General features: G+C 46.9%; 1 protein-coding gene, 2 long non-coding RNA genes and 2 pseudogenes across 11 annotated transcripts; 2 read left to right on the top strand and 3 right to left on the bottom strand.

Annotated features, from left to right (window-relative positions):
- Positions 1-13,918: 13,918 nt before the first annotated feature.
- LOC144373640 (uncharacterized) lies at positions 13,919-39,953 on the top strand. 2 transcript variants are annotated; one of them, XR_013433234.1, is made up of 3 exons: positions 13,919-13,940; positions 24,589-24,695; positions 39,784-39,953. It is a non-coding gene; the product is annotated as an uncharacterized LOC144373640 (long non-coding RNA). The 2 variants fall into 2 exon arrangements; XR_013433235.1 differs by lacking the exon at positions 13,919-13,940 and adding an exon at positions 24,312-24,330.
- Positions 39,954-41,213: 1,260 nt separating this feature from the next.
- LOC144373638 (nucleolar complex protein 2 homolog) lies at positions 41,214-51,786 on the top strand. 6 transcript variants are annotated; one of them, XM_078036673.1, is made up of 7 exons: positions 41,214-42,059; positions 48,093-48,206; positions 49,726-49,869; positions 49,989-50,102; positions 50,659-50,708; positions 51,056-51,148; positions 51,401-51,786. In XM_078036673.1, exons 2-6 carry the CDS (start codon positions 48,132-48,134, stop codon positions 51,063-51,065), a joined length of 393 nt encoding a protein of 130 aa, XP_077892799.1. In that variant the 5' UTR covers positions 41,214-42,059; positions 48,093-48,131; the 3' UTR covers positions 51,066-51,148; positions 51,401-51,786. The 6 variants fall into 6 exon arrangements, 3 of the variants coding, with proteins under 3 accessions (XP_077892799.1, XP_077892800.1, XP_077892801.1); XM_078036674.1 differs by having other exon boundaries at positions 41,232-42,059; positions 43,993-48,206; XM_078036675.1 differs by lacking the exon at positions 50,659-50,708 and having other exon boundaries at positions 41,241-42,059.
- On the bottom strand, positions 51,568-69,944 carry LOC144373639 (sterile alpha motif domain-containing protein 11-like; annotated as a pseudogene). The gene is made up of 14 exons (XR_013433233.1): positions 69,060-69,944; positions 67,924-68,037; positions 64,144-64,324; positions 63,539-63,583; positions 59,936-60,066; positions 56,854-56,955; positions 56,483-56,617; positions 54,637-54,805; positions 53,755-53,870; positions 53,499-53,583; positions 52,915-53,424; positions 52,599-52,723; positions 52,256-52,366; positions 51,568-52,166 (listed from the first exon to the last, which is right to left on the bottom strand). The product of XR_013433233.1 is annotated as a sterile alpha motif domain-containing protein 11-like (transcript).
- Positions 69,945-73,970: 4,026 nt separating this feature from the next.
- On the bottom strand, positions 73,971-85,168 carry LOC144373641 (uncharacterized). Of its 2 annotated transcripts, none has more exons than XR_013433237.1 (4): positions 85,067-85,168; positions 82,074-82,193; positions 77,518-77,685; positions 73,971-74,599 (listed from the first exon to the last, which is right to left on the bottom strand). It is a non-coding gene; the product is annotated as an uncharacterized LOC144373641 (long non-coding RNA). The 2 variants fall into 2 exon arrangements; XR_013433236.1 differs by lacking the exon at positions 73,971-74,599 and adding an exon at positions 76,075-76,800.
- A 5,967-nt stretch (positions 85,169-91,135) lies between these two features.
- LOC144373625 (chondroitin sulfate synthase 1 pseudogene) lies at positions 91,136-108,901 on the bottom strand (annotated as a pseudogene).
- Between the last annotated feature and the right edge of the window lie 23,459 nt (positions 108,902-132,360).

Genomic DNA, 132,360 nt, shown 5'->3' with positions numbered 1-132,360 from the left:
AAAATGTATATGCTCTAAGGACCAAATGTTTTTGACTGATCAAGATAAAATCTGTAGAATACTTTCTAAGTGATGATATTGGTTGCCCTTGGCAGTGGACTCTAGAGAGTTGGTCCTTGAGTAATTTTTATTTCATATATTTACTATGAAACATATATTTATAATAAAAGACTTAAGACCCATAAGCTTGAACCATACTGACTTGAGTGGTTTGCATTATGAGCATGCTAACAAACTTCCAACCAGTGAGGCACCTTGGAGCTTGACCTTTTAGAACCAGGTCATGGTTCCAAGGTGATTTCCAGGAGCTTCCGCACCTTGGCAATTCTCCAGGCCTGGAGCAGGCTTGCTCTGACTTGCCTGTGTAAATCCAAGTTCAGGATTCTCAATTTCATAATTGACTTAGAGGCTTCTTGTCCCTGGACACCAAGGAGACTCCACTTCCCCCTTTCCTGTGTCCAGCAATGATGACTGCAAGGCTGACTCTAGGTCTTTGTAATTTTACCCAGGTTTTACCGAAGATTAACTGAAAGGGCTCTAATGATGAATGCCAACCATGCTTCACACTCGTGACCTCCCAGGAATTGGCTTTTGTTAGCTACAAAAAGAAAACCCCCAGTCTATCAAGCCCCTGCTCGGATCTGCCATTAGTATCTAACAAGTGAAATTCAGTTAAATCGCGTGTCACCAGGTTTCTTGCAAAGAAAACTTGAAGTTGAATTTTGCAATTGATTCCCCAGGCCCTCCCAGAACCCACTGAGAAAGAAAGATAATGGAAATGGATTGTTTCAAGCCCACTTCAGAAGTGTAATTAGGGACGGCCTTGGGCAGCTATGGCTTCTTAGGCATTCGAACAGAGTTTGGAATTTCTTGCCAAATTTGTGAAGTCATTTAAATTTTTTTTGTAAAGAGCTCTTTTGTTCAGATTCTCTGCCTTTTAAGAAGGCAGGCTTAGCTCTCATCAGCCAGGGACTTGGGCTGTCGCTTTCTGACAGTCCTCCCTTGGTCTGTTCTGTTCTTCCACTTACCGCTCCTGGTCTCAGGGGCTCCCAAATAACAGGTGCCAAGAAGGAGCCCCTTCCACCAGGCAACCAGGGGGGCTGGCGGCAGGTTCAATGAGGGGAGGAGCTGCTGGCTGAATCCATTTTTTTCCCCAGAGAAAAACACAGAGAAGAAAAATATCTTCATTCAATATAGTGAATGTTCCCCAAGGTACCAATTGACCATCATCTCAGGTTCCACCTGCCAGGTGTGGCCACACCTGACAAAAGGCCATCTTGTCAAAGCCACCCCATGCTGCAAAGTGCAATTGACAACCTCCAGGAGAGGAGGGCACTGCACGTGCTACTCGGATGGTAAACAGGTAACACATCAATCCCTGTTTTTACAGCCTTCCAGGGAATTCTGAAGCAGGTCTTGCTTAGGAATCAGAGTGTATGGGGCTGGGGGGGGGGCAGCCTGATACTTAGGCTTTAAAGAACAAAACGAGTTGTGTCATAGTAGATCAATGGGCTCTCCTGAGGGATTCCTGAAGGTGGGGCTGGACCTCAGGAAGGGGGAGGGGCGAGACTCGCCAGCTCTGAAGATCAGACCCCACAAGCGTGGGCACTCAAGGGCCCACCCAGGGGCAACAGCAGCACAACCACTGGAGGGATCAGCCAGTGGCAGGGATATTGGGAACATGGGACATCTGATGGTCTGTCAGGCTTGGGTCATGGGAACAAGAGACCTTCCAGAACATTCTCACAGAAGGCTCAGGCCCCACTCTCTCCATTACGTGCTGCTCTTCTCGAGGGCTTGGGCCTTACAGGCTTTGTCTCCATTCCCAGTGATTTCTGTTCCCCTGTAAATCTTGTGTGTCTTCAAAGGCCACCAAACCTATCTTCCTCCTAAACGGCCCTGGCCTCTGCACGTGCCTCTGTGCATGGCTTCTGGCTACAGGGGAGAGGATGCCTGAGCTCCAGCCCAGCATCTACCTCCCCAGCGCCTCCTCGCCCTGCTCCCCCTTCCAGCCCCTGGGACTGGGAACCTCTGGGGAGAACCCATCCTTCTCAGACATCGGTTTTCATATTTAGCAGTAACATGCCTCGTACTAAAAATCCTAAACTTGTTACCCCCGCGTCGCTCTCCTCTAAGCTGGATTATTTTTTCCAGTTACATTAACCTGCCTGTTTTGTTCTTTTATGAATCCGCATCAGGGCCAAACAGGGGTTGAAAGGACGACTATCCTAGGAAGAATCCTTGCAGGAGGACAGGAAAGCCCCATCACGAAGGGACTTCGCCACAGAGACAAGGACTTGAATTGGGTCTGCAAACCCCTGTCCCTGTGCCCTGTTGACAAGGTGACCTACAGTCCCCTATTACAGGACTCAGGGCTTCCCTGGGATAAAAATGTTTGAGTGGTAAAGCCAGAAATGTCCCAGACAATCTGGGACCAGGTGACCGTCCTTCTGCATTCAAAGCTGTGGGGACAGCAGGACAGTGGGGTAGAGGAGGGTGGATTCTGCGTGAACCTAAAGGCTGTGTTTAAAGTCCAGTTTTCCTACCACTTAGCAAGTGACTTTGCTTCTCTAAGACTAAAACTGCTGCATCTTCAACATGATATGCCTGCGCTCTTCCTGCTAGGTACCATGGTGAGGAGTAAATGGACCTTGAATAGGCCTGGCCCAGCATCAGCCCTGGGCAGCTTCTCCCTGAGCCTCATGATCAGTGCATCTCATCAGCAGCAGCTGGGGAACAGCAGATGCTGGGATTGGCAAGAAAACTTGGGCTTTCCTTGAGACACAGTAGTGAAGGGGTGTCACAGACACTAGCAATCAAGATCCAGGTCATTATAATAAATGCAGGAAAAAAATCCATGATGGACAAAATGTCAAAATGTCAAATAAGGACAAGGTGAGGTTCCCTGTGGGTCGTACTGAAGCCCGAGACCGAAGGCACTGTATATGCCTCTGTATGTGTGCTCCATGGATGTCTCAGTGACCAAAGCTTTAACAAAATTGATTTTGATGATTCAAGAGGTCAAGAAAGCAGTTATAATAACATCTGTGTGGGGTATAAGTGAAGTATTTGAATTTAAAAATATTATTACGACTTTTAAGACACCTACTTTTTAACTTTTTTGATTTTTTTTTCAATTAATAGAATGTTCTGTGGAAAACTAACTGTGAAAAAAATCATGGAAATATCTACCCTTCGGATCTGGCTTCTTAAGCTAGCTGGGTGTTCCCAGGTTTGCCCATTCCATAGCACGGGTCTGAATTTCCTTCCTTTCCAGGGCTGGAGGACACCCCGGAATGTGGACGACTACCCTTTCCTTAGCCATTCTTTGGCTGAGGGATCTTGGGAAGGTTTAGTCCATGGTGACCAGCACTGCCTTGTGAGCCCGTATTTCTGACTCTGCCTGTGTGAAATGTCTAGCATATGTGAATCCAGAGGGAAAGAAAACAGACCAGTGAGGGTCAGGAGCTGGGAAAGAGGGAAGGGTGCAGAGGTACTGGCTTCCTGCTGAATGATGATGGGTCCATCATTTGGACTTGAATCCTGATTTGGTTTCATTGGGCTGATTTTTCTTTTCTGAGGCCTCAGGCACCTGCAGGATGAGCTGCTCCCATTGCTGAGTCCTTTGGAAAAACACCTAAGCCGCCCTCTGAACAAGGGCAGCATGTGTGTGGCTGAGGGCAGCATCTTACATCTCCAGATGGTGTTGGTCACTGGTCATCATGTGGCTGTGCTAGGTATGAGCACAGTATGAGCCTTTCTGACCACAGTGATGACCTAGTCATTTAGCACGAGCAGGGTCCACTCATGGGCGAGGCTCGATGTCTGTTCAACTTCAGGGCCAGTAGTACAGGAGAAGGTGGAGATTTCCTCTGCTCCCTGGAGTTGGTTGCCATGGCAACTGATGGACCATCGCTGCACAGTCCTGGAAGAACTGGGACAGGGGAATCAGTAGGTCTCAGAACACCCCAACTTTCACCGCGCTTCAAGGTCTGACAAGCCTGTTTGCCTCCCTTTGTTTTGCTGTCCTGGGAAAGGAGCCCAGGGCCCGTGCAGGCCTCCCTTCCCTCTGACAGATGAGGAAACTGGGGCTCTGGGGGGCAGGCAGCAGGCGGGGAGCCACTCAGCTGCAATCAGGCAGGTGAACATGCTGGGGACCATCAGAGCCCTCAGGGAGCTTGGGAATGCAGCCCCAGAACACTGCTTGGCTTCCGTGGAGATGGAGAAGAACAGGGAGGCAGGCCAGTCATTGCTACTCCAGTGTGCGAGTGCGCTGGAGAGCAGAGAGAATTCCTGGGGAGGTGTGGGCATGTGCTTTGCTTCTCAATTCACATCGTTTTCTTGTGAACATGAAATCAGAACTTAAGTAACAGCAGGGTGAATGTGCTTATGGCCCTCGCCGAGGAGTTTCTACAACTGAGAACACCTTGTTGTATTCGCTTCCAAGCCTCCTTTTTAATTGCTCGCCATTTTCTAATTGTAGGTTGAGGGGGAAGTATAATTAGCACATCAAATGCATCCTTTCATGGGACAAACCATGAGTAAATATTTAAGTCAAGAAAACAAGTCAACTAAATTAAATGTATGAAACTGCAGATGGCTGCGTACCAAGGAGCCCAGGGCCACCTGCTGAAAGCCATAGCTGAGTTGGAATGACGCATGGCATTTTTGCCAGAATGGAGTGGTTGAGAGGTGAAGCCAGGGATGGTTATGTTAAGCTGTGTATACAATTGTATATTAGACCCCTGCTGTCCGCCTCAGGTGCTGGCTACTTGGGAGTTCTCGTGGGGATTCCTGGGGAGTTCTCATTGGTTGGAGAAGTGCCAGAGGAGGGGTTTCCAGTTGGTATGTGGTGTGTCCCGGGAGAAGGCCATGTGGGTGGCATTTGAGGGAGAACAGAAATAAAGTTTGTTCCTTCTTGAGTGGCTCGTGATTTGTGCCCAGCCAGACTGTGGCAGCCACCAAGGCATCCTGACTGAATCTGCAGGACACCTGGGGTCACTAGGGCCATAGGCCAAAGGCTTTAGCTCTTGCTGTGGGTGTTCTCCAAAGTCTGTGGGAAACTGTGGTCCGAGGTGCCCAGCCCTACAGTGTATTTTATAAAACATGAAAATCATTCCTTCCAAAGGAACAACATACGATGTAATGAGCCAGCTGTTCTGCTCCGGGGTCAGGATGTGAGGGTGGCCTGCTGTCATCACTAGGCAGCTCTGCACTGGTCCTGGTCTCTGCCTCTTCTCCCCTGCCTGTTCTCTGTCATACTCACCTGAGCAAGTGAATGTCAGCAGCAGGAAATTTATGTTGCTCTACCCTAGAGGCAGGGCTCAAGCAGACTCTGTGTCCTTGCCACCTGTGTCCTTGAGTCCCCTGGGGCCAGAGATTTGGGTGCCTGTTCCCTTGCTAACAAGGGATCTAGAGCATGGGTGGAACAAGCCTGGTCCTTGAAGAAGCTGGCCGTGCTGCAGCTCAGGATGACCTGCAATTTGTTCCCAAGGCCCCACAGTGACACCCTGAGACAGGCATGGGCTGTCAGAGGCTCTGCAGCCTCCACCTGTGCCTACAGGGCCAAGAATCTGGGTGCTTCCAACCGCCTGAGTGACCATAGAAGCACGCACAGAAAACTCAGCCCACATCAGCAAGGTCCAGAGCAAACCTGAAGGACCTTTCCAGAGTCCCCTCCCAGCAGGGTCCCACAGGATGAGCCTCGTTCCTCCAGCAAGGAGCTGTGACCACTCGTGTTCAAGTTGCGTGTCAGGCTGCGCTTCAGAGGCTCAAGGTCCAGGGCTGTCCTGGACGTGGGTCACTCGGGCACCTCTGGAAGCAGGTGCTCAGCATGAACCACATTGTCAGTGACAGCAGTAGGGTGTACTACACCATCCTGCACAGAAGGGGTGCCACACTCTAGAGAACCAAGTCCCACATGTCATGGAAGCCTCTTTCTGAGGGTGGCAGCCCCAGGCCTGCTCTATTAACTCCTGCACAGGATCCAGCATGGGTAAGTGAGCCATCAGGTCCAGAGAAACCTCAAGGACAAGGTGTCCTGGGAGTGGAGCCACAGCAGGCCTCAAAGTCACCCTGGGGTGGGGAGCATTGTGAGGCTGGGTGGTTCATGGGGAAGACATGTGCTGTAGTGAGCCAGCGGTTCTACTGCGGGGCCAGGACAACAAGGGCAGCAACCCCAGCACCTGCTGGGCAGCCCTGCTGGGCCCCCATGGCAGTCTGCTATGGTCCTGGTGTATGAACAGCTCAGGACCCTTTGATTCAGGGCTGACCATCGCTCCTCTCAGCTCTTCTCCCCCTCCAGCCTCCTCCAAGGAGGAAGCCACACCTCACAGCAGGCCAGGGACGCTCAGTGGGTACACCTTGCCCCCGAGGCTGAGGGCAGCAACCCCAGCCTGCCTTGCCCTGGGCAGCACTCTCCTCCTTAATTATGGGATTCCTGCCAGGAAGGTCTGACAACACCCACCTCCATTCTCAGATGGCACCACTGGACTGGAGACAGGGGGGTCCTGTAAGGGGGCCATTAAGAGATGACTGTAATTTAAGATCTCCTTGATCAAGTGTGTCAATCATTTGGAAGGTTCTAGGCCAGGGAATGTTTTGGATTGTAAGGGTCTGGCGGAGCGTCGGAGAAAGAGACCACAAGTGACTGGATTCATGAAAAACACACAAGGGGATTTTTTAATTTAGGATCCAATTCAGCGCGCTGAGACTCTAGGCCCACTCAAGAAGCAAGAGCAGCCCAAAGCCCAGAGCAGGAGTTGAACAATGCTTAAGTACACCTTTTGGGGAGGACTGGGGGGGGGCTTTGCATACATCACAGTCTCCTTTAACAAATCACCTTACACCTCGGGAAAATCAAACAATAATTCTTAGACTTGATTAGTACATTTATTGGCGGGAACAGGGCTGGCTGGAGTGATAGGTCTTTCCTAAGGAGAGGGTTACATTTAAACTGATTGGTTTGGACCCTGAATATCTACGTGAGGAATTGCACAGGACTCCAGGCCATAATTCAACTAAATGGCCAGTGGAGCCTTGTCCTAACTGCCTCAGGAATTAACCCATGCTTTGCAGTTTAGAAACTTTACCCTTTCAGGATTAGCTATCAAAATCTAAAGTTGGGGGCTGGGGCTGAGGCTCAGTGGTAGAGCACTCGCCTGGCAAATGGGAGGCACTGGGTTGGATCCTCAGCACCACATAAAATTAAATAAATAAAATAAAGGTATTGTTTCTGTCTACTACTTAAAAAAAATTAAAAATCTAAAATTCAGGAATCCTCTAGACCAAATTTTCAGATCCTCCTAATTCAGGCAGAACTGTGCCCTGTGGCCATGCCCCCCAGCTGCCATCCCCGGATAGTAGCAGAACCACCCCAGGGCCACCTGTCTGGCCTGTTCTCCACCAGCCCCTGCTTCCCCGGCTCTGAGGCCCCCTCGAGAGGGAAATGTGGGAAGTGCATTGCTGATCCCTGCTCTTTGGGCCCTCCAGTCCCAGCCTGGGCTGCTGACCCAGCCCTGTGCCATCAGGCTCTCCTTGAGTTTCACGAGCCTGCCCCACACCTGCCTTGGCATAAGGGAGCCAGCAGATGATGCCTGCTGAGACCTCTCCTGTCTACTCACACCCATTTCCTTATTAACCACCCTCCCTTGGGCTACAGGAGTCGGGCTAATGTGATTTCCTGAACATCTATCACATTAATCCACTGGCTGTCACCTTGTTTTTTGAGCCAAATGAAAAACATAAACTAATCTTTAATTTATAACAAACTAGTGACACCTGAATTTCATTAAACCACGTGGGACTGAGGACACCTTTGCCTTCATTCCAAATGCATGGGGGCAGGCCCACGGGGCACCATGTTTTCTCAGCAGGTGGGATGCTGGCCAAGCAGCTGTCACCAAGGGAGGAAAGTTGGTCATGCCCTCTAAAATCTCTCATCTACTCCAGCTTTTATTTGAGAAAACTTTTCTCATTTTGGAAAGAAATACCCCAGTACCCTTGGCTCTGGAAATACTGTGACAGCCCTCTGGGAACACCTTCCATCACCAAGTCATCTCTGCCCCTTCTCCTTCCACAAATTATTTCATCCGACTCCGGTAAGTACTAGGAACCATAGTAACACTGCTCACCCACCTGGAGCACAGGTTGTGCATAGCCACTGCCACAGCTGGTCCGCCTGCTGGCAGGTTCTGCCTCCTCACACTCAATCCTTGGCAGAGACAAAACAAAACCAAAATGCACTTTTGACTTTCTTTTTTGACTTTTTTTGACTTTTTGACTTTCCCTAAACAACGATTTATGTAGCACATGCATCGTAGTGAGTATTATAACTAATCTGATGCTTTGAAGCCCATGGGAGGATTTACACAGGTCCTGTGCAAATACATGGCCACTTTACATAAGGAACTTGAGCAGCCACACATTTGTCTTTCTGAGGGATCCAGAACGTGTCTCCTAAAGACACCGAGGTAGTGGGGAGGAATGAAGCCTGAGCTCATGTACCCCTGCATCTGTCATTGTGCATCACACACACTGGCCTGCATGGCCACAGCTGGGAGGAGCATGTCTCTGAAAAACTCTGAGCTACTAGAGCCCCATGTCCCCCCAGGTGCAGGTAGATAGAGGGCCTAGAGGGGACATCACCTTGAAAAGGGGAGAAGCTCATCAGTTCAGCTGTGACAGCCACTTCAAGCCCATCTGCCAGGGGATGGGGACTAGAATGTCCCAGGCAGGCACTAAGAGCAGGTGACCAGTGGGGGCAGCCGAAGGAAGATGGGGACAAGAACACTGGTCCATTAAGCAGCTGCGGTTGCATGGCCTCCAGCTAGATCCCCAGGGGCATGGCCTGTGTTCCCGCCTGCTGCAGTCACTCAGTGGATCATAGCGTGATGCTGAAGCCAGATTTAAAGTTAGGTAGTCAGTGTAGTTAGGTAAATTGGGTCTAATATCGAGTGAAATCCAAAATGGAGGCTGGGAATGACTCAGGGAAAACACAGGACAATTCATGGAATGTTAATGAAGTCCCAAAAAGGCCCTATGCCAAAGTCCATCCCAAAGAAGTGATAATGAAGTCCTTCCTGATCAGATTACTTCTTTGGCCCACCTGTGTCCCACCCCTTGGGCCCTCCAACCTACATTCCATCACCAAAACTATAAAAAGGGGAGACAACCGCACTTCCACAGATTCCACCTCTTCGGTCCCCTTCTTCCTCCGGGAGAAGTCTTTTCTGCTGTCCTTTAATAAACTTCTAATTTCTACTCTGACCTTGCCTCGGCGTGCTTCTTTGGTGTTATTCTTCAACATCAGGGAAGCAAGGACTCATCACCGGCCAACAGTCACCGGTCAACAACACAGGACCTGTATACATATGCACAGGACCACGTGTATACATATGCACAGGACCACCCCTCTCTGTCTGCAGGGCCCCTGAGATGTCAGTGACTGTGAGCTAATCTTATTCTGGGTTCTGAGCACCTTCTCCAGCCATCGCACCTACCATTGTAGTTTCCAATCTGGTGAAGGGAAAAGAAAGACTCCTGTGGGGGTGTGGGTAGCAGAGGGCTCTTGTCATCAAAGACCCTTTGAAACAGCCAGTTATTAAGGCTATGGCAGTCCAGAGGGGGACAGAAGTGTGACTTCAATGCCCCTGCCCAGAGGACCCCTCAAGCCCCTCCTCAGACCTGGGTTCTGTATCATTAATTAGTTGCATAGCTTTGAGACATTTCTCTATGGATTTTAAAAAAATGCATTTGTAAATTAAGGAGCTTGTCACGCTATTTATTTATTTGTCTATTTTATTTTTGGTGGTGCAGGGGATGAACCCAGGGCTTGCTTGCTGCCACTGAACCACATCCTCAGCCCCAGTATCAGACTTCAAGAAAAAGTAGAGCTTTTTTGATTGAAGTCCAAGGTAGGAGATGGGGCAGTGTCCTTTCTCCACTTTTACATAGTAGCCCTGCCCTTCACAAGATCCTGAGGATTCCTGTAGAGCAGGGTTTGAAAACTTTCTTATTTATCTTTTTTTTTGTGGGGGAGATGGTACCAGGGATTGAACTCAGGGGCACTCAACCACTAAGCCACATCCCCATCCTTTTTTATATTTTATTTAGAGATAGGGTCTCACTGAGTTGCTTAGCACCTTGCTTTTGCTGAGGCTGACTTTGAACTCATGATCCTCCTGATTCAGCCTCCCAAGCTACTGGGATTACAGGTGTATACCACCAGGCCCAGCTTTATTGTTTATCTTAAGGTACCTATTTATCCACATTCTATCTCTGCAAATAGCCAATTTTTTTCAAGCCTGGATCCTGTCCTAACTCTGAATTTACTTCATTTGTGTTCATTTAGCTAATTCAGCATTTCATTATACATAGCCTTATTTTCTTCTCTGGTTAATTATATAAGTAAATCTTGTCTCAAGAACCTTGAGAGCAGAAACCTGCTTCTAGAGACAGAATAGGCATTTAGGGTTAGGGTTAGGTTGGGTTAGGGTTAGGGTTAGGGTTAGGGTAGTTAGGGTTAGGGTTGTTAGGGTTAGGGTTAGGGTTGTTAGAGTGAGGGTTGTTAGGGTTAGGGTTGTTAGGGTTAGGGTTAGAGTTGGGGTTGGGGTTGGGGTGGTTAGGGTTAGGGGGTTAGGGTTAGGGGGTTAGGGTTAGGGGGTTAAGGTTTAGGGTTGGGGTTGGGGTTAGGGTTTGGGGTTTAGGGTTAGGATTAGGGTGAGTGTAGGGTTTAGAGTTTAGGGTTAGGGGTTGGGGTTAGGGTTAGGGTTGGGTTAGGGTTAGGGTTTAGGGTTTTGGGTTAGTGTTGGGGGTTAGGGTTAGGGTTAGTGTTAGCATGTATTATGATTTTATTCCTTTTTATTGGTGAATTTACAGTATTACATTGTATGGCTGTCTCATGTTTTATGTGCCTATTCACTCATTAGTTGGTTGACATTTGAATTTTGGTTATTATCAATAAAACTGCATTGAACATTCATGTCAATATTTTATGTGGACACATTCTTCATTTCTCTTGAATAAATACCTATAAGTAGAATTGCTGAGTCATATGTTCAGTTTGTAACTTTTTACAGTAGCTGTCAAATTTTCCAAATTGGGTGTACCATTTTATATCTCTACCAGCAGTATGAAGGGGTTTTCTGTTTCTCTGTATAGCAGCATTTATTATTATTTTTTTGATTGTAGCTATTATCAGTATACTTAACTATAGGTTTAATTTACATTTTTCTAATGTCTAATAGTGTTGAATGTCTTTTCATATGCTTATTTTTCCCTCTGTAAATCTTGTTTGTGAAATGTCCGTTCAAATCTTTTACCTATTTTTTAAATTGAATTATCTCTTACCTATTGAGTTGTAGGTGTTCTTTACATTTATGTGGTGCTGAGGATCGAACCCAGTGCCTTGTGCATGCTAGGCGAGAACTCTACCACTGAGCCACAACCCCAGCCCTGATTATTAGTATTTAAACAGGAGTTGAAAGCTATACTTTTTTTTTTCCTGACAAGAATCCTGCTTAGGGGCTGGGGCTGGAGCTTTGGCTTATTGGTAGAGTACTTGCCTAGCATGTGCAAGGCACTGGGTTCCATCCTCAGCACCACATAAAATAAATACATAAAATAAAAGGTATTGGTTCCAACTACAACTAAAAAAATAACAAAACAAAACTATTTAAATTAAAAAAAGAATCCTGCTTAGGTTGATAGCCACACTTAGCAAATTATATGTAGAAATATTCAAATAAAGAAACTATTACACTATAACTTCCCTGAACTCAGGGATGTATAGTTGACATTGCTAAGGGTGTATAGACCATGAATTCCTTTAAGAGTCCACATAGGTCAGCAAGAGTTTAAAAAAAAAAGAAAGCAAATCCAGAAAAAGGACAATGGGCCATATTTATTTGTACCTTCTCCTGCATAAGAATTCATAAAACTGTGAGACTGTGAGTAAGTGAATGACATTTTAGGAAAATATATTGTGTGGTTTCCAGCTTTGGAAGCAAGTAAGTAAATGGATGAAAATTTGACTAAGTAACATGGTGGAGCTATCTTAGCAAATGTTAAGATTTCTTGTAAGAATTTATTGCTTAATGATAAAGGATGCAGACTTTTCATAAAGAGGATAGAGACCATTGAGAATACTACTTGATCTTTAAGGATATGATTGCATAGAGTAGAACTCTTATCTAGTACTTGTTTTTTGGAACTGTGATGAACTCTCTTTTTTAATTGCCTTTTTCTAGCTAGCACTTGCTGCCATTCCTACTCCTATACCTCAACCAAAATAGCAATCTTATTTTCAAAATCTTTTGCTAGCTTTTTTCTTGCATTTTTTTAGCATATACCATAAAACTCACTATTTTAATGTGTACAGTGAAGTGGTCTTTAATGTATTCACAGTGTGTTATAACCATCACTAATGTAATTCCTAAAAATTTCTCCTACTCCCAGAAGAAACTTCATACCTGGTGTCAATCATTCTAAATTTCTCCATATCCTGGCAACCACTCATCTGCTTTCTTTCTCTATGAATTTACCTTTCCTGTACATTTCATGTAAATGGAATCATATAACATGACCATTTACATCTGACTTCTTTTATATAGCATAATCTTTTTGAAGTTCATTCATACTGTAGCTAGCATATTATCTGAGTTTCATTTCTCTTTATGACTGAATAATATTCTACTGAATATATGTACCACGTTTTGTTCATCCATTAATTGATGGACAATTTGGTTGTATGACTTTTTGATCATTACAAATAATGCTGCTATAAACATTTGTGTACATGTGCTTTGTGCGAACATTTATTTTTAGTTTTTTGGATATATCCATCTAGGAGTTGATGGAGCATACAGTTCCTCTGTATTTAACTATATTAAACTTTTCCACAATGGCTGGCACCAATTTACATTCCCATCAGCAATGCATGAGGGTTCCAGTTTTTTCCGTACTCTCTCTACTCCTATTATTTTCTTCATCTCTTTTTTTTTAAATTATATCCATCTGCATGGGTGCTAAGTAATTATTTTATGATTCTGATATGCATTTCCCTGATGTCTAATGATACTGAATATCTTTTCATGTGTTTATTGGCCATTTTTATATCTTGTTTAGAAACATGTCTAATCAAATACTGTGTCTAAAATTGGTCTTTTTTTCCCCTCTTTCTTCATAAGAGTAAATTTTTGCCTTTTACTGTCTCAGAAATAGCTTTGGATCTTCACTGTTGAGCTTGGATTAGCATCATAAATTCATCCTGGAAAACTCACTCAAGGCCTACCTGCCATTTTTAGATATGATGATAACTGGGCAAGCAGTATTTTCTGTTTTTGATTGGTGGACGGCTTTTCTTTATTTTCCATTAAAAATGTTTCAAAAGCATATTTTGATGGAGTTATTGTCATGGCTGTAATTTGGATTTGGGCAAATCTTATTGGGAAATTAATTATGATAGAATGATAACGTATCTATGGTTGATACTCTTATTGGTGCTCACTGGAAGTGTTAAAGTAGAATCTAGAAAACTATTTATTGGTTGTTTATAGAAGAAATTAGTGCATAATAAAGAAAGTTAAATTATGTGCTTTTTGAGATTCTTTTCAGCTTTAAGATTCTGAAATGTGTCCCAGTGAAATGGTATGAAAAGTATCTTATTGCATCATTATTTTGTACAAACTTTTTTTTTGTAAAAAGTTTGATTCTCAGGGTAATGTAGATTTGCCTTGAAAATGTGGAATTACTTCAAAAACAGAACGAAGTATTATGTACTTTATTGTTTTTAAGAGATTTAATTTGTTTTACTTTGTTGCAGTTGAGATAGTTTGCTTTCAGTCCTTAAAAAAAAAATGTTTTCTTACAGATTAGCAAGACATCTACAAAAAGAGGCCCAAGCTCAACACAACAATTCTGAATTCACAGAAGAGCAAAAGGTACCATCAAATAATATCTAGATATATTCAATTCCAAATGAAATTGCTCTTGAGTCCATTAAGCAGAAAAATAAACAAAAAACTGTTATATTTAAGTAAAAAAAATCAGATTGATCATGCTTTGCCTAACATTAAGTGAACATTTATACAGATATATAACTTATCACTTAATGAATTTCTTTTCTTAACTATTTAGGCCTTATTTAACTCTAACGGAAGTCATCCACACTTTAGTTGAAAAGCATGGGTAACCCAAAGACTGGAGTTTGTTCCGAGTCACTTGGAAAAACAGAAGGATTGGGAATAAGTGCATTCCACCTCAATGCTTAACTCTGAATTTTCATAACTCTTTATTTATCACCTCTCAAAGCAAAAAAGAAAACACACACAAAACCCCCCAAACCAAAAAACAAATGGAAAAAAAATTAGGTCAAGTCAAAAACTTGGCATACAGACCTGTCAGCTAAATAAACATATAAGATTGCAAAATGTTTCACTACTGTTCTTTCTTCCTTGAATTAAAATTTTTGTATGTCAAGTTGATTCCCTGATAGAGATTATGTAAAAGGGGATACTTTAAAGTAACTTATTCTAAAAGAAGAGAAGAAATGGGAGGAAACAACACCCATTTTCTCCTGGCTCAGAGTAAGTAGTGTTAAGTCAATTTTTAATCTTGTAGATAGTAAAAAATATGTGTTAGTCTTTTCTTCATCTCTTTTTTTTGAATAAATTTTATTTTATTTTTATTTATTTATTTATCTATTATTGGTTGTTCAAAACATTACAAAGCTCTTGACATTTCATATTTCATACGTTAGATTCAAGTGGGTTATGAACTCCCATTTTTACCCCAAATACAGATTGCAGAATCACATTGGTTACACAGCCACAATTTTACATAATGCCCTATTAGTAACTGTTGTATTCTGCTACCTTTCCTATCCTCTACTATCCCCCTTTTCCTCATCTCTTAAGAAAAGGCAGTGTGAAAACCCTGGTGACCTAATTCAGTCTTATTAATACTTTTCTTTTTTTGCACAAGGGGAAATGGGAGTAATTTTTTGCATAACTTTTTAATTAAACTTAAGCAAGTTTTTAATCCATAGGCCTGTGTTTATTGATTCTTAGTTACAGGAGTTTGGGGAGAAAAAGCCCCCAGAGGGTTAGCCATATTTCTTGCCCAAATATATTTGTATTTTTAAAATATTTAAAATCTACTTAAAAAAATTATGTTACTACAATTTGAAAGGGTGTTTTTCATTTTTCCTTAGTAAGTGCTAATATCCACAATAGATTTAAGAGACTTAGGATGTTAGTCCTGGAAAATAATTATCACAAAGGAAATAGCTGATATGCTTAAGGAAAGGAACAAAGAGTATACACTATCCCACTTCTGTAAGATTTGTGAAATCTATCTAGGAACTGATTAGGAAGTGATCAGCTGGCATCATTGAATTAAGACTTAAAATATCTAAATCTTGATGAATAGAATCTTAGATATCCAGGTACATAAATTAATAGTTAATGAAGTATGTTATGAATATGAAGACAATAAAAAATGTAAAAAAGTTTTAATGATCCCATATTTTAGTCACCTATTTGCCTTCAATTAGTTAGATTTCTCCAGCATTTGTTGCTCAGGAGTAGAACCTGTGAGCCACATGGCCTGAGATTAAAGTCTTTTGACCTCCTAAAACATTTTAAAATTACAAAACAAACAGGTTAATATCAAAAAATGAACCTTGTTAAGTGATGAGGAAAAAATTAACATTTTCTTCATTTTCTTTATTATTCTGAGACTAGAGTTGTTGTTGATAATGCTATTGATTCTTTAATTTATAGCTGTCCAGCTTGTCTTTGGTTATAAAGACCCCCAGATCTTGTACTCCAAAAGATCCAGGAGGCTGCAGGACCTAGGGGAGAGAGCTGAGACCTAGAGTCAGAAGACTTAAGTCTTGCATCCTGGCTTTGGCTCTGGGCCTGGTTTTCCTTATATAAGAAATGAGAGATTAGAGAACTCTTAAGTGACTTTAAAAGGTCTTTCCTTCCTAAAACTCCAGTGACCTCTACCTGTGAAGTGGTCTGTACCTCCTCCTTTCCTGGAAGCCTGATTTCTGAGGAACATATTATTTATAATACCTGCCCAGGAGGCATTTCTGGCTGCCAGGTGTAACTGCAGACCATATCTAATTAAATTATATATAATTAAATTATATATAATTAAAATAATATATAATTAAATTATATATAATTAAATCATATCTAGACCTATCACCAAACCAAACTTGATTTAGAATTGGTTGTGGCATATTAGTTTAGAAGAGAATATATACTCATCTCTCTCCCACTTCTCAGCCCTTTGTCTTCTGATTCTCTTCTCTAAAATCTGCAAGGTGCTAGAAAAGGAATAATAATTTATTTAAAGAAGTATAGATCTCTTTTGTAAATTTTTTAAATTGTAGATGGACACTATATCTTTGTTTTATTTATTTTTTTTAATGTGGTACTGAGGATCGAGCCCAGTGCCTCACACATGTGAGGCAAGTGTTCAACCACTGAGCTAAAATCCCAGTCCCTATAGATCTCTTATAAATAAAAATTCTTGATTTTAGTAACTGACAGTTAAAATTATCTTGGGATTTATAGCATTTTTTTTCCTACAGAAAACCATAGGCAAAATTGCAACATGCTTGGAATTGCGAAGTGCAGCTTTACAGATAAATGGATTTTTTTAAATGAATTATTCTAAATTGTTCTGATAAGATATTAGACATTCATGCCCAAAGCAATATTATCTCAGAAGGGTTTTATAACAATTGGAATTGATCAGTTGAACTCACACTTAAATGATTTAGTTCATACTTTGTAAACGGTAGAAATAAAAGATATGATTCTAATTTTTTCTGTTTCTATTAGCTTGAATATTCCAAAAATCAGTTTGGAACTTTTCATTTTCTACCTTTAAAACAAGAAATATATTTATTTTAAATATTTTATTCTTGCCATTTAAAAGACATAGGGTGCAGTGAAATCTTTGTAATGAAAAGATATAATATGCATATTTTAAATTTAGTCCACACAGTCCCAGGAAGAATTTAAACTGGAGGACCTGAAGAAGCTAGAACCAAGTAAGGTTTGTTTTATATTTTTTAGTGATATTCCTTTAGGAAGAGAGTTTTATCTGTTGTGAATATTAAGATTGTTTAGCACAGAAAGTGATTGGATTTATTTCTCTTATTTTTTGGTGCTTTTAAAATTCCTACAATATTTGTATTTTTAATTACCATTTGGATTTAATCTTTATTATAGAATATATATGTTGTACTTCATCTAAATATCCAAATTAACCTTTAATTTGTCTTAATGGCTTTAATAAGATTATAATTATTTTGATAAACATTTTCAGTAGAGTCCAGTAGAGAATATAAGGTTACAGTCATTAATGCCCATTCACATTACATGTTATTGAAAACTACAGTCTGAATGTTGGGAATGCATTACAAAGTGTTTTTTTTGTTGTCTCCATTTTTTTCCCTTCTTCAAAATTTTAAAAAGTAAACAATTCCTTCAGTTATCTTGTTGGTTAGGATATTCCCAAATAAAGCCTTTCTGCTATTTCAAATGATTGCTCTCTTAGAACTGTCTGCAGTATGGGCAAAGGCACAGTGTGAATAACTGAATGAATGTAAGTTAATGTAGCCTTTTTAAAAAAACTTTTTTAGTTGTAGATAGATACAATACCTTTATTTTATTTATTTGTTTTTATGTGGTGTTGAGGATCGAATCCAGTACCTCACACATGCAAGGCAAATGCTCTGCCAACTGAACTATAACCCAGCTCCTGTACTCTTTTTTTATTGAGATAAGATTGCACATCTCAGTGCATTTATGTGACTAGGGAATAGTAGATTTTATTTATCCAACTAAGTAAGATTTTTAAGTAGGGAATCATAAAATCAAAGCATTTTCAAACAGAAAGGAGTCTCAGACTTGTGATCACATTCTCTATTGAGGAAAGAAATGAAATGATTTGTTTGTCCTGTTTCACTTCAATCTCCAGTAAGTGAGCAGGGCCTAAATCTCAGAACATTTGTCAGTGTATCTCAGTTCACACTAGTGCAATCCTTTTAATGTAAACATGCTTTGAGTAAGAGATAAAATATTAATTTAAGAACTAAAGAGAGCCTTGCACAGTGGTGCATGCCTGTAATCACAGCCGCTCGGGAGGCTGAGGCAGAAAGATATCAAATTCAAAGCCAACCCTAGCAAAGCAAGGCACTAAGCAACTTAGTGAGACCCTGTCTCTAAATAAAATACAAAATAGGGCTGGGGATGTGGCTCAGTGGTCAAGTGCCCCTGAGTTTAATCCCAGTACCCCCTGCCAAAAAAAAACTAAATAGAATGTTCCAATAAATTCCACAAACTGCCAATATCTAATTCATTATAGCAATTCTAACAAAGACATATATTATTGAGATAGCTGAAATGTGATTGTATTGCAGATCCAGGATAGAAAAAGGATTCTCAGAGTATACTGAAGGGGATCTGATTTTCTGTTGTTTGGGTTGGAAAAGAAAAGTTAACAACAACAACAGACAACAACAAAGGAATGCATAGCAGATTTGTTGTGATTCTGGTGGTTTTTCCACAGTTTTAGATGATCATATTTCATTTCTTCAGAACACCATTCTTCTGAATATGGCAAGAATTCTGTCATTTTAATAGTTTTGGTTTCTTTATGTAATCCAGATCATAAAGTTTTGTTTTATTTGTGGTTCTGGGGATCAAACCCATGACCTCACACATGCTAGGCAAGTATTTCACCACTGAGCTACATCTCCAGCCCTAGATGATAAGAGTTGGAGATGTTATAAGAGACACAACTTATATTCAGAAATAGTTCTTATGCCTATATCCAATGTATATAAGGATACTAATCAATGTAATATTTCTCACAAATTTTGGGGTTTTTTTGTACCTAAAACTTTATTTCTCAAAAGCATTAATAAATACTTTGTATAAGATTGAGATATAATTTATATAAAGCACAATTCACCAATTTAATGTATCATTCAATTTTTTTAGTAAATTGGAAGAGTTATGCAGACATCACCACAATCAATTTTAGGACATTTTCATCACCACAAGAAGAAACCCTATTCCCATGAGCAGTCATTCACTTCTTGCCATCCCCCTAAAATCCCTTCCAATTCCCAGCCCTAGAAAACCATTAGTTTGATTTCTGTCTATAAATTGTCCTATTGTAGACATTTTATTTAAATGGACTCATATGATATATGATCTTTTATGACTGACTACATATAAGATTATTTTGAGAAAAACACATTGATGGCTTTAAATAAAAGATCGCAACAGTTGTTTATATGGTGGTTCTACTGAAAATTATGTTTGTGTGTGAGTGTGTGTGTGTGTGTGTGTGTGTGTGTGAGAGAGAGAGAGAGAGAGAGATGATGCAGGGGATTGAACTAAGGGCTTTGGGCATGTTAGACAAGTGCTTTACCATAAACTATGTCACCAGCCCTCAGTTTTTTATGATAAAAATTATTAGGATTTTGGCTTCTTATTCAGTCACTATTTCCTATTAGTTGTTTGTTTCCAAACAAAATTTAAGAATCTTATAGATACACAGAGTGGCCGTAAAGACTGTGGATGTTTATTTCATATATTTATTATCTCTTCTCTTCCTCTGAGCATACTCAAGTACTTCTATTGCCTCACAAGATCTTTCATTAATTGCCTTTTTTTTTTTTAGAATAGCATCTATATGCTAAGCACTCGAATCCTCTCAGTAACATTCTGCTAAGGACAACACCAACACTAGCTTGTAAGTCCCAGCAATGAGTTTTAGGGTCACCTGGATTGGTTCTTTCACTATGCTGTTAGTAATACCTGTAGTGGTGCTGTACTACATCATTCCTAAGTACAGCTCTCCAGTTCAAATTCCTAAGAAATTATTGAGCCATGTATTAGTCGAAGATCAGGTTAAAATCTATTACTTTTTTGGCTTTTTAAAAAAGATTTGGAATAGAAATGGAAAGAGCATTTTGGAGATTCACTTTATTATACTTTATATAATGTTTTTCATTTGTACTTTTCCCTTCTTGATAGTTATCTTTTTAGATGATTTTAATTTGCTGTTGCTTCTCAAAGAAACATAAGTGAGTATTCTGTATTTCAGTAGGGTAGACTCTGTAATTTGGAATTTATCCAAGCAGGGCACTTGTTGTGAGTTAATTATTGAGTTGGAATTAAATATTTTCTACAAATTGGTATTTAGTAATATTTCAGATTAAGTATACTTATTCAAGCTTTCTTTTTAAAACGTTAAGCCTCTTCTAAGGAAAATAGTGAATTCTAACTTTTAATATGTTGAACTTAACTGGTTTCCTTTCTTTTAAAAAAAGTTTTTTTTTTTTTTTAAATTTAATGTGTGTGTGTGGTGCTGGGGATCGAACCCAGGGCATTTCCCATATAAGGCAAATCCTCTACCACTGAGCTACATCACTAGCTCTTGGCTGGTTTATTAGGCTGATGTATTCTTTACTTGAACATTTTGAAATCTTTTAAATTCTGCTGAAAATACTAAAACTATGATTGTGAAAGTCTGAGACATTTTTTTCTTATGTTAATTGCAGTAATGTACTGCTGCTTACTCAAGCATATCTCCCCACCACCACCCTGCAAAATTCCCTTCTGTTAAGCCACCCTTCAAGGCTTCACAGAAATCCCACCTCTCCCTGAAAGCTTTCTCTGCTTTCTCTATAGAGGCATAATTAAACTCTGCCTCCTCTCCTGTATAGAATCATTTTAACTATCCATTGTCAGATTCTCACATGTGTTATTTTCACTTGTATTTGTTTTAGTCCTCAAAGAGATTTGAATGAACTCTTCCCCCACCCCAGAGCCTATTGAATGCTTTAAGTGTAGTATGAACTTGGCAAGATTGTGTTGAGTTAAATAGATTTGAATGTTTTGAAAGAATCTTTTCCTATAATTTAAAAAATAACCTTTCAAAATTGAGGCAGCTGCCCATTTTCCTACCACAAAAATGAAACACGTCAGTCACCAAAAGCAAAATGCATTTTGATATTTGCCTGTGTGTCATCTTTTGAGGGTTAGCTTCAGGAGGTTGGTAGGTCTGTGCTCCAAGAGAATAGCTGGGAGTGCTGAATTTTCCATGGTGGAGTAGCATCAGATGTCTGCCATGTAGTGATCCAAAGTGTGTAAGTCCTACCAAATCAGCCAATGAATCTCCAACCCATGACATGCTTCATACTTATGATAATGTCTTTTGTAAAATTCAAGCTCCTCTTCAATTCCTCCTAAGACATCATTGCTAGTATTGGTAGAAAGAAAACTCTATGTAAAGTTTAAGCTATTTTAAAAGAACAATAGAATCTGTTATTCCATAGTTGTTGAAAATGTAAACCTATAATACAGTTATAGAAAGTAAAACAGAATTTGTTTTAAAGCTATTTAAATTTGTTCTAAAGCTATTCACATAAATTAAATGTTTCATAGTACTTTAACTTGTAAAAATAATATAACAAAGCTATTATTCTAAAGCAAATACTTCCTCTTCAGAGCTTTGATACCAAAGAAATGAAAATACTATTTAATTATTCTGTTACAATACAAATGCAAGATAACCACTGAGCCACATCCCCAGCCCTATTTTGTATTTTATTTAGAAACAGGGTCTCACTGAGTTGCTTATGCCTCACTTTTGCTGAAGCTGGCTTTGAATTCTTAATCCTCCTAAGCCTCTGGGATTACAGGTGTGCACTACCACACTCAGCCAAGATATTCTTAATAACCAAGATATTTTTCAACTTTTTTGTTTGTTTTTGACGTACTGGGGATTGAACCCAGGGGTGCTCTACCACTGAGCTATATTTCCAGTCCTTTTTATTTTTATTTTTTAAAACATTTTTAGTTGTAGATGGACACAATACCTTTATTTTATTTATTCATTTCATGTAGTGCTAAGGATTGAACCCATTGCCACATGTGCAAGGCAAGCACTCTACCACTGAACTACAACCCCAGCCCTTTTATTGTTTTATTTTTAATTTGAGACAGGGTCTCCCTACGTTGCTTAGGCAGATGAACTTCTAGTCCTCCTGACTCAGGCTTTTGGTACCTGGGATTACAGACACATGCCACCATAACAGGATCAGCTTTTAAAAATTATTGTTATATACATTTTTAATGGTTGATTTTTTTGCTCATTTCATTAAACTCTTATTACAATATGATCATTTCTGTGTGTTTGTTTCTGGTATGAGTGAGACATGATCTTTTTGTTACCTGCTCCCCATTCTTGGTATCTATTCCATTGTTGTGTAAGTGATCAATATTTATTAATATTACTTATTAATATTGAGTTGATTTAATAGTTTAGTAATAATGATCATGCAGAAGTATAGAAAAGATGTTCTTGTATTAAAAATAAACAGTACTTCTTAGTGAGATAAGAAATATTAGGATTCTAGTCAACTAGATCAAAAAGGTCATGGAGAGAGGGAATGTCCATTTTAGATTTTCCCTTGCCATTTTGTATACATTTATTTAGGCTGTAATTCTCTCAATAGCCTGTAAAGGAAGTAGCATTCTCATTTAAGAACTGGGGAGATTAGAGTATTTATGTAAATGTTCAAGTTATTGTTGTAATTGTAGGGCTAGGTTGTGGTTTAAACCTTCTACTTTGATCTCCTGCTGCTTCCCCTTTGCTTGTCAGACTTAAGTTCCCACAGTCCTTTCTGTGCCTTGAATAAGGCAAACTGTTTTCTACTTGGAACCTTTGTTGTTGCTCCAGCCTGTTCTTTAATACCTGGGAAGCCTTATGCTAGAGCCACTTATGGATGATTCCTCTCATCTCAGGTCTTGGCTCAAATGTCTTCTTACAGTTTAGTTTTGAAAGGCACCCTGTCTACCTTAGCTACTTTACCAGGTTCTCTCTGCTTTTACACAGCATCCTGCTTGTATCCTTCATACCACTAATCACATCTTACATTATCTTGTTTATTTGTTGGCATATTTATTGTCTACTTTTCCTTAGTAAGGTCTAAGGTCCAAATATGAGTTCTTGATTACTGTGTATCTTTAGCACCTAAAACAGTGATTGGAACATTGTGAGTACTCGGTATGCATTTGTTGAGAAGAAGAAAGAGATAAAGGATGAAGAAGAGCTAAAGGGAGAGAGAATAAGAGTGAGTAATGAGAATCTGGGTACAAGTTTCCAACTTCTTTCTCACTGTATGATTGACTCCTATTGGAATAAGTTATGTAATTACAACCTGTTCTTTTTGAATTTCCTTATTTAGGAACCCAATATGCCATACTCCTTTTAACTGAAATCTGCAAGACTCCAAAATTAAAGTCTGAGTAATTAGAGTAAAAACCATGGGTTGCCCAATTAATAATGCTAAATATTCACCTTGAAATAATTGCAGGTAGTCACTAGGAACCCATAAATTGGGAAATGAAACAATAAATTTCATAAAATACTTTTCCAGATACAGATAGAATTGTAGAACATCTGTCTGTAGGCTTACATGCCAGAAAGTAATCAACCAGAACACAAGAGGTGATAGCATTATGTTGTTTGATGACTTCCCTGAGGAGAAAGTCTGCTGTGTGTGTGTGTGTGTACACACGTGTAAATATATATATATATATATATATATATATATATATATATATACACAAACACATATATATATATATGCATGTATATATGTGTGCACACATATACAATAAATTTCATCATAAAAGGAATATTGGAATTATAACCTTGCTGCTACAAACCTTACCAGTGTGATAAGTATTGAGGGAAATCTATTTAGGATAAAGAATAAGATGTGATTATCTATTTCTCTTTAATTAATCATCTTCAGTATCAATCTTTTAATTAAAATACTTCAGGAGAAGAGGTATTCTCTTTCACTGGTACCCCATATCACCTAGGACCTTGTACATTGGAGAACTATTTTATGGTTCATTTTCTATGAGGGCTCTGAGACTTTCCTTGGAGATCTTACAGTACTCTGAAAATACTGGTACCTGCAGTCCACTATGGACATTTTTATTTTGCTAAGACACTCAGTAGTCAATTGCAGAGTCTTAAAATGATAGTGAAGCTCGGAATTTAAAATACATATATTAATGTGTGCTTAATACACTATAAAATAGATTAAAAGTATCAATTTAAGATATAACATATAAGACTAACTAATATATAAGTCTTACATAACATGTAAGACTAAGATATAAGACTAATGTTTGTCTATGTCTTTATTCTAGTCCTAAAAAATATTCTCAAATATAATAAAGAATTTCCATTTGATGTTCAGCCTAGCCCATTAAGGTAAATAAATAAGCATCCATATTTTGTCTTCTGATTTTATTATCTATTTTATGCCTGTTTTTCAAATATTTATGTATTTTTTTCCCTATCAAATTTGGTATTGGTGATATGACTGGTAGCAATGAGATGATTGACATTGACATTTATATCAACATCAACCTAATAATCAGCATCTTATCTGGGAAGTTAGTGGCTATGAGGGTTAGCTGGTGTATTAAGTGGAGTAGCTCACTAATTTTTCTGTCCTTTTTTATATAGGAGAATTTTAGCCCCTGGTGAGGAAGAGCATTTGGAATTTGAAGAAGATGAAGAAGAAGGTGGTGCTGGAGCAGGGTCTCCTAATTCTTTTCCTGCTAGAGTGCCTGGTGGGTACAAAAAAATGTACATTATATAATTCAAGGTCAGGTGTTTGGAACTTACTTTTGTACTTGTTAGTGGCGGGTAAAACATCTCCAGGTTTGCCAATCTTAAGCAAATTATCATGGCCATTCTGTTAGCGGTAGCTATCGGTTTATTGTGAAAGTATCTTACTATTTGTGTCAGGGATCCTCAAAACATCCCATGTTTAGTGATTGGCTAGGTATACAGGACTCAGCATATAGCTGTACTCACAGTTGTATTCTGAGTCATTACAACAAGAAAACACAAGAACAAAATCAGCAAAGGGTAAAGGCACACAAACAAATTCCAGAGGAAACCAAACTTCTAAGAGTCCTCTCCCAGCAGAGTCAAATATGTATTTGATTCTCTCAACATTCTTTCACACCTGTGAAATGAAAAAATATTGTCTATTGGGGAAGCACTGTAGAGATTCAGTGCACAAGACACTTATTGGGGTTAGCGTGAACCAAAACTACAGACTCCAGGAAGAAAGCAAGTGTTCAGCACAAACCATATTGTTTGCATGGACGGTTTAGGCACAGTGATCTTCTTAACAGGGCATGATGGGAATCCTGCTGAAATCCAGGTTCCCAGATGCTAGCCATAGACCAACATTGTAAGTAGGCTTTCTAGAGTAACTGTTTGCTATGTTAATTCTTTTCTTTATATATCTAGCTGTTCTTTAAATAATCATATATGATTGTGAAACCTGCACCTGGAGGAATAGATACTAAACAGTTGCCCTTAACAGGGAAATAAAGAATACATAGCAAGTCCTTTTTATTTTTGGAAGATCTTGACAAGGTTGTAAAATACCCTAGTCAAGCACCCTGAGTAAATTATTTGCCTCTTCTACTTCTATACTTTCTTCTGTTCTTATACAGTGCACAGTTTTTACTTCTGATGAATTAGTTCATTTTTGGAAGTGTAGAAATAGCACTGTACTATTGTGATGCATTTTTTAAAAAGACTCTATGCTTTATGGTATAATTAAATATAATATACATATCATCCAGAAAACTTCATAATTAAAGTCATATATGAGTAATTTAAATACTCTTTGGTAGAAGACGTTTGAAATATAAACAGTATAGGCTTAGACCAATAACATACCTGCGCTTTTGAGTCTAACATCTGCCAATCAGTAGTTAAGTGACTGTACTTAATTCTTTATAAAAGGAGATGTTGACAATGTCTAATTCATAGGGTTACAATGAAAATTAGGCACCACATACAAATCATTTGGCATTATACTTTTCATTTGCTGGGGTAGTGGTGGCTACTGTATTTTCATTATCACCTATAAATGATGTTAACAGTCCTACACCATAGGATTATTAGAAAAATTACAATCACTATAAAATGTTATTGTTAGTGTTTCTTTGGTACAAGGTAATTATTTCCAATCTGCTTGTCTTTATGAATAAAGAGCTATATTTTACTTGTTATATTTGTAGGAAATTCAAGATTGCTGAGATGATGTGGTAAATAAATTTGCTAAAATTTTTCTGCATTTTTTATTTCCTTTTCAAACCACATGCTGTAATTGAAATAGATTCCAGTTCTATAAATTTCTGGGTTTGGTTATTTGTTCACTAGTTATACTTCTGTAGCAAACAAGATCCTTAAAGCAGATGATGTAAGTCATGAAATGGACAGGTCTTTATGGGGTTCAGGTTGCTGAGTTGAAAAGAAACTCTGTAAATTAAGTCTATTTGCTATGAAAGATTAAGCCCAAAGTAATTAGATTTTTTATTCTGATATAGCATTTTGGTATTTTATTTCAGAGATACAGAAAGCTAACTAAACCTTTCTATTCCATGAATTATTTTCCTCAAAGTAAGAAAGAGTACATATAGTTCAATTGGCTATATTTGATTTTTGATCATATTTTCCAGGGCCTGTGTCATTATAAAATTGAAAATGTCATTGAAGGACAATTTGACCTTTAACTTAATTGTAGAATGGGAAAAAAATTGTTATACTGTGGACATCCAAGATTTCATTCGTGATAAGGCTGTTGTGTCTACATTATCATGGCAGGGTGCTTCTAAGAATTATAACATTTTTATTACCTTTATTTTATGTAATTTATATAATTGTAAGTTTGTTGTACTTTTTTTTTTTTTTTGGTACTGAGGATTTAACACAGGGGTACTTTACCAGTGAGCCACATTCTCAGCCCTTTTTATTTTTTATTTTGAGACAGGATTTCACTTAGTTGCTTAGGGCCTCACTTAGTTGCTGAGATTAGTCTTAAACTTGGGATCCTCTTGCCTCAGCCTCCCAAGTCACCTGGATTCCAGGCTTGTGCTATAGCATCTAGCTTATTGTGATCTTTTTAAAAAAAGATTTATTAAGGTGTCCCTTACATATATAAAAGGCATCTTTTTTAATGTACAGCTTTATAAGTTTTGACAAACACACATGGTAAACACTACTACTGTTAAGCTAATGAGATAAAGTATAATATATGAATATGGTATGATCAAGAGTAGTTTATTCCCACTTAAAATCAAAAATGGATTTTTATCCAACCTTTCTTGAAAAGAATAAAAAATTGTTGAACCTTTCTTTGACATTATTATCATTTTCAAAGCCTTCAATTCTCATAAGACAGTAACTTTTTTGTACTGCTTTAAACACTAACTGGCTTAAGTCCAAATAGTAGTTTAATTTTCTTAAGGTAATCTCAGTAGATTTCATTTAAATAGAGGATAAAAATTTATAACCTATTATTTATTACCTGAAAATTTATTTATCATGTTGAATATTAAAGCTTCCAAATGATAAACCAAAGTAATACAAATTTAAAAAAAAATAGCTGGCCAGGATTATATGCTTATAATCCTAGCTACTTGAGAAATTGAGGCAGGAGGATTGCAAGTTTGAGGCCAGTGGGGGCAACTTTGTCTCAAAATAGAAAGAACTAGGGATGTAGCTCAGTGGTAGGGTGCTTGCCTCACATGTGTGAAGCCCTACATTCATTTCCTAGTACCACATGCACAAATAGCCATGTCACAATTTTAGACAAAATTTAAAAAAACGTTTCTGAGTGACCTAAACATAAGCCTAGCAATCTCAACATTATTCTAAATTTGTATTGGTTATTCATCTTTTATATAGTCTTAGATATGTACAAAAAATGTTTTTTTGAAACTCAAAATGAAGAGTGAATTTAACTTCTTTAATATCAAACCTGTACTTGTTTCTTTCCTGCATAAATATTCAATTCTGAGTTGAACTTGAGAGTTAAGCAAATATGTATTTCATTTTCAGCTAAAGTGCAGTTTTTTTCTTACCCATGCATATAGGAAGTTGAAAACTGCAACAAAATATTCATTGCTGTTCCATGAATATTAGGGCATCCTTATTTCACAGAATTTCAGAATATATTTAGGGTTAAACAGTAAATACCACCAAAGTGTGCAGATAGACTCTGGCTCTCCGAGCACATCCTTTCTCTCAAAGTCTCAAATTCTCAGACTGAGCCAAACAGTCAGAGCCAGAGTCCCTCATCCAGTCATGTACTTATATTGAAAGGAAAGGAAAATACCATTCAATGTTATCTGGTAGTTCTCCTAGCTGTTTTTTAATAGTTTTAAGGCTTGTTAATATTCTATTACTCTCAAGCAGTTTTGAAAGATTTATTTTTTATAATTTGTTTCTACATGTTTGTTTGTAGTACTGGGGATTGAAGTCAGGGATGCTCTACCACCTAGCTACATCCCCAGCTCTTTGATTTATTTTTTTATTTTGAAACAGGGTTTTGCTAAGTTGCCCACACTGGCCTCTCTTGCCTTAACTTGCCAAGTTGTTGGGATTACAGGCATGCAGCACTATGTCTGGCTCAGTTTGTTTTGTTTTGTTTGTTTTGTTTTTTAATCCACGAATCTTGTCACTTGAAGTCAAAAGGTTTTCTCCAGAGCTTTGCAGAAATTGGTTCATAGGAAATGTCTATTGAGTAGGCTCTTCATCAAGGCTCTAAGCAACATCTGGCCTGCTTTTTCTTTCTTTTTTTTAAAAGAGAGAGTGAGAGAGGAGAGAGAGAGAATTTTAATATTTATTTTTCAGTTATTGGCGGACACAACATCTTTGTTTGTATGTGGTGCTGAGGATCGAACCCGGGCCGCAGGCATGCCAGGCGAGCACGCTACCGCTTGAGCCACATCCCCAGCCCCAGGCATGCTTTTTCTTGAAAGTCCTCTGGCCACTCAAATTTTAACCCAACACCTGTAGTAACTCTTCCTTGCATGCTAAATGGCATCTGTGTATGAAGCATATACCCACTGATTCATCTTAGGTTTTGTGAGAGTATTTATTATTTTTTTCCAGATATGATGGTGACACTTAAGAATTCAGCCATTATCCAAATCACATATTTCTGAACACAGAAAAATACATATTTCTAGTACCAGTCAATAAAGAAAATAAAAACAAGAATATACTCATATAACCTATATACAAACAACTTTAATAAAGTATAATTTTTGACAGACCTAGAAATATTATTGTTTGAATGCTAATGACCCCTAAGATTTTTATCAAACTTTTAATATAATTTCAAAGTGAATAAACTTCTTATGATTTTACTCTTTATCTTGAAAGGTTGGAGCAGTTCCTCAACTACTAATCAGTTACCAACCAAAAGAAATTGTGCATGTGTTTTCATATTTTCACACAATTTGTATGTGTGTACAAATTGCAGATGTGCAGTACAAATTGCAAAATTTTTCTCTTGCTAGATTTTTAAGACCCATTTCATGTTTTGTGCCATTTACAAAATGTTATGACCAAATAATGATTTGACAATACCATTATTTTAAATTATGTTAAAATTATCCCAAAATAATAGAAAATATTATTTTATATATATCCTTTTTATTGGATTTTAAAATTACAAAGAAATGTGCACTTAAAAAATGTGTGTGACAGACTTTGAATTGGTAGTATCAAACATCTGAATTTAATTGCAAGTATGATAAATCTAAAACAAAGAAGACATAAATATATAATCACACACATATGATAATGCTTAGTTTACATTTTAGATATCAGGTCCATCTCTGTCCTAAAAGTATGGACAACAAATTTTATACTCCTTATTCATGACATTTAATTCACCAAGCACCAAGGCAAAATGAAGACTGACTCACCTCTTATTGAAGTAAATGCCTGTGACAAACATTTGTACAATATCATGTAAAAAGCAAATTCAAATCAGTGTTTTAAAAAAATATAATCTTTGGTAATTTTCCTCTTTTAATGTTCTTACCTAGACAATAATGTACTATTTTGGAACAAAGACTGTCATGCCATTTCCAATTTTGGACTAGAAATTGTCCTTATGGTATGATATGAGATATAAACAATAGAAATTTTTAAAAAGCAAATATAAAAAGTTGAAAGAAAAGAATGACTTCCTCTTCTGCATGTGAGGACAGGGCCTTAAGGATCCCACTGACCTTCATATCCATGTCACTCCAGACTCATCCTCGGGTTGGTGGTCCTTTTTTTGTCTGATTCTCCATGATCTCTATGGCTACACAGAGACTATTGAATGTGAGGCCATCCTACTTGATACTTAGACCTTCATTTTTCTCAGCACCCTCTTGGAACAAAGAAGTTATGGGCGGGGGGGTGAGGGGCTTCAGATGTTCTCCCATTGTTTTTCTGTACCTGTTGCAGGTACAGTGGTGTTTCATTGCTGGGTCTGTGTCAGTGCTGTTGGGTGCCCAGCAGAGGCAGAGGCCTTACTTGCACAATTCCCTTTCCTCTCCACAGTGGCAGTGGCTGTAACATTCTTGGCTAGGTCAGATGTTTTTACACAGTTTTTAAAACATTCTTAAGCAAACTTGTCTATGTTTAACAAACAGCCATTTGGGGGATCCATAGCTACCTTCATAAATTGTTTTCCACAGATGAAGCACAATGAAATAGAGCAACTTAAGTTTTTACCCAAGTACCACCTGTTAATAAACAGTTTCCATCAACAAGATGGACTTTTTGGTATCCCCTATTACAGTAGTGTGGTAAAATGGTTCCAAACCTTCCAATTCATTGTCATTATTTTATCAGAGTTGTCTTTAGGTTTAGGCTTAGAATCTTCCTCTCACAGAAAATCACACTGAATTCAGTAATTCCTTCCAACTCTTTTTGACACCAGTGAGAGCATGCTTACTCTGGTTGGTGCATAAGAGGTGGTTGGGGGCAGATAAGTCAGAAAAAGACGTGCTTTCTGTGTTCAGTACAACTTGGGGCTCACCAGCTACCAATGGCTTCCTTTGTCTTGCAGTAAAAACTGAAAGTGGAATTAACCAAATGAACACAGTCCTGCTGCTCACTGCTATATGAGTGTTAAAGACCTATCATATTGCTATCTGGGCTACTCAGTCTCTGTCCATTCCTGTGAATGTGCACTGCTCAGTGTACAAAGTTCAAATGTTACTATTTTTTAATCAATCCCTTACTTGGGAGTTCTTAGTGACAGCTCAATAACATCCCTGGGATGTTATTGAAAACTTGGTTTGGACAGCTGTAGCCATTTAGAGTTTTCCATATTTAAAAGTATGAGGCACAAATAGTGGCCTCAAAAAAATGTCTATATTCTAATCCTGGGAACCTGTGACTGTTATGTTTACATGGCAAAAGGAACTTTGCAGAAGCTTGAGATGGGGAGGTTCTCCTGCAGTTCCTTTTAAGGCTTTAGGGACAATTAAAATAAAAATATTAAAATGAGACATGATGGTTAAAAGCATGGACTCTGTAGCCAAACTGCTGTGTGATTATGGATAATTTGTTTTTCTATGCCTCACTTTTCACCTCTGAAAAATAGAACTAAACTATTGTTGTGAGAATTAGATGAGAGGAGTAGGATAGTATGTAGCACAACACAAATACTCACAAGTGTTAGCTATTTCTTATTTACATAGCAGTTCCATTTGGAAGAACATTTCTTCTGATCTTTGCTCTAGATCTGAGAGCAGATGATCTAGCTGGAATAGCACAGTTTACACTGGATTGTGTGTAGTGATTTCTTTCTTATCCTTGTTAGTCTTCGAATTTTATGAATGTAGTTGACTTGTTCTCATATTACACTATGTAATTGGATATGTTAATTCTTCACTTAGAAATCTTCCTTTTAATGCATTGGCTCAATTTACAACTATCATGGTTCTATCTTTGATGCAAAAACATGCACCCTTTTTCATCTACCTGGGAGCTATAGATGGTATGGTATTATTCTAGTATTTGATCTTCTTTTATGTTTATTATTTCTTCACTCATTGATATAGATTCTCTAGCCATTTGTTTACTAGAGCATGATAACCTCTAGAACTGGAAATTCAGTTATTCATTCAATAAAATATTTCTTCAACAAAGATCTGTTTATTCCTTGTGCATACCACAAAAGGAACAGTTCCCACACCTTTCAGGATGCTTATTGTGTAGTCAGCAAGACAGAGCCAAAAGCACATGATTATGATTAGAGATGTGCACCAATGTCGTAGGTTGGCAAAAAAGAAGGGCTGAGGGAGTTCAATAAATCTGTCCAGATTTAGGACTCACTGAGTATGTAAGAGTTGACCATGTAGAGAGAGCACATCATAGAGCATTCTGAAACACCTTAAATAGGCACCTTTCTATGTAATCTATGATCTTAATTACAGTCAGCTTCCTTAATTATGGAACACAATGTTTGACATTCTACCTTGAATTAAACAAGAAATTCAGACTTGAAATCACTGCCTCCATATTAAATTATCTGAAGCATAATAATTACATTAAACCTTACTGTGTAGTCTCAGGCAAAAAGATTGTTGGTAAGGAATATAGCATCAGCCCTACCATTTCAACTGAAAGATCTAGATAATGACAGCTTATAAAATTGACTCACCCCAAAGTAACAACAAGTTTAATATCAACTTGGCAAAAAATAATCTTAACATCAAAAAGACTTTGAAAGTTGTAAAGCAATCATCTTTTGAATGTCAAAACAGGTAGTAAAGAGGTAATACATAAAAGAGGTAACATTCTTGGGGGTTTTTGGGGGTGGGGTGGGGTGGGTTCTCTTTTGTCTTTTTTAGAACTGGGGTTCGATTCCAGGATTTTGCAAATGCAAGGCAGACACTTTGCCACTGAGCTACATCCCAACCCAACATTCTTAATGTATAAAGAAAAATGTTAATTGTAATAACCAAAGCAGAATACATGAGAGGAACAGACAATATGAGCAAGCATGTGAGCATGCACACACACACACACACACACACACACACACACACACATTTTAAAAATACCCGTTAAACATATAAAAAGATACTCAACTTTATTTTTAATAAAAACATAAATTAAAGCTACTGTTGGAGAGTCTTAGGGGAAATAGATACTTATTAATCACTGGTGGGAATAGAAAAATGGTGCAGTTCCTTTGGAGGGGAATTGAGCATTCTCTAACAACATATAAGTACATATTTTTTCCTTAGCAATCCCATTCCTGAGAATTTATTCTGAAGATGCACCCCCAAAATACAGGAAAAAGAGGGGAAAACATATGCATATACACAAGATTCTCTGTTTAGGTGTTTTTTATAATGATAAAAAGTTAGAAATAATGTAACTGCCAAATGAAGAGTGACTGAATAAACATAGGATGCTGTGGAAAATAATTCAGAAAATCTCCCTGAACTAATGAGTGGTTTTTCAAATTATTGTTAGCAGAATTTATCAAGGTAGTTCACATTAGCAGATTAAGGGGAAAGATTTCATAAAGTTGTCAACAATGCAGAAAAAGTTTTCAGTTAAATTTGAAATACAGCCTTGATTTTAAACAATTCTTGGCAAAGAACAGAAAAACATTTTTAACTTGATAAAACATGGCTACATGACATTTACAGCCCAAAATCATTTAATGATGAATTTGAACAAAACAAGATTATCTATTACTTCTTTTCATCAGCCTTGTTTTGGAAGCTACTGCACTAGGACAAGAAAATGAAATATAAAAGGGGGGATGTTCTTTATTTGCATATTTATGAATATATAGAGAATATATGCAAAAACCTATTCATAACTCATTAATAAGATAATACAGTTCCTGGATATAAAATCTGTACAGACAAATCAATTCTATCTCAAACAAGTAATAGTTGCTTAGAAAATGAACTATTATAATATTTATAGTAGTATTAAATAATATCAAGGACCTTATTATAAATTCAACAAAAGAAATATAAGAATTTTATGTAGAAAATAAACCTTTGTTGAAAAAATAAAAGAATATCAAAAGAAAATGAAACTGGAGCCATCTTGAAATTAGAGAAAAAGATGGAAGAGTGACTTAATAATTGTTATGGTTTGTGAGATGTTGAATTATACATTCTCTTTTACTTTTTTTCATTTCTCTCAATTGAATTGTTTATGAGAATGCATTTTATAAAAACAGTGAAGTCATTATTCTTTTTTTCATTTGTTCATAATAGTTATTCTTGACATTAGATTCATTTGGACTAATTATAAATGCATGGAATATAATTTGCTCCAATTCAGTCCCTTCACCCTCCTCATCCTCCCTCCCACTGTACCCTTTCATCCACTTTACTGATCTATTTATTTACATTTTTTAAAATTAGTATCTTATAGATATTCAAAATGATGAGTTTCATTATTGTATATTCACATATGTGCATTGGAAAGTTAGTTCGGGTTCATTCCACAGTTTTTCCCTACCCACTCCCCATTCCCTTCTTTTTCTTTTATTGATTTTATTTTTTTTAATACACGACAATGGACAATTCTTATTACACATATAGAGCACAATTTTTTTTATCTTTGTATAAAGTATGTTCACGCCAATTCACGTTATTCATGTACTTGGTTTTTTTTTGCATTACAATTCTTATTACACATATATACCACAATTTTTCGTATCTCTCTATATAAAGTAGGTTGACACCCAATTTGTGTCTTCAGACATGTTCTTTGGATAATGATGTCCATCACATTCATTAGGAGGCTAATCCCCTGCCTCCTTTCTTTCCCTCACTCCCCTCTTCCCTATCTAGAATCCATCTATTCATCCCATGCTCCTCCTCCCTACCCTATTATGAGTCAGCCTCCTTATATCAGAGAAAACATTTGGCATTTGTTTTTGGGGGATTGACTAACTTCACTTAGCATTATCTTCTCCAATGCCATCCATTTACCTGCAAATGCCATGATTTTATTCTCTTTTAAAAACGTTCATAGTGTATATATGCCACATTTTTTAAAATCCATTCATCCACTTAAGGGCATGTAGGTTGGCTCCACAGTTTAGCTATTGTGAATTGTGCTGCTATAAACATTGATGTGGCTGTGTCCCTGTAGTATGTTGTTTTTAAGTCCTTTGGGTATAGTCCAAGGAGAGGAATAGCTTGGTCAAATGGTGGTTCCATTCCCAGATTTTCAAAGAATCTCCATACTGCTTTCCAGATTGGCTGCACCAATTTGCAGTCCCACCAGCAATGTATGAGTGTGCCTTTTTCCCCACATCCTCTCCAATACTTATTGTTGTTTGTCTTCATAATAGCTGCCATTCTGACTGGAGTTGTATCTTAGTTTTGATTTGCATTTCTCTGATTGCTAGAGATGTTGAAAATTTTTTCATATATTTGTTGATTGATTGTATATCCTCTTCTGAGAAGTGTTTGTTCAAGTCCTTGGCCCATTTTTTGATTGGTTTACTTGTTTTTTCAGTGCTTAGCTTTTGAGTTCTTTCTATACCCTAGAGATTAGTGCTCTATCTGATGTGTGAGGGGTAAAAATTTTCTCCCAGGATGTAGGCTCTCTGTTCACCTCACGGATTGTTTTCTTTTGTTGACAAAAAAACTTTTTAGTTTGAATCCATCCCATTTATTGATTCCTGGTTTTAATTCTTGTGCCATAGGGGTCTTATTAAGGAAGTTGTGGTCTAACCCACATGATGAAGTTTAGGGCCTACTTTTTTCTTCTATTAGACGAAGAGTCTCTGGCTTAATTCCTAGGTCCTTGATCCATTTTGAGTTAAGTTTTTGTGCATGGTGAGAGTTATGAGTTTAATTTCATTTTGTTGCATATGGATTTCCAGTTTTCCCAGCACCATTTGTTGAAAATGCTATCTTTTCTCCAGTGCATGTTTTTGGCACCTTTGTCTAAAATAAGATGATTGTAATTTTGTGGGTTAGTCTCTGTGTCCTCTATTCTGTACCATTGTCCTACCAGTCTGTTTTAGTGCTGAAACCATGCTGTTTTTGTTACTATTTCTGTGTAGTATAGTTTAAGGTCTCATATAGCAATACTCCCTGCTTCACTCTTCCTGCTAAGGATTTCTTTAGCTATTCTTGGTCTCTTATTTTTCCAGATGAATTTCATGATTGCTTTTTCTATTTTTATGAGGAATGCCATTGAGATTTTGATTGGAATTGCATTAAATCTATATAGCACTTTTGGTAGTATGGTCATTTTGATAATATTAATTCTGCCTATCCAAGAGCAAGGTCGATCTTTCCAGAAATAGTAAATGAATTCAGCAAAGGAGCAGGATATAAATCAATACCCATAAATCAAAGGCATTTCTGTATATCAGTGACAAAGCCTCTGAGAAGGAAATGAGGAAAACTACTCCATTCACAATAACCTCAAAAAAATGATACTTGAGAATCAATGAAAGAAGTCAAAGATCTATACAATGAAAACTACAGAACCCTAAAGAGAGAAATCAAAGAAGATCTTAGAAGATGGAAAGATCTACACATTCCCTTCTTAAAAGGAGAAAGGGAGGAGGAGGGAGAGAGAGAGGGGGAAGGTGGTTAGGGTCAGATCAGAATATGATAGCCCAAAGGGTGAGGTTTTTGCCTGCTGAGAACTTCTAACTGAAGGAGATTGGAATCCCAAAAGCAACCTCAGCAGCAAAGCCTCTGCTCTCCTCCTGCCCTCCTTTCCATTCACCCTTCTCTCCCAAAGCCAGTCATAAAACCTAGAAAGCGCTCTTTCTCTCTTTCTCTTTCTCTTTCCTTCCCTCCCTGCTATTCCCTTACTGTCCCCCTACCCTCCCTTACCCCTCCCTTACAAACCCTCATTCCAGACAGGACCTGCCTTAGGTCCAGAAGGAAACAAAGCTATACAGAGAGGCCAAGAAGAATCTGACCAGACAGGGCTTGCTGGGACCCTGGCAGCCTTTTACCATTAGCTCACACCCCCTTTTCCAGTCATTTCTACATGGCCATACATTCTTCATGGAACATAAACAAAAAAACAGGAGTTTTCCCTGGATCTGTAGGTCTTTTTTTCTGAAGGCTTTTAGGTCAAATAAAATTCTATTAAATAATTGTTATGATTTTTAAAATGTAAAGATATATACTAGTTCATAAATTAGAAGAAGCAGTTTATAAAGATAGACTCTTTCTGAAACTCATCTGAATTTTTATTGCAGTTCCTGGACCTTTTATACACCTATAGAATTAAGATACTGTATTAGTGGTAAGAGGATAAACAGTCCGGTAAGACAGAATAGAAAACTCAGAAAGTGATTGCCACATGATTTATGATTGAGGTGGGACTGCAGATCAGTGGTGGAAAATGTCAGTCTTTTTAATGAGTAGTGCTGAGACAATTGAGTATTTATGTGAAATTGAATAAAATTAAAGCTCCTACTATACACCGTAGTCAATAATTCTATGTGACATATAGAATTAAGTGTGAATGGCAAAACTATGCTTTCAAGATAATACCTTTATGATTTTGGAGTGGGGTAAGTTTTCTTAAATATGACATAAAAAGCACTCATTGTAAAGGAAGATATTAAGAAATTTGAATATTACTAGCAGTAATATAATAATATCTTTTGGAAGAGTGAATTGGATAGGGTGGGGGGAAGGACACTCCCAGGAGGCTGATCATATCTTTCCTAGATCTGATACTAGTTATACAGGTGTATTCACTTTGTGGAAGTTCAGCAAACTGTACTAACAATTTGTGCATTTTAAAATGTATATGCTCTACTTCAACAAAAAGTCTTTATAAAGGAAAACTACTAAGAAGCTATTTGTAAAACATTTGTCCAGCAAAATAATAGAGACCTCCTACAGCTCAATAAGATAGACATCTCAATAGAAAATCGAGCAAAATAATTGAACACACTTCAGAAAAGAGGAAATCATACATTTGATTTATTCTAAAAGGTGCTCAACCTTATTAATCTTCAGAGGAATGCAAATTAAAATGATTGATCTCTTTATACCAAAATTGGCTAACATGAAGAATCTGAGAAAACAGTACCTAGTGAGGATGTGGAGCAATGGGAACACTACTGCACTTGGGCTAGGAATAAAAGTTGGCACAACCACCTTGGGAAATGGATTGTCATTACATAGTAGGTATGGAGGTAACATGCCAGGTGACTTAGTGATTCCCCTGTTTCAGAAATGGGTGCTTATGGGCACTAGAAGATGTTAGAAGAGTATTTATAATAGCCTGTTAACTATATCCAAACACTTGAAGTAATTCAAATGTCTATCAACACAAGAATGTGTACATAAACTGTAGCATATTTATACAGCCATGTACTACATAATAGAATGAACTTTTCTGCAGAAAAATTCATATATGATATACATACATATGAATATGTATGTATATATATAAATATAAATGTATACATATTCACATTTTTCATAAAATTTCAGAAGTGTTTCTTAACTTTCTGAAGTTCATCCCAGATGTCCAGGTACAAGCCCCTCTTCTAAAAGTACCTTCACTTGTCAATCAAAGAACATGCATAAAAGGTATTATGTATATATTTAATGATATCAGCCTGAGCCCATTTAGGTTTGTTAATGCAACAGTGGAATGCAGCCTCCAGGCCTTCCTATTATTGCATTTGTCTGTATTGTCTTCATATTTGTTTAAATTAGAAAGTAATACATTTTTAACAGCACTGTTGAGGTACAATTTGCATTTCATAACATTTCCCTTCTGTAAGTATAAAATTCATCGATTTTTGACACCTCTATAGAGTTTTGCATCTGCCATCACTATACAAGTTCAGAACATTCCCATCACCTCCCAAAATTTCCTCAAGCCACATTTGCCATCAATCAAATGTGTATTTTCAAATGTAGTGTGTTGATTACTTCATGTATTTCAAATAACTCATCATTAAAAGTAGCATAACACATTGTTGAATAGAAACTTGAAAAACATCAACCAAAATCTTTTGTTAAGTGTATTTTGAGGTTCTGTATACATACTTGATTAAAATCAGCTTATTTGCATCTGTTCTCTATTGGTAGTTTCAAAAAAGGGAACATACTGAACAGTTGATTTCTTCCTTCATATGTTCTTGGTGGGTGAATGTTGTCATGTTGTTCTGGTGGGTTTTAGTTTTAAAAATTTTAGTTGGTTTTGGAAAAAATGTTCAGTTATACAAATGGCCATTTTATATGTCAGTCTGTATAGTACTAATTTCTGAGGGAATAAATCATACAAAATAGAATGAAGAATAGAAGTTAGACTATATAGTTAAATTAAAACATAAATATCAAATTGTAAATTATTTTCTTTATTAGGAGTAACTAAAGAGAAGAATGTATTGATCAACTGTTAATTAAATGTCTCAGACTATAGAACAGAATAACAAGTATTTTAAAAGCTTTTCTTGTCTTTGTTCTACCACTTCATATTAAGATGCTGAATATAATATAGAAGTACATATTGAATATAAATATTATGTGAGCATATTATACTATTATGTATCATTGGGCTTCCTCAAGTGATGTTTTTAACATACTTTTATTATACATACTATATACTATTATTATAGAAATTATTATTTCTGCTTAAAGGTGATTGTATGGGTGGGAAATGCAGATATATTATGTGTAAATTTAAATATTTTTCTAAAAAAGTATAACATCAGATGTTCATGAATTTTGGAAATAAAAATACATAATGCCTAGCTAGTTCCTAAGAGGTAGGCTATATCTTCTGTTTGTCAAAGTATTTACTCTGCATTATTGGTGGAGCTAACTTTTATTGAGGTTTCTCTGTTGCCAGGTACTTTATTACCAAGGTTGCCATCAGAACCGGGAATGACATTACTCACTATCAGGATTGAGAAAATTGGTCTGAAAGACGCTGGACAGTGCATCGATCCCTATATTACAGTTAGTGTAAAGGGTAAATAACTGGCAAATTGCATTATGTTTTTTCTCATATGGGACAAAGTTTTTGACAGGGGATGATCTTGTATATGTGACAACTTACTTTAATGCATTCTATAATGAGGCAAAATCCTAGAAGAGATCATAACAGAACATAGTTCGAAAGACTTAAAAAAATATTTCCTACTTATACACTCACTTTTGCTTTTGAGTTTGTATAGATTTTTGCTCTTCAGATTCCATCTAACGTGCAGACTAAACATACACATTGTCCTTAAAAGCAGCTACAGCCTTCAGGATGTAGATTAACAATAGCACCCCTCACCTTCTCCTACCCAGTCTATATTCATTTCTCTCCACAAAGCCCCATGTCCTCTTTTCCCATCTCTCCTGCTTCAACCCCTTCTTCTTCCTGTGCTACTGAGGTATCTACTTAGGTGAGTCCTACAGAGGCAGATGAAAATCAGGGGACAGGGAAGTAGGGTGCGTCCATAACATCCATGCCCTGAAAGCAATCCCGTGGGATGATGATGTGATTAAGGAATAAATTATACCATTTTACAGAAATAACTATAGTTAGTACAAACGGCTTATTTTAATCTATAGTTTTGCACCAAAGGAAGGGCATCCAAAGGGATAGCTTTCAAACACTATTACAGCTCTGGATCCAATAGTCAACACATCCCTGTTATTGTTTCTCAAAAACCTCAATTTACTCATAATAAATTCATTAGTATAATACGGAGAAAACTATCAGGAACTCCAGGAGGCTACACATCACATGCTTTTGCTTCTGTGGTGAACTCAGATGGTGTCAGCACACAGAGCACTGTAACCCTGGCTGCATCTTCAAGAAAACCTGATGCCTTAGCCAGGCTGGAGGGAGAGTGTGAAGCTGCTTTGTCACCATTGAGGACAAGCACTCTAACCTCTAAGTCCTGCTTAACTACAGTGATGAATGTTTTTCTTTCTTTTACCAGGCACTCACAAGAATTACAGTTAAGTGTTAAGTAACTTTTATTATTCCAATTTTGTTTTGCTTTTTAAAAGCATCTTGAAATCCTGATAGAGTTGCCATAATTTTGATCCTATAAATTTGTGATTGTGTTGAATTATTTAACTTGAATCATAATTTCTAAATTCAAGCCTTTAATAAAAAAGAAAGATAACCGATAACACAATATTTAATCAATGATTTAATTATCATATTGGAAATTAAAATTACACACAGTTTAAAATACTACAAAACATAAAATAAAAAAATTACCAAATAACACTTTACATTACTAGGAAAATATTTCACTTTCAAGGTCAACATTTAAAGTTGCCACATATTTTTTTCCATTAAAATATTTTTAAAAATTTAATTAATAAGAAATGCATGATATATTTAGTGTAATATATAGTATTTCTGCTTTATATATTGTAAATACATGTAATAAAAAGAAAAATAAGTGCAAAGAAAAATTTAAGGGTTTAGAAAATCTAAATGGAAAATCAAAATATTTTTCTTTAAATGGGCATATTGAAAGATACTGGTTTGCCATTGACAAAATTAGATGTTAAAATTGACATTTATCTTTAAGGAAAAGGAAATAATGGGAATTTGATTTCTCACTGCATTTTATTAAGCAGAAAGAATTTAATCTCTATTTCACTTTACTATATATCAAGCACTTTGTAAGAGATTATAATTAGAAATTCATTGTATCAATTAATCTTCAAATAACCTTATATTGCTATTACTGCATCAATTTACATCTGAGGAAATTGTCAAATTTGCAAAATAATTTTTAAGAGTCTCATGTTAAGATATACAAATAAAAATTGAAGCAATGTTGCAATTTTAAATTAAATTCAACTATTGATTGTCAGAAGTACATTTTACCCTAACCATTGCAAAGTGTGAGACATCTCTATAGAATTGTGACATCATTTTAATATTTCTATCATGATGCATTATACACATGAGATATCTCATCATCCATCATTATGTTCATTTAATTTGAACATTGTTTTACCCACAGATAGCTCTCTGCTCTCTCATGCCAGGGTTAGACTGTTTGGGAGACACGGAGATGGAGTGACAGAAAATAGCACCTGGAGCTTCCCCCAGCAAAGGTGGAAGAAAAGCTTCTTACATGAGACCTTCAGGCCCAGGCCCTGAAAGTAAGGAGAAAAAGCTTCACTTAGAGGTAGCCTTGGGAGGGTTTAGGCAGGAGGGGTGGAAAATACCATCTTAGTGGAAAATAAGATAGTAGGCAGGGTGTGGTCTTGAGCCAGGAAGTAGAGGGGGTGATCTAATAAGGCAGGCCTGCCATGAGGAATAAAAGGGAATGGACAGGGAGAAGGTCAGACTTTGTACAATGAATCTGTCTTTGGGGATTAGTAGAGTGGGCAGGCCAAGATTGTGGGGTTGGATGTCCAATACAAAGGATATGATATCACATAGACAGAATTAGGGGGTCCTGGATGCCCAGTGGAGTGCAACTGTGTACAGGAGTGATGTGGAGCTGCTAGCAGGAAGTAGCCCAGGGAGTTGAAGACCCTCTTCTTGGCTGTATAGGTCCCACATATGGCAGGGAGTTGGTCAGCATTCACTGAGGTATTGACTGAAGGGCCAGAGAGCACCCCTGGGAATGAGGTAGGCTATATGAATGAGACTAAATCAGCTCTTAACACCCCTGTATCCCAGATCAGCCCAGGTCCATGTATCAGAATGCTGAATGGGACTCACTGTGTGCCAGGCCCAACTGGGCTGACCTGGGAACTCTGGTTTCCGTCCACTCAGCAGTTCCCCAAGACTACTTAGGAAGGTCTACCAATAGTGCCTGCCTCCTGGCCTCACTACCTGTGTCTGGCTACCCTAAGGAGGGTCATCAGGGGCCATGGGAAGCCTCCATCAGAACAAGGCATCAGACTGCCATCAAACAAGGCAGGTCAGTGCCACCATCATTTCAGTCTCTATCCTCCCACACCAGGGCAAGGATATGGATTCCACCCAGAGATAGGAAAGACTATTAGACTTAGCTGCTAAGGCTGGAAGCTATGTGAAAAGGGTAGGCAAGAAGTGGCCCTGAAACAACCTCTGCAGAGATGGCCATCCTTAGAGCTGAGAACTTGCTGGGGTATGCATATGAGAGGGGAGACGCATCTCTAGAGTCCAGCTAACTGCCTATGGCCAGTATAAGAGGGCAATGCAGGTTTGAATAAATAAATTATAGTGCATTTTCTGGAAGGGATTCCACACACACTAGTAAAGCATGATGAATAAGAATAGTTTCAAATGTGCAAAATGTTTAAAATATAGTGACAAAGGAAGAAACTTCAGCACAAAACACATAGTGTAGTGGGACCCAGCCAGACCCACATACTCCAGAGATGATGTAGAGAGATGCAGAGGTGTGGGACTGTGTGCCCATCCTGCTGGCTGAGCTTCCAGTGCTGGCTCTGTGACTGCCTGTCCTTTAAAGCACTTAACCCAAGGTGAGGATCACTTTCCTTCATTTGTCTGGTTCAGAGTTGGTCTGAAGGCCAGAAATGAATGGAAAAATGAGTAAATGGTGGTGAATAAATGCAAACATCTAGAATTTGGTCACAAAGAGGATGCTAGTGACCTTGATCAGGGTGTAGGTGCAGCTAGCAACAGGGCAAGGACACTAAAAGGTGCAGAGACTGGCCCCTGAGAGAATTCTCATGGGGCTGGAGAGGAGATACAGTGCACAGTTCTTAGGACTTATACCATGGGTGGCTCCAAAAGTTGGGCAGACTTGCTTAAGGGTCAGAGGTCAGGGCCCACCAGGCTAGGTACCTAGAAGCATGAACTTCACTGACCAGGCACAACCAAATACCTAGGGCCCTCAGTAACCCTATGACAGGGTTGGAGTAGGTATCACTTGCTCATATACTCCCTCCACTACACACACACACACACACACACACACACACACACACACACACTCACTCATATTCTCTCTCTCTCTCTCTCTCTCTCTCTCTCTCTCTCTCTCTCTCCCCCTCCCCCCCTCTCTCTCCCCTCTCTCTCTCTCTCTCTCTCTCTCTCAATGCCTTCCTCCTCCTGACCCTTCTTCCGGATGTACAGACTGAGAACCCCTGAGGAGAAATTCTAGACCACAGGCCCAGGACTGCACAAGTGCTCATTCTGCCTCTCTACTATCCTGGCTTTGCCTGCTGGACCCCTCTTGGTGCTGTAGTGGCTGCCATAGGCATCCATGCCACAAAGCCAGAATTTCAAGCCAGGGCAGGAGCAAGGGGAGGGGGAGATTCTCAGGATTGGGCAGCAGAGGGAGGGTGAGTCCAGGGCCTGAACAGTTTGGGAAGGCTTGGTTCCACAAGCCCTGACCCTCACAGACAGCTTATCACTTGCATCAAACAAGGGCAATAAACTGTGCCCCTCTCTTCTGGGTGGACTCCTGGAATCCCCTCATCCTCTTTGCCCAACTCATCTTCTACCCACACATATTCACCACCCCCATTCCTGATAACAAGTCTGTCCACAGAATTCAGGGCACACCAATGCCATTGGCTTCCCAAACTCTTAAATTCAGAGCCCACTTCAATTCCTTATCCAATGGTAGTTGTGGGTACAAAAGAGAAATAGGAGCAAGATAAAAAGAAAACTGCTACACAAAAGGCCTGCCAAGAACTTCAGATACTTGCCAACAAGGAGCTCCTAACTCCCAGGGAACCAGTGTGTCCAAGAAAATAGGTGCTCATAATTTCTAAGACATTGCTGAAGGGAAATGAGACAGAGCATCTTGTACCAGTTAGAGGTGGAAAAATGGTTTATCAAGGCTTCAGCACTGAGGGGACTTGGGTTCTGATGTACACATAGGTGACCAATTTGTGGCCTGAGAACATAGTGATTCTTTAAAGTGTGTGGCACAGAAGGTCACCTGCCATCTTCCTTTGGTGACAGGGAAGTCATTATTTATTGGGAGTATTTCATTCAGTTGTGGATATTAGCAGTAAAACTAGGTCCTGTATTGAGACTTTCTCTGTGAGGCAGTGACTAGCAGGGTTAGAGATCCAGCCACTCTGTGACCATGAATGAATGGTGAGTCTGTGGCCCAGCCCCACCCTACCGGCTCATGCAGTCCCTGAGCTCCAGTATCTTTAATCTACCATGGAAGTTAGCAGGGTTGGAGCTCAGGGCCTATGGTCATGCCTGTGTCACCATGGGCAGGGGCTGTGGAGGGGTCTCAATGAGTGCCCCGCTCCTGTGGGAGTTTTCTGTGGCTGCTGAAATAGATCACTGCACTACAGTGGCTCAAAAAAACATGCATTTATTCTGTCACAGGCCTGGAGGTCAGAAGTCCAAAATGCATCTTGGGGATCTAGAACCAAGGTGTTGGGAGGCCAGGCTCCTTCTTGGGACTCAGGAAGAGACCATTGCCTGACCTTTTCCAGCTCCCAGAGGATACCACATCCCTGGACTCCTGATCCATTCCTATAATTTCAAAGCCAGCTGTGCAGCATCTACAAATCTATTTTTCTGGCTTTCTCTGCCCCTCCCCTCTCTCCTCTTCTCTTTCCCTCTCCCTCTCCCATCTTCTCTTATTTCTCTTTCCCTACTTTCTCTCTCCCTCATCTCCTTCCATTCTCACATTCCTTCTCTTATACTGACCTCCCACCTCCTTCTTTCCCCTACCTTGGACCATCCAGATAATTTGGGATAATCCTCCATCTCAGGCCCTTAACATCATCCCCTGGGCAAAGTCCCTGTGATTACAGACCATAATACATTCACAGGTTCCAGGATTCGGAAGTACTATTCTTAGGGGGCCCTCATTCAGTTGAGCTCAGCTTTGATCCTAATTCCCTGGGGATTAGAGCAGATTTCACCTCAATTCCTCTCCCTTTATATTTCTGTCCATCCCCAATCTGGGTATTTCTGGGGCTAGCCCAGGCTCATCCCTGCCCACATCCCTGGTCTTCCACAGTCCCTACTTTGTCTAGGATCACAGATATGATTTTAGTCATATCTCTGAGACGTTTCCTTCCCATGACTCCCTGGGTCTACTTCTCTGTCACCAAACTGCCCTTGGAGGAAGATCTTATGAGGATCTTCAGTCTGTGATGGAGACACCATGGCCCAGAGTCTCTGGGTGATTTGTCTGTCAGAAGTAGATCACTGGGCTGTCATCTCCCTACTCATACCAGTATCAGCACCTCTCCAAGGACTCCTGGACTCCATGCCCTCCCTTCCCACCTCAAGCCCAGAATCTCTGGTCATGTCCTCTCTCCACACTTCCCATGGCTCTGATAGCCTTCAAGTGGCTTCATCCAAGGATCCTCTCACTTTCCTCCTCTGTTGATCTTGACCCTGAACACTCCATGCCACTCTCACCATCCTGAAACTCTTCACCCTTCTGGGCCCCTCTTTTTGGTCCTCTATGCTGGTGCTGCCCTGTCAGAACTATTGGGAACTGGCTCCTTGTGTACTCTGGGCCTGTTGCTTCTTTGCCTGCTCAATCTCTTAGCCTTGCTGGGGATTGATGGCTTCTGGAAACTGGTATTTTGGCTCTCCTTGTGGCAGCCCTGTTCCAGGATGGGCTTACCATTCTGAATTCCCACTGGAGGCAGGCACCCAGTGACAAGGGTTGTGTCTCCAGCAGCCTGTCCTCAGAGGTTCAGTTGGGTTCTGGATTGGACCTTATTGAGCCCTCCATGTTTGCTGTTTCACTGTAAAGTTGCTCCCAGTTCTGCTGCAGGTATGATCTCACCAGCCATGACCTGTCAATATAGTGACCTTGGCTGAGGGTTGCTTTCAGGGAAACTCTGAGCTGGTATCTGACATGTTTTATATCATGTGATCCAGACTACTTGGAGGCAGATGTCATATGTCATGCAGTCAGGGAACAGACTCTGGTCACAGAGATATTTGCTCAGGACTGCAGCAGGCAGGAGAGCTGGGCTTCAAACCCAGGTTTGTGGTTTCAGAGCTTCCAAGGCCCTGCCTGGACCACTATGTGCACTTGAGCATCAGTGCTGCTCTGATGGGGCAGGTTAGTGTCAGGCTAGGCCTTAGCCCACAGGATGTTCAAAGACTCGCTGTCTCCAGGTCACAAGGAAAGGGAACCCATGCTTGTTCCCATTCCCTTCCACTGAGGCAGGTTGCTGTTTGTGCTTTGTGAAGCTGTTGTGGAAGCCACATCTGTTTCCCTGTGACAGCAAGGTGTGATTCCTAACTGCCCCTGCTGTGGCCTCTCTACCTTGGCACCCCACTGAGGGCCTCCTACCCTGCCAACCGGCTCTAGGTGTCTCCCCAGTCTCTTCCACTGCTGTGGCATGGTTTCTTTTTATCCTTCATCCTGGACAGTGCTGGAACACTGACCCTGCCTTGGTTTATTGTAGCTGCACCTTGTGGGGCCTCCCATGCCCAGTTGTAGGTTGAGAAGGCAGATCAAAGAGGCTGAAGTGAGCAGGGTATCTGGGCCTACTATCCCCTGATGTGAGGGCAGGAAGGGATGTTGAGAGCAGTTCCCTTTGGGAGTCAGGCCTCCCCCAGAAGGAACCACTTTATTGTTTATTGCTGGGATCAATCTTTATCTGGAGCCCAGCTCAGCTGCCCAGCATCCTGACCTAGTGCATGAGGGGTCTCTCCATGGCTTCCATTCTGTGCCCCTTTCCCCTTCCAGGCTCCTGCATGTACCCTGGGCTCCACTGCCTTGGGTGTGAGTCTCTTAGGAATTGAGGAGGAATATCAAGGCCAAGAGGCCAGGCTCAGTGCCCACTCCCTCCCCTTTTTGGGAAGGCTTGGGTGCACAGCCTGTAGTGTATGGAGGGTGTGGTAAGCTGCCAGACCCTCCCAAGACTCCCATCTTCTTGTGCTCTGTCCTTCTGTTGTTGCTTTGGCCTTGTAACACTGGTTGAAGCTGTGCCAGGCCCAGGCCTCAGTGCTGCATGTTGGGAAGGGTAGATTAAGTGGCAGCGCTCTTTATAGAGGGCACTTTCTTGGCCTTCTGAAACTGGTCTTTATGGCCTCCCTGACTTTGAGGGAGGGCCAGTGCTCCTGGTCCTGCCCTATCCACTGAAGAGGCAAAGGGGGCTAGATCTCTGGAAAGCAAACAGAGTTTGGAGGGGTCTGCAGGCTTTGGGGTGTGCTGCTTTCTGGCTGTTCACCCCTTATCTTGATGGGCTTATGAGCTAAGATCTGAGCACTGGGATGGGCTGGGGTAGGTTTTCCAGCAGGTGGACTTCAACAAATGACCCGGCCGCATGAGCTCCAGGCCCATCAACTTCTCTGTAGTCCTGAAACTATCGAATGTCAACTTGCAGGAAAAAGCATACCGGGTGAGTTGCCCTCTAAGTCTCTGTAGATGGGCCTAGGGCTGTGCTGCATTGAGGTCACAGCAGGACCTCAGAGGGCATTGAGGTGGATGGGAGGGTCCTGCCATCCTATGATGTTTGTGTATGGACTTTCCTGGTTCCCTGGGTTGGAGACCAGTGGATTCATAGTTCCAGCCCCCATAAGCCTGAGTGTGGCTGGGAGGTGTGGACACTTCCTTGTGGCCCCCACCCTGGACCTGGAGCAGACTCATCAGTCTGAGTTGGAGGACTCTGAGCATCTGGGCCCCATCCCCTGATGAGCTTGGTCCTTCCCTGCTGCCTCAGGATGGCCTAGTGGAGCAGCTGTATGTATGACCTCATGCTAGAATACCTGCAGGGCCAGGCCCACAGTATTGCCTCCCCTGAATTGGCACTGCCTGCTGTCTTACAGGTGTGTACCCAATGGTTGGCTCCCTCCCCAAATCCCCTGGGGGCCTGCTTTATGATGGACTTTGATTATCTTTTAATGGACTCAGTGCCCTTTGTACACAGGGACTGAAAGGAGGTGTCTTTGTCCCAGCTTCACAGGGCTAGTAGCAGAGCCTGATCCTTTATGGTCTCCACACAGGCACCGCCTTGTAGCTGGACCCCTTGGACCACAATGTGTGGTACTAGTCTTGGGGGTGTAGGAGATTATCAGTCACTCAGCAGGTTGGGACAGGTCTGGATGGCTCACCAAGGATACTAGCATCATGTTGGTCCATTGAAAGGCTGTCTAAGCCTTCCAGGGACCAGACCAGCCGCCTGCAGAAGCCTTTACACTGGGGTGGGCTGGTCCCTGACTGGTTTCCTATGTGGTCCTGGGGCTGGGGTGGGGGTTTCTCTCTGCTTCTCCCATGAGAGTATGGCTCTCTGTCTGCTGTTCCCTGTCTCAGGCCTGTACCTCTCATGGGGGAGGGTCAGTGCTGCTGCTCACAACTGAGCTGCATCTAAGGCCCATCCAGACAGGTTGTGTGTGTGTGTGTGTGTGTGTGTGTGTGTGTGTGTGTGTGTGTGTGTGCGCGTGCATGCATGTGCATGCAAGGCTGCAGTCATAGTTGTGCACACATGCATAGTCACTTGCTGTTCTTTGGCACTTTGCAGTGGCCTGGGTCCCAGATAGGAGTGCCTGGCAGTCAGGAAGCTTCTGCTGCTGGATTCAAAGGTCTCAGGGATAGGGGATTAGAGTAGGGGTAAACAGGTATTTTCAATAAGTGTTCTTGGATTTATGGTTGCATGGTTTCTCAGTCTGGCTACTGGCCTTTGGCCACAGTAGAAAAGCAGCCACAGAAAGCTCATTGCATGTGAGGGAATGAATGCAACTGTTGCCAGAAGAGCTTTATTTACAGAGATGGGCAGGCTGGAGAGCAGCCTGATTTCATCTGTGGCCCACTGCCCACTTGTGTGCACTTGGGCTCTGGACCTCCCTGGAGTTGCCATGAGGTTTTGATGGGCCCTGGACTTCCTGTCTGCCTGCTGGGTTGATTGCCCCCCACTTCTGCAGCTCAAGTCCTTCCTCTGGGAGGACAAGGTGGCCAACTACTGCCGGCATATGCGCCAGTTGTTGGAAAAGGTGCAGGAGAATGCAGAGCACATTCGCAGTCACCGCCAGAGGGTCTCTTTTGGTGTCTCTGATCAGCTTGCAGTGGTCAGTAGGGAACTGGTATCTGGAGTGGGGGTGGTGCTGCTTGAGGGCACTTGTCAGGGAATGGCTGGGTTTGAGGTTTGCACGTAGTGGGACATGACTCTGAACTGCCCCACCCCTAGGATGCTTGGGAGAAGCAGGCCCGAGAAGAGAGGACCCCACTCACCAGGTACTATAGCCACTGGCGGAAGCTGAGGGACCGCAAGATACAGCTGGAGATCAGTGGCAAAGAGCAGGTACACCTGGGGTGCCAAGGGAGCGGGTGGGTCAGCTAGATTCAGATCTTGCACATTGGCATGACTTTTAGGACCAGGCAGAGATTTGATGGGGATGACTTTGGTGGTGGTGTGGGTGGGGCATCAGAGGACTATGGCTGTTTGAGGAGGTGGTGATCCTATGGGGTGGTGTCAGGAGTTGTCACAACCAGGCATCTCCCAAGGGCAGGGGCCTTGGAGGGAATGGAGTGGCTACACATACTTGTCACACAGGCCAGCCTGTGGACCCCAGGAAGGCAGGTAGAAGAGGCAAGAAGGGCTTTAGATTTTGACCCTGGGCATGGCTGTGGCTATGAGTTGGGGTGACTTGAGAGACTACTTCTTGGAGTAGCATGCCACCAAGGTGCTGGCTGTCCTGGGAGGGATGCTACGGATGTGGGAGCAGAAAGGTTGTCAAGTAGCAAGTGGCCAAGCAGGGTGCTCCTGAGGGCTGCTGGAGGCTTATGAGGGAAAAAGTGTTGGCCTCTCTGAACCCCCTGCCCATGCCTACCTACTCCTCTGGTTCTGATTATTCCAGCTAGAAGATCTGAACTTCCCAGAGATCAAACCGTGGAAGATAGAGGACAGGTAGGATGAGGACAGGAAGTAATTTAAAGACCTCTTTGACCTGGACAGTACTGAGGTTGAGGAGACCACAGACTTTTGGGAGAGAGGTGGGGGCTGCCCCTGCTGAAGCATGTGCTCCTGGAGATGGGGAGGGTGTGGATGGCTGTGGGACCTCACAGCCAGAGGGGTCCCCACCTCAGTGTTTTCTTTGCTGATTGCTAAGCATGCCTACGTCTAACTATTCTGTTTGGTCTTCCACCTGCAAGTGGAGAGAAGGGTGTCCTCTACCTTGTGGCTTACCCTCCTGTGGACCTCTGCTGGTGGTTGCTGGGTGGGGGGGCTCATCATGGACTCTTCTCGGTTCACAGAAACACCTAGGTCCCTGAGAACTTGGCAGCGGCTCAAAGCGGAAGAAGATGATAAGGACCACCAGGATGAGGAGGATAGCAGCAACTCAGAAGGTGAATGGTTCTTGGGGCAAGGGATCTGGTCCTTAATCCCATCTGGCAACAGAGCCATGGGAGGGCAGCCCCAAGCCCGGCCCACTCTTCCTTGGGGTGCCCAGCCAGCTGCTCTGTTCTCATGGGCTCTAGCAGCCAGCTTATAGTGCACCAATAAATTAATTAATGCTGTGATTAATTATTGATGATTAACCTCCAAGACTGGCTTCCTCCCAAAAAGCAGAATTTATGTAGCCTTTTCTCTCCCTGCAGATGGAGGCCCAGACGCAGAGGTGGGACTGGACCCTGGTGAGCTGTGGCAGCTGGCCCAGGGGCCCCAGGATGAGCTAGAGGATCTGCAGCTCTCGAAGGAGGACTAAGGGTCTCCTGCAGTGCCCCAAAGGCCCTGAGGCCAGTGTCTGTGCAGCAGGAGGGCAGTAGACAGTGGACAGGGCTTTATTGTCACAGCACGACAGACCAGATGAACCAAGAGCTGTGCTGACCTGGGCAGCAAGAGCCAGCCCTATGCAGGAGGCTGGTCCTGCTGCCAGGTCACAGCAGCCTGCTCCAGAGAGGTGGCTCCCTGGTTCCTCTACTCCTTTGTCTTTGGTTTGTCTGTGGACCTCTGCACTCACCCCCAGAAAGTTTTTGAAAACTCATTCAGTCCTTTTAAGTCACATTTTTTCCTTTTAAAAATTCTTGGTGTTTCTGCATCCAAAACTGAAAGGGAGAAAGCTGTGGGGGAGGTACCACTGCATCCTGTGCTGGGTCTGTGGGCAGCCTGCTGGCCAACTCAACACAGAGACTGGGTGGCATCTGGGGCCCCTGGGAGTATTGCTGCTGTTCCATTCTCTGGCTTGGGTGAGGCTTGGCTAGTGGGTGGGTGGCTCCTCCCATAGGGGGAGTTGGCTGTTGGTGGGGACAGGGGCTGCACTCTGGAGGTAAGCTCCTGTTCAGGAGCCTGCAGGGTTGGCGGCTGCAGAGGCAGAGCCACAGGGAAGCTGGCCATGTAGAAAACTCGGCCCAGGCGCTTGGCCACCTATAAAGAAAAGCCTGGATGGGTGCCTGCCAAGGACATTGGGTGATTTCAAAGAGCCTTTATGCCCTCTGCCCACTGTCCATGTTTACCTGGGCCTGGATCTTGAGGGCGGGCCCCAGCTTCAGCCCCATAGTCATCAGCAGGTGCTCCTCTGTCAGCAGGGGCAAGGTCTCCCCATCAATTCCTTGTTCTCTGAATACCTAGAGAAGGGATAGGGTCAGGCCTATCAGTCCCGCCCAGCAAAGGCCCAGAGAGCAGCCAGGGAGAGTAAACAGGCTGTGTAGCTTTCAGGGAGTGGTCAAATGAAGGAATCCCCTTTTGCTTTGGGCAGGGGCTAGCATGAGGCAGGAGCAGGTGGGGCTGAGGGGTGTAGGGAAGGGAGAGGAGGGCAAGTGACAGGCCCGTTGTGTGCCCAGGTCAGCTCTGCCTCACCAGAGCATACTCCCCACAGCCAGACAAGCCCCCAATGAAGCTGCAGACATCATCCACAGTCCACTTGCTGACGTCCTCAGGGGATGTGGCTGCCTCCCCATCAGCGAAGAGTCCCCCCATGGTGCCTAGGTGTGAGTGGGTGTCACTAGGGCTTTGTTCCTCCCATCCCATACCCCCACCTGTCTGCTGACCTTTGCTTGCCTTAGTTGCTTAGAGACATGCAATCCATGACTTAATATTTTTCGACTGTGGAGGCCTTGCACTCCCTCCCCATGCAAGACCTCCAAGGGTGGCTGGCCTGGGTCTCCACACCCACCTGTGTGGAAGTATGGGCTGACCAATTAGGGGAAGCCCAGGGACAGAGGAAGGGGCAGGGTGGAACCTGAAAGAAGCCCCTTTCCCTCAGTGCTAGTCCCTCCTAGGGCTTGACCTGGGGTGGAGCCCCAGCCCCCTGTCGGTGCTATCTCCAGGTCCCCTCCATCTGAGTCCTTGGGGGGGCTCTTCTGAGACATCCTGAGCCCAGAGCCCAGATGCTGTTGTCTCCTTGGATTCGCTGGGCCGAACTGAGGCAGAACTAGGGCCCCCCTTCTGCGGTGCTCTGCCAGCAAGCTCCTGGGGCGAGGTTGTAGGCTCCGGACCAGAGACACCCTGTGAAGGCAGGGCCAGAAGCGGCGCAGAGCTATGTTTCAGCACCAGCATGGCCCCGCGCCTATGCAGCTCCTCTGTACTGTCTGGGGCACGCAGGGCCACTTCAGGCGCCAGCAGCTGTGGCTGGTGTGTATTCTCCAGCTCTTTTTGGCGAAGCAGCTCCGCGGTCATCTCTAGCCTAGGCCAGGAGTAGTAGGATCAGCTTGAGCACTAGTGCCACCCACCTCCCCTCCTGGCTTTGGCCGCACCTACCGGGCCAAGTTCTGTTTATGCAGGAGCTCCTGCTGCAGGGCGAGCATCTCCGCCTGGGGTGGGGGGGGGGGCAGGAAGCTGTACCCTGGGGAAAAGGGACAGACCAGGGCCAAGTGGTCAAATGGTGCTGGCCTGATGAATTGGCCCTCTGCACCACCTTGGTCCATCCTCCACATTAATAGGTGACCTTACAGGACCAGTTTCAATGAGCGTGCCCATAGGACATAAAAGACGTGCACACCTGCCTATTCCTTACCTGGAGTCTGGCACAGAGCCGATGGCACCCCCAAGAAAGGGGGCCTGAGATGGGAGCCCAGGGCGATGTGGGGGGCATTCTGGGGCGACAGCAAAGGGGGCGGCTGCAACAGCTCCCTGCGAAAGGCAGGACTGAGGGGCGAGCGCGGCTTGCCCGGCCCCCTCCGCGCCCCGGATTCCAGTAACCACCTCCAAGCGCATCCCTGTCGCTGCTAATTGCTGGCCCTGCGGGCGCTCGATGTGCTGCTCCTTATGGCTCTGGGTCGAGCGCTGCCCCCGCTGGCGACGCCAATTAATCTCAGAGGAGGCGCTGACCCGGAGGGCGGTGGTGACTGCAGAGGTAATTACCGGGCGGGGGCCCTCCTCCACACCCCCACCCCATAGCGGGCCCGCGCTGCAGGGGCACGAAGCGTAATTAGCCGCAATCTGCAGGCAGCGGCAGCTGCAGACGCAGCGCTTGGCAGTGGGGGACAGGGGGTGCGCCTGACTGGAAACAGCCCGCTGGGGGGGGGAGGGGGGGCATCCCTGAGTGCCTCCCTGCTCTCGACTTCCAGCCGCTCTGCCTTCTGCTTCCCCAACCTCAACCCCCTTCACTGTCCCAGAGGCACCTGGATTTTGCTGGATCCCAGTTGCTCAACAAAGAAACAAGAGTGACCCTTCACATTCCTGCCCAGGGTTCTTGGCACCCAGGTACATATTGCCCCGGAAATGTTTTCCTGGGCCTCTACCCAGCTCAGCCGGCCTCAGAAACTTTTTGCCCAACAGACCCTAAACCCAAAGCAGGCAATACCCACATGACTGTGCAGCTGCAATCGGGGAGGAGTAAGTGGGTGGAAGGTGCAGGCTATGGGGCCTGCAGAAGTCAGATACCAAGCCCCAGTACCTCTCTGAGAAGGAAGGGGCAACAGCTGGAGCTGGAGCCCTGTTCTCCCGGTGCTGAGCCAGACCCTGCTTCTGGCGCTGACCTGCTGTGGATGAGGGCAGGTGAACTTCCAGGCCACTGGGATTCCTCAAAGTTGCAGTTGCTACCTCCTGCCGGACCCTCAGGAGATCTGGGGGGTGAGGGGGTCGGGGATGGGCAACAGCAGCGACCCTGAGGCCCAGCCTTCCCTGGTCTTCTCCCCTCATCCTAGTGAGCACAGGACACTGGCCCAGGGGAGCCCAGGAGAAAGGGAACCAGGGGCCCACTTCCACACCATCCCTGCTGTGTGTCAGCCCTGATGTCAGTCACTGGGGCCAGAGGAGCAGCCCCAGGGAAGGGGAGACAGGTTTGCAGGAGGACCTGGAAGGAACGTGAGGTGGGAGGAAAGCCCAGTGCTGGTACGCAAGGCTGTGGAACCTGAGGCTGGAGCCTTGAGGGGAGGGACTGTGCACAGATCCATGAGAGCATAGAGTTGTTCCTGAAGGTCACTGTGACATTTCCAGGAGTGGGTCTCCAGACTCCACCAGGTGACCGCCTCCTAGATGGGAGGCAGGAAACTGAACCTGTACACGTGGCCACACCAGCATACGCCAACATCCGTCCACATCGGTCATCCAACAGTGGTTGCATACAGTCAGCATCCAGCAAGACCACAACAGGCCCATGCATACGCATCCTTGCAGGCACACCGGCCACAATCTCTAGACTCAGGGACGAGCAGTAGTTTGATGCACTGTGCTCCTGCCCAGGGTCGGGCCTTCAAGTCCCCGCCACTCCCCTTTGCATAGGCTGAGCCGCCGCCTCTGTTTATAAATTAATTACCCGAAAAGCAGGGGTGGGTCTGCCCTGGGCTGGGTGCCAGCCCGCAGAGCCTAGCCCGCGCAGCCGCCTGCATCGATCCCAGCGGGGCCCGCACCCCGGCCTCCAGTCCCAGGTCGCAGCTATTTGCAGCCGGCTCCTAGGCTGGGCGGCGCGCACCATGATTGACAGCAGCACCATGGCGGCAGCAACCACGCTCCCTCCCCTACATAGGCCAGCAGAGCCGGCCCCAGGCAGAGCAGGGAAAGCAATTAAAAGGGAAGATTTTTAAATTATTAACATTTGGTGAATTATTCAGACTCTTGGTGCCTTGTGCAAGGAGAGGAAATCCTGCCCCTTCACCGCACCCCATCCACTTCCTACCATAAAAGCCAAGTTCACCTAGCAGGAGCCTAGCCTGTGAGGCTAGAGTGCAGCTGGCCAGGCATCTGACTGCTCCCTGGGCTATGACCACAAGGGACAGAGCAGACCCAGTGAGTGGAGAGGGGCAAGAGCGTCATCCCAGCCTCCAGCTGGGCCTCTCTTGGCATCCAGGAGGCCATGGTGGCCAAACACAGCTGCCTCTTAGTCCTGTCTTTCTGGGAGGCTTGCCCCCCATGCAGGACAAAGATCTGGCACTATTTCAATGTGACCACAGGTCAGCGTCCACTGACTTAAATTTGTGCACCAACTGCTGTGGGAGTCAGGAGAATGGGCACAGACCACAGGGTCTCCTGGATAGGGGGCAGGTAGGCTTACTCAAGCCCCTACCCCTTCCTCTCACCTGGGCTCACCCCTGAGTAAGTTGTGTGCATGCCTGGAGGGGAACCTGAGAATGTGATGAAAAGTGGGGACTTGGAACAAGACCTGGGGCAGCCAGGCCTCATCGCCTACCCACAAAGGGCTGGGGGTCACTGACAGATCCAATCCTGGTCTTGATGTCAGCAGCCAACCCTCTTCTGGGGTGGAGAGGCAACTGAGAGTGTACACAGGTGGGGAGGGCACATACCATGGCTGGGGAGGCCCAGGTGGTAGAGACGCTGTGGTTCCTCAAAGCTGCCAGCCTCACTGAGAGCTGAAACCAGCCGGCCGTAGTGGTCCTCAGGCGCCATGCTGGGTCGCAGCTCTGGCAGCAGCAGAGTCTCTGCATTGGGGTAGCACATAGGGAGGGGATGTTCCTTGAAATACTACCCAGGCGGAGAGGCAAGTCGGGAAGGCACACCTCACCCTAAGCCTAAGACCTTCCACCCCTGCTACAAAACCCAAGTCCCTCCTCTGTGCACACCTGCCCCTTTTGGAAGGTCTAACAACACTTCCAAGCACTCAGTTACTGCTTCCTCCTCCAGTGACCTGTCCCTCCTCCCTGGGTTGGGCTCCCACCTCGAGGGTACTCAGACTCAGACTCGCTTCGGGCCTTCTTCTCTGAAGAGCAGTCACTGGTGATGTGCGGGGAGCAGCCCAGTCTCTTGCCTAGCAAGCCACCTGCAGAGGGTGGAGTGAGCCACACCTAGTCTCAGGGACTGGAGGAGGAGGCAGGGAAGACCAGGTGGGGAAGACCCACCCCTGCCCCAGCTCAGTCTAGTGAGCCCCAGTCCCCTCCACTCAGAAGCATCCTGGGTGCTGCTGGGCAAGGCCTTGCCAGCCCTGGGTCCCAGGCTTCCACCTGGTAAGCCCAGCTGGCTGGAGGATATCATGACAGGTATGGAGCAAGGCAAGGAAACAGGGCAGCCCTGACCCTGGGCCCCAGGCTGCATTTGAATAGAAGTGATGGGTGCGACACGTGACTGTGACTGTGTCCCCACGGGTCTCTGGCTGCCCCTGACCAGCCAGTCCATTCCCATGTGTGTTCATGAGCCCACCTCAGCTTTTCCTGGAGAACAGAACTACCTTCCCTTTCTGAGCAGGGTTGGGGTGGGCTGTGCAGGTGCTGGGGAGGAGAGTCAGTCAGGAAGGCACATGTCACTCCCCACACCAGGGGTGTGCTCAGGGGGGTCCTCCTCTCTGCACCAAAAGCCCAGACCCTCCTCTTTCCTGCACTCAGCTTTGGCAAGCACACACCTGCCCAGCCAGGCTCTGCGCTCCAAGGGTCACCCCTGGACAGCTGACCTGCCCTACACAGACCGTAGGTTCCTGGCTCCTGGTCTGTTTATTCCTATACTATCCCCTCTACAGATCACATCTCCACATCAAAAGCTGCACACAGGGCTGGGGATGTAGCTCAGTTGGTAGAGTGCTTGCCTCACATGTAAGAAGCCCTGGGTTCCATCCCCAGTACTATAAAAATGAAATGAAAATAAAAGCCACACACATCTATAGGTCTGTCTCCAAACCTGTCCCTGCACCCCCAAGCTCTGCTTCCTCCTGAGGACCCTGACATCAGGGGGCCCTGCTGATAGCAGGTCATCATCCTGGCCTCCAGGTCAGACCCTATTGCCTCTGAAGACCCAGGGTGGCGGGGATGAGGGCTGCTCCTTGTGTAACTCAAGCCTTTCATGACACCTTGGTACTTGGGGGTCCCCAACCTGTGCCCCCAGGAAGCCCTGCTGTCAGCTCAGGAGCCTAATTCCTTTTCCTTATTCCTTTAATCTGTCATTTTTATCAGGCTAGGAAAGTGCGGTGGCAGCCAGAGCATTGATCAATCTCCACATTACAGCTGACAGAATGGTGCTAATAACTTATTGATCTCAGCCACCTCACTGCCACTGGTCTAGCTGGCTGGCCCCAAGCCCTGCCCCAAAGACAGGAGGCAGTCCCCACTGCCTGCATGAGGGGTCAGGTCAGACAGACCCTGTAGTACAGATGGAGGGCACTCAGGTGCACATGGGCATCACGAGCTGCATGTCAGAGTCCAGCAAGCAGGAGGGCACCCGGAGGGCACCCTGAGCGCACCAGGCAGGGAGTGGGTCTTGCAGCCTCTCTCCACACCTGCTACCCATCTCCTGCTCCCTGTACATGCTCAGGGGTCAGCAAGGGTAACCTCTGCAGTCTGTTCCCTGTTTCAACAGTGGCGACTCCCACCTCCTTGCTGGGCTTCTCTGCTCCTGGGGAGCTTGAGAGTCACAGCTTGAGGGAGGTGATACTGGGGTTGGAGTGCCCCGCAGTGAGACCCAGCCTTGTAGCTGCCTTGAGGAGACTGCATAAGCTCAGAGTCACACCTGATGTAGGCAGTGACAGGAGGCAGACACACGTACCAGGGGTGGACCTCAAAGTCACAAGACCTGCGCTGAGCTCCTCAGTCCTCTGGGATCCTTCCTGTCCAGGGCCCAGGAAGCTTTGGCTCGAGGGACACCCTCTTGGGCCACAGGAAGGAAGTAGACATGGTGACAGGTAAAGACCCCTGGAGGGCCCAGAGGAAGTCCACGGGGAGCTGTAGATCTGGCAGGTGCACGCGCATGCGCACACACACACACACACACACACACACACACACACACAGCATCCTGGCTGCTATGCACAGCATGTGACCTGCACTCACTGTAGAGTGCGGAGGGCTACCTGGCAGGGTGAGCAAGCCCTGCAGGAGACACACAGGGAACATGCAGGTCTGTGTACCTGAGGAGGTTGTCCATAGGCAGGAGAGGGCCTGCTGCCTCAGAACATCTCAATCACTGAGGGTCTCCCTTGGCTCCGCCCGATCGATGGGGCAATTAGATTTTACCAGCCTCTTGCTCAGCCACCTCCAAAGCAGCTCCAGAAGCAACCCCCACCCCATCCACAAGGGCCTTCTGGGCTCATGGGGGCTCTGTTGGGAGTATTCAGGGTGGTGGGTGATGCCCACCCTGCTTTCCCAGAGCAGTAGCCATTGTCAGAAACAATCCTGTCCAGGGTCCATGTGACAAGGCCCCTGAGGTCAAGTTGTGCCCACTCTCGGTGGTGGCATCTTGCAACCCCTCATGACCTGCTCCGTGGGAGACTGCCTGGGTCCCCAAGCTGCTCTCTCCCTCTGAGTTCCTGTTGCCTCCAGGAACCAGATCTCCTTGGTGGCCCTGGAAGCTCCTGGGCCAGCGCCCTCTTGGCCTACCTGAAGTGGTCCAGGATGCAGGGGATGGGCCCTTTCCCTCCCAGGACCCCTGAAAAGCAGGACCAGGCCAACATGCCCTGTGGGTTTGGTGGGAGGTGGGCATTGGTGGGAGGTGAGCTCTGGAAGGTCTTTGCCTGTGCCTGTCTTGTGAGGAGGGGGTGGCTGGCCTCGAAACTCCAAGCCCACCCCAGCAGCAGCCATGCTGGAGCCGCCCTTGGCCACCAGTCTGCCTGACTGGCTGAGATTAACACAATTACCATCACATAGAGCCCCACGGGACAGCCGGCCTCACACCTCCCGCCTCCTCTGCTGGCCTCCCTGGCTGCCCGCCAAGGCTTCCAGAGCTTCTGAACAGACACAGGGAGGGTGGCTGTCCCTAGGCAGAGCTGCTGTGGCCCTGGCAGCCCCATCATCGCCCTCAGGACCCAGGGGCTTCCTCACCTGTGGGTCCCAAGCCAACCTCCACACTGCCTCTCTGGAATTCACAGCGGCTCTGGTGCTTGGGCATAACAAGGTGACGGCTTCGGTGCACACTGGATATGAGTGTGGGAAGGTCAATGTCCTGGCTGCAGCAGAGCAAGACAGAGGATGGAGCCATGAACCTTGGCAGTGCAACCTGATGAGCATGAGTACAAGGGTGCTTGGGGCTGAGGACAGCGTGCACTGAGCGTGGTGATGTGTGCTTGGGCTTGGGATGCCACACCTACGCACACTCAGCAGGCAGGCCAAGAGAAAGCAGAGAGTGGCACCTGGACCCCACTCCAGCACCCAGCTGGTCTGTGCAGAGCCAGAGCAGCCCCTCCCACCTTCCTCTCTCCAGAGAGGCAGTGCTGTGCTCGGCTCCCTGCCTCAGAGGGAGGACAGGACGGCCTGCTGTCTCACAGGACAGACATATAGAGGGCACACTGTCACCCATGTGCTGCCAGCTCTGAAGCAAGCACCTGGCACGTGCCACTTTGGTTAAAACTTGCAACACCCTCTTGGGGCCCTCATTTCTCCAAATCAGGAAACTGAGGTTCAGACCAAAGTCCCATAGATAAAAAGATCTGCCCTGGCCGGCTCAAGACACCTGTGATCCCCAGGGTGCACCCAGGGTGCACCCAGGCCTGGCCTTGGAATCACCCTACATGTGATTCTTTGTCCCTTCTCCCTCCTGCTGAGCCCTCACCCACAGCCCCAGAGAGAAGAGGGAGGAGAAAGTGGGGCACCCTGGGGTTATGTGAGCAACCCCATCAACAGGGAAGGAGGGGACAGGAAGTCAAGGCCAGCCAGAGCAGGGACAGGGAAGCCCAGTGCCCCCAGCAGTGCCCTCCGGGCCCACCTGTGGTGGAGCAGCCTCTTCAGCAGCACTGACACTAGCAGAGCCTCCTCACAGTAACCTAGGAACCGACCCTGAACCTTATTAAATAGCCCCCAGCCTGGGCTGGCAGGAGCCAGGCTAATCCAGGGCCAGGCCCTAAGCAGATCAGTTTCAGCACCAGATACCCCGGGGCGGCCCCAGAACTCCTAAGAGACCCAGATGTAGGTTCTCCCCCACCCCATGAAGGCGGGAGGCAGGTAGGGAGTAAGTACTTTATGGGATTAATCTCACGAGGCTCATCCCCCATCATCCTCACTGATTTGGGATGTTGGAGAGAACTGCTGTCCTCAGCATGGGGAAGGGGCCTGGGATGGCCGGGTACAGGGCTGCAGCTGCCATGGAGCTGCTCCCCACAGTGCACCGGACACTTCTTGCTTCCAGGGACTGGAGAGGTGAGCACAGTAATTTCCTGTGAGTCCTGGCCTGGACCCCCAGCAGCACCTGCATCTGGGACCGGCCTCAATGACAGCGATCGGCTCTGTCTCACTTGGGGGTTACCTGGGCTCTTGAGGTGCAGGCCGATGGGGGCCACCCTTGGCTATACAGGACCTGCCCTTGCATTCCACACCCAAGTCCCTGCCTTGGGGGTTCATTTCTCAGGTCCCAAGATGGGCCAGTCCTGGAAACCTGTTCTGGTCACTCAGTTACTCACTGAACAAATTATGCTGGGTTCATTTAAAAAAAAAATGCCAAGAGACTCACACACAGGCTGGAGAGTTGAGAGCTCTGCACCTGTCTTCACAGTGTGGGGCCACTACACACAGGCAAGGCCTCAGCAGGCTGCTGTGGCACGTGGGGAGGAGACTGGGGCATGGTCAGGAAGGCTGCAGGGAGTGTTGTGAAGAGGCCAGGAGAAGGGTGAGACCCGACTCCCCCCTGAGGGCCTCCCCACCCCAACTCTCACGTAGCCTTCACCAGCTGGGGGCCCTAGAGGGTCAGGGACCTAGAAGGCCCTTCTTGCCAGCCAGGCTGCAGGGGCATCACAGGGCAGAGGGCCCTGGGCCTCTGCTTGCAGCCAGCAGCAGGCATCCCCAGCAGGACTGGTCAGAAGGACGAAGAGGACAGACAGATGCAAGAGACAGACAGACCAGTGAAGAGTGACAGACAATGGGGATGGACAGACAGTCGGGATGGGACAAACACAGTTGGTGACCCAGTGTGAGGCAGCTGGCGGTCCACAGCCCTCCTTGTCCAGACACTGGGGGCTGTTAGCAGACGGGATATGATGGGCTGTTAGTCTTCTGGGGTGTGCTCTTCTCCAGAACTGTAACCTTCCCTTTAATGAAATTCAGAAAGTCATCCTTGCCCCTTTGGATCCTCTGTGGGACCAGGGTCTCCACTAATGCAGGCCTGCTTCCTCCCAGGCACAGCCCAGGCTGCAGCAGCCAGTACTGGTGAGAACTCAGCATGGGACTCCTGGGGCCTCCCCGCACCCCAAGGCCAGGTGTACCCCAAGGAGGTGCAGGTCCGGAGGGGAGGCACAGCCATTGGGTTTCCCTGCAGGTCTTGCTGGCAAATTTATCCTGTAGCGTCCAGAGTAAAAGGCTCATAAAATGTCATCAATGTTCATGGCGGTTCATAAAAATGATCAGATGAGCTGGCAACTCCAAAATGAGGTGGAAATAAGTTTAAAGATGTTTTTATTGTAATTCAGCTCCAGGATCCAGACGTTCCTGAAGACATAAATAATGACACCTCTGGCAGAGATCCAGGACAAGCTGCCTTCCTGCAGCTGGGCTGGGGAGGCCAGGCACCCACAGCTTGAGTCCCAAGAGGCTTTCCCTGCCCTTGGTGCCCACTGCTCCCCATCAGGCCTTCCTGTGGTGCTCCCTTCGAAGCCCTGGGGAAAAACTTGGCCCCAATAACCAGAAACCAGCCCCTGCCCCTTGGGAGCAGGAACTGGGTCCCTGACACCTTACCTCCTCTTGGGGGCTTCTTTTTTATCCTCTATGTCTTCGGTTCACAGGCCCCAGCCTGTTTCCATAACCCAAATCCATGTGAGGAAACCCCAACCTGCCAGGGTCCCCAGAAGGATCTTTCCAAAACACAGACCTGGTCACTCCCTGCTCAGGAACTTTCTGTGGCTGGCTCAGCTTGGAGAACAAAGCCCAACTGGTCCAGCGGCTAAGGTACAGACCTCTTAGCATCCCACTGAGCCAGACCTGCCAAGTTCCCATTCTCCTCCCTTTCATCCCATCCTTCATCCCTCCACAGCTTTGCAGACCACCTTTTCCCAGTGAACTCCTATGCATCCTTCAAGAACCTGCTCACACATCACCATTCTCCCTCCTGGTGGGTCTCTGGGAGGGTGAGAGGTGAAAATCACAGCCTCATCTTAGAGCTGTTGGGCTCCAATGGACAGTCCAGTGGTGAGGGTCATAGCATGCTTTGTCTCCACGGGTGGGCTGTCTAGAACCCTGCCCATGCTGTTGAGGCCTGGCACAAGTCTGCACTTGGCTGAGATAGGCCTCCTGATCTCAGTTGGGCACCATGCCACCTACCTTCCAGGCCACGTAAGGACACACATCCAAACCAGCCTGGCAACTGCATGGCCCACACTGGCTCACACTGACTGGGACAGAGGACAAGACAAAATACCATGGGTAGAGGAGGGAGGCAGGGTGGGTGGGACCAAGGAGAAATGGCAACAGCTGCCCCTGCCCAAGCCAGGCTCCTATCTGCAAGATGTCTCTCGGAAGGAGATGTTCACATCCCAGTGGGTGTGGACTCTACTGGGAGAGAAAAGATGGTCAGTGGCTCCACTACTGGCACAGAGACAGCAAGGGGTGTGGGACTGACTCTTAACATCCCACCAGCCAGAAGCCAGGGCAGTCATGAGGGCGGCACCTCATGCACAGTTCAACCTGGTGGCAACTTCCACTGAACAAACCCAGGGCTTGAGATGCTCTGGCCTCCCAGGGATGAGGAGGAGGAGCAGGCTGAACAGCCCTGGGCAACACCAGGCACCACAGCCCCCAACATCCTTACTCACAGACACCCCACTTCTAAGTGCTGGCAGGACGAGGCCCATATCAGGAAACAAATTTCTGGGAGGTTGTGGGTGTCAGCCCAGGTGGGTACTGGACCTTGTGTCTCTCTGCTGGCCAACCTCTACCCAGAAGTGACCACGGCATGGCTGAGGCAGAACAAGGTGCCCGGGCGCCAGTTCAGGAGAGAGGACAGCCTCTGCCTGTACCCCCGCCCCACAGCAGCATTCCAGAAGACTTCTGGTCTTGGTGCCCCCTTCCATAGGAGCCTGAGCCTCCCGGCCCAGATCTGGAGTAAGTACCTTCTCTTCATGATCCGGATGTGCGGATCATCCTCCTGCTTCAAGCCTGGCTGCCGTCCACAGGCTGGGCCACCTCCATCACTGTCACCATCACTGGCAGAAAAGCTGGGGTTCCGTTCCTTTTTCAGGAGCGTGCAGGGGGCAGGGCCACTGTCCTTTTTTCCGCCAGCCACCCCCGGTTCTGGGCAGGAGGAGGAGAACATTAAGGCTGAGCTAGACATCAGCCTCCTGGGCCTGGGCCAAGGCCCACAGACCTCATTGCTGCAGGCACAGCCTGTGAGGACAGCAGAGTGTGGGCTGTTCTACCTGCCCAACCTGAGTGTGGGTGCCCACCCTGTGGCAGGGAGCCCTGGGGATGCCTGAGCTATGACCCTCAACTCCTTCCCTGGGTCCCCAGAGTCTTCTGGGATTGTGCATACAGCCTGGGGCAGGGATCATGGGGATGGTCCTGGTGGGTGTGCAGTCAGGGAGCAGGTCCCTCTCAACGTGTCTGGCTGACATCCCATCTCCTCTGTCAGTCCTGAAAACTTACAGCAATATCAACAAGCAAAGTCACTTTTCTTTTTCTTTTGCAGTGCTGGTGAAACTAGGGCCTCACAAAACACTCTGCCACTGAGCGGCAGCCCCAGTGCCTCTTTGCTATTTTGTTAGCACCATGAAGAGCCCAGCTCAGGGGAAGTCTGTCTGAGACTGCTGGTCCCTTGCAATCTGCAGGCCTGGGAGCCACAGGCCACCCGAGAGCACTGAGAGCCCCGACCCTTTGTTCCCCAGCCCTGATGGTTCATTTCTGTCCTCAGCGTCCCCCCTGCACCATGTGTAAGTGCGTGGTGCTGTGTATGCTCAAGCTTGGAGCTCTGCACCCAGCTCACACATTTCTGCACAGAGCAGTGGACATGAGTGTGTGGCCCTAGTCCTGGCATTTCTCTACCCTTCCTGGCTCCAGGTCCTGCTGCCCCAGGGAAAAGAAAAAAAGTCATTGATTATTTTCCAGTGTACAGAGGTTTTTTCTTACTTGGTTAAGAGGCTGCTGGCTCAGAGGCTGCATGGGCTTTCAGAGTATCTACTTTCCTCTCCTGTTCAGTCCTCCCATTGCCAGAAAGAGTTGATCCTCACCACACCCATGAGCTTAGTGAGGAAGGGGTCAAGGAGGGTCCCTGCCCCAGGTCATCCAGGATCCTGAGGTGGGCTGCTGCATGGAGTCCTGTCTTTGCAAGGACACTTCTCTTCAGATTCAGCACCACATCATCTCGGGATGACTGGCTCTGCCCAGCTCAGTGCTCCCTCCCCCAGCTCTGGGAGCCACAGTATCCCCCACACCTGCCCTCACACATCTGCTGGGGTCTGCCCAGGACACCCTGCTTCCCTCTGTAACATGGTGAATGAAATAGACCCAGCAATATAAGGGCACAGTGGCATGGGGCCAATGGGTTTTCAGGGCCAGCCCACAGGATGACAGGGTCCAGTGACAGCAGAGCACAGGGAGACGGCAGTGGTGAGTGCCCACCTATGCCTTGGCCTCTGTCAATCCATAGGTTTGGTATCATTTTCAACACCCCTTGGCCCATGGCTCTGCCTTGTCCAGCCTGCCAAAGCCCAGTGGCAGGCATCTGGAGATGAGCTCTGCCCTTCTCTTCAGTCACCTTTCAGCCTTAGGTGAAATACTCTCATGAAAAGAAAAGGGGTATTTTCTCAAAGCCACCTGCTTCCCCTCTTTTGTGGCAGAAATACTCCCATCCAAACAGAAAGTAGAACCCAGACTAGGAGTAAACATCTCTCTGCCTCTCATCTGTGGGAAGAGAAGAGGGGGACACAGAGTCTATAAGACTGCTACTTGGAAGGGGGCCAGGACCGGCTGGCTGGGAAGGAGCCCAGGCTATATGCCAGTCTTAGCCCCAAAAGGCACAGAGCTGGGCACAGGATCTTCCAGTCCCTGGTATGCCCTGAAAGCACCCTGGAAGGTTAGGTCTGGGGTGGCTCTTGGGGGGAACTCTATGGGGGAGCATGCTGAGAACCCAGATGGCCACTCTAACCCTGCCCAAGGATGGGGAACACATGCCCCCCCCATACATCGGAGACTTAGCTCCCCACTGCTCAACAGATTTGAGAACCTGGCTCCTAACCAATAATTGACCCCTTCTGAAATGGTGAGAGTGGGTTCCAGCATGCACAGTCACATGCACACCATGCTCTACCCCTGGAGTATCTGTGACCATGAAGTGCACACACCTTTGAAACTGGCCACAAGGGTGGGTGGAGACAGCCTCTGTGCACCAACAGGTTGGGGCTAGAAAGGGGATCCATGGAGATACCTCCAAGGAAGCGGCCAGGCACAGAGAGGCAGGCAGGCCCAGGTCTGAAGCGCCCTTCACTCAGGGCAGGAACCAGGGAGCTTCTGAAGGGCAGCAGCTCCATCCCTCTCTGAGCTTCAGATTGCCACTTGAGGTGATGGCAGATGTTGAGCTCAGGCCACCCTCTGCCCCTCTCTTGTGGCAGGCCTCAGGGGTGGCAAGTTGGAAACTGTGGGGCACTCCCATCCAAACAGAAAAGAGAACCCAGACTAGTCTGAGGTGGGCACCCAGAGGATCCCGTCCAGTTCCAGCTGCCTGAAGGGGTGCCACAATGGAGAGGGACTTCAATCTTTTGCCCAGTAGGCATGTGACAGCAAGCAAAAGGTGTTTCTGCACACCTGCTTGGGGAGCTCTTGTACAGGTGCCCTGTGCTCCTGTAGACTCAAGTGTGTAGGGCGGGCGGCTTGAGGCTGTGACTGGCAGACCAGGTGTGGGCTGGGCCTGTGGCTCTCCTTCCCCTGCCAGCATCCATGTGTCCAAGGTTTCCCAGCCTGCTCAGCGTGCACCCTGCAGAGCCCACGGGGAAGCCAGGATGCCCCACCACCCGGTCAAAGTTAATAAACCCAAGGTGGCAGCCTGGGCCCTCTCAGGACCACTGGTACCTCCACCCCTCCTGCTCCTTCCTGTAAGAGGGGACTGCTGGGTGGACCTAGGAACAGCAGCCTCCACCCCCCATGTCTCTAGAGGTACCCCACAGGGGGAGCTTCCTCTCTAGAGGCAATTTCCTTTTCAGATCAACCCTCTACTCCTCACTGCCTGGAGTCTCATACCTGCTCCCCAGGCCAGTGGGGAGGCCAGAGATTGTCTACCCTGGGTGGGGTTCTTGCTCTCTGGACACCTACAGGAAAAGACCCTGCCCCAGCCAGGCTCCATGTCATGGACCCTCCGAGGTCCAGAACCTTGCAGGGCAGCTCTTCAACATTAGGAGCACCAAGACACACACCACACAGGCTCAAGCCTGGGGATAACCCAGATGTGCAACCTGGCCAGCTAACACTGTTAAAAGAGTGTTAACACCTCAAAAGTGTCCTGCCCCAGCACCCAGCACCTCTCTCTGCTGAGCCAGATGACTTGGTGATCTCCAGACCTGGGACAGGGAAGTCCCCAGGCCCAATGATTGACAATAACAGTGGGAAGACCCTGGAACCTTGAAGGCTGGAGTAGTAGCTCCAAGACACCCATGAGGGAGGCTGCTCAAGAACAGGCAGGACCCGCCCTTCATCCAAACAGGAGAGGATCCTGTGACCCAGGATTCCCACCCATTCCCAGGGACGGTCTGGAACAGCACAAAGCAACCCCACCCACCCCACCTGCCCTGGGAGGATTCCCTCCAGCCTGCCCAGAGGGCTGAAGTTAGGACTCCCAATCTTAGAGATCACCAGGTTCTCAGGGGAGTCCAGACACCCCAACCCAGCTTATTCCCAGGTCTCACCACAGGCGAGGATATTCGACAGCCCGGGCAGTCGCAGATTGGAGGATACACCTGCAGAATTCCCTTGGACATAAGCGTCTTCAGACTTTTTCTTGTGAGGAGAGCCAAGCACAGCTGGTGAGCGGCAGTCAGGGCATAGATGGAGCCTCTGGGGCGCAGTCACCCGCAAAGCCAGTCCCCACTCCCGGAAGGTGTATGCAAGGCACACCAACCTTCCAAACCCACTGTCGTCCAACTTCAGAGCCTGCTGCCCGCCCCACCCTCGCGGACGAAAAGGGGATCTGCTGGGCTCTGAAACTCAAATCCTGGGCGAGGCCCTCCCCTGGTGGAGGGCGGCTTTCTCTCAGCCCTGGCGCCCCTCCTCCTGCCCCACCCTCTCTTAGCCGGTCCCGCCCGAACTGTGGCCAGGCAGTGGAAGGTCGAGCTGGGGAACTGGTGAGCGGCAGTGCGGTCGCGACCCAGGCCTGCGTCAGTCCCCAACGCAGGAAAGGGCAGCCATTGTGCAGCCTGAACTCCTAAACCAAACGCTACCGGGTCCCAAACTTCCCAAGACCCTCACCGCGCTTATCAGGTGGCCCCAATCTGGCCCCCAATGGTGTATTGTCGCACCTTTGGAGTCACCATCCAAACGGGCTGCTCCAGGTCTCGCTGACACTGTTCCAGCTCCCCGCGCCCACGCCCCGCCCCACTCCCGTGGCCCCACCTACCCGCGCAGCCCCAACCAGTGTGCACCTCTCCACTGGAGCGGGAACCAGTGGCTCCGAGCCTGGGGAGGGAAGGCGTCCCTCCCAACACGTCTCCCGACTTCCTGTAAACTTCCTCTGGGCCTGAAGGCCCAGGGGCTTCACAAAGACCTGCCGAGCTGAGGGAGCGCCCGCTCCTGCGTAGCTCGGGACCCCAGCACTCTGTGGCCCGTACTGGGAGGACAGTGGAGACCGAGGTCGCTCTGCGGTGTCCACTGAAGCAACCGTGCGGGGGCAGGCGGGGTGTGTGTGGGTCCCTGCCGCAGCTCTGGAGGTGCAGCGCCCTCTCTGGGCCAAAACCAAGTCTCCCCAGTGGCAGAGAGAAGGGCTCGGACCCGCGGGTCCCAAGTAGCGAAGGAGAGGGACAGCGGCTTGCGCCCCCTCGGCAGCCACACCTTTGTGGCGGATGCTGCGCTTCCAGTCCTTGGCCGTCTCACAGCCGCTGACGAACTCGTTGGGTGTGAGCCACTCGCCGCGGTGGCGGATGGACGGGCCTTTGCTGCCCTGGCAAAGTTTCCGTACCTAGAGCAGAGCACGGTTGGCGCCGCACTCCACCTCGATGCTCACCGTTGTCCAGCAGCGGCTGGAAGTCCGCGGCCGCGGCTGCCGAGAGGAGCTAGAGGGCTAGTGGGTCTCGGGGCAGGTGGAGGTGCGGCGTGGCCTCCTGCAGGCTAAGGTAGGCGCGCGAGGCCGGAGTGGTGGAGCCAACAGTGCTTCATAGCCTGCAGCAGAGGCCGGCAGCGAGGCGGCCGGGGGCAGAGCTGCCGCGGCGGGCAGCGGGGCCAAGTAGCCCGGCAGCGGAGGCAGAGGCATCGCGGCCAGGGTCGGGTGGAAGGTGGCCAGGGCTAGGGCCAGGTCCTCGCGTCCTGGGAGCTCCTTTTTGACCACCGGCATGGCGCGCGGGTGGCCCAGCAACCGGCTCTCGGTCGCCGGCGCAACTTATTTTGGCCCTGGCTGGAGTTGCGTCTCTGCCGGCCCTGAAGGAGCCTGGCCGCGCTTCCACCCCGCCCGCTACTGCGCCCTGGTACCAGAAGCCGCCACTGCCGCTGCCGCGCCGCCCGCCGGGCCACCCGGCCTGCTGGAGGGGTCTCGGCGGACCCAGACATGGTGTGGCCGGAGCTGCTATTGATCACAGACCGACTCGCCCTCTGCCGCAGGTGCCCCGGGCTGGCGCTCAGTGGGGCGTCGGACGTCCACTGGAGCCCGCGCCCTGAGGCAGTCCTGCTGCCAGCTGTGCTGGGCAGTGAGGAGTCGCAGAGTCTCCAGGCCCGCTCCCCGCCCTGCCCGGGGGTCCCAAGCTCCCGCCCCGCCCCACCCTGCTCCCCAGCCGAGCACCCGCGTCCACTGGCGCGCCCGCCCGGCGGGGACTTGGGAGACTCCCGCCGCAGCCGCCACAATTTGGCCCATTCGGGCGGGCGCGGGCTCCAGCGGGGGGTGCGTGAAGGTCGACTGAGTTTGTGAGGTGGGACAGGGCTGCACCCCCCCCACCTCGGGTCAGAGCAAGGAAGGGAAGGAGACCAGATGGGGCACCAGGTCACTGTTGGGTCTCAGGCTTGAGTTTGGGACCCCCGTGGGGCAGCTTGGTTGGTGGCTTTTACCCGGGTGGATGATCCAGCTTCCCTGGCCCTTCCAGTGTGTGAGCCTGTGGCTCTGGGTAGGAGTGTTTGCAGGGTGCTTCTCTTCGTGTACAGAGTGTGAAGTTGTGGATTTGTGGAGAGTTTGAGTTCTGTGCAAAGGATAGAAATTTCCTGTAGTGCACTTGTTCACTCTTGAGGGTTTTATTTTTTTATCATCATCCTCATTTTATAGATTGGGAACCTGAGTCAGAGAAGCCAAGGAAGCTCCTGATGACACACAGCTGTTTTAAATCTAGGATGTCTGCTTTCAGGACAGTGTCAGCCATGGTGTGGGGCAGGAGTAGTTGACTGAATCAGAGTGGGGATGAGGAAGGTGAACAGCTGGCAAAATGAGTGCGCACACCACTACATTCTGTCTCCACTAGGAGGGGGTCTGAGAAAGAGGCTTCTGATAGTCCATGCCCACCTAGGCCTTCTGGGGGCAGGTCAGTCTGCCTTCTGGTTAGCCCCCCCACCCCACACACCATTCTGCATGAACTTAGAGTTTCTTTTTAGGAAAAGAAACTGAGAACTGCCCTGGAGCTTGGAGCTGGTTAGAGTGACTTGTCTTTGGTGTGTCATGTGAGATGCACCAGAAAGTGGTCTCACATCCCAACACAGAATCCCAGCCCTGTCCCTGACCCCCTGAGACACTCCAGCACGGCATCCCTGGGAGCCTCAGGTGGACCACAGGCCTGTTTGCACAGTGCCTTCTAAAAGGGGAGGGAGGCCTGGGTGGGAGTGAGAGACAGCTCACCATCCCCTTCTGGAGCAGACACCAGCCCAGCTGGGCTTGGAGTGGACCAGTTGGTGACCTCTGTGCTTCTGTTGCTAACTCACCCACAGCTAAGGCACCATCAGGGCCCACACTGACCTGGGAGTGAGGTCTGGGTGGGATGTGCTATGCTTAGACCAAGAATGTGGCATGCCTGTGCCCCAAACCTCCCTCCTGCCCCTTCAACTGAGGCTACTACTGGTATATCATCTGCTAGGGTCTGAGGGGCCAGGTGGGAACGTGGCTTACCCCTCCTTTCTTTATTACCCTGGGGCCCCTCACCCCCTCCTGCAGCCTGGACACCACCCCCTCTTTCTCTAAGGCACAATCTGCCTCCTAAGAGGCCATCATGATGGTGGGTGGGCGTGCCATACTGGGAGAAGGCTGGCCCTGCGTGTCCACTGCCTGGTGCGGTAGCCCTGACCCTACTGCTGAGGACTGGGGCTTCTCATGTCCACCTCCACCAGTCCTGGCCCTCACTCCATGGTTTGAGAAAGCACAGGCTCACACTGGTCCTGTGGAGGTGGCAGGGCTCCCTTCTATCCCCCCCTGCCCGACCCCCAACCCCCAGCAGGTTCATCTGGCTCAGCATGTGTTAGGAAGATAGGAGGACCTCTCTTTGGGTTTCTCTGTTGTCTGGGGACTAATCTAAACCCCATGCCAGTCTTCCCCAGGATTTCTTCCTGAAACAAACCCGAGATCCTCCAAAGCTGGGGGACCAACACCTCACCAGCTTCACAGAGGGGACAATCCCAGGGTGGTCCTGGGAAGCAGAGTGTCTGGCCCCAGGATGGGATCCTCACCCTTGACCTCACACTCAGGTACATCTGTGTTCTGGTCTGGGGCACTGGGCCTCACCTTCCTCTGTGCTTCTCAGGCAGAAGCCAAAGACTGAATTTTGGCTCCAGAATCGTCCCAGTCAGGCAGTCCGGACCGGCGGGTAAGACCGCGGCAAAAGCCAAAGCCCCACCTCCAAACCCGCGAGGCCCCGCCCGCCCTCCACTAGGCGCCACACCGTCGCTGCTCCAGGTTCCCCCGCGCTGGGCCCTCCACCGCTGGGCTGAGGCCGGAGCCTCCTCTGCCGCCGCCAGCTGGGGGAGGAGGGTCATAAATAACCCGCGGGCAGCGGTGCAGACGGTGACTGAGACGTCCTGGGGGAGTGCGGGGCGGCCATCAGCACTTCTGCCCCCAACCGCACTGCGCCAGACTTAACCCATCCTGGAGTGCCTGCCTCTTAAAGCCCCCCTTTTATCCATTCCTTCATCAGTCAATCAACCATTTATTGAGCGCCAGAAGTGGTGTAACCCCAGGAAGAGACTACCCAGAGAAGGGGTTGTGGGAAGAGAGATGCAGAGGAAGAGTGAGAGCACAGGTGTAGAGCCCGAGGAAGTGCAGGTGGCCAGAGTCCTGGCCTGCCTCCCGGCTTCTCTGCCTGAGCTCACCAGCTTCTTCAATGAGGCGGGTGCTGCATGGGAGCGCACCCAGACCCACTAAGAACAGGGGGACATGCAGGGACTGAGCTTATGGGCCACAGGTGTGGCTGACACTGAGCTCATAGGAAGCACACCTGTGTACACAGCTGCCCAGCCACCCACAAATGCATGCATGCTCAAAGACATACAAAGAACAACCACAGGTGTGTCACACCCATGACTTTTTGTGTGCCAACACAGTAGCTACTGAGCCTGAATGCATCGGACAGGTTCATGGAGCACACAAATCCTCAAATGCTTCCCACAAGCACCAACACAGACAGGATGTGTGCTAAGAGATACAGATCACAGATATCCCGAGACTGGGACTTGAAACACAGGCACAGATGGACCCAGGTCCACATGTTCACCTGCCAAGGCAGGGTGTCAGGCACAGGTGACCCCCAGTTGGTTGCACTATTGGTCTAGAAAGAGTTAACCTGGAAGGTCAGGGGTTAGAGGTTAGCCAGATGAGGCTCCCTCAGACATTCCTGCAAAGTAGTTAGAAACTTCAGGAATGTGGCCTTTCCACTGCAGAGTGGATGCGGGGGCAGGGTGCAGTTCTCTCCCTCATGGCTCAAATTATTGTAGAAATGTTGTGCACCCTCAGGGCCACCAGACCTAAGTAGCACACAGGCCTTAAGTGCAGTCTCACCCATTCCACGTCCCAAGCGTGTGTCAGCAGGGGTGGAGTGAGGGGCCCCATGTGCTCATGTGTGTTAATGCTGTGTGAGGGGTGTTTGTGTGCTTATGTGTGCCTGCCCTGTCCTCCTGCCATTCACTTTAGCTGACACTCAGCACAAATACGGTGTGAAGGCCTCAGAGACCCGTGTTCCTTACTCTGGGAATCTGGGCCTTCATTGGTCCAGCCCAGCAGTGCTGGTTAGAGTTCACTCTGTGTACAATTCACAGGCCCTGTGAGCCCTAGGGCCAGAGCCCACCAGGAAGTCCTGATAGGGGCACTAGGCTATGCTGTCTGCAGAGCTTTGGGGCAGAGGTCATCCCCAAGTGGGGAGAGGAGTGGGTACAGGTGGGGTCTCTGCCAGACTGCCAGGTGGAAACAAGAGGACATCTGGGCAGTTCCTTCACAAAGAAAACCTTGGGTGGGATGTGCTGAATCATCACAGATGGTGCTGGAGGGAAAAGGAAAGGGCTAGAATGGGTCAGGTGGTCAGCTGCTGCTCTGACTCATCTGAGAGCCCCCTCAGCTGTTCAGGCTGCAGGGTGGATTCTCAGTGCTGGGGTAGTGTCTTTCCTGACACACCCTGGCACATGGCAGGTACCAGTGTCTTAAGGACTGCCCATGGAGCAACCCAATGTGGCCATGGGTGGATCCAGCTCATACCCTGATCTGGTACCTGCTGGGCTCTGGGCTCTCTGAGTCATTCCTAACTTGACATGGCTACCCTGTCCCTGGGCAGCACCATTGGCTGACTGCTCCCCTCTGCTACCACCTGCCCTGGAATCTCTACATACCTTTCTGTCCCCAGAAGCTTATTAAGAGTTGGACTACAGATCTGGGAGGCTGAGGCAGGAGGATCACAAGTTTCAGGCCAGCCTTAGCAACATAGCCGGCAATATAAGCAACTTACAAGACCCTCTCTCTAATTAAAAAAAAATTAAAAGGGTTGGGGATGTAGCTCATTGGTAAAGTACCTCTGGGTTCAATCCTCATTACTAAAAAAAAAGGGTACTGCCACAGGTACCCTCTTCATCAGAGAGAGATACCTGAAAGTCTTCTGATGAAGAAGCCTAGGTAGACATCCTTGGTCTTCAGCAAGCACTGCCCAAGCTGGAAGGTAAGGTTAGATCTAAGGGTGCATAAGTGGGATGTGGTGCTGTTCTGAGGACCCTGCCACTGACACAAGGGTGAGGCAGAGTGCCCACGAACACACAGCGACAGGCAGTGGTCACACCATAGAGGGTCTGAGATCCTGCAGACCAAGTGCTGGCTGCCTGAGATCTCCTGATGCTTATCCATGTTTCTCCTGTGAAGTGCCTTCTCTGTCCACCAGCGAGGGCTCGTGGGGAATTTTTGCTGTCTGGGGCCCCACAGGGCAGGATTCAGGCCTAGGAGAAGCAGATATGGAAGCTCAAAATAGAGAAAACTAGTCAGAGTTGCCTGGTAACAGCCTTGGCCTTCTCCTGGGTAGAAGGACACAAGAAAAAGCTAAAGGCCACCTGCTGAGAGCCTGACACTGATGGTGGCCCAGGTGCAGGCCGGTGTACCAGATGCCCCCCAATGTCTCATGTCCTTGCCCCAGTGTGGCCTGAGTCAACCTGCACACGGCATTTGGGGTGGAGCAGTGGTAAGTGTTCAGGAACAGAACACAGAACAGCAGCATACACTCAGGTGAGTGACAGGGAGCAGTGGTGCACACACAGGTGTGTACCCGGGGACAACACGTGGGTGTTCAATGCAGAGTGCCTGACGTGGAGCATGCTCCCTCACACAGCCCGAGGCTGCCCAGTTGTCTGGGGCTGTCCCTTCAGTGTTTCTTCATGCTATAATACTGTCACCTTGTGCTCAGTAGGTCACACCTCTGAACCAGCTGCATCAAGAAGAGGGCATGGGGGCTGGGGAGGGGGCTCAAGCGGTCATGCGCTCGCCTGGCATGCGCAGGGCGCTGGGTTTGATCCTCAGCACCACATAAAAATAAAATGAAGATGTTGTGTCCACCGAAAACTGAAAAATAAATATTTAAAAAAAGGAAGAGGGCATGGACACGTGAGGCCCCACCTGGAGGGCCAGCAGCCCCTTCATCAACACCAGTGTCTTTGTCATGTCGGGATTGTTGGAGGTAGGAAGCTTGGGTGGACCAGATCACTGTCCTGGCTTCCTGATGTATAGACCGAGTCTGACTCCAGGCTCCCATTGCCACCCAGCCCCAGTCCTTGGGGGGCAGGTTGACAATGACATCCTTTGAGGTGCACTGGTGGCTTTGTGCATGGATGTCCGGTGAGGCCCTCTGGATGTGTAAGTTCCTATTCCTGACTAGGCAGGCTCCCCTGGGACCATCTCATCTCCTGCACTGTGTGAGGGCAGGTGGGGCAGCCCTGAGTGCTGTTCCCTGGGACCAGGACTCTGCTGCTGAATGGCCATGACCCCAGCTGTGGTCCCAGTTGGGAATGTGTTGAGGCCCTGTGCAGAGCCCAGATGCAGAGGCTCATGACCTGATGATAGCCACCTGGAAGGAATGGTGCACACATCTGCAGCCGTACTTCACCCGTCTGCATGAACGGTCAACACAGGGCCTTGGGAACCCAGGCAGGGCTCATCTATGGCTGCTCACTCCAGTGGTGTGTGGGCATTTGCAGGCCAGGTCCAGGGGCTGCCCAGTTCCCTAGAACCTAGCCTGTGATGGCAGGAGGGACGCAGGGCCCTGGGCACCATCTAGCCTTCTGAACAGTGCAGTTCCTACTCCCACCCCAGCCCCCACCTGCAGCACTGAGGCAGAGAGTAATAAAACATCCACCTCACAGGAGACAGCTTTATCTTGTTGATCGGAAGTCTGCCAGCCCAATTTATGATGGAACATAAGATCTCCAAATCTGAATTTATGTGCCGGAGTATAAGGAGAGGTCAATGAGATTGAAAGTGGGCTCCTGAGAGGAGCTGGCAGGCTCACTCCCAGGTGCTGTAAGGAAACTTCACAGTCTTTGTCCCCAACTCCAGCCTGGCCCAACAGGGAAAGGACCGCCAAGGAGAGCCCTGCCTGAGAGGCATGCCGTTTGGTGTAAGTGGGAGAGAGAGGGACTCTGTCGGGCGGGGCCACAGCTGTGGCAGGAGTCTTGGAGAGGGCCAGCCTGGACCATCTGTGCTGAGGATGCAGATCTTGTGCCTGGTATCAGGCCTGGCCCTCAGCCGTGGGCGAGCCCCTGTTCAGAACAGTCACAGCAGAGCTCAGGCTCTGGCCCAGGGACCCACCGCCAAATGGAGTTGCCATGGGTGACCATGAACCCATGGCCCCCACCTAAGCCCTCTGGAGCCCTCTGTCCTCATCACCCCCTGGAGTCAGGGGTGGGGTAGGAGGAGGGTTGGCTCTGTCTTGGGTGGGCACCTGGCCAGCAGGAGGCTGGCTTTCTGTGCCCCAGGGCAGACCCTGACTTTAGGATTTATACAAATAAGTGAAATGAAAAGTGCTGGCAGCCCTGATCTGATTACAGCCATTCATTCTCTGGTCGTTAATAATTTGTGCAATAAAGGGTTGCGGCTGCTCCAGTGTGGGGGTGGCTTCGGCTCAGCCTTCCCTTGGTGCCGGCTTCGGGAGCTGGAAACATGAATTATTAGTTTCTTATCGCTCGGACCACCATCGCTCATGCTGTCAGGACCTGGTGGGAGCTGGCAGAGGTCCCCCGCTTCCTCTGCTGGCCCTGAGCTGCTGCTTCTCTTGGAGACTCCCGGTGGGGCTCAGCACTACCCCACCCAGCCCTTCTGGGAGTGTGACCCCTGGAGCAGGAGGCTGCAACAGGCATGGGAGCTGCAGTGCTGTGCTCTGAGCCTCAGATCCTCTCTGTGAGTGAAGCCAGACCTCACATGCCAGCAAAGCACTGGCCCAGGGAGGGTGGGGTCCTTATCAGGGTGCTCTCCAAGGGGCACAGACTGCCTAGTCCCTGGCCAGAGAGGAGAGGAAGTCCCCTCTGGGAGCCACAGTGCCTTAGGCAGTCAGAGCTCCATCACCTGCAGAACAGCCAGGGGCTTGAGGAGACCCTGAGGAAAGGGATGGTGCTGGCTAGGGTCTGGGTGGGGGTACGGGGAGCCTTCTGTGGGCTTTGTGCCTGGTCTCCTGGGCTTTTTGTCTGCCCCTCCAAGTACAGCTGCTGAGGTGTGTGGGCTGGGGGCTGAACTCCAAGGCCACAGCCCAGATGGTGACCAGGTGGTTACTGTCACAGAAGCACGCACCCTCCTGCAAGGCTCCCAGCCAAGCTGGGGAGTGCAAGGCTAAGGCAAAGCTGGGGTGTGGGAGGAATGGGGACCTGGCACCCACCTCTGCCTCTTGCCTGCCAAGCCCCTCCAGGTGCCTCCTGGGCTGCAGCCCTACTTCATCTCTGTGAGGATGTGGAACCTAGAGGGTAGGCCTTGCGCCCACGGCTGTTTGCCCACCACTTCCTGGCTGTGTGGCCTTGGAGAGACTGTCAGTTCTTCCAACCTCAGTCTGTAAAATAGGAATGAGGATAAAAGGAGACAAAATTAGTATGTACTGAGTGTCTGGGGTGTGTGCAGGTGTAATAGGTGGAGTGGGGTGGCCCCTGCAGCCCTGCATGCTGGGCAGTCCCATCCTTCAGGCTTCAAAAAGTCTGACCACATTCCATCTGCTTTCTGTTTTCTTAACATCTGGACAGAGTTGTAGTGAATGTCCCAATGTACTTGTCTCCTCCCAGGTCATCTCTATCATTTCTGGGTCACCTTCAGTTGACTGGTTTCCTCTTTTCCTGCTGGGCTGTGTTTTTTGCTTCTTTGCACACCTGTGAGGGTGTTCTCTCTCTCTCTCTCTCTTCCCTTCCATCCCTCCCTCCATGTTTATTTTGTTTATTTATCTTTATGTGGTGCTGAGGATCAAACCCAGGGCCTCATACATGCTACACCTCATCTCTGAGCTAGCCCTCTTACAGTGCCTGGGCTGCACAACATAGCTGACCCCATGCCCTCTGCAACCTGCTGAACACACCCTCAGCCCCAACAGCTGCCAACCCACTTTTTTTTTGGTAGTACAGATGGACAGAATGACTTTATTTTATTTGTTTATTTTTGTGTGGTACAAAGGATGGAACCCAGTGCTCACACATGCTAGGCAAGCGCTCTGCTACTGAGCTATAGCCCTGCCAATCCAATTTTGCTATGGTGTTTTGGTTAGGTCTGGGGCTTCCTGAACATTGCCCAGGGAGAGATTGAAGGGGCTCTGTGGGCAGGGGCTGGGAGGCTGCAGCCCCTGCAGCAGCCAAGTCTGGCTACTTTCTACCTCTAGGGCATAGACTTTCTTCTACCTGCTGTGGCAGAACAGGAAGCCCCCACCCTGCACCTGGCACTGAAGGCCACTCATCAGGGCCTGAGACACAGAGCAGCCCTGGGGTCCCTCTTTCTAACCCTGTGCATCCTTGATGCCAGTTTTGAATGCCATTTCTGCCAGGAAGCTTCCTGGATCCTGCAGTCAGAAAGCATCCTGTTCCTGGAGCTTCTGAACACATCCAAACCGTGGTATTCTGACTCCCACAGAAATCCTGTCTTCCTCTAACTGGACGGGAGCCCCAGTGGATGGCACTCTGGCATTCTTGGCTCATGGTTCTTTAACTGAAACCAGAAGAGAAGAGCCAACCAAGGGCACGGTCCTTCTGGCTGGGCTGTGGGCAGGGCTGAGGTCTGCGGGATATCTGAAGGTCCGGAGGCTCCAGGCTTCCCACAGGCTGGGCTCTCAGAGGACTGCTCCTGCTGGGGTCTGCCCTTCCCCATTTTTCTGGTCCCTCTGCTCCTGTCCCCTGTGGCCTGTCTGGCCACCTCCCTGCTACCACACCACACCCTCTACCTAAGATGGCTTCCTCCTGGCCCCAGCTCACACACACACAGAATCCCTTACCCCGGGAGCATTCCAGGCATGCACAGTCCACTGACTTGGCCCTGGCCAGGCTATGCATTAACACAAAGATAGCTGGCTGGGTTTCCCTCACCCAGGTCTGGAGCCCCTGAATGGGGAGCCCCCACCCCCACTCCATGTGGTCACCTCTAGACTGATTTCATTTATCACTGACTGAGGATGAGTAATTTTATTGTGAAGCACAGTTCAGGGTGATAGATGAGGGAGCAGGGCAGGTGGTCGCCTTGCTGTCTTCCTCTCCAGAGGGTGGTGGAAAAGAGAATCCTGCCTCTCCATAAGTGGAGACTGGCAGTTGGGGAGGAAAGAGCCCCGTCAGGGTGGCTGGCCACGCCAGATGGGAGTGAGGAGGCAGGGAAGGCATACCAGGTCTCCCTGTCCAGATAGGGCAGGACCAGGACATGGCCATCCCCCACGTCCTGACTAGGGCTGAGGGCCCTACAGGTGGGAGTATGGAGGGGCAGATGTGTAACTCCAGCATCCAAACAGAAAAAGTGGGGATGCTTTCCTCTGAAAATTGCCACAGCAATCAGCTTCTCTTTGAATCCATGTGTTTCTGTTTGGTTTCCTTTTTTTTTTTTTTTTAATTTGCAGTACTGTGAACTGAACTCACTGAGCCACAACCCCAGCCCTTGTCATTTTTTAATTTTGAGACAGGATCTTGCTAAGTTGCCCAAGCTGGCCTTGAACTTGAGATCCTCTGTCCTCAACCCTGCTAATCCATTGTTTTTAACAATGCCCATCTCACCAGCTACTGCACACCCACACTTCAAAGTAACTTGGCGGCTGGGGCTGGAGCTGGGGCTCAGTGATAGAGCACTTACTTGCTTAGCAGGTAGGAGGCAGTAGGTTCCATTCTCAGCACCACATAAAAATAAACAAAATAAAAGGTATTGTGTCCATCTACAACTAAGAAAAATAAACAAATTAACACTTACCATTGGTCACTTCCAGGTGTTTGGTGAAGGACCCTGCATTGCTGCCGGTGGGATTTAGGGTTCGGGCCTGCCCACCCACTCCAAGGTCCCTGGCCTGGGTGGGATGTGTGTGGCTGGGTGGGTGGAAGCTGGGAGGCACAGGTGCCAGGGAGCAAGCTCACCCCGACTGCTTATGGTGGGCAAGGTTCTGGGGTCTGGGAGGGCTGAGCAGACCCAGGACTTCCCTCCACTTTGGTCAGCCAGCAGCCTCCCTCTGGCAGGCAGGTTAGCCCCCTGGCTGGACATGGGTCAGACAGTCCTGCAGGACTTCTCAATCTTGGCTGAGAAGCATGGATGGTGGGTGCCTCGATGTGTGACAGTCCCTGTCAGTCACAATGGTTGTGGGCCCAGAGAGAAGCTGGGGCGCCGACGGGAGGGGGCGCTGGCTGGTGGAGCTGTCTCCAGCCGCTGGCTACGTCCCCAGAGGCTGGCGGCTGCGGCGCCAGGCGCGTCCAGGAAGTCTGGGCAGCCCACCGCCACTGCCCCTGGCCTGCCCCTAGCCTGCCCCCGTGGGCTTAACCCTTAGTCTCTCTGGGCTAACCCTCATGCCCAGGCCTGGCTTAACCCTTAGGTCTCCACTGGTCTAACACTTCTGTCTCAGGGACTAGCTGACATCCGCTGTGCCTAAGTTGGCCCCAGTGGGCAGCCCAGGAGCAGCACCTACTGGAGCTTCAGGCTGGAGAAAGACGCTGGCCCAGATCACTGAGGACACTGCCCCTCCCTCCTGCCCCCTTTTCCGAGGGTCTGCAGTCAGGCCTGCTGTCTTCCCCTTGTACCATAGGGACACAGTGAGGGCACACTGGATAATGACAATTTCTGCTAAAATTGTTAGTATGCTGGGCTCCCTACCCAGCTCTTTGGGCAAATCATGAAGCTTGTCAAGATGGCCTGCCAAGGAAACTGAGGCTCTGAGAGGCCAGGACTTGGCTCAGCCCTGGCAGGTGGTAGAGCTGGATCCTGGATCCTGCCTCCTGCACCAGGGCTAAAGGCATTCCCTCCCCTCTCTCCTGGTCCCTGCCCCTTCCTCTTCTCCCTCCCAAGCAGATGGTGCAGAAATTGAAATGGACTTGTGGGGAGGTGGGCCTCTGGATTCTCAAAGTCTCTGAGGAGGGTCTGCAGATGATGAATCCCTGGGAGTGGGAGTATCTTTGGATCTCAAGGAGGAAGAGTCAACAGTCATGAAACCCTGAGAAAATGGCCTGCAGCAGTTCCAATCAGGTGAGACTCAACCTCTCTTTGACTCTGGATGGGCTAAGGGGTAGACATTGTACCAACCCCTGTTGCCCACTGCAATGCCAGCTTGAGTTCTCACACAAGACTGGCATTTGAACCATAGATAGGAGCCTTAAAAATAAGTAAAGGTCGGCTGCTGTGGCACGTGCCTATGATCCCAGAGACTTGGTCCAGAGTTATTAGGATAATTAATTTGAGGCCACCCTTGGTTACTTAGCAAGACCCTGTCTCAAAAATAAAACAAAACAAAAACAAAAAACAAAATACACACACACACACACACACACACACACACACACACACACATACAGAGAGAGAGAGAGAAGACTAAGGATGTTGATCAGTGGTAAAAAACCGGTATTAAATCCCCAGCACAAACAAACAAACAAACAACAAAAACTAGAACTTTAAGGGGTTAAGGTGTAGTTTAGTGGTAGAGCACTGCCCAGCATGCTCTACCATGAGGCCTGGGTTCAATACCCAGCACCAGGGAAAACAAAAGAAAATAAGACATAAGGAACAGAATTCATTGGTCAGCCAGAGAATGACAGGAAAGGCTTGGGCACACTACTGGAGACAAGGGAGAGAGAGAGGTGCTCCAAATTAGGGCTCCTAGGGTTTCCACAGCCTCAGCCTCTCTACTACACGTATTCAGTTCCCCAGGACTTGGCTGAGGTCTGGGTAGCAAGTGTGTGCAAGAGGATGTGGGCCTTCAGCCCCTCCAGTCAAGGATAGGTTGAGTCTCACCTGATCAGAACTGCTGCAGTCCATTTTCTCTGGGTTTCTTTGTTGAGGCTTGGGAGGTCTCAGCACAGCTGTGGCCCACAGGTTGGACAGGGATACCTGGGACCCAGAGTCCTGTAGCACCTGCAGGGCAGTCCCAAACCATCTTCCTGGCTCCTGTGCATTTTAGGTGGGTGGTGGCTGGCTAAATTTCTCAGCATCTCCCCAAATGTCCCCCTCACTTGTGACCTTGGATTCAGTACCCAGTCTCATCCTAGGTGGAGACAGCTGGATTTGCTGAACTATGGGAACTCTCTCCATTTTTCTGAGCAGGAAAGAAAAGAGGGTGGGAAACTGGTTTCTGAGAGCCAGGTCACATGCCAAGAGGACCTCTGGCTGCATACAGTCACCTCTTGCAGTAGGAGGACAGTAGATTGAGCACATGTGGAGGGGCTGGGGTCCAAGAGACTGACCATGAGGGACAACTCTGCACCCAGCCAAGGTCTGCATCTTATGCCACTATCAAAGCCTACTGGTGGGTGAGGATAATTCCATGGGTTATGCTGCACTGCTGCCTGCGGTACATTTTTAAAACTGGCAAGAGTGGGTTGGCCTTGACTCAGAGGATAGTGCTGGATCTGCTCCTGAAGGCGGTGGAGCCCACTGCCCATGCAGGGTGAGATACCTGCAAACTTCTCTTCCTAGACAACTGACTAATGGCTGAGTGCGGGGCACATATGGCCTGCATGGCTTATTTTTTTATTTTATTGAGATAGTATTCACATTACAGGGGCTGGGGTTGTGGCTCAGCCATAGAGTGCCTGCTTAGCGTATGTAGGGCCCTGGGTTTGATCCTCAGCACCACAAAAAATAAATAAACAAAATAAACGTATTGTGGTCAACTACAACTAAAAAAAATATTTAAAAATTCACACAATATAAATTTAAGCTCAAAGTGAAAAATTCAGTGGTGCTTTTTGCATTCACAGTGTTGTACAACTTGAAATTTCGCCTAACTCTTGACACATTTCGTAGCACCAAGCAGTCACCCCTGTTCTTCCTTCCCTCGAGCTGGGTAACCACAACTCTATTTTCTGTTTCTATGGATTTGTCTTTTCTGGACTCTTTTCTAGATGGAGTTCTGCACTAGGTGTCTGTTTTTGCTGATCATACTGTTTTCAGAGTTCATCCATGTTGAAGCATGTGTCAAACTTTATTCCCTTTGGGGCTGAATAGCATTCACCCTGTGGATGGACCACAGTTGTATCATTCACCCATTGACGGCCCTGGGGCGCTCCCACTGTATGGCCATTGTGGGCAATGAGGTTGTCGACATTAAGTTTTGTTGAGCACTAGTTGCAGTCCTTTCTGGCAGGTGCCGGAGACTGGAATTGTGTGTCCTGTGTGATTCTGTGCTTAACTTTTGTGAGAAGTTGCCCTTCCACATTTCATAACCTCACCAGTCATACAAGAGGGTTCTAACTTCTCCACATCCTCATCAACACCTGTTATTTTACTTTTTGAAATTTAGCATTCTAGCAGATTTGGAGTGGTACCTGGAGTGCTGGTTTTGTGTTTATTTTTCCCATCATTCAGGGGCTTCAGAAGGTGGAGTTTACCAGTGGGGTGGAAAATGAAAGTGTCCTGCCAGGAATGGGGTGAGATGGGGGTAACAGGCCTATGGAGATCACACAATGTGCTGAGGAGGCCAGGTGCTTGCTGTTGACAGGAGCTCTCACTGCTGGACCAGCATGAGAGACAGCCCTTCTTCCTCTATCCCATAGTCCCTGCAAAGCTGGGTCAGTCCCTAGATGTGTGCACATGCTCAGATCTGCAAACCTGCACCCTAGGGTCACAGAGTCAATGCAGTGTCTCCCAGAGTGTGGGGAGGGACTCAGGGCAGGAGTCCTGACCAAACAGCTATGGACAGATCCTTCCTGGAACATGAGTCTGGAATTAGTGTCCAGAAAAAAAGCCCACACTTTGGGAGCCTTGCTATTGTTAAGGCATTTGTCTTTTCTGTGAAGCTTACTGATTCCTCACCCTTACTTTCTACACATACTCTGGGAATTCCTACACCCACTTGGGCAATGCTACAGGAATTCAGGCAGGTGCAACAGGGCTGGGAGGAGGATTTTTGCCCCCTGGGAGCTGTGTGGGAAGCTGGGCAGGTGTCAGCTTTGGACAGGGTCATGGGCTTGGTCACCTTGTGTAAGAGCTTGTGCATCTAGGGAGGCCATGATGGTAGGGGACCCTCTGGTGCAGGTGGCACTGGGGGCCAGCACCTAAACCTCAGGCTCTTTCTTGGATTTCTCTTGGAAGTGAGCAGAAGGAAGGACACAATGTGGGGACATTTCCTGTACTAGATGTTGATGGGAGAGTGTCAGGTGAGCCTCATTGATGGTGTGTGGGAAGGGACCCCACGCTCAGATGCTCAGCCCCCGACTCTGGAGGACCACAGAGAGAAGATGTGTTCTGCTAGAGGCTGTGCTGGTTCCGACTGCCAGGCCCTCCTCTCTGCCACTGTGATCACTTCCCCATGGGACTCCAGAGCCCAGGCACAGGCAGAGAGGGCTCCAAAGGTGGGAGGGCTTGTTTCCTACCACCAGACCCTGAGACTGGAGGCCAGCATCCTGCTCAGCTGTATTCCCTGCTCTCTGAGCCTCCGCCTGCTTTGTCGATCCAGGTTTTTTCATTTTCATGGCTGGGTTCTGTCTGGTGACATGAAAGTGAGAGGAATACAGGCTGCAGTGGTCTAGCAGGAAGCCCATCTATCTCCCTAAGGGAGCCCTCACTTCCCAGATCCTGGGTCTAGCTGCTGCAAGCTGTACAGAAGGGTCAGTGTGCCCTCTGGTGGCCAGTTCTGTTCTTGCAGGCTGAGGGAAAGAAGCAGAGAACCCCTCCTTAGGCCTGACCTCTGACTCTGTTCAGCTTAGCCCCCAGCTCAGTGTCCAACCTTGTCTTTGACATGGTAAAAACATTCTGGCTTTACTTTCATCCTCAGGGAAGCCACTTACCATGTGCTGAGGCAGCCCCAGAAGAGGCTGGTCTGTCCACAGGGGCCCAGGTCTGTCCACAGCCACAGAAGGGAGCTTGGAAGTGGAGTTCCCAGCCTAGCCTTCAAAAGAGACTGCAGCCCCGGCCACAGAGACCTGGGGCCTGGGTAGCTGCCAAACCACACCTCAGATTCTGATCCAAAACAGGAGTAAGATAATCAATGCTTATTGTTTTATGTTTGGGGCATGGGGCCAGAAACATGCCACCCTGAAGCATGTCTTTGGCATATTTCAAGGTGAAATACCGAGAAGCTGCTGAAAAGATGCCCTTTGTAACTGAGATTTACACCCATCCATACTAGGAAAAATGGCAGATGCAGATAGGACTTCCTGTTTGACACTCATTCCCTTTCTGCCTGGAAGAGTTTCTTCTGCAGAAAGAAGATGGGGTTCTGACACCTGCCCAGTCCGAGGTGGTCACAAGTGCCTGTGCTGTGGAAGTTATCAGACCATAGGACAACCCTGGCTCCCTCTGCACCTCTCCCAAGCTTCTGCAGCCAGCACCACTGCCTGGGCCCTAGGAACCCAAAGCCCCCATGCACCATCCTGCCCCTCCCTGGGCCTCTTAGAGGAGTGTGTGCCTCCTGTGTTTAGGCATATAGTGCCTAAATTACCACGTAAGTTCCCTATTAATCTGTCTGTTGCTCCATTTCCTTCGTAGCTTAAAATGATCAAAACTTGAGAGGGAAAAGAATAAGTCAAGAACTTCCCTGCAGGGCTACTGGGTTGCATGGTAACAGGTGACTCACCCAGGAGAATGGATGCTCCTGATGATGAGGGCAGTGCAAAGACTTGTTTGAGAGCACAAGGCTGCTTGGTGTGTGTAGGCATGAGAGGCAGCGTGTGAGACGGTGGCTGCTCATGAACTCCTGACACTTTGCCACACAGGCACCTTCCTGGGCCAAGGAGCATGTGCTCTAGAGGGAAACAGACCATGAACAAAAACCACAATGCACAGGAAGATTCAGATCATTGTTCAGGGAAGGAAATACCAAGGAGATGTGTGCAGGGCCTGGGAAGTGAGGTCGGATGGTCAGGCAAGTCCTTGGAAGGAGTGACATTTGAATGAAAGGGGTTGGGGAGATAAGAAGGATATAGAATGAAACAGACTTTATTATTACTGTGTGAATCTATATGACTGCATGACATATGCATATGACTGCATGACATATGACTACCACACCTTGTGGATGAGGAGACAGACGTTCCAAAAACTAAGGCAGCTTGTCTGAGTCCCACAGCTACACAGATGGTGAGTACCTAGGTCCACTGGTCCAAGGTCAACCCAAGGTGACTACATCTTCCCCCATGCCTGACTGTAAGGGAAAAGCCAGCTTAGGTGCCATAGGTATTAAAGGCCACATGGATAGTGGGTACCCAACTGCCTGGCCTTAGGTCACTCTCCCTCCTAGGCAGGCTGTGCCTATACAATGCCAAGAGAAAATGCTGAGCATGTGAACACTCTTGTGGGTCTGTGGAGTTGGAGCACCTGGATTACTCTGTCTACTCTGTCTCAGTGGGTCCACAAAGCAAAGCAAACCAGGTATTTGTATGCCCAATTTCCAGATGAGAGAACTGAGGCTCCAACAATGAATGGATGAACAATCATGGTCACAGTTAGTTGCTGGGCGACCCATCCCCTGGCTCTTTCCACAGATCCTCATCCCTGTGGCCCATGTCATTGAATCATTAATCCAATCACACATTCATTCGACAATCCCTTAGTGAACATAGCTGTGGTATGGGCCAACTGCTGAGTGGAGGAACATGAGGACCACCTACCCTGGAGGAATTCACAAACTGGTGGGGGACAATTTGGAATTTATACTACTGCTCCCTGCCTCAAGTTCCTGGAGGTCAGCACCACCCACGCAGACCAATAATGTCAGATGCAGCACAGGAATCTCCCCCTAAGCTTGGGATAAATTTAACCAACAGAAGCATCCATGTGATGCTTCAGCTGCCTGTGCTTGGCCACTTTGGCCAAGTCACAGTATTTCATTGACCCTCAGTGCCTCTGAGACCTGAGGGCTATGGTTGCCCATCTCATGGTGATTCTGAGAGACATACACAGTCTGCCCAGACTCCACATAGGCCAAAGGCAGCAGACCCAGACCTAAACTCACCCATCCGCTCCCATCTCTATACCCAGCTCAGACCTATATTGACCCTAGGGAGCAACAGCCTCACCACACAGCAGGTCTAAGCTGGGTAAGCCCCTCAATGTACAAGGAAGAATGTCAGGGTCCAGTAGCTGATTGGTCCTGGGATGAGACAAGGTTCTCAGAGTCAGAAGGGGGAGAGAGACTGGCTTTCTCTATAGCAAAAGTCATACCCCAGAATAGCACAGGTGGGTGTGGAGGATACTTAGGGAGGGGACTCTGGGGCTCTAGAGGAGGGAGAGTGAAGTGGCTGTCAGGTCTGGGGGAGGGGAATCAAGTGGCTATTTGGGGCTCTGGTGGAAGGGAGAAGCAGAGCCAGTAGCTCTTCCTGAGTTGAGCAGGTTGACTCTCCCATCTGGTCCATGCCCCCAACTGCAAGACCTACAAAGGCACCAGGAGAGTATCCTCCACCAGGTCTGGACAGGAGACACCAATATTCTTCATCCCATAGTACTCTGACTCCCAGCCTGTACTTTCCATCTCACAGGTCCAAAACAAAGTTTTCAAGCCAACTAGAAACTTGAGCTTCTAGGAGTATAGGTGACATAGTCACTGTCCACTGAAGTGCCCACTGACATTTAATGTTTGTGAACTTTATCCTTTCTTCCTGACACATCAGCTTCTTCAACAGGGTTTCTGTCATTCCTTGGCCATTTTCATTGTCTCCAACCTCATCTCCAGGGAATTTTCCTACTGTTGTCTGAATCCTTGAGAATCTCACAGAATGCCCAATATTCATCCCCTGTTCAGGATGGGTTTCTATGGTTCTGAAGAGACCACATGTCATGACCTTGAATCAAAGCTCCCTCTGAGGCTCCTCAATGAGATATGCACGAAGAACAGTTCTAAGTCAACCTGGATCCCTCACACACATGAGGTTGGATGACTCTCAAGGTAGCATTGACACGGTCTAGGAAGGTTGCTTCTTTCTCAAAAACATTTTGTTGTGCAAAGTCCTCAAGAGTCAAGAGATTGTTTAAAAGCACTTTGCATGAGAACTCCCTCCATCTGGGGTGACCTGAGGAAAATGCTCACTTATTTGGCCTTCTTGAAGAATTGTAGAGATGCCATGGGAACATAAACACAGAGACATGGAAGAGATTGCTAGGGTCACGGTCAGTCTTTCTGAATAACTGCCTAGTTACCTGGAATCTCAAACCAATCTGTTAGGTCAATAATTACACAGAATTACTCTAGACCACAGGGGCTCTATGCAGAAGGGATCTAGGCCTATTTCCTGGGGTTCCAGACATTCCTAATTTGTACCCGTCTTCCTCACATGATTATTACTACTCTCTTCTCCACTCCCAGTAAAGTCCCAGTACAGATGATGAATTTTGATCACTCAATCTCAAATAACTGTCAAACAACTGAGTGATGATTATGATTAGAAGGAAGAATGAGATAAAGACAAGGACAATGATCATGACTGAATGATTTTCCTTAACTCATCACATCAGCTGTCTTTATCTACAGGCTGAATCTCTCCATTACACAATATTGTTTTCTCATTTTCTGAGGGCCAGGCCTGACGCTGAAGGCTAATATACCCTACATGTCACTGACCTTGTAGATGAGCAAGATGGTATAAAAGATTTCATTCAGCGTTCGGGGGGGGGGAGTCCCTGGGAGTTCCCTGAGCCACTTCTGCTTCTCTCCTATTAGGGTGCATGTCTAACTCCTGCCTCTGGCCTTGGACTCCTCACATCCTGGGGACTGGTGCCAGGTTCCATCCTAGGAGTCTGGGCTGCAGCTGCTTCTTCCACAGCACCCCCATATGTGCATGACTCTCTGACTAATCAGGACCCAGAAGCTGTGGTTTCCCCTAGGGGCTGTCCCAGGTCTCAGGGAGAAAAAAGGGACTGTCCCTAAACATAGTATCGCCAGCTATACCAATGCCCAGCCTCAGCTCCTCTCCCCCGCCCACCAGCTCCTGCACCTGCAGCAGATGTCTCACCACAGACCACATCCTCACAAGGTGACCACACTCAGAAATTTGGAAATTCAGATTTGGCGGGATCCTGGAGATCCTCACGGGGCTTGGCAGGGGATCTCCTCAGCTGTTGCAGCTGCAGCTCTAGATGCCCATGCCCTCCCCTGCTCCAGACTGATATACACTGAGAACTGGATTCTGGCAGTGAGAGAGGAGTCTGGGTCCAGCTGGCCCTTTTCTCAGTGTCCCTGGAGCCTGGAGTGTCTCTCCTTTTGAAAAGGGGTAGGTATGCTATTCCAGTGCTCCCCTGTCAGAAGGACTTGCGCTAGTCTCCTGCTGCCTCATTTCTACTCACAGTCCTCAGAGACTCTCCCTGTGGGTATAAGGTGCTCATTCTTCCTAGGCCCAGTTGTCCTCAGCTTCCTGTTCTTGCCATCCCCAATGGCTCTTCTCAACTCATGTGATTGTCCCACTGCAGGGTGGGGAATTGGGGATTCTGAGACAGAGGATGACAGTATTGTTCTGGGGACATAAGAATGGTTCTGAGTCTCAGAATTCTCAGTTAGGAGCTAGCTCTGTAGAACCAAGCCCCTTTGGAGAGGCTTCCAAGATCTTAAGAACACTGCCTCCTCTAGAAATATATGGGGAGGACAGTATTTCCTACGTCAGCTCTCTCCAGGAATTGGGAAAGACTCCTTTCTCCTAGTAGAATATATGCTATCACAGACTCACTGACCTGGAAGGGATATTCTAGTTCCTTCTGTTGATCACTTAGTAGAGGTACAGAGAGGGAGTTTTTCTTGCATAAAGCACACAGCAACTTTGTATAAATTCTGTGTCCTGGGACTTTAACAATATTAGCCAAGACCTGGGAGGACGAGACATTTTAAAACACCTGGCATGATGTGAGCCTGAAACTGGATGGTGGTTTTTTAGGCAATTTTAATTCTCTCCATCCAAGTTCTTAGAATGCCTGACATGGACAGTCCAATATGGGGCAGCAGAGACCAGATATGGGGAGCTGAGAGCTGGAAAGAGTTGAAGCTCTTCATGGGGGAGGCTAGACATCCAGTGGCAGGCTGCAGGGGTTGTTACAGAAGGAGGGATGCAGGGATACAACTCTGGTTCTGCATTCCTGCAGTGTTAGTTTTCCATCATCCTAACAAACACCAGAAATAATGAACTAATATGAATAAAAGGTCTCTTCTTCCTTTCAGGTGTCTACATTTTGGTCCATGAGCAGTTGACTACATCACTTTGACCCTGAAGTAATGGAGTCTATCATGTTGGGCAGCACATGGTAGAGAGGTTCTGCCCACCTCATGGCAGGTAAGGGTAAGAGGAAAAGAGAGAGGAATGGGGACTCCATTAACTCCTTGAAGGGCACACTATGACTGGAGACCTTCCAAAAGCCCCAGGTCTTAAAGGTTTTGCCATCTCAACACAGCCATAAAGCCAGACTGCAACATCAAAGATCCTTCTACCTGCACTCTCTGCTCTACTTCCTGCTCCAGAACTTGAGATGGCTTTTAAAAAACTTGTAAAAACAGACAAAAGTTAGAAACTGTGCAATGTTAGCAAAACAGAATCTTACAGTGTTTTGGTTTTTTATTACAATAATATTTCATGAGAGTGTTCATGTTTTTGCCATAGGACTGTAGACAAGGGGCCTGGAAGGAAATGAAAAAAAATTTCATCCAAGACTTTCAAATCAGAATTAAGCTGGTTTGCCACATCACGTCCACAAGGAAGATGTATTCAAAGGCAAAGACTAATCATAATTTTGTTCACAAATCTCAATTTAAAGGAGTCCTATGTAAGAAAAACACTTAGAAATTATATCCTTGCATGGACTTCAAAAGTTGATCTTACAATTTTTTTTTAAAAAAAAATAGATAATTAAAAATATTTTGTCCAGCAGAGCTGGACATCAGGCTAGCTGCTACTGTAACTTGGATCATTTATCTCCAGTCACATTTCAGCTAATTGCTGCATGGAACCATGTGATGATGCTTTGGACCCCAAGCACACTTTGTATTGTTTGGGATCCAGATTGGAGTCATGGAAGACAGAGTGTTGGACATGCACTACTCCTACCTAATGGATTCTTAACATCTTCAAATATACTTGGAGAACATTATTGAAAATGTCCACATCCTTCAGCCCCAGCCATGGATGGAAATTGCCACCCACTTGGACAAGATGTCCCTTATAATTACAAGTAATGCCAAACCCATAGTTTCTCCAGAAGCCAGTTTTTGAGTAAAAGGAAAAAAAAATGGTTGTCTCTGGGAACTTTCCCATCATAAATAATCTTTCAATCATACTGTCTAAAGATGATTGTGGAATATGTTTATTGGCCCCAAACTCTATTTGCTCAACACTGTTGCAGGAGTTCCATGGTAAACACCAGGTCAACTTCACAGAAGAAGTGCAAAGATTTATTATGAAATGGGAAGATCTTACCCTGAGGGCCAGAATAATTTAAAATTCTGAAGACGAAGGCAAAACCTTCAGATCACCTTTAGGGTACTTCCTGCTATAATTTCTCATCAGTTCCACTAGTTTGGCCTTATCAGGGTTGGAATCAGAATTAAAAAGTAGTACAACCACTTTGGCGTGCTGACTTGGGGTGGGACATGTCTTTCCTAAGTTTTCCAGAAACCTCACAAACATGTCAAAATGTCCAGATAATGGCACCAGTATATGACATTTTCATCTTTGACCTCTTTGTGTTTGTTCTTGGATCCAGGGAACTAGAAGGGAAAAAGCTACTTCAGGGAATTGGAGAGGAAGAACAGGTATCCAGACTTCTGGTTGATTCTGTTGGCCAGCTCCTGAGTTTCTAGTTCCTCATGCTCCACTAACTGGATCTTGCTGAAAATATTCTGTAGGTCTGCATGCCTCCTCACAGCAACTGACATCTTTCCTTTATACTTCCTGTGTACAAGCAGTAGGTTCAGAATGTACTCTGCCCCATACATGGGATTCACCACAGGGCGATAGCCACTCCAGATCTCCTTGAAGTCCATGATGCATATCCGGGTCTTGGTGGTGGCCTTGATCATTTCTACTACCTACATGATAATGTCAACCAAGGCTTCTATCTAGGCTGAGTCCATTCTTCTTGGGAGGGAGGGGTACAGGGTGGCTAACGGTCCACAGCCAAACACAAATTCTTCCCAGTCAGAAATTCTCATTGCAGAACTTCCTCTTGAGGGCAGAACTGAAACCTCATGAAGGAAGCAGGAATTCCTATGCATGGTCCTCTACGCATCTATGTGTTGCTGTATTTGCTCATTAGGATGATTTCTCAGTGGATCTGAATTGTGTGATAACTCTGCTCTGTAATTTGGCAACTGAGAATGTAGCTGTGCAGTTTGTACTGGTATCTTGGGTTTTTGTTCAGGGTGAGCATGATAGCTTAGTGAATCTTACTGTTCTGGAGATCTCAGATGTACACCTTCTTGTTCTGTTCAGAATGCTCATTAAAAAAAAGCTGATATATCTCACAAGACCCAAAACATTTCTGTAGTGCTCAGTCCTGTCTGCCTGAAGAGCAGGGACTCAATGATATTTAAACTCCTCAGGAAACTCTTCAGATGATCTCTGTTGATGTAAAGATCATCATCTACTTCCAGATCACTGTCCAAGCAGTGCTCAAGCATATACTCGAGTATCATGAAAGTCTTCTGGGGTGGGTAAGTGCCATCCACACCCCATAGTGGCACAATTGGAAATGGTACAGGTGTGTCTTAACACTCACTAGAGAAAAACTCCACTTTCCCAGAAATTGTTTTAGGTCGTATTCTGAAGGCAGCCACAGCAGGAGTCTGAAGTATTTCTGGGTGGTCATGACTCCCACAAAGAGAAGTTTCCTGTCATGCGAGGCTGCCACTGGGCCAAGCCTTGTGGTCATAGCTGTGCCCTACAGACATTTTCTTGTGCCCCACAGGCTTGGGATCCTTTTGCCCACCAGCAGTCCTTCAGGCTAGTATGGCACCACTAACCCACTGGTTTCAGCTCTGAAGCACGGGGTAGGACAAGCCTGTGTGGCCAGCCCAAAGCCCAGCAGGAGTCAGATATGAGGCAACAAGCAGAGCTAGGCTTGCTAACTTGCCTGGAGCGATGCCCACACCAATCTGCCTATAGGGCCACTTTTACCGCCTATGTTCAGAAGCCCTCCCACCACAGCTCCCAGCGGCAGAGACTGGTTGCCCTCATGCTAGGAAGCCTGGTCACACCTTGCCCATGGCAACCCTGGAGCTGATAACAGGCCTGGTGCCAAAGCTTCATTATGCACACCTGCCTGCACAACAGTGACCTGCTCCTTTAAGAAGGGAACATGCCCTGCTCATGCAAGCTGCCTCTCCTGAGCAAGGCCACCATGACTATTCAAGCTTTGGCAAAGAAGTGTGGGGCCAATGAAAATTCATTGGCAATGGCACCTGCTCAGAGATCTTGGCCCTGTCCTTATGGTGCCCCGGCAGGCTCCACCCCTGTTCTCCATGTGGCCTAGACTGCTGCTGCTGCTGGTGCACATGGCTCACCATTGCCCTTTGATTTATTTTGAGTTAATTTTTGTGCAATGTTAGAAATAGGGTCTAGTTTTATTTTTCTACATATTCCACTATGACTTTCTATCATGCTGTTTCTGTGATAGAGTCAGAAGCTTATGGGGACCTGTGAAGCCATGAGCCAAAAATTAATCTGCCCTCCTATAACTTGTTCCTGTCACGTAAAATGGTCACAGTAAAGAAGATCTGACCACCACAAATGGGACAGTTGCAGAGCACATTAGTGTTTCTTGTAGTTCTGCCCAGCATGAAATACTGAGGGGAGTCCTAAGAATTAAGAAGGGTAAGAGATGGGAACTTGAGAACCTGGGAAATTAATATCTCTGCTAAAGGTACTTACATAGCTGAACATAAATCCTAACAATGACATATCCTTGTATTTTAGTTTCTAACATATTATATTATAAATTAAAAACAGGAGAAAAAATTTCATAGTTTGAATCAATAATGGAAATGAACACAGAAATTCCAGTGTGCACATCATAATTGTGACAACAGCATCATAAACAATAAGGAAGAGATGAGGGTAGGAGGAGAGGGAATGTGGTAATAGAACTCAGGCATATGTTGGTATTGATGTAAAACACATAGAAACCACTATAAAAATAAATTTCAAATATAGATAAAAGGATATAAAAGGTAACAAAAGTGGTATGATAGGGAATAAATAAACCAATCAAAATGGAAGCTGCTAGTGGAGCAGTGAGGAACCTAAAACAAAGGAAAAAACACATGTAAAAAAACAGCCCATTGGCAGAAGTCTTTCATTATCTGTGATGACATTAGATGGAACAGATGAGTCTTGGTTTCTAAATACCTAAGAAGCCTGCATCCACACAAAGTTTCACACAATTTCTCTACAATATTGCATTAGGGAGATAAGCTTGGGTTTGATGGATTCTCTTCTAACAGAAACAATGCACCTGGTAACACAAACTTGACCTGCCATGACTTCCCATGCTCTGTCAACGCCATCAATCTGAGACACAGGACAGGACACCTTTTGGCACAACTGGCACAGAATGAGGCTGGACACCCTTGCAATAGGCTCTCCAGTGACAGAAGATTTGGAGTCCTCAGGAGGTGGGCTGATACTCTGTGAAACCTAAACAAGAAAGGAGCAGTGGAGGGGCATTCAGAGGAATCCAGGAGAGAAGCTGGGGTTGTACAGAGTTCAGGAGTGAGGCCAGTCCTGGGAGTGAACAGGAGGAATGGGCATCAGGAGAGTTTAAACTTTGTCTGAGGTTGCAGTAACCACATTCTGAGGGTCAGACTAACACAGGGTCACCCCCAGGACACTGGCAAGAGCCAAAGCACAAGAGGACCTCACCTGTAAAATGCACTGAAGGAGGCTGATTGTATGTGTAAGCATGGCAGACCATGCTGGTTGAATTTCCTTAGGGAGAACATGCTAAGGTCCAGATGCTGTAGGAGAGAGCACAGTGTGAGAAGATGGGGCTCCTAGGAACTATTTCCTTCTCCCAGCATGACTGCATGTGCCTCCTGCTAATCTCAGAGGACTATTTATCACTGTCCAGAAGTCATCCCTGGGAAGGCTTCTCTATCCTAGGGTCCTCTAAAGATACCTACACAGTTTTCTCTGGCATTTCCTCCCACCTCTAGCCATACATACCTTTCCTTAGAAAGAATTTCCTATGTGGTCTTGCATGAGGGAGGGGGGCACATGGTCACTTCTCCCTCCACCCTGGCTAAGGCTGTATACAACTCCCAGAAATCCAGAAGAAATGGGTCTCCCGCCATCAGGGGCGAGTCTCCTCTACACTGCTGCAGTTGTATAAGATCTCCACTCCTATACCCAGGTGGGAGGCGTGTCTTGCCTGGAGGGGCGAGTCCCCTCTACCCTGGCTGCTACAGTATATGAAGGTCTTCCCACTAGAGGGGGAAGTCTGCTGTACCCTGGCAGCAGCAGTATAGGAGCTCCCCCTGACATCCAAATGGGAAGGATCTCCCGCCTAGAGTGGTGAGTCCCCTCTACCCTGGCTGCAGCTGTGTATGAGCTCCCCAGACACCCAGATGAGAGGCATCTCCCATATGGAGGGGTGAGTCCTCTCTAACCTGGCTGCGGCAGTATACAAGCCAGGTGGTAGAGGTCTCCCACATGGAGGGCAAGCAACCTCTACCTCTATATGAGCACCCCAACACCCAGTGAGAGGGCTCTCCTGCCTGGAGGGGCGAGTGGCCTTCTACCCTGGCTGGGGAAGTATTCTAGCTCACCCCAACTCCCAAGTGGGAGGGCTCTCCCACCTGGAGGGGCCAGTCACCTCTACTTTGGCTGGTGCCACATAAGGGCTCCCAGGCACTCTGGTTGGAGGTGACTCCCATCTAGAGGGGCAAGTACTCTATCCTGGCTGCGGGAGTATATGAGCTCCCCCTGACACCCAAATGGAAGGGGTCTCCTGCCTGCGATGGTGTAGGGGCTCCCCTAGACACTCAGGTGGGAGGGGTCTCCCGCCTGGAGGGGTGAGTCCCCTCTACCATGGCTGCAGCGGTATATGAGCTCCCCCCTTGACCCAGGTGGGAGGGGTCTCTTACCTGGAGGGGCGAGTCCCTGCTACTCTGGGTGCAGTGGTATATGAGCTACCCCCAACATCAGGATGGAGGGGTCTCCTGCCTAGAGGGTCGAATCCCCTCTACTTTTGCTGCAGCGGTGTAGAAAATCCCCCAGACACCTAGATGGAGAGGTCTCTCGCATGGAGGGGCAAGTACCCTCTATCCTGGCTGTGGTGGTATCTGAGTATGCCGGACACATGGGGGAAGGAGTCTCCCGCCTGGAGGCGCCAATCACCTCTACCCTGGCTAAGGTGGTATACAAAATTCCAGTGACACCCAGGTGGGAGGGGTTTCCTCCCTGGAGGGGCAAGGCCCGTCTACCCTCTCTGCAGAGGGTATAAGAGTTCACTCAGACACCCAGGTGGAAGGGGTCTCCCGCCTGAAGGGGCAAGTACCCTCTACCTGGCTGCGGGGGTATATGAGCTCTGCGCGATGCCCAGATGGGAGAGGTCTCTTGCCTGGAGATGTGAGTCCTCTCTACCACATGGGGCAGTATGCTAGCTCCCCAACACCCAGTTGGAAGGGGTCTACAGCCTGGAGGAGCGAGTCCCTGCTACCCTGGCTACAGCTGTATACAAGCCCACCCACCACACACAGGTGAGAGGGGTCTCCCTGCTTGAGGTTAGAGTCCCCTCTACCCTGGCTAAGGCTGAATACAAGATCACCTTGACACCAACGTGGGAGAAGTCTCATGCCTGGAGGAGCTAGTCTCCTCTATTGGGGCTACAGCGGTATAAGAGCTCACCACGACACACAGTGGGGAAGGATCTTCTACCAGGAGGGGTAAGACCGCTCTACCTTGACTGCAACAGTATACAAGCTCCTGAAGACACCCAGGTAAGAGGGGTCTCCCGCCTGGAAGGGCAAGTTTCCTCTACCCTGGCTGCAGGGGTACAAGAGCCCCCTCTGACACCCAGAAAGGAAGGGTCTCCCGCCTGGAGGGGCGAATCCCCTCTACCCTGGCTGCAGAGGTATAAGAGTTCCCCCAGGCACCCAAGTGGGAGGGGTCTCCTGCTTTGAGGAGCAAGTGCACCCTATCCTGGCTGTGGAGGTATATGAGCTTCCCAGTCACCAAGGTGGGAGGGGCCTCTTCCCTGAAGGGGCGAGTCCCCTCTGCCCTGGCTGCATAAAAGCTCTTCCCCAATACCCAAATGGGAGGGGTCTCCCGCCTGAAGGGGCTAGTCCTCTCTTCCCTGGGTGTGGTGGTATACTAGCTTTCACTGACACCCAGGTGGGAAGGGTGACACCCTTCCTGGAGAAGCTAGTCCCCTCGATCCTGGCTGAGGCAGTATACAAACTCCCCCCAAACGCAGATGGGAGGGATCTTTCACTTGGAGGGGCGAGTCCTGTCTACCCTGGCTGCTAGGTATAAGAGATCCCCATGACACCCTGGTGGGAGGTGTCTCCTGCCTGGAGGGGCAAGTACCCTCAACCCTGGCTTCAGGGGTATATGGTATATCCCACTCATACACTCAGGTGGGAGGGGTCTCCCGCCTGAAGGGAAAAATCCCCTCTATCCTGGAGGCAGAGGTATAGGAGCCCCTCAGACACCCAAGTAGGAGGGGTCTCCCGCCTAGAGGGGAGAGTCCCCTCTACCCTGGCTAAGGTTGTATACCAACTTCCCAAGACACCCAGGTGGGAGGGGTCTCCTGCCTTGAGAAGTGGGTCCTCACTACCCTGGCTTCAGCGGTACATGGGATCCCCCACCCAGACACCCAAGTGGGAGTGGCCTCCTGCCTTTAGGAAAGAGTCCCCTTTACCCTGGTGGCAGGAATATAGGAGCCCCTCAGACACCCATATGGGAGGGGTCTCCTGCCTGGAGGGGCAAGTCCCCTCTAGCCTGGCTGAAGCTTTATAGGAGCTCTCCTGGACACCCAGATGGGAGGGGTCTCTCGAGTGGAGGGGCGAGTCCCCTCTACCCTCACTGAGTCTGTTTTATGCACCCCCGACACCCAGGTGAAGGGGGTCTCTGGCCTGGAGGGGCAAGTCCCCTTTACCCTGGCTGCAGCAGTATATGACCTCCTCCCAACACCTAGGTGGGAGGGGGCTTCTGCCTCGAGGTGCTACTACCCTCTACCCTGGCTTTGACTGTATAGGAGCTCTCTCTCTCTGACACCTAAGTGAGAGGGATCTCTCGACTGGAGGGGTGAGTCCCCTCTACCCTGGCTGCAGTGGTATATTAGCTTTTACTGAAACCCTGTTGGAAGGGGTCTCCTGCCTGGAGGGGTGAGTCCCCTCTACCTTGGTTGTGTCGATATAAGAACTCCCCCTGAAACCCAGGTGGGAGGAGTCTTCCGCCTAGAGGGGCGAGTTGCCTCTACCCCAGCTGCAGCTATATATGAGCCCCCCTCCCAGACACCCATGTGGGAGAGGACTCCTTCCTGGAGGGGCTAGTCCCCTCTACACTGGCTAAGGCCGAATACCTTAGGTGGGAGGGGTCTTCTGCCTGGAGGCGCTAACCCCCACTACCCTGGCTCTGCTGTATAGCAGCTACCGAGACAACCAGGTATGAGGAGTCTGCCGCCTGGAGGGTAGCATCCCCTCTACCCTGCATGCGGCGGTTTAGGAGCTCCCCTGGATATACAGGTGAAAGGGGTCTCTGGCCAAGAGGGGTGACTCCCTTCTACCCTGGCTGCAGCCGCATAGGAGCCGGTCCAGGACACCCAGGTGGGAGAGGTCTTCTGCCTGGAGGGATGAGGCCCCTCTACCTTGACTGCAGAAGGTATATGAGCTCCCTCAGACACCCAGAACAGAGGGATCTCCTGCCTAGAGGGGCGAGTTCCCTCTACCCTCGTGGTGGCAGTATATGAGTCCCCCCCATTCCCAAGTGGGAGGGGTCTTTTGCTTGGAGCAGCGAGTCTCCTCTACCTTGGCTGCTGGTTTATAGTAGCTTCCCCTGGCACCCTGGTGGGAGGGGTCTCCCACCTGGAGGGGCAAGTACCCTCAACTGAGTTGCGGTGGTATATGTGCTCTCCCTGACACCCAGGTGAGAAGGGGCTCCCGCCTGGAGGGGCGAGTTTTCTCTATCCTGGCTAAGTTGGTATACAATTTTCCCCTGACACCTAGGTCAGAGTGGTCTTCTGCCTGGAGAGGCGAGTCTCCTCTACCTTGGCTTTGGAGGTATAGTAGCTCACCACTACACTCAGGTTGGAGCAGTCTCTCACTTGGAGGGGTGAATCCTCTCTATTTTGTCTGGTGCCATATGAGAGTTCTTAGGACACCCAGGTGTCCCTGGCTGCAGCAGTATTCAAGTTCTCCTCCAACACCCAAGTTAGAGGGGTCTACCAACAGGAGGGGCGAGTCCCCTCTACCCTGGCTGCAGAGGTATAGGAGCTTCACAATACACACAGGTGGGAGGGTTCCCCTACTGGAGGGGCGATTCCCTGCTACCCTGGCTGCAGCCATATATGACCCCTCCCACCGGGCACCCAGGTGTGAGTGGTCTGACGCCTGAGAGGCAAGTCCCCTCTACCAAGGCTAAGGCAGAATACAATCTGGGAAACCTAGGTGGGAGAGCTATGTTGTCTGGAGGAGCTAGTCCCCTTTCTCTGGATATGGCAGTGTATGAGCTCCCACAGACACCCAGGCGGGAGTGGTCTCCTGCATGGAAGAGGGAGTCCCCTCTACCCTGGCTGTGGCTGTATGCAAGCTCCCCCTGGCACCATGGTGGGAGGGGTCTACTGCCAGGAGGGGCAAGTACCCTCTACACTGGCTGCGGTGGTATATGAGCTCTCCCCAACACACAGGTGAGAGAGGTATCCCGCCTGGAGGGGTAAATACTCTCTACCCTGGCTAAGGTGGTATACAAGCTCCCCCCACACATACACCCTGATGGGAGTGGTCTCCCCCCTGGAGGTGGTGATATAGGACCCCCTGTCTGTGGTGATATAGGACCTCCCCCTGACACCCAGTTGGGAAGTGTCTTCCTCCTGGAGCAGAGAGTCCCCTCTACCCTGGCTTCAGAGATATACAGGTTCCCCCAGACATCCAGGTGGGAGGTGTCTCCCGCCTGGAGGGGCAAGTCCCCTCATGCCTAGCTAAGGCGGTATACAAGCTCCCCTAGAAACACAGGTGGGAGGGGTCTCCCGCCTGGAGTGGTAAGTCCCCTCTACCCTGCCCGCAGCTGTATATGGGCTCCCCTGACGACAAGGTTGTGAGATCTCCTGCCTAGTGAGGCGAGTCCCCGCTATCTTGTCTGCAGAAGTATAAGAGCAGCCCCCTCATAGCCAGATAGGAGGGGTCACCTACCTGGAGGGGCGTGTCCACTGTACCCTGGCTGCCGCAGTGTAGGAGCTCCCATGACAACCAAGTGTGAGGAGTCTCTAGCCTGGAGCTAGAGTCCCCTCTACACAGCCTGCAGCAGTATAGAAGTTTCCCTTAATACCCAGGTGGAAAGGGACTCCTGCCTGGAGGGGCGAGTCCCTGCTACCCTGGCTGCGGTGGTATATGAGCTCCCCTGGACACTCAGGTGGGAAGGGTCTCCTGCCTGAAGGTGCGAGTCTCCCCTCTACCCTGGTTGGGGCATCATATTAGCTCCCTCAGATACCAAGTTGGGAGGGTCCTCCCACCTGGAGAGGCAAGTCCCCTCTATCCTGGCTGTAGAGTTATATGATTTCCCCCAGACACCCAGGTGAAAGGGGTGTCCTGCCTTGAGGGGCGAGTCCCTGCTACCCTTGCTGCAGCTTTATATGTGGCCCCTCCCCACACCCAAGTGGGAAGGGTCTCTTGCCTAGAGGGGAGAGTCTGCTCTACCCTGGCTGTGGCAGGATTAGAGCTCCACCTGAAAACCAGGTGAAAGGGGTCTCCCTCCTGGAGGGGCCAGTCCCTGCTACCCTGGCTGCAACTTTATACCTGACCCCCAACACCCAGATGTGAGTGGTCTCTGGCCTGGAGGAGCAACTCTCCTCTACCCTGGCTGCAGCGGTATATGAGCCCCCCCTGACACCCAGGTGGAATGGGTCTTCCACTTGGAGGGGCAAGTCCGCTCTACACTGGCTGCAGTGGATACAAGCTCTCCCAGACACCCAGGTGGGAGGGGTCTCCTGCATGGAGGGGTGAGTCCCCTCTACCATGGCTATGGTGTTATAGGAGCTTCCACGCATACCCAGGTGGGAGGGGTCTCCCACATGGAGGGGCGAATCCCCTCTAGCCTGGGCTGCTGTGGTTTAGGAGCTCCCATGACAACCAGGTTTGAGGAGTCTCCCGGCTCGAGGGTAAAGTACTCTCTACCCGGCCTTTGGTGGTTTTGGAGCTCTCCTGGATACCCAGGTATAAGGGGTCTCACACCTGGAGGGGCGAATCACTTCTACCCTGACTGTGACAATATAAGAGCGTCCCCTGACACCAGGTGGGAGGGGTCTCCCTCCTGAAGGGGCGAGTTCCCTCCACCCTGGTTGCAGAGGAATAGGAGCTCCTCCCTCAACACTCAGGTAGTGGGAGGGGTCTCCCCCCTGGAAGGGCGAGTCCCCTCTACCATGGCTGTGGTGGTATAAGAGCTCCCCCTGATACACAGAGGGGAAGGGTCTCCAGCCTGAAGCAGCAAGTCTCCTCTATCATAGCTGGGGAGATATACAAGCTCCACCAGACACCCAGGTGGGAGGTGCCTCCCACTTGGAGGGGCAAGTTCCCTATTCCCTGGCTAAGGCGGTATATAAGCTCCCCCCAAACACAGTTGGGAGGCATGTCCCTCCTGGAGAGGCGAGTCCCCTCTACCCTGCCTGCAGCAGTACATGAGCTCCCCTACCCTGACATACTTGTGGGAGGGGTCTCCCGCCTGGAGGGGTGAGTCTTCTCTACCTTGGCTGGAGCGGTATACTAGCCCCCCCATACCAAGGATGGAGGGGTCTCCTGCTTTTAGGGGTGAGTCCCCTCTACCCCAGCTATGGTATAGGAGCTCTCCCCAGACATGGAGGTGGGAGAGGTCTCCAGCCTGGAGAGGCGAGTCCCCTCTACCCTGGCTACAGAGACATAAGCATTCCCCAAGACACCCTGGTTGGAGGGGTCTTTCGCCTGGGAGGAGAGAATCCCCTCTACCCTGGTTTCAGAGGTATATGAACTCCCCCCATACCAAGGTGGGAGAGGTCTCTTGCCTGGAGGGGCGAGTCCCCTCTACCCTGGCTGGGGCTGGTTACAAGCTTCCCCTGACAACCAGGTGAAAGTGGTCTCCCTTCTGGAGGGGCGATTTTCTGCTACCCTGGATGCAGCTGTTTGGGAGTCCTCCCCCACACACACACAGACACCTAGGTGGAAGTAGTCTTCTTCTTGGAGGAGCAAGTCCCAACTACCCTGGCTGTAGCATTATATTAGCTCCCCTACCCTGACACTCCTGTGAGACGGGTCTCTTCTCTACTCTCCCTGGGGTGGTATACTAGCTCACATCAACACCAAGATAGAAGGGGTCTCCTGCCTTTAGGGAGATCTTAGCTGCTGAAGTATAGGAGCTCTCCCCAGACACCCAGGTGGGAGGGATCTCCTACCCAGAAGGGCAAGTCCCCTCTCCCCTGGCTGTGGCAGTATAGGAACTCCCGCTTCACTCAGGTTACAGGGGTCTCCCGACTGGAGGTGTGAGTCCCCTCTACCCTGGCTGCGGCGGTATAAGAGCTCCCCCTGACACTCAGGTGAAAGGGGTCTCCTATGGAGGTGTCAGTATCCTCTACCCTGCCTGTAGTGGTATATGAGTTCCTCTCGAAACCCAGGTGGGACAGGTCTCCCACTTGGAAGGGTGAGTCCCTTCTACCCTGGCTGCAGCCATATATGAGCTCCCCCAGAAACCCAGGTGGGAGTCGTCTTCCGTTGGGGGGCCAGTCCCCTCCAACCTGGCTGCAGTGCTATAGGAGCTTCTGCCAACACCCAGGTGGGAGGGATCTCCTGCCTAGATTGGCGAGTCCCCTTTACCCGGACTGCAGCAGTGTATAAGCTCACCCGGACACCCAGGTGGAAGGGTTCCCACCTGAAGAGGCTAGTCTCTTCTACCCTTGCTGTGGTGGTATACTAGCGTTCCCTGACACCCAGGTGGAAGGGGTGTCCTGCCTTGTGAGGCGAGTGCACCCTACCCTGGCTGCAGAGGTATAAGAGCCCCCACACACACACCCAGGTGGGAGAGGTGTCCCACATGGAGGGGCGAGTCCCCTGTACCCAGGCTGCTCCAGTATACAAGCTCCCCATGACACCGAGGTGGAGGGGTGTCCTGCCTAGAGGGGTGAATCTCCTCTATCCTGGCTAAGGTGGTATACACGCTCCATGCAACACCCAGTCAAGAGGAGTCTCCTGCCTGGATAAGCGAATCCCCACTACTCTGGCTGCAGCAGTATACAAACTCCCCACCACCACCACCACCACACCCAGGTGGGAAGGGTTTCCGGCCTGGAGCGCGAGTCTTTTCTACCCTGGCTGCTGTGGTATAGGAGCTACCCATGAAAACCAATTTAGAGGGATCTCCCGCCTGCAGGGGTGTGTCTTCTCTTCCCTGGCTAGAGTGGTATATTAGCTCCCCCCCCACCACACACACCAAGGTGTGAGAGGTTTCCCCACCTTGAGTGGCAAGTCTCCTCTACCCTGGCTGCTGCAGTATAGAAACTCTCCCGCCAACACCCAGGTTAGAGGGGTCTCCTGACTGGAGGGGCAAGTCCCCTCTACCCTGGCTGCGGGGGCATAAGAGCTTGCAGACACCCATATTGGAATGGTCTCCTGCCTAGAGAGGCAAGTTCCCACTATTCTGGCTAATGTGATATACAAGATCCTACGGATACTCAGGTTGGAGGGGTCTCCCGCTGGAGGAGCCAGACACCTCTAATCTGATTGAAGCGGTATACTACCTCCCCCAGACACCCTGGCTGCAGCGGTAAAAGAGGGGTCTCCCCTCTATCCTGACTGCAGCCGTATAAGAGCTTTCCCCAACTCCAAAGTGGAAGGGGTCTTTGGCCTAGAAGGGCAAGTTCCCTCTAGCCTGGCTGTGGCAGTATCTGAGCTCCCCCAATTCCCAGGTGGGAGAGGTCTCCCGCCTAGAGGGGTGAGTCCTTTCTACCCTGGCTTCAGTGGGATATGAGCTCCCCCTGACTCCTAGGTGAAAGGGGTCTCCGCCTGAAGGGATAAGTCCACTCTACCCTGACTGCGGCAGTAATGGAGCCCCGGGCCGCCCTCAACACCCAGGTGGGAGAGTTCTCTTGCCTAGAGAGGTGAGTCCCCTCTACCCTGGCTGAAGTGGGATATGAGCTTCCCCAGACACACAGGTGAAAGGTGTCTCCCACCTGGAGAGTGGAGACCCTGTTACCCTGGCTACAGTGGTATAGGAGCTCCCCCCCCAACACACACACACTCAGTTGGGAGGTATCTCCTGCCTTGAGGGGTGAGTCCGCTGTATCCTGGCTAAGGCTGAATACAAGCTCACCTAGACACCAAGTTGGGAGTGGTCTTCCGCCTGAAGGAGAGAGTCTCCTCTACCCTGTCTGCTGAGCTATAGGAGCTCATAGGGACACACAGGTGAAAGGAGTCTTCCGCTTGGAGAGGAGGGGCAAGTCTGCTCTACCCTGGTCGCAGAGGTAAAGGAGCTCCCCCACACACACATAGAGGCATAGAGGTGGGAGGGGTCTCCGGACTGGAAGGGTGAGTTCATTCTACCCTGTCTGCAGAGGTTTAAGAGCTCCTGGAGTCACCCAGATGGGAGGTGTCTCCAGCCTGGAGGGGCCAGTCCCCTTAACCCTGGCTGCAGCAGGATACAAACTCCCCCCAAAAACCCAGGTGGGAGGGGCCTCCCGCCTGGACATGAAGGCCCCTCTACCCTAGCTGAGGCGGTGTATCAGCTCACCAAGACACCCAGGTGGGAGGGGTCCCTCACCTGGAGGGGCTAGTCTCCTATATCCTGGCTGTGGCAATATATGAGCTCCCCTTGACACCCAGGTTGGAGGGCCTACCAACTGGAGGGGCGAGTCCCCTATACTCTGGCTCTGAGGGTATACAAGCTGCTACAGACACCCAGGTGAAATTGTTTTCCTACCTGGAAGGGAGAGTACCCTCTATCCTGGCTAGGGCAGTATAGGAGCCTGCCCACCAGAAACCCAGGTGGGAGGGGTCTCTTGCCCATAGGGTCGAGTCCCCTCTACTCTGGCTGTGGCAGTAAAGGAACTCCCTGAAACAACTAGATGGCAGTGGTCTCCTGCATGGAGAGGCGAGTCACCTCTACCCTGGCTTCAGCAGGATATGAGCTTCCCCAACACCCAGGTGGGAAGGGTCTACCGCCTGGAGGGGCGAGTCCTTTCTACCCTGGTTGAGGAGGTATAGTACTTCCCTGAGACATCAAGCTTAAAGGGGTCTCCACCTGGAGGGGCGAGTCCCTGCTACCCCGGCTGCAGCTGTATACTAGCCCCAACCCCCCAGACACCAGGTGGGAGAGATCTCTTGCCTGGAGAGGCGAGTTCCCTCTACCCAAGTTGGGGTGGTATACTAGCTCCCCCCGACACCCAGGTTGAAGGGGTCTCTTGCCTGGAGGGGCGAGTCCCCTCTAGCCTGGCTGCAGAGGTATATGAGCTCCCCAACACCCAGGTGGGAGGGGTCTTTTGACTGGAGGTATGAGTTCCCTCTACCCTGGCTGTTGCGGTATAGGAGCTAACCCCAATACCCAGGTTGGAGGGCCTTCGGCCTGGAGGCGCAAGTCTCTTCTACTTTGGCTGGTGCCATATAAGAACTCTCAGGACTCCCAGGTGGGAGGGGTCTCCCTCCTGTAGGGGCGACTCCCATGTACCCTGGCTGAGGTGGTAATTGAGCTCTCCCTGAAACCCAGGTACGAGCAGTCTCCCGACTGGAGGGGTGAGTCCCTGCTACCCTGGCTGCAGTGGATACGAGGCCCCCCACCCCATAACACCCAGATGGGAGGGGGTCTTCCCCCTGGAGGAACGAGTCCCCTCTACCCTGGCTGTTGTGGTAATTAAGCTCTACCTGACACCCAGGTAGGAGGGATCTCCCAACTGGAGAGATGAGTCTCTGCTACTCTGACGGCAGCAGTATAGGAGCCCCCACATGACACCCAGGTGGGAGGGGTCTTCGGCCTGGATAGGGGAGTCCTCTCTAGCCTAAATGCAGAAGTATAGGATCTCCTACACACATGCCCAGATGGGAGGGACCTCCCCTCTGGAGGGGTGAGTCCCCTCTACCCTTGCTGCAGGGATATAAGAGCCCCCTCCGATACCCAGGAGGGAGGGGTCTCCCGCCTGCAAGCGCAAGTCCCTTCTACCCTGGTTGGGGCGGTATACTAGCTCCCTGACCTACAGGTGGGTGGAGTCTCTAGCCTAGAGAGGCGAGTCCCTGCTTCCCTGGCTGTGGTAGTATATGAGCCCCCCCCCACAGGACACCCAGATGGGAGAGGTCTCTGGCCTGGAAGGTCGAGTCCCCTCTAGCCTGGCTTCAGCAGTATAGGAGTTCCCCCGACACCCATGGGCGAGGCGTCTCCAGCCTGGAGGCAAAAGTCCCCTCTACCCTGGTTGGGGCAGTTTCTAGCCCTCCCATCCAGGTGGGAGGGGTCTCCGGCCTGCAGGGGCAAGGCCCCTCTACCCTGCCTACAGAGTATAGGAGTTCCCCAGACACCCAGGTGAAAGGGGTCTCTAGTCTGGATGGGCGAGTCCCTGCTACCATGGCTGCAGCTGTATAGGAGCCCCCCACTGGATACCCATGTGGGAGGGGTCTCTTTCCTGGAGGAGCCAGTCCCCTCTACCTGGATGCAGAGGTGTAGGAGCTTTCCCTGACACCCAGGTTTGAGGGGTCTTCTGCCTAGAGGGGCAAGTCCTCTCTACCATGGCTGCAGCGCTATAAGAGCTTCCCCAGACACTGACGTGGGAGTGGTCTCCCGAATGGAGGGGTGAGTCCACACTTCCCTGGCTGCTGTGGTATAGGAGCTCCTCTTAGCACCCTGGTGGGAGGGGTCTCCTGCCTGAAGGGGCAAGTTCCCTCTACCCTGGCTATATGGTATAGGAGCTCCCCCCAACACACACCCAGGTGGGAGGGGTCTCCTATCTGGAGGGACGAGTCCCCTCTACCTTGGCTGCAGAGGTATAAAAGCTCCAACCCCCACACCCAGTAAGGGAAGGTTTCCTGCCTGAAGGGACAAGTCCCCTCCACCCTGACTCTTGCAGTATAGGAGCTCCCATAACAACCAATTGTGAGGAGTCTGCTACCTGGAGGGTACAGCCCCCTCTATCCTGCCTGTGGCAGTATAAGAGCTCCCGCAGACACCCAGGTGGAAGGGACCTGACACGTGGAGTGCTGAGTCCCCTCTACCTGGCCGGTATAGGAGCTCCCCCTGAACATCCAGGTGGGAGGGGTCTCCCATATAGAGGGGCGAGTTCCCCTCTACCATAGCTGTGGCGGTATACAACGTCCCCCTGACACCCTGGTGGGAGGGGTCTCCCGCCTTGTACAGCAAGTAACCTTTATCTAGCTTTGGGGATATATAAGCTCCACCAGACACCCAGATGGGAGGGGTTTCCCGTCTGGAAGGCAAGTCCCCTCTACCTTGGATAAGGGAGTATATAAGCTCCTTGGAACACCCAGGTGGAAGGGGTCTCCCTCCTGGAAGGGCAAGTCCTCTCTACCCTGGCTGCTGCTGTATAGGATCTTTCCTGACACCCAGGTGGGAGAAGTCTCCCGCCTGAAGGGTAGAGTCGCCTGGATCCTGCCTGCGAAGGTATAGGAACTCCCCCCTGACACCCAGGTGGGAGGTATTTGCCACCTGGATTGGCGAGTCCCCTCCACCCTGGCTGCGGAGATATAGGAGCTCCTCGCAACACCCAGGTAGGAGGGGATCTCTTGCTTTGAGGGGTGAGTTCCCTCTACCCTGGCTGCACCAGGTTAGGAGCTCCCCCTGACAACCAGATGAAAAGGGTCTCGGCCTGGAGGGGCCAGATCCTGCTACCCTGGCTACAACTGTATATGAGCCTCCAACACACAAACACACATAGGTGGGAGGGGTCTCCTGCCTTGAGGGGGCGAGTCCTCTCTATCCTGGCTAAGGACCCTTTTACCGGCTCCCTCCTGTGACTCACTTCTGTTGCCCTTATGGTGTGGTATCCTGATTCATTCTGGCCTGGGTTCTTCAAATGGATCCTGGTTGCTCACCACACCATCCCAACCTCCACACCACAGGTATCCCCTCACAGTGCCCAATTTTGCCCCTCCTTTGGTCCAGATCCCTCATTGAAGATCTATTCACCTGGGGCAGAGGAGCGGAATTGGCTGGCCTCTGCGCTCTGAATGTTCCCTACGGGAAACAGCCCTGCCACTTGCCTGTATCCCCTTTGCGGCCTGAATCTTGATGCCTGGCAAATTAACAGGCGCCTTGCTCCAACCCAGCCCTGAGAGATCCCCTCCCTTCCCTCCACTGCCCTCTTGCCTTGCATGCTGCCCATATCCCAATCCAGCCTTTCCTATCCCTGACATTTGCATTCCAGTACAAGGGCCTGACCACTCACCTGATCCCCTTATCATGTTCCTTATGTCCCTTGGTGTAGTGTGGAATCTCTTCACATTGGGTCTGACCTAAGGGCCCCTTGCTTGGGCCCACCAGCATGGTCCCCTACGTGCCCCTTGAACTTCCCACTGTATCCTGGACCTCCTGCAGCTCTTTCTAACTTTCACCTTGTGCTTTCCTCTGGCGATCATGTGTCTCCTGATCCTTGGGTCCCTCATCCTGGGTCGGTCTGGTGAATCCCTTGCCACCGCACCTGGTTTGGGTCCTTGCTCTTGCCCCTCTGCACACCTACCATGAACCCCCACTGTGCCCTCCCTTTGCCCTCCTCCTGGCCCCTTTCCTTTGCCAGACCTCCTTTTGCCAGGTCCTTAGCCCTGGTTCTCATCTGGACAAGGACACCTTATGGGAAACAGAGCCGTGTTCCTCAACTAGGCCCCTTGCTCTCCCTGGATGCTTGGTCCTTCACCTGGAACCCTAACACTAGGCAGTGACCCTGGGCCTGCAGCCTGCCTGTGCCCTGCTGGATCCCCTGCCTTCCTTCCCAAGTCTTGTCCACTGTCCTGAGCCCACTGCCCACTGTGTCCTCCTTTGGCCCTCCTTTTGTTCCTGTCCCTGCCAAGCACCCTTTCCTGATCCCTTTCCCAGGATTCACACCCATGCCAAAGGAGTGGACCTGGCCTGTTAGCCCTTCTGGCTCCCTAAGGAAAAAAGTAGCCCTGCCCCTTGCCTGGGCCCTTTGGCCTCCATCAGCCCAGGTCCTACTCCCCAACCCTATCCGTGGACCTGGGCCTTGAGGCTTCCTCCCTGTGCGCCACCATCTACCCTCTCTCCTCTCCCTATCCTCCCCAGCCCTGCTCTGGTCCAGGTGCCTCCCTGAGGATCTACTTTCCTGGGGCAGAGGAGTGGAATTGGCTTGTCTCTGTGCCCTGAAGGCTCCTATGGGAAACAGAGCCCTGCCCCTTGGCCTGGCCCCCTTTGGCTGCCTGAAACCTGACACTGACAATGGATATGGGGCCTTGTTTGGATCTTGATCTGCTGGATTCCCTCCCTCCCCTCCCCTGCCCTCTCACCTTGCATGCTGCCCCAACCCAGCCCTCCAGAACCCTGACCCTTTGTGCTCCAGTCCCTGGGCCTGGCTCCTCGCCTGGGCCCCTTACTGCTTTCCTTCATGTTGTATGGCTTCACATGGCATCGCTTCGTGTGGGATCAGACATGAGAGCCCCTTTCTTGTGCCACCTACCTTGTTCCCCTCAGTGCCCCTTATGCCGCCCACCCGCCTGCTGTCTCCTCATCCTCACGTTGCCCCTTCCTCCTCATCCCTGCTTTCCCCTTGTGCAGTCCCCTGCTTATTGGGTCTCTCATCATCTTGGGTCAGGTCCATACATTGCCTGGACTCCTTGCTTGGTTCCTGGCTCTCGCCCCTCTCCATACCCACTATGACCTCATGTAGAGCCTTGACATTGCCTTCCTCCTAGTGCTGCCCACCTGCCCAGTCCTGCCCTTCCCTGCTCTGCCTTGGCATGGGACTACATCTAGGTCCCCAGCCTGGTCTCCTTGCTGGGGTTCTGGTCCCCAACCCAACAACATGCATCCTCTGGCCTATTCCCCTGTGCCTTCCTTTGGACCTCGTGTTGTCCCTGTCCCTTCTGTGTCCCTTTTCCTGATCCCTTTAGTAGGATGCACACCAGGGCCAGGGACTTGACCTGGCCTTTTGGACCTTTGAGCTCTGTTTGGGAAAATGTAGCCCTGCCTTTTGCCTGGGCACTTTGGCCTCCCTCATCCCAGGCCATGTTCCCCAACTCTGACATCCAGTAGTGGATCTGGATTTTGAGCCTCTCCCTGTGCCACCCACTCCCATTTCTATTCTCCCTCCCTTCCCCAACTCTGTCTGTTTTCATGAGACACCGGCCTAGGTCCTACCACTTTTCTCTCCATTTCTTGGCCTTGTTGTCCCTTGCTTGAAACCATGGCTGCCCGTCTCAAAGATCCTGTTTCTGTCCTGTGATTTCAGGCTCATTTTTCTGGCCCTCTCCTGTGCCTCCCCTCTGTTCCCCTTGTATTGTGGTATCCTGGCACTGCCTGGACCCTCCCCTCTCCCTGTTTCTATGTAGCTTGGTCTCCTCGAAAGGGTCCTTGCTCCCCAGTGACCCCACCCCCCAATTCCAGGTGCAATGTATCCCCTCACAGTGTTCTCCTTTGGTCCTGGTATCTATGTGGTTCTACTCACCTGTGGCAGAGGAGTGGAATTGGCTGGCCTCTGGGCCCTGAAGGATCCCTATGGGAAACCTAGCCAAGCCCCTTTCCTGGGCCCCCTTCACCTTACAAACCTTGACACCTGGCAGTGGACTTGGGCCTTCTGCTGACCTTGCACTGCACCATCATCTCCTTTCCCTCCCCTACCATTTAGCCTTGCATGCTGCCCCTACCCCAACCCAGCCCTCCCTAACCCTGATGTTTCATGCTCCAGTATCCAGGCCTGGCTGCTTGCCTGAGCCCTGAACAATGTTCCTAGTGTTGTATGGCAGCCAGGATAGAGGGAACTCACCCTTCCATGTGGGAGGATAGAGGAAGGGAGGAGGAGAGAAAAGAGGGAAAAGAGTGAAGAGAGTGTGGAAGGGGAAGAAGGATGGAAAGAGAGTAGGAGAGAGAGGAGGGGAAAGAGAAGACGGGAAAGAGATGTGAGAAGCCAGGAAGAGGAGGGCAGGCGCAGAAAGAGGAGGCAAGTGGGGAGAGAAAGATGCACTGAGGGAAGGAAGGAGAATAGAGGGAGGTTTCAGAACTCATCCAGCAACTGCAGGAGCACAGGAGCCAGTGGGAAGACTTCTGCTGAGGTCAGCAGCTCACCTCAGCAGCCCACAGAGCTGAGGTGGGATTTCCATCTTTGGTGTCTTCCCCAGGGCCCTTCTGTTCCCAGAACCCCCTACTCTGGCCTCTCCCTAGCCTGGGCTGAGATCCCACGGGGACACCTCTGTCCCCACCTGACAAGACCAAGAAACAGTTTAGGGCTGACAGTATTACAAGTCCAGAGTCTCAACCACCAGCTCAGTACCCTAATGTCTTCATATCTCCCCCAAGAGAAACACCCTACAAAATCATTGGGAGATCAAATCAAAGGGTTGAGATAGCACTACATAAGAATCAGTTTTCTGACCAATATTGCCAGTCTGTTTTCTGATTAGGAAACTGAGGTAGTCAATGGTTAAGTCCTGTCCTGCTCTTATTGCAAGTCCATCCAGTAGGAAGGGAAGAGAAGGACAGAAGCCACCATGAAGACTGAAGGTGACCTCTAAGAAAGTCCAACCCACACACTAAGCTTGGCTTCTGTGTGGCTTGGGCAGGAACAGTGGCTGTGAGGATTCTGGGGCCTGGGATTCAAGCCTGTTGCATAGGTACTGGGAGTACATGATTTTCTCTTGTGGCTGGAAGGGGACATTTTCAGGGAGGTCCTGAGCTGGGGTCCCCTATCCTAGAAGCTGGTGTCAAAAGGCTGTAGAGGGGTTGGGACATTGGTCAGCTCAGGACTCATACAGGCAACAGATACCAACAATCTTCCTGTGAATTGGTCACATCACAGACCACAGTTATAAGGCAGAAAAGCTCAGCACACTGAGATCAGAAATAGATTTGGGCAGAGGTGCAGGGGCCAGTGTCATCCCCACACTGGAAAGAATCAGGGCACCCCTTACTGTGCCTGACCCCAACTCCTGTGAGCCCCCCATCACTGACTCACCACCCTCTACCAGCCATCTGTTTCCCTCATTCTCACTTCTTACATACAATACCCATTCTCCATCCATTCTCAGGCCTGTAGACAAGTGAAGGGGCAATTCAAATTCCCATGGCACTTCCTGTGCCCTTCCCATACCCTAAGTGCTAGAGACAGAGGGTAGCAGCAGCTCTAGAGGGAGTCAGATCACCCTGTCTCTCCTAGGGGTGCGGCTCCCAGCCCCTGCTACACTGTCCAGGGTTCCCAGAGGCCACTTAATAATTGATCTTGGCTGCAAGAATGGGCATGCAGGTCAGGTAAATAATGAGCAAAGCCCCCAACCATGTCAGAAGAGCACTTGACACAAGTTGAGGAGCTTCAGGTCCAGCCATGTGCAGTGGGGAAACAGGACTAGTTTGGGGAGAAACCTACCTGCAATCTTACTATGACTAGGACAGAGCTGCTGAGACCAACTTGATTCTGCAAGGTGTTCCCTCTGCCCCTCTGGCCATAGGCCTTGCTTCTATCCAGCCTGTCTGCTTTGTGATGTTGGCATTACCTGAGATAATAGGGAGAACACAAAGATTAAAGTATTTACTGCCTGGTACTTTACAGAAAACAACACAAAAATCTCTCCATTAAAACAATTAACTTCTTCTCAGAGTAAGCATTTATTTAAAAAGAAAGGAAGAAACAAAGAAAAAGAAAGAAAGAAAGAAAGAAATTTACTTAATTCTAAGTTTTCACTCAATATGTTACATCAGAATTTTAATCACATATTTATTTTCTGCTCCTTCAGAGATATGTTCACCTAGGAAGGAAGGAAGAGAAGGAGAAAGAAAGAGAGAGAGAGAGAGAGAGAGAGAGAGAGAGAGAGAGAGAGAGAGAGATTTCCCAAACATATTCCCTGTTTAATGGATTGTTTGTTATGTGAAATCAATACATATACCAAAAAAACTTTATGTAAAGTAACTATTACAACAAAATGGTTTAAAATAAAATGTCTTAAGCATAATTTTCAAAAGAGTTTAATGAATAAATACTTTAATTTTAATGTAATCTAATTTTGGAAATCATCTTCTTGATTTTAAAATAGAACACTCTAAGAAAGTAAAGTACCCAGATGACAAATTCATTAAGAGATTCTCCTCTACTAACTTCAAAAAATATTTATTTATTTTTTTGCATTTATCTATTTTTTGTATTTTATCAGTTTGCATATATATATATATATATATATATATATATATATATATATATATATAAAGTTACACACATGGTGTAATATAAAGTCGATTTGTAGTAAAGTTTGTTTCAAATACAATTTCCATGTATATGTGACTGTGTTTCAATATTAATTAGTTCTAATATTTTATACATATTCTTGTATTATAAAAAGCTTCCTTGATTACTGTAGCATATAAAGTGTTCATAATAACTTTTGGTATGTAATGATGCAAATCTCAAAAATATTTCGGCCTTCTTCAAACATGCCAATGCTAAAATTTTAAAAACATCTTGACAATTCATATATATATATATATATATATATATATATATATATATATATATATATATATATATACACACACAAACACACACACACACACACATGCACACGTATACACACAACATACACACACTCTGGAGATTTTTGTTTACTACTAAAATGAATCCATAGGTAACCTTGGTGAAAATGGACAGCTTTACAATATTGAGTCTTCTAATACATGAGCAAAGATCTGACCATATTTACTTAGACTTTTAAACTATTTCTTTAAAAAATGGTTCAGAGTTTCTGTGTAGAGTATTACATATTCTGTTCGATTTAGTAGTAAGACTTTTGTGGTACCTGTATTTATTAAAATTTATCTATGAACACAAAACCGAAATAATTATATTTAATGCAAATTCAGAAAACATAGTAAAAAAAACCCACTTATTTATCCTTAACAATTTAGCTGTACATTCAAAATTTTTACATAAAAATTAGGCCATCTACTAATTTTGAACTTATTATCTGAAAATTTTAATATTTTAATTAATTTGTTTTCCTTGCCTCATTGCACTGTATGGAATTTGCAATTTGATGAACAGTAAGTAGTGGATATACTTGTCTCTGGATATCTCCCTTAAGCAAACTATTTGCTTTTGACAATTTCCAGATATCCTTAAACAGATGAAGCACGTTTCTCTGATTCCTAAATACTTAATCCTTTAATTGTGTGCTCAGGCACACACAGTTAAGTTTTGCTGTGCTTAGCAAAACAAAGGGGTTCTATGAGAAACTGTGAACTCTTTGAGCTGTGTCCTTGTTGTAGTCTTGAGAAGATGGCAGAATGTTCTGCCAAGTTTAAAATCTAAATAGATATAGATATGTCATTGCCCAGAAATTAACTAACTACAACTCAGATAATAAGAAATATGGAGCACTGTGACCATGAACAAAGTTACTCAGAGAATGTTTATCCATGCTTGATAAGATTAAGCTGCCAGAAAGATGTCCTTCATTTTTGCCTTATAAAAGAAGGGGGGGAAAATAAAGCTGCTGCTTATTCTCTACTGGATGTGTGCATGTGCATGTGTCTTTCTTTATGTATCTCTACTGTACCAGGAATTAGATTGTCAGCAGGTTTTGACATTTAATTATGATTAGAAGTGAAATTTATTATTTTTTCTTGCATCTCTTAACAGACATTTGGAATATTTAATATTCATCTTTACTTTATTACTTCACTTTTATTTACTTTTTAATTCTGAAGCAAACTTTTTCCTGGAAAAACCATATTAGATTGGGATATGTTATTTGTGTGTGTGTGTGTGTGTGTGTGTGTGTGTGTGTGTGTGTGTATACCCTTTATGCATTTCCACATTTTGTTTAAAATATTATATTTGGAATTTTTGGATTTATACTCAAGTCTCAGGTTAGCCTTTACTGTCTACCCATTTCCACTTATTTGATGTTTCTTTCAGATCTTTGTTTTGTTTTATTTTGTCAGGGTTATTATATTGGTCCCATAAATGGTTGTAGGCAGTGCTTTCTCACAGAAAAGATTACTGCATCTATGTTTACAATAATCACAACTATTCTGTGTTTGGCCTTAGTTATTTCCTTTTATGTTTGAAATGGGTCACTGAAGACAGTATCTAGACCTGATTTCTTTGTGGGAAAGTCTTTAAAAATGCATTCAATTTCGGTAATATATCCATTTTTCCACTTTGTACTATTCAGATTTTGTTTTTTATGTGTTTATATAGACATGTCTATTTCATGTAAACTTCAAATTTGCTGATAAGAATTTATGCATATTATAGATTTATGATGTTTCATTTCTATAGATCTCTTTTTTTCTATTATTATTATTTTTCCTTATTTCTGTCATCGATTTTACTTGTTCAAGTAATTACATGTATTTTTTTAAATGTTTTATATTAGGCTGTTTATAAAAAATACTTTAACAAACTTATTTTCTAGTTTTTATGGGGGCAGTCACCCGATAAATAAATGAAAACAGATTGTGAATGAAGATAAATGGCAATGCCAAAAATTCACCTGCCCCTGACTCATGTCCAAAATCTCATCCAGAATGGGAATGAGGGTAAAGGGGGAGGGGAGGAGATAATTCCAATTTGGGTTTTTATTTTAATGTATTATTTTAAAGCCTCCAGAAATACTCCACCTAAGAAAGGCCTTCTGTTCTAAAACATCAGAGCAACAACCATCACGTGAGTTGTCCCCTATGGCCATCTCCCATCCCTGATCTCCTCCTATCGCCCCTATATGGATGTCCTCTGACATGTTGATGGTACTGATAACCTTCATCCCGGCTTCTGCTCGGCTGCCCTTTCCAGGTCTCCTCACCTCTCACGTGTTGATATCCGCCCCTACCAGAATAGCCCCAATAACTTTTGTACTTCCTGCCTCCGTAAGTTTGATTATAGAACTGCTTGGATCTGCCACTTCTCAGAATATTAGACACTTCATTTTCCAAATACATAAGAACCAGTCAGGAAAGCATTTGTTGGAAACTACCACAAAAGTGCCACCATGCATTCTCACTATTATTAACTTTTAATATTATTTGAAATCACTCCTAATTCATCAGAGCACATTTATTTTTATTTTGTTCTTTTAGGGCAGGCAGTGCTGAATAACAGCTCCTATTTTTTACTTTGTACACACATTAATATAAACATATATATGTATGTGCAAAATACACATGCAATGCACATATACACTAACAGACCATGCTATATTAATACAACAAAATACATCAATACTGTATAAATAATTATTTGCTGGAATGTTTAATCTTATTACCTTCAATAAAGGATGAATTTTGTCTACCAGTAGTAAAATAGGATTTCTTTGTTTTTGTTTTATATGGCAGATTGTGTATCAGGAATAGCCCATTTATTAAATGGATGAGGAAAGGTCTTTTGAACTCGTTCCTGTTCAGATCATTGCAATCCCATTGCAGAATTAAGATAAATGTTCAAAAATAGAAAATTCATAAAATATTCAACTTTAACATCATCTTTAATGCAAACAGAGAAGAGGTATATAATATGTTCTGTTTATTATATTAAATAAATTTTATGTTTAAAAGAAAGTACAATAGGACTAACAACATTTTTCCACATAATTTAAGATGAACTAGAGGCTGGGGATATAACTCAATGAGAGAAAATTTTTCTAGTTAGTATGCATGGCCCTGCAAAGATAAAAATATATGAACTAGAAAAAGGAAAAGATATAATGTTTAAGACATTAACATAAAATATTATATCAGTGACTTTTAAGTAAGATTTTTAGAGTTAAGATTTACCTAGAATGTTTTTAATTCATTACTATATATTATTATACACTAAATTCTTTTGCTAATATTAGTGTTTTAAATAAAGACAATATAAGAACATATGCCACAGAAATATGTGTGTGGGACCTAAGAATGACTAAGGCAATACAGATTTGGGCAAAAAATTTCCAAGCTTCTGTGACTCACCTAATATTAAATTTATATAGTGATTGACACAAATAATGAGAACTACTGATACCTGAATCAAACATCAACTTGGCAAAGTTTCCTACTTTTAAAATTATATTCAAGGGAACTAGGGTTGTGGTTCAGTGGTAGAGCATTTGCCTCACATGCGTGAGGGCCTGGGTTTTAGCCTTACCACCACATAAAAATAAATTTTTTTTAAAAAAAAGAATGTATTGTGTCTATCTGCAGCAGTTGCACTCTCTTGCTCTCTCATATATATATATTTTTTTTTTTTCAAAATGCTTCAACAAATTTGGCCACTGAAAGTATTCTATCAGTGTATTTATTTTAAGTTCAAATCTTATAGTGGAGAAGATGGAAATAAATTAATTCCAAGGGTCCTTGAAAAAAATCTATCACTACAAATTAAGATTTTTTCCTTCATACTGCAAATTGTTGCTTTATTATATAAACAATCTTTAAGAGAAACATAATGTAAATAATATAGTACAAAAGTAACTTTTCAAAGCTATATTAGTATTTCTACAATTCTAAAAATTCTCCCATGTACCTGAAGCAAATCAAATATTTGAACACTAGTGCACACATACTTTTACAGGTAGATGTACTTTAATCATTAAGCAAAAATACGTTAGATTAATGTTTATCTACTGAAATAATATTTGTTTCCAATAAAAGGCATAGATCTTCAGTTTACAACTGCATGTGGTTTTGTTTAGTTTTGTACTGGGAACTTAACCCTAGAGCTCTCTACCACTGAAGCTACTTCCCAGCTATTTTTTATTATTTTTCAATTTTTTATATTGAGACAGTTGCTTAGTGCCACCCTAAGTTGCTGAGGCTCACCTTGAAATTCTGATCCTCCTGCCTAAGCCTCCCAAACTGTTGGAATTACAGGCATGCCCCACCATGCCTCCTTCAATTTGATGAGTGAAAATATTTTGTAACCATTCTCTACATCAACCTGTAAACCATTTCTATAATTGATTTTCATCCTTCATAGGCAATCACAACCCTGATTTCTACCACCATTGGTTTTACCTGTTTCTAAAGTTCTTAAAATTAAATCTTATAAAATGTACTCTTGAATCTGGCGTTTTTTGTTGCATTATGAATTGGAGCTATGTTATAGCATGTATCAATAGTGGTTGATTGGTGTTTTATTTTATGAGTCTACCAATTTTAAGAATTAAACTGGTTAGACATTGACATATCAGCCTCTTCATGAACATATATTTTCTTTCTCTAGGGTAAACACCCAATAGGAAAACTAATGAGTCATACAATAGATATTTAACAATTTCTTAAAGTTGGTACACTACTTATATATGCCCATAATCAATATAAAGAGTTCTAATTGCTCTAAATTCTCACCAATACATGGTCTAATTATTCCTTACTTTTATACCTTTTTTGTTGAAATCATCTCATTGTGATTTATTTTGTTTTAGTTTTGCATACTAGAGATTGTACCCTGAATCTCATGCTTGCTAAGGAGGTACTCTGCCATAGAGCTGCATTCCCCACTATTATTTTAATTTTAATTACTATTCCCCAGATGACCTCTGAGCTTTAGGACTTTTCATGCGCTGTCTAGTCATTAAATATGCCTTCTTCTATGAAATTTCTATTCAAGATTTTTGTCCATTTATTAAAGCACTTTATGAATATATGTTATTATTTGGCAATTTGAGATACATCAATCCTGATTAGCAACCTAATCCTTCTATAACCAGCAGTTTAAAATTATGAACATGGGCTGAGGATGTAGCTCAGATGGTAGAGTGCTTGCTTAGCATGCACAAGGACCTGAGATCACCACCACCAAAACAAAAACAAAAACAAAAGCCCAACAACATGAAATAGAAGAAAACATAATAGCTAACATTAAATTCTGGTATAATAGGGAGAATCTGGACAAAGACAAAAATAAATTGGCATGGTGGTGTGCACTGGTAATTCCAATTTTTCAGGAGCCTGAGACAGAAGGATTGTAAGTGTGAGGCAAATTAGCGAGATCCCATCTTAAAGTAAAAAAATAAAAAGGGCTAGGAATGTAGCTCAGTGGTAGAGTGGCCCTGGATTAAATCCCCAGTACAGCAAAAATAAATGAATGGATAAATAAAAAATAAGTTCATATAATAAGCTTCAAGTAAGTAAAGAACATTTGTGGGGCACATGTTTTTCTCTAAGAAAAATAAAAAGACCAATTGCTTTATTTTGAAGTATTTTTAAACTTAGTTTCTAGGGTGCCAATTTACCCAATGTTAGAATAATATTGTATGTGGATTTAGAAAAGATACTTACTGTGTTGCCCCTTCCCTGAGGAGAATGTCATTGTTAAGTAGTAGCCGGACATCTGAGGAGGAAACCATGTTGAAAGGTTAAGTACAGGACAACCTTAAGAATTTTTAGTAGACTTCTAGAACAGATATTTAAAATTCAGGCTTTGACTTCGTGTGGTGGTGCAGGCCTGTAATTCCTGCTACTCAGGAAGCTTAGGCAGGAGGATTCCAAGTTTGAGGCCAGGCTCAGCAACTTAGCTTGGTCCTAAGCAACTTAGTGAGATCCTGTCTCAAACTAAAAAATAACAAGGGCTGAGGATTTGGTTCAGTGGTAAAGCACTCCCTACTTCCAAAAACAAAAAAACATTCAGACTTTGCAAAAATAAAAAATAAAAATAAGAAGAAGCAACAGCAAAACTGTGATTATCCTAATTCATGTTAGAAAAAAATGACAAAATTCAACAGTCATCCCACCATCATAAAACAACAAAAACTACAAGCTTTGGTAGGAATAGAATAAATTTCCTGGATATGAGAAAGGGCCAAAATTTTATAACAAACTTCATAATGAAACATAAACGTTGTTAATAATTTTAAAGTCAGGACAAGAATGATTCCTACTGCCTCTACTAAATACACTGTACCTATAAGTCCCGAAAAATGTCATGAAAATATCTTTTTTGTTAAATCATCCAGACCTCCCTTTTCTGTCCCCCAATAGCTATTCTTCTCTGGATCACTTATTAAAAATGGAGATTAAAATGTTAGGATCTCCTAGGGTTTTTTTTTGTTGTTGTTACTGGGGTTTGAACCAAGAGATGCTTTAGCACTGAGTTACAGCCTTAGTCCTTTTTATTTATTATTTCGGGATAGGGTCTTGTTAAATTGCTGAGGCTGGCCTTGAACTTGTGATTCCTTTGCCTTGGTCTTCTGAGTAGCTAGGTTTATAGGCAGGGGCCACTGTGCCCAGCAAAATCCAATATAAATTAAAATGTTAAGACATGAAAGACAAAATTTGACATGTGAACTAATTAGCAACAGGCACAAGGAGTACATACCACAAACACACACCTCAGAATATTCTCATGTACATGAAGTTTGAGAACCCTGCCATGATGAAATAATTAGATAAAATATTATTTTTCTGAAAATAATGATAACTGGTAGAGATCAGGATGTGGAATATCCTATATTAATCGAGGAAAACAAAAAAGAAATGGGTTCTAATTAGGAAGAGTGTTCATGAAAATTATACAACATGAGACTACCTGCTACAATATGGATATTCCACTGTGTTTATTTTCTTTGATAAATATACTGAATAATGTTCTCTATTCATCACCTGTTTGGGTCAATCACTTAGTTAAGAAATTAGTAAACCTACTGGGTACAATGGTGATGCCTATAAAATAAATCCCAGCTACTTAGGAGACTGAGGCAGGAAGATCATAAGTTTAAGGCCAGCCCGAGCAACTTAGACTCTGTCTCAAAAAAAAAAAAAAAAAAGACCGGGGATGTAGTTCATTGGTAGAGCACCCCTGGGTTCAATCCCGGGTACTGGAAAAAAGAAACTAGCAAACCTATTTTGAATAATAAATCTTTTTTTTCTAGTTCATTTGTGGGAAATCTGCCAAATGGGCTATAATCCATACCATTTTCTATGAAGCTGCGTTTCCTGTAATTCTTACACAACTGCGAAAACTCAGCAAAGTGTTTGTAGTGGAAAACTAAACATATACATATTCATTCATTACAAAAGGCATTTCTGCAAAAGAAAAGACACAAGCCGTAGTTTATAGACAGCCTCATAAAATAACATCTAAATGTATAATAATAAAAGTTACCAAACTGAGGGCTGGGGTTGTGGCTCAGTGGTAGAGCACCTGAGCCTCACATGTGTGATGCACTGGGTTAGTGCTACATAAAAAACAAATAAATAAAATGAAAGTACTGTGTTCACCTACAATTAAAAATATTTTTTAAAAAGTTACCAAACTGAAAAATCAAGATACTTATATTTCTGAAGTCCCACCAAAATTTTCAAAAAAGTCACAAAATCTGATGAAATTGGTACAATTGAAAGAAAGAAGATTAAATAATGGATGAACTGTTCCTGCAAAAAAAAAATAGTTCACCAATTCAGTAACTAGGAAGAGAAGCATCAATAAATAGAGATTGAGGACTGAATAATACACTGTTACTACCCTAAGGATCTAAAACCTAGAAAGGAATATATCAAGCAGGAATTAAATGCAGAACTAGACACAAAGTAAGGCCAAATGAGTTCTATTATGTATGTAGGAGGGGCAGTGGTCTTCAATGTCAGTGATGTTTGAACTGGATTGGAGTAAGTAAAGCCAGGAGGGCATCTCAGGCAGAGCAAACAATATATACAAACTCAAACAGGTCATAAAAAACTGAAATAAGCCTGTTTTAAATATCTAACATAATATACAGAAGCCACATAGATTAAAAATTCATTTTATAAGATTGTAAAGAGGTCTCTAGTGCAAAAAGTTTGAGAAGAGCTCTATACACTGATGTGGTTAAATGTTAATGATATCTCTTAAGTGAAAAGAATTTACAACATGATATATTATTACTAAAATTTTATTTAAACAAATATATAACTACTAAATACTAACAGGGTCTATTCTCTAATAGTTGTATTGGAAAAGATATTTTTCTTTCTTTTTATGGTTTATCTCTGCCCAAAAGAATATTTTACTTGCATGATGAAATTTTAAATTTCTTAAAAAAACAAAAACAGAAGAGCATGTCAACATCTCTTATCCTTTAATTAAAAAAAAAAATGAAAGGGAGCTAGGCATGATAGTGCCAACCTATAATCCAAGCTACTCTACTCAGGATGCTGAGGCAGGAGGGTCACCAAGTTCAAGGCAAAAGTAGGCAACTTAGCAAGACCCAGTCTTAAAAAATCTAAAGAGCTGGGATATAGCACAGTGGTAGAATGACCACTGGGTTCAATTCCACTACCACCATCACCAAAACAACAACAACAACAACAACAACAACAAAACGGGGCCATAAAGATAAAGGCTACTAAAAGATATCTAAATTCAAGAACCAGCTCAAGGAAGCAAAGGACAATAAAAGGAGATTGTCAAAATGCTAAAGGCAACAAGGAGGGCTTTTTAAAGTTATAATTCCTGCCCCCAAAGGGGTGGTGTTGCAGATTAACCCAGGGTTTCACACATGCTCTACAAACACATCCCCCACTCTACAGTTGGATTTTTAAAGTTACTCCTTGACAGAAGTTTTTGCTTATTCACAGCATGTCTACATAATGTCTTATGTTTGAAAATAAAGGTTGACAAATTGTTAAATGAGGCGATTGTATTGATAGAGAAAAGTAATCTAAAAGCTAAATTCCATTTTTTTAAAGAAACGAAACTGAAATATATAAAAGTCAGAGAGGGGACTGGAGTTGTGGCTCACTGGTAGAGTGCTTGCCTTGCATGTGTGAGGCCCTAGGTTCAATCCTTATCACTGCATATAAAAAATAAATAAAATAAAATAAAGGTATTTTGTCCATCTACAACTAAAAAATATATTTTAAAAAAATCAGAGAGGACCATAAAAGTAGTATTATTTGAAGTCAGGTTCAAAATGTTGAAGTTCTCCCAGTGCATTTGAGAATATCAAGAGCAGGGGAAAGAAATATTTAATTATAGAAACCACAACATCTCCAAGTTTTTAAACAAAAGTGGGGTGATCTGAAGATACATGCAATGGCAAGAGTTAAATGCCAAATGAGTGGTAAAAAGGAATGTGATCATCAGCAGATCCCAATGTGGAATCCTAAAACATTTTCATAGCAAGAAATACCATGTTACTGAGCACTCCTGGAGCACTGCCACACACTCTTCACGTGGCAGGCGGGATGCTGCTCTCCCTAGCAGGAGCAAGGCTGGAGCTTGCAGTGAGATGGTATGGCTGCACAGCCATGCTGTCCATTTGGCTTTTTATGGGAGGATTGTGGAATCCTCTGTAGAGCAGGGTTTCCAGAGTGTGGTCCTGGAAGAGTAACATCAGCTTCACTGAAGACTAGTAAAGAAATCCAAGTTCTCACTTCACACTAAATCAGAAACTGGGGTGGTAGGCCCTGCTGGTGAATCTGACCCACACTGAAGGTTGAGAACCACTGGGTATCACGTGACCCTAGTTTCAAGGCAACACAAGCCTACCAGGAAGTTAGGAACCTGTGGCAGTTTTCAATTCCTAGTATGTCCTTATTTTTTCACAATTGCTTAGAAAATGAATGCTGTGTGTTGTGATGTGTTGGCTGAGGAATTTCAAGAGGCTGTTTGTAGTGGTGATAATGATTAAGAATTGCATTCCTGCAGAAGAGATCATTAGCTGACTTCATAACACTTACGAGGGCTGATATTCAGTTCATTGATTTATGCACATTGTATTGATGTCCCTTTATGAAGTTAAGTCTCTTTAAATTAATTTTTGATCACACTTGAGCATGAGACACTGACTAACAATGTGCACTAGTGGGCTGCAATAGTAGAACAACTCCCATGCTGTCCCGGGGGCCGCCGATGAGCCTGATTTAACACGTCCAAGAAAGGCATAGAAAGGCATGACTATGGGGCTGTCCTTCTGTTGGGGGTGTCACAATGCTGCCTCCGATTGCCCTTGTCTGTTTGTTTTGTGCTCTGCGATGGAATGCCACAGACTGGGTGGTTCATGAAGAACAAACAGTTATTCCTCACAGTTTCAGAGACTGGAAAGACAAGGTGGTTTGAGTTTAACCTTTGTTTCTAGTTTTGCTTTATTCTCCTGCCTGTGTCTGGGGAGCACCTGCTCCTTGTGTGACCTGGCAGAAGGTTCCACATGGTGATAGGGAGGGAGGCACATACAGGGGGAGGGCAACAAATCCACTCCTGCAGTGACATCCGCTCTCCAGGAGCTCAGGCCTGGTGACCCAGCTGCCTCTTACAGGTCCCACCTCTCAACCCTCTTGCTTGGAGGTCAGTAGTAACCCGTGGTCTTTGAGGGAGGCCTTCAATCCATGGCAAGCTCCTCCTCTACTGGGGAGAGTGTGATACCAGGGTCACACACTGAACTGCCTTTCAAGTTTTGGGACGTCTGAGAAGCAAAGAAAGGGATGACATGGGAGGGTGAGCCCTGGGCACCAGCTGCTGTCATCTCCATCTGTGGCTGGACAAGGAGCGAGGAGATTCCACTAGGCTTCTCTGGACTGCGGCCTCCTGACTCTTGTGTCTAGGACTCAGACTTGAAAAAGCTTAACCAAGCCTCTTCCTTTCCTTCGTTTCTGGCTTAGTAATTATTATCACCAGGATTTTCTTTCACTTACCTGTATCTCTCACGCAGATAGGATTTTCATGGGCTACCCAGTAATTTTGTTGTCATAAAATCAGCCAAAAGAAATGAATGGCACCCGCATTCCAGGTGCTTAGGTAGAGATTCACGGTAAGGACAACAGGGAGAGATTTCAATTCTGACCACACTCACCTCACTGGTTCCACAGCTTCACACAACTTTTAAAATTATTATAGACAGCAGGAGGGTTCACAGATCACAGTTTCTATATTTGGATGGGGATGGCCGATACAGCCTCTGAACAAAACCTGCATATTTACACTAAAGCATTGTGCACACATGTCACCCTAATGTTTGTGTGAAATAGTAGCACACTGGTTTGACTTTAACCTTCGTTTCCAGTTTTACGTTATTCTCCAGTAGAAGGATTCAAGTGCTTCTCTATTGTAGAGTTGGTAAACTACAACCTGTGGGCCAAGTCCTGCCTGTTTGTTCAAATAAAGTTTTATTGGAACTCAGCCATGTGAAATGGTTGACATATTGTTTATGATTATTTTTTGTGCTTCTATAGCTGTGTTGAGTTACTGTGACTGAGACCATGTGGCCTTCAAAGAAAACTACCTTAAATGTCCCTTATGGAAAGATTGACAGCCTCTGCTCTTTCGTGTCACCAGCCAAGGCAGCATTTCAGGGCTAGAGATTTGTTTATTGGTAGACACTAAATCAGGTGGCGGATGTGTTCCTCTCAGTGTTGGCTTTGCCTTAGGTATCAGTGCAGAAGCAGAAGCAGAGCACTTGGTACTCAGTGTTTAGAATAATGGACCATGGTGAGTTTTCCATGATTTATTTTTAACCCTTATTCCTATAGAAACCTGATAGAAAAGGATCCTTCCAGAGAGTGCTATCTATAGAACCCTGAGCGCAAACTCCTTATGAGAGAAAGTCCTGGAGAAGTGGCTCATGCTGTGTGGAAGCTCCTTTGACCAGAATGTGGGAGGCAGCCTCTAAAGTAAGCCCCAGCAGCCCTGCTCCTCTGTTTATGTCATCACATAATCTCCCTGCCTGTGGGCTGGATCTGAAATCTGGCTTCTAATAAACAAAGTAAAGTAAAAGTGGTGCAGCATCACAGCTGAGAGTAGGCTGTGAAAGACATCTGTGACTTCATCTTGGGTCTACTCTCTCTACCTTTGCTCAACTTAGGGGATGCTGGGGCAGTAATAAAGCAACCCTGCTACTATGGTTTGGGTCTGTCTCCTGCCAAGTGTGAGTTGGAAACTCAAACCCTAGTTCAACAGTGCTGGGTGTTGGAGTCTAATGAGAGGTGTCCAGGCCACAAGGGTAGAGAGAATGGATCAATGACAACATCACAGGACTGGGCTCATTAGCAAGGAATGGATTTCATGTGGAAGGATGAGTTTAGTAGTTTCCTACCCACTTTCTCACCTTCTCTTTGTATTTCAGCATTGGATGGTGCAACAAATCGGCCCTTGCCAGATGTGGCCCTTCCTTCCTGGACTTTCCAGCTTCCAGAGCTTGAAGCCGATATATTTTTGTTCATTACAATTGCCCAGTCTGCAGTAGTCTGTTACAGGAGCACTGTTACAGGAGCACAAACAGACTGAGACACTGTGAAAAGGCCCATGTGGCAAGAGACCAAGCCATGCCAAAGACCACACAAGTGGCCTTGGAAGCAAATCCACACCCACCACTCTAGGCTGAGCCTCAGATGAGACCACAGCCCTGGTTGACAGCTGACTGCAACCTCACAAGACCCGGCCCTGCCACGCCTGCACTTCTCACCCAGAGACTGTGAGATTAAAAATGTTTGTTGTTTTAAGCCACCAAATTTTAGGGTCCTTTGTTCCCCAAGAGGGAAAAACTCAGCTGAACTAGGGAATGATGGCATTTTCAGGCAAAGTAACTTACCCAGTCCACTTTATTAGTTAATAGTAATTGACAAGTGTTGCACAGGGTAAGTGCAGTTGTCCCTTCGTATTCAGGGGGAGTAGGTTCAGGGACATACCAAAATCTCAGGTATTAGATCACTTGTAAAATGGCACAGAACTGGGCAGGATGGCTCTGGACAGTGAGGCAAGAGGATCCGGAGTTCAAAGCCAGTCACAGCAACTTAGGAAGACCTAAGCAACCTAGAGAGACCCTGCTTCTAAAAAAAAAAAAAAAAAAAAAAAAGGCTGGGGATGTGGCTCAGTAGTCAAGTGCTCCTGGGATCAATCCCTGGTACCAAAACAAACAAATAAATAAATAGTGTTTTCAGGTAGCCTATGCACATCCTCCCTGCACTTTCAATTACCTCCAGATTACTTATAACACTGAATACAATTGTAAATGCTATATAAGTAGTTGTTATGTTTTAAAATTTATGTATTTTTTATTTAAAACAGTTTTAAATATTTTATATCTGTGGTTTGTTGAGCCCATGGAAGTGGAGCTTACAGATAGAGAGGCAGAATGATCTGTTATTCCATGGGGTCCACATGTCCCCAACTACTGTCAACATGCCCAAGGCTTGCTCCCGTCTCCAGGGTTGCACACTATTCTAGGATTGGCAGATACAGCGGTGGGTCTCCACTCCTCTTTATGCACAATCATTATGTCATAGCTCAAATGGCAAGCTATGATATATATAAGAGTGGGATAATTTTATAGGAAATGAAATGCCAGAAATTGCCCACTTTGAATAGCTATCTATTCTTTTGAAAGTGAAGCTATGGCACGTTACAGGTGCCAACATCTGTACTTTGTAAAATCCAAGCTTTGACCTATCTCCACTGTAGGGCCAGCCTTGTGCTCCGGCAACCCCCAGCTCCTGCAGCTGCCTGGAAGAGGAACTGTGAACAGCCAAGCATAAGCAGCTGCAACTGTCCCAGCGCCCCCAGCCCATGTCCTACTGGCCTTTGCTGCTCATCAGACCCCTGACAGCTGTCAGATGGCCAGCATAGGCAGGGGAAGCTCTGTGGCCATCAGGGGAGTTGTGAAGGCAGGACAGGCAGAGCTCACCAGCTACTGGCACAGCCTGGAGGCTAATTTGGTGAAGACAAACCAGTTCAATTTGTTCTTTGCCTTTCTTCTCTCATGTACATCCATGGGATCTCGAAGCTCCTCTCTGCATATGGACATGTATTTAGGGGCATGTGCAGACTATAGTGGCAGGGTGGCTTCCTCTGAGGGAGAATCTGCCCCAGATCTCTTTAAGGCTTCTCAGGGGCCATCTTCTTTTTGTGCTTATTCTTGTTGACTTCCTTCAATGCATGTCTGTGTCCAAATTTTCCCGTTTTATGAGGATGCCAGTCATATTGAATGGGTCCTCTGCCTCAGTGACCCACTTTCAGGCTTAATTACGTCTATAAGGACTCTATTTGCAAATAAGCTCACATTATGAGGCCCCAGGAGACATGACTCCAACAGATTATTTTAGAGGGGGACACAGTTCTACTTGTATAACAGGGCCCTCACCCAAAAGATATTACAGTATTCCATAATTATTAAATGGCTATAGCTAAGATTTGTGGGGTGCTTACTAGTCAAGATAAGTGTTTTATGTGCACTTTAAAATTTTAACCTTTACAGCAACCTTGGAAAAATTTGTGTTATTATTATTTCCAATTTAGAGATGATGAAAGTGAGGATTGAAGAGATTAGGTAACTTGTCCAAGACCTCAAAACCTGGAGATGGCAGGGTGGGACTCTAGTCCAGGTTGGAATGATTGCAGAAACCACAATTTTCATATCACAAGTTCAAATATCAGAGTGTTCTGCTTGTTAGGCAAGTACCCACTGTGCTTAGTCAATGTTTTTCTTCTCTATGTTATGGAGCTAACCTTTCCTCCTTCTTTTGCAGCCAGATTGACTGCATTCCTTGGTCAAAGTCAGGTATGTGTGAAAGGTTCCCAGGCACTTTGAAAGCTTCACTCTTCCAGAAAGCACATGCCTGACTTCCCCTCAGATGACATAACCCTGCGTCCTCTGATTACAGGGCCCATCTATTCAGAGCCTTCCTGTTTGCTGATGAACATCTTGAAATGTTGTCCCCAGAGCAAATGGGAGCTTCTCCAAACACACTGGCTTGTTGTGTTCCTGATAAATGAAACCTCACAGTCCCTTTAAGCAGACCACAGGCAGGTCCTGCTCCTTCTGCAGAAGTGTATCAGAATGTAGGTCAAGCAAATGCCATATACTGAAACTCTATGCACCTTTGATTTAAGCCCAACGAACACTTTCTCTCTGCCTCATTGAAGGCCAAGTCATCAGCTGAGCCAGGCAGGCCCTAGGGCTTCAGAAAGAGTGAGAGCCCTGTTGTTGGGACTCTGTCCCAGTCAACAGCAAAGGGCTGTCTTTGTGGGAATTTCACAGCAAACTTGTGCATGTGCAGCTAGGCTTTGTCACTGGTGTTTTTTGTCTGGTCTCTTCCCTTGGTGTCTGTTACGGTTTGGATATGAGGAGTCCCCGAGAGCCCCTGTGTTGATGCAGGAATGTTTGGAGGTGAAATGGCTGGATCATGAGAGTCCATCCTAGTCTGAATGGCCTGGCTTGGAGGAAACTATAGCAGGTGGGGGGTAGCTGGGGACATGGGTCTCTAGGGGTGTGTCCTGGGAGGCACATCTTCCCCGTGGCTTCTTCCCCCTTTCCTCTCTCTGTTGCCACTAGCTGATCTGCTGTCCTTCCCCATGCCCTTCCACTGCAATGTTCTGCCTCCCCTCGGCCCAAGCAGTGGAATCACTGAACCCACAAACACATGAGCCAACATAACCTTTTGCACCTCTCAGTTTTTCTTTTTGGGTATTTTGGTCATGGAGGTAAAAGGCTGACTAGCTTGGTCCTCCGTGAGGCTCTAGCATGTCTGGAGGCAGGAAAGACTTTCCCTTTCTCCAGTTTGCTGTTTTTCTTTATTTCTTAAAATTGCCCATTGGGTGGTTTTGTAATTGAAGAGACTATCATTCTCCCAAACCCTAGGTTTTAAACTCACCTGCTAAACTACAGAGGAGATTGACACTCATCTGAAGGTGCACAGCCAGAGTGTCCTGGGTGGTCTCAGCACCTATGATGGGGTAAGGACCCAGCTGCCAAGCCCTCCCTCCTGCCTCCCCCAAATGGCACTGGGATTGAATAAGACAGACAAGGTTGCTGCTCTTAGAGGCATTCTAACTGTAGGTTGATAGGGGTGTGTGTGATAGAGTATGTGTGTGTGTGTGTGTGTGTGTGTGTGTGTGATAGAGTATGTGTGTGTGTGTGTGTGTGCGTGCATGCGTGCCCAGGTGTGCCTCATTGTACTCCTCTAGAGCTAGTTCCTGGTTTCCACTTCATGCCTCACTAGTTGTAAAGACTATGGTGCATCTTGGTATCCACCATATCCCTTTTTCATTCATCTTTTATTTGCTGTTAACAAAAGATTTGATGAGGACAACATAGAGGAAAAAGGGTTTATTTTGGCTCATGATTTAGAGAATTAGTCAGTGATTGGTCAGCTCCATAGCTCTGGCCTGAAGTGAGGCAGAATATCATGGCAGAAGAGTATGGTGCAGGCCAGCAGCTCAGGACACAAAATCTATGAAGAAGAGAAAGCGTCGCTCACCAGCAACAAAATATAAAACCCAAAGGCATGCCCCTTTCTCCAGTGACATCCTACCTGCCTGTAGTTAGTTACCCCGCAGTTAATCCATATCAGTGGATTAATCCACCAATTAAGTTACAGCTCTCATAACCTCATCATTTCACCTCTGAACATTCCTGCATTGTCTCACACATGAGCTTTGGGGGGAACACCTCATATCTAAACCATTACAATCCCCCTTTATTTGCCAGGTGAAGTTCTGCAAAGGAGACTTTGAACTTACCATAATTGTGAAATTTAAAGTATCACACACACACACTGAACCAGATTGAATCAGGAAGCTCTTCTAGAGAGCATTTCTAGACATCTCTGAACCATGCACAGTTCTGGACATCTGCCATGAAATGACCTGCAGAACCTCTGCGTTATGAGAGCTGAGAGAAGCAAGCAGAACCCTGGGGAAATGTGGAGTATGGCAAGATGGCCTGGGCTTGCTGCCTCTCCGGCCTTTCATGTCCCTAGAACTAACCTCTCCAAGCCCTCTGCAGGCTCTGCAGCTTCTGTCTTTCCAACTTTCAAAAACAAGAAGAGAGTTTTTGTATCTATATGTGGTTAGAAGGAAGACCAGGATCAGGAGTGTTGGCCCAGGAGCCTCCACCCAGAAGTATACATGGGGCATTTTTCTGCAGCCTCAACAGTTAGCGTCCTCTAGAACCTTGAGCCTGGCCACCCGATTGGCAGGTCTGTGATCCTGAAAGGTCATCACATGAGGAAAGGGGAGCTTCCAGATAAGTCCTCCAACCTCAGTGAGGTGTGGAGGCAGCCAACATCAGGATACACAACACAGTATATGCTGTCACACTGGGAAAGTCCTTCTGTGGGGAACAGAGGGCCCTCAAGCCCTGGGAAAGAAAGGAGGCTCTAAGAAGGTCCCTGTTTTCCTGAGGCTCAGCTGGACAGATGTCCCCAGAGTCTTCCAGACACCTGTTCTAAGCCAAAATGGAGGTAAAAATTGTAGCAAGCTATTGTTTTGGTTTGTTTTTATTTTAAACATGGTAGGTAATTTATACTGTGGAATAGAAGGCTCTGGACTCTATATATGATCTTTCTTTCTGTTGTTTCTTTTTATTAACACCTATTAGGTGTATATAATAGTGGGGCCCAATGTGACACCTCACACGTGCACATGGTATGCACTAGTCAAATCCAGACTTTCTTTGTCTGCCCTTCGTCTTCCCAAGACACATCCCAACCCCTGTCAATCACTGTTTTATATGCAGGGCAACTTTTTCAGCTCCTACATATGAGAGAGAGCATGCAGCGCTCATTTTCCTGTGTCTGGCTTATTTCACTTAAATGTCTTTTAGCTTCATTCATCTTGCTGAAAATGATGGGATTCTACTTTTCCTTATGTGTATATGGACATGCAGGCTGATTCTTAGTCTTAACTGTTTCAAATTGTGATGGGATGGATACATTTTGGTTCTGTATATAAACCCAGCAGTGGGATTGTAGGATATGGTACTTCTGTTTTCAACTTCTTGAGAAACCTACCCTTATGCCTTCATAGTGGTTGTACTAAGCCCACCCCATCAGCAGTTCACATGATCTTTCACACATCCAGCTAAACTCTGTAGTTTCTGAGCAGTCGGGTGTGGTGGGGAACTGCTCAG

Source organism: Ictidomys tridecemlineatus, unplaced genomic scaffold (genome assembly GCF_052094955.1).
Source record: "Ictidomys tridecemlineatus isolate mIctTri1 unplaced genomic scaffold, mIctTri1.hap1 Scaffold_45, whole genome shotgun sequence".
Taxonomy (NCBI): Eukaryota; Metazoa; Chordata; class Mammalia; order Rodentia; family Sciuridae; genus Ictidomys; species Ictidomys tridecemlineatus.
The sequence above is the reverse complement of the archived record's forward strand: the minus strand, read 5'-3'. Positions and strand labels throughout refer to the sequence as shown.

What these genes read in the sequence shown, in the direction of transcription:
- LOC144373638 (XM_078036673.1), top strand. Translation starts at nt 48,132, where the DNA reads ATGAGCTCCAGGCCCATCAACTTCTCTGTAGTCCTGAAACTATCGAAT. An exon ending in TGCAGGAAAAAGCATACCGG is followed by an intron (nt 48,207 to 49,725) that starts GTGAGTTGCCCT and finishes CCACTTCTGCAG; the next exon opens with CTCAAGTCCTTCCTCTGGGA. An exon ending in TCTCTGATCAGCTTGCAGTG is followed by an intron (nt 49,870 to 49,988) that starts GTCAGTAGGGAA and finishes CCCCACCCCTAG; the next exon opens with GATGCTTGGGAGAAGCAGGC.